Source organism: Haliotis rubra, unplaced genomic scaffold (genome assembly GCF_003918875.1).
Source record: "Haliotis rubra isolate DU_JTF1 unplaced genomic scaffold, ASM391887v1 Scf12, whole genome shotgun sequence".
Classification (NCBI taxonomy): Eukaryota; Metazoa; Mollusca; class Gastropoda; order Lepetellida; family Haliotidae; genus Haliotis; species Haliotis rubra.
Window position 1 is genome coordinate 1,886,011 of NW_025765114.1, and position 144,179 is coordinate 2,030,189.

General features: G+C 42.5%; 5 protein-coding genes across 5 annotated transcripts; 3 read left to right on the forward strand and 2 right to left on the reverse strand.

The window, feature by feature from the left end:
• The first annotated feature begins 618 nt into the window (after nt 1-618).
• Nucleotides 619-38,793, forward strand: LOC124261986 (complement C3-like). Its single transcript, XM_046696371.1, has 21 exons — nt 619-732; nt 4,058-4,224; nt 4,473-4,664; nt 5,149-5,219; nt 12,463-12,587; nt 13,263-13,305; nt 15,458-15,548; nt 17,355-17,454; nt 18,289-18,525; nt 19,352-19,507; nt 20,384-20,488; nt 21,229-21,291; nt 21,974-22,174; nt 25,072-25,221; nt 28,147-28,221; nt 28,687-28,744; nt 30,212-30,341; nt 32,758-32,986; nt 34,905-35,117; nt 36,177-36,258; nt 38,594-38,793. Exons 5-21 carry the CDS (start codon nt 12,558-12,560, stop codon nt 38,791-38,793), a joined length of 2,163 nt encoding a protein of 720 aa, XP_046552327.1. The 5' UTR covers nt 619-732; nt 4,058-4,224; nt 4,473-4,664; nt 5,149-5,219; nt 12,463-12,557.
• Nucleotides 38,794-39,982: 1,189 nt separating this feature from the next.
• On the forward strand, nt 39,983-65,919 carry LOC124262327 (complement C3-like). The gene is made up of 16 exons (XM_046696823.1): nt 39,983-40,068; nt 41,010-41,160; nt 41,404-41,478; nt 41,811-42,000; nt 42,786-43,045; nt 52,727-52,888; nt 54,263-54,411; nt 55,324-55,467; nt 56,368-56,455; nt 56,754-56,819; nt 58,342-58,447; nt 59,384-59,491; nt 59,884-59,961; nt 61,120-61,203; nt 62,231-62,369; nt 65,399-65,919. The coding sequence occupies exons 1-16, from the start codon at nt 39,992-39,994 to the stop codon at nt 65,520-65,522; spliced, it is 2,001 nt and encodes a 666-aa protein (XP_046552779.1). The 5' UTR covers nt 39,983-39,991; the 3' UTR covers nt 65,523-65,919.
• A 20,769-nt stretch (nt 65,920-86,688) lies between these two features.
• LOC124261994 (rhodopsin, GQ-coupled-like) lies at nt 86,689-87,333 on the reverse strand. Its single transcript, XM_046696381.1, has one exon. The coding sequence runs from the start codon at nt 87,331-87,333 to the stop codon at nt 86,689-86,691; it is 645 nt and encodes a 214-aa protein (XP_046552337.1).
• Nucleotides 87,334-99,049: 11,716 nt separating this feature from the next.
• Nucleotides 99,050-118,139, reverse strand: LOC124262337. Its single transcript, XM_046696831.1, has 5 exons — nt 117,877-118,139; nt 115,606-115,631; nt 112,348-112,428; nt 100,700-100,907; nt 99,050-100,514 (listed from the first exon to the last, which is right to left on the reverse strand). Exons 1-5 carry the CDS (start codon nt 118,041-118,043, stop codon nt 99,275-99,277), a joined length of 1,722 nt encoding a protein of 573 aa, XP_046552787.1. The 5' UTR covers nt 118,044-118,139; the 3' UTR covers nt 99,050-99,274.
• On the forward strand, nt 101,234-104,052 carry LOC124262349 (fatty acid-binding protein homolog 6-like). Its single transcript, XM_046696840.1, has 5 exons — nt 101,234-101,367; nt 102,097-102,176; nt 102,651-102,823; nt 103,048-103,158; nt 103,764-104,052. Exons 2-5 carry the CDS (start codon nt 102,107-102,109, stop codon nt 103,824-103,826), a joined length of 417 nt encoding a protein of 138 aa, XP_046552796.1. The 5' UTR covers nt 101,234-101,367; nt 102,097-102,106; the 3' UTR covers nt 103,827-104,052.
• Nucleotides 118,140-144,179: the final 26,040 nt, after the last annotated feature.

Below are 144,179 nucleotides of genomic sequence, written 5' to 3' on the forward strand. Positions count from 1 at the left end.
AGAATCCAGTGATCATAGTTAGTGAGCCAGTGAGTGAGACTGTGAGTCAGCCAGTCAGTCAGTCAGATAGATTTGGTGAGAGAGAATCCAGTGATCATAGATAGTGAGTCAGTGAGTGAGACTGTGAGTCAGTCAGTCTTGGCCTGAGAGAATCCGATGAGAGATATCTGGTTTCTACTGCACAGCCAGTTACACAGCAAGAACCCCCTTCCCATTTGATGATGTCATATGTCCACAGGCGGATCCAGAGGGGAGGGTGCAGGGGTGCACCTTTGTGGTGAAAGTTTGTTAAATGACCATTGAAACTCGGGTGAAAATGAAGTGTGCACCCCTCCTTTTCTCAATAGCGTGCACCCCCCCTTTCTCAAAAAGCTGTATCCGCCCCTGATGTCCGCTGCAATTATGCCCACTACCAGTGCTAATGAAAACGGTGTCTATGACTTTATCTCCCCCAAAATCCCCACTCCTTCCCCATTCCCTTCCCCCGGTGCTATCAGCATCCAATACATCCGTGTTCGTCAGCCAATCAGCGATGCCCTAGTTCCGTCACTTGACCCGGAGATAAACTCAGACTCTCTTGTATATATATGTCAGCTCTGGTTACATTCATTTCAGTGTTCCAGAATACACAGTATCCCACGTGAACACCGTCCCGGCCCTTCGTGTTGTCAAGATGGGGGGTGCGAAAGTTTTCTTCGTACTGTGCGTTCTCGGATACACTGGAATAGCCAGGTAGGATGAAATCGCAACATGTATTCAATAATATGGCTTGTGCATTTGAGTTGTATTATATCTATATAACTGTTTTTCGTTTTCTCATAATGCATCATACACCATGTAAATGTGAGGTTTTCAATTGCTGTATAGTTAAAACAATACCACACTCCAAGAGTCGCATTAAATTGTCGGTTGGAATATTGTTATATTTGTATATGAAACATACCTTGTATTGTTGGAATAACTGCAATATGACTACTCTCAGTTTTGAAGCATGACATCGCATTATCATCATCGTAATTATATGATTAAAATATATGATGTTTGAAATGCTTAGTTTGTAAGACCAGTATGATGCCGAATTGCCAGGTCCCATCTTCACCAAAGAAATAATGGTAGTTGATCTACCTTCTGCAATGTTGAGTTAGTAAACACGAGAGTTTTTCAGCGTTGAAGTTTAACATGATGAAATCAAGTTCCCTTACAGTTGATACCAAACTTAAAACGCGTATTAAACCTTTTCGAATCACAATTGATGTTGAAATTACTTTTTTTACATTTGAAAGGTTAGTATGGCCGCATGGCTTCCCAGACTGTTTCCTTCAGTGTACAGCCTGTACTGTGCTAATTGGTTATTTCCCTGACAACTTAACGGACCGTATTCATGGAAACTGACATGCTGGAATACAAGACTAATGTCAAAGGTTAAAGCAGGTGGTGGTATATACTGAATATATTTGGATAATCATTTACGATACTTATTTATTTCGCGTGAAAAGGCGAAAGGTAAATGACAAACTTTAAAGTGAAAAATCTATAAAACATTTTAGTATTGAGTTGAAGTCCTGATTCAGTTTTGACCATGGGTATGTATCAAAGAAAAGCATTATTTACATCTCATCCTATCTTGGGATGGATGTAAACAATTAGCCTTGCTCCAAGGCTCTACTGAATGTTAAGCCTGCAGGTGTATAGTAATTATATCCTTTGAAGGGTCAAGTCTAAAAAAGCAGAGAGTGCAGGACGCTAGACTGTTGGAGGAAAATTGTGTTAATTTTATTTATATTTTTGAGAAATTATCTTTTTAACTAGTTCATATTTCCTCAGAGACTTGTGCAAGTCTAGTAAACAATAAACGCCAAGTTTTGAAAACGTCAGAGGAGACAGAAACCAGCTGGTGTATGTTATTGGGTCAGCCCTGTAACGCCATGTGTGCTTTGTGCGTGTTTCCTAACTTTCGCCCTGTCCTAATTTACCGTTCTGCTCAATAATGTAGATTCATCCGTCTTCTTCAACATACATCAGAATGCCCCAGATTTGTTGTAACGAATTACACGTTTGAATACATGACATGTTTTTATGGATAATAACTTCTTTATATTCTTTACACGACGTTTCAGAGCTAATTCTTGCTCCTTCAAATTACACGTTTCATAATAAGCATTTATGTCTAATTTTATCATGTGGAGACGTAAAGTGGTACTGTCTATTTCCATCTTGAAGTTCACCACTAACTGATTAACTGTTAGTATGCGAAAAAATCTCTTGAAAAAAATTGCAATATAGTTTCCACCTCTGTTGTATATATATGTTTGGTTGAGTTTGATCTAGGATTCTAAAAGCTGGCAGAGTTTAAAAAGTTCAGGGATCTAAATCAAATCGGTTCTAGTTTCCATTAACGCTTTTAAAAGGTAGTTGTGTGTACATAAACTCTTACGTCATTATATATATACGTCGCACACGCTCATTATGAAGTTAGTTGGCATGTTCACCAATGACAGTCTTAGTACGAAACTTGTCATGATCAGTCTCAGCCCTATGTTAATTACGAGATTGAGACAGACCAATGAGACACCACATGCATTATTGTGTTTCGGTATAAGGCAGGAACGACGTCGTTCAATGTCACAGGAGTCAAGCTGCCGAACACCATCCATGACTTTTCGCGTTGCTAATCGTCACCTGATTTCAGAGATCGGTGATTTAGTGTTGTGTATTTTATGCCATAACAATACCGAAACAAGAGATTGTGTTTTATGAAACTTATCATGAACTTATCATGCTGCTGTGCAAACTCTTTCATTGTTAATTACGAGATTGAGATTGACCATGCACGTTAGCCCGAGATATCAATACACATTGTGCAGTATTTTAGATAAATGTTTGTGACACATAGGGTAGCCAGAACCAGACTGGCAATTGTTCTTTGTGAATTGCATAACTGTGTCTGTTGCTATAGCGTAATTAACACTAATAGAATGAAGGGACCGAAATGCGTCTTACTAAAGCTTCCTTTGTGTGTCAATACCTTTAAACTCATACCAGTTAGAACTTTTGTGTAGAAAAACACCGACCTTCACCTTTCAAGGGCACGGTAGGGTAGCGTATGGTTCAAGCCTTAACACGTGGTATGTGTGTGTGTGTGTGTGGGGTGGGGGTGGGGGCGGGGGTGGGGTGGGTTAAGGGTGGATAGTTGCAACAATTATGCGTGGTTAGTTTGTCAATAGAAACTATAAAAGACACTGCATTTCAGATTTAGAGAACGTTATTCAGCAACAGAGCTGAGCAGAGTTCACTCTCTCTCCTTTGTGTACCCGTGAAGGTCCGGGTTAGAATGAACCTTCAGTAACCCATGCTTGTCGTAAGAGGCGACTAACGGGATTGGTTGGTCAGGCTCGCTGGCTTGGTTGACACATGTCATCGGTTCCCATGCGCAGATCGATGCTCATGCTATTGATCACTGGATTGTCTGGTTCAGACTCAATTATTTACAGACCGCCGCCATATAGCTGGAATATTCCTGAGTGCAGCGTAAAACTAAACTTACTCACTCACTCTCTCCTTTGTGCTTAAGTATTATTGTAATTTAGTGCCCTATAAGAAACTACAAGTCTACAAGTTAACATAGTCTAGTACCTATTTTGTTCACGTTTTTCTTTGCAATGAAAGAATGCATTTTTTGCCATTTTGGGACTTGTACAGGTAAAAGTTCCAAAATGGCAAAAAGCTATTCTTTCACTGCTTTTAGTATTCTTCTAAACGTTTTAGAAGGTCAAAGCTGAAGGGAATCCCAAGAAACAGGAGAGGTACAAACCACATTGGTTGAGACTTTTCAGTTGTTATATTTTCATAATGATTATTTTGCACTTTCTTTAAAAAGAACAATAGTACGTCATTTAAAAATAATAAGTCTTTAACTCATTTACTTATTTTGAAAACGGCCTTGCCAGTATTTTCTTTCTCGTAATTACAACAAGTGCATCCGGGAATGCCCAATGAGAAGCCAAATTAATATTGATAAACATTATGAACACAGAAACATGTATTATACTGTTTTCAGGGCGTTTGTTGGAGTTATTGCCCCTGGAAAGATTCGCCTTGGAACGAATCAGACCATATTTATTCTTGGACTCGGTCTGAATGATAACGAACTGGAATATAGGGTGAAACTGAATCCCGGAAGCGCTACACATACGTTCTACAGCCGCACACACAGAATTCAGAATGGTAAGAAACTCACACAAGTTTTTATAGGCGTGCCTGTAAAGCTTATTTGATGATGCTTGGTAACGTTGCAGATGTACATTGTCTGCTTGGCGGATCGCTGCTTGGCGGATCAAGCTGGCGAAATGCTTGGATATTAAAGCACTGCGTTTTCTATCTTCATTTAGCAAGGCGATTATTTTATGACTGGTGCCACTGCAGTTCAGCTTGTTACTTTACACCGCAAATGGTATCTTTGCATTTCTTTGTAGGCGTCTTAACGCCAATCCACATCATGGTCGATACTAGCCACATCGTCCCCGCGACGTCAAATGAGGTAACTCTCATTGTCAGGTCCACGCGACGAGGAGGATTTGACAGAGAAGTTGAAATCGAGATTGACAGAAGTCCTGGCTATTTGTTCGTTCAGGTGGATAAACCCATCTACACCTCCAGACAAAAAGGTGACATTTGTGGGGTATTTTTGTTTGTTTGTTTGTTTTTGATTTGAATGTTGTTTAACGCTGGGCTAAGCGATATTCAAGGTATATGACGGCGACTGTAAATATTCCTTTATTGCGGGCGGGTTTGGTTACCTCGGAAGCGTACACCATCGTCCACTGTATCATGACGCGTACGCCTCGTCGTTTAAGTGTTTTGTCGCGAGGATGTGCCTATTTAACTTACATTATTTATGCACAGGTATTTTCACAGTTTAGGTTCTCAATAAGACTCAACCTTCTCACATCATCGTTTCCAAATTCTATTTCCGGCATCGAATCCTCAATAAATTGCGGGGCGGTTGGGTAGCCTCATGATTAAAGCCTTCGCTCGTCATGCCGAAGACCGGGTTCGATTCCCCACGTGACTAGAATGTGTGAAGCCCATTTCTGGTGTTCCCCAACTCGATAAAATCAGCAAGTCTAAACACATTATATATGATTGCAGTAAAGTACCGAGTGATGGCAGTGGACGAGGACCTGAGATGGGCGCCTTGGCAGGTTCAAGTCAGTCTTCAGGTAAGTAGCTTCTGGTGGTCACAACGTACGTTCAATCAGCCTGTTGATGAGTGGAGGCTGTGTGGGATTGTTTAATGGTAACTTGGCTTGGTGGTGGTTGCGTGACTTGGTGGTCTGTTGCGGTGACGTGGCGGGGTGGTGTGTTGTGGTGTGATGGTTGTATGGCGGGATGGTGTGTCGTTGTATGGCAGGATGGTGTGTTGTTGTATGGCAGGATGGTGTGTTGTTGTGTGGCGGGATGGTGTGTTGTTGTATGGCAGGATGGTGTGTTGTTGTGGTTGTATGGCGGGATGGTGTGTTGTTGTATGGCAGGATGGTGTGTTGTTGTATGGCAGGATGGTGTGTTGTTGTATGGCGGGATGGTGTGTTGTTGTTGTATGGCAGGATGGTGTGCTTGTTGTTGTTGGTTTGTTGTATGGCAGGATGGTGTGTTGTTGTATGGCAGGATGGTGTGTTGTTGTATGGCAGGATGGTGTGTTGTTGTATGGCAGGATGGTGTGTTGTTGTATGGCAGGATGGTGTGTTGTTGTATGGCAGGATGGTGTGTTGTTGTATGGCGGGATGGTGTGTTGTTGTATGGCAGGATGGTGTATGTATGCAGGATGGTGTGTTGTTGTATGGCAGGATGGTGTATGGCGGGATGTTGTATGGCAGGATGGTGTGTTGTTGTTGTTGTATGGCGGGATGGTGTGGTGTGTTGTTGTATGGCAGGATGGTGTGTTGTTGTTGTATGGCAGGATGGTGTGTTGTATGGCAGGATGGTGTGTTGTTGTATGGCAGGATGGTGTGTTGTTGTGGCAGGATGGTGGTTGTTGTGGTTGTATGGCGGATGGTGTGTTGTTGTGTATGGCAGGATGGTGTGTTGTTGTATGGCAGGATGGTGTGTTGTGGTGTATGGCAGGATGGTGTGTTGTTGTATGGCAGGATGGTGTGTTGTTGTGGTTGTATGGCAGGATGGTTGTTGTATGTGTTGTGTTGTTGTATGGCAGGATGGTGTGTTGTTGTATGGCAGGATGGTGTGTTGTTGTGGTGGCATGGATGGTGGTGTGTTGTTGTGTTGTATGGTATGGTGGGATGGTGTGTTGTTGTATGGCAGGATGGTGTGTTGTTGTATGGCAGGATGGTGTGTTGTTGTATGGCAGGATGGTGTGTTGTTGTATGGCAGGATGGTGTGTTGTTGTGGTTGTATGGCGGGATGGTGTGTTGTTGTATGGCAGGATGGTGTGTTGTTGTGGTTGTATGGCGGGATGGTGTGTTGTTGTGGTTGTATGGCGGGATGGTGTGTTGTTGTATGGCAGGATGGTGTGTTGTTGTATGTATGGCAGGATGGTGTGTTGTTGTGGTTGTATGGCGGGATGGTGTGTTGTTGTATGGCGGGATGGTGTGTTGTTGTTTGTATGGCAGGATGGTGTATTGTTGTTGTATGGCAGGATGGTGTGTTGTTGTTGTATGGCAGGATGGTGTGTATTGTTGTATAGCAGGATGGTGTGTTGTTGTGGTTGTATGGCAGGATGGTGTGTTTATTGTGGTTTGTATGGCAGGATGGTGTATTTGTTGTATGGCAGGATGGTGTGTTGTTGTATGGCGAGGATGGTGTGTTGTTGTTGTATGGCGAGATGTGTGTTGTTGTGGTTGTATGATGGATGTGTGTTGTTGTTGTATGGCAGGATGGTGTGTTTGTTGTTGTATGGCAGGATGGTGTGTTGTTGTATATGGCAGGATGGTGTTGTTGTGTTGTGGTGTGGCAGGCAGGATGGTGTGTTGTTGTTGTATGGCAGGATGGTGTGTTGTTGTATATGGCAGGATGGTGTGTTGTTGTATTGTGCAGGATGGTGTGTTATTGTGGTTGTATGGATGGTGTGTTGTTGTATATGGCAGGATGGTGTATTGTTATATGGCAGGATGGTGTGTTGTTGTGGTTGTATAGCAGAGATGGTGTGTTGTTGTATGGCAGGATAGTGTATGTTGTTGTATAGCAGATAGTGTTGTTGTTGTATGCTTGATGGTGTATTATTGTTGTTGTATATAGCAGGATAGGTGTGTTATTGTTTGTATAGCAGGATAGTGTATTGTTATATATAGCAGGATAGTATTGTTGTATTGTATGCAGGATAGGTGTGTTTATTATATAGCAGGATGGCAGGATGTGTTATGTATAGCATGAGTTATGTTATTGTATAGCAGAGTGTTGTTGTTATATGGCAGGATAGTGTATGTTGTGTTGTTATATGGTGTGTTAGGATAGTGTGTTATTATTGTAGTTATATTGTATGTATGGCAGGATAGTGTGTGTTATTGTATATGTATATGGCAGGATAGTGTGTGTTGTATATGGTGTTGGATATGTGTGATATGTTATGTTGTTGTATAGCAGGATGGTTATGTTGTAGTTGTATAGCAGGATGGTGTATTATTGTATTTGTATGTATGGCAGGATAGTGTATTTATTGTATGGCAGGATGGTGTGTTGTGTGTTATGTTATTGTTAGTTGTAAGCAGGATGTTGTTTATTGTTTATATAGCAGGATAGTGTATTGTGTTATAGCAGTGGTATAGTTGTATATGGCAGGATGGTGTGTTGTTATATACTTAGAGATGGTATTGTGTTGTATATGCAGGAGATAGTGTATTATTGTATAGCAGGATAGTGTGTTATTGTGTATTTATATTAGCAGTATATGTTAGGGTGTTGTATAGTGGATAGTATTATTGGATAGTGTGCTAGTGTGTTATTGTATAGTTGTATAGCAGGATAGTGTATTGTTTTGTAGTTATATAGCAGGATAGTGTGTTATTATATGCAGGATTATGTGTTGTTTTATATAGCAGAGATAGTGTGTTATTGTGTATTATATAGCAGAGATAGTGTATTGTTATATGCTAGATGTATTTATATGTTGTAGTTTATATGACAGAGTATGTTATGTTATAGTTATATAGCAGAGATAGTGTATTTAGTGCTATATACTTAGGATAGTGTGCTATGTTATGTTAGTTGTATAGCAGAGATGATTTAGTGTTGTATATAGCAGAGATAGTGTGTATGTTATGTTATATTATTATATAGGTGTATTGTATGTTGTATAGCAGGATAGTGTATTGTTATATGTTAGGTTATATATAGCTAGTATAGTTATATAGCAGGATAGTGTATTATGTATAGCGTAATTGTTATTGTATAGTTATATAGCAGGATAGTGTTTGTTTAGTAGTTTATATGGCAGGATAGTATATGCTATGTTATGTTATTTATTGGTTGGTTGTATAGCAGGATAGTGTTTTATTGTAGTTATATAGCAGGAGATAGTGTATATTGTGTTGTTGTATTAGATAGTTTGTTGTATAGTTATAGCAGGATAGTGTGTTGTATTGTATAGCAGGATAGTGTGTTTGTGCTATGTTATATTTACTGTGAGTATGTAGTTGTATAGCAGGATAGGTGTTGTTTGGTAGTTTTATATAGCAGGATAGTGTGCTATGTTATGTTATGTTAGTTGTATAGCAGGGTGTTGTTTGGTGGTTATATAGGAGATAGTGTGCTATGTGTGTTGTGTTAGTTGTATAGCAGGATTATTGTTGTTATAGTAGTTATATAGCTTAGGATAGTGTGTATGTATGGTTATGTTAGTTATATAGTGGTATGTATGTGGTAGTTGTATAGGTGAGTTATATGTTAGGATGTATATATGTAGGATGGTATTTATTATTGTATAGCAGGATAGTGTGTTGTTATATATAGCAGGATAGTTATGTTATTGTGAGATATGTATTGCAGGATAGTGTGTTATTGTATATAGCAGGATGTATATTATTGTATGGTTGTATAGGATAGTGTGTTGTGTAGTTGTATAGCAGGATAGTGTGTTGTTATATGTGTTATGTTATTGTATTGTATAGCAGAATAGTGTATTGTTATATAGCAGAGATGGTATGTTGTTGTAGTTGTATAGATTAGGATAATTATGTTATTATATAGCAGGAGATAGTGTGTTATTTATGTATAGCAGGATAATTGTGTTATTATGTATAGTTATGTATGTTATATATAGCAGAGATGGTATGTTATTTAGTGTTTATATAGCAGAGATAGTGTGTTGTTATATGTTAGTTAGTATATGTTAGAGTATAGCAAGATAGTTATGTTATGTGTTGTTGTATAGCAGAGATGGTAATATTTATTATAGTATTTATATAGCAGAGATAGTATGTTATTTGTAGTATATATGCTTTATATAGTGTGTTATTGTGAGTATTTATATAGCAGGATGGTATAGCAGGATATGCTTATAGTGTGTTATTGTGGTTGTATACTTGAGAATAGTGTATTTATATTGTAATTTATATAGCAGGATAGTTATTTATGTAGTTGTATATGGATAGTGTATTATTTGTTTATAGCAGAGATAGTGTGTTATTTATAGTAGTTGTATAGCAGAGATAGTGTGTTATGCTGTGTTATGTTGAGTATAGCAGGATAGTGTTTAGTAGTTATATAGCAGGATAGTGTGTTATTGTATGTATAGAGATGTAGTTATTTATATAGCAGGATAGTGTATTGTTATTGTGGTTGTATATTAGGATATATATGTGAATTTGTATATGTTGGAGAGTGTGTATTGTTGTATGCTTAGAGATGGTGTATTATTGTATTATATAGCAAGATAGTGTGTTGGATTGTATAGCAGAGATGGTATGTTGTTTATTATATATGGCAGGATAGTGTGTTATTTGTATATGTTGCAGGATAGTGTGTTATTGTGGTTATATAGCAGAGAGATGGTATTTATGTTATTTATTTATATAGCTTGAGATAATTTAGTGTTATTTATATTAGGATGTGTGTATTTGCATGTTGGTTGTATAGCAGAGTATTGTTTAGTATTTATATAGCAGAGATGGTATGTTGTGTTGTTAGTTGTATAGCAGAGGATTGTTATGTAGTTAGTATATAGCAGAGATAGTATATTTATGTTATGTTAGAGATAGGCAGTTATTTGTATATGGCAGAGTGGTGTGTTTATTGTAGTTATATAGCAGAGATGTGTGTATGTTGTTGTATACTTAGAGATATATGGCAGGTGTGTATTGTGGATTTTGTATGGCAGGATAGTGTGGTTGTTGTATAGCAGGATGTTATTTTAAGGTATTGTGTTAAGTTATATGGCAGGATATGTTGTTTAATGGTTGTATATAGCAGGATGATGTGTATTTGTGTATTGTATGGCAGGATGATGTTGTTGTTGTATAGCAGGATGGTGTGTTATTGTGGTTGGTTGTATGGCAGGATGGTGTGTTGTTGTATGGCAGGATAGGTGTGTTGTTGTTATTTGTATATGCAGGATAGTGTGTTATTGTTGTATAGCAGGATGGTGTGTTGTTGTGGTTGTATGGCAGGATGGTGTGTTGTGTGGTATGGCAGGATGGTGTGCTGTTGTATGGCAGGATGGTGTGTTGTTGTGTTATATGGCAGGATGGTGTGTTATTGTATTTATATGGCAGGATGGTGTATTATGTGTTGTGGTTGTATGGCAGGATGGTGTATTTGTTGTATAGCAGGATGGTGTGTTGTGTTGTGTTGGTTGTATGGTGGGATGTTGTATGTTGTTGTATGGCAGGATGGTGTGTTGTTGTTATGTTGTATGGTATAGCAGGTGTGTTGTTTGTAGGTTGTATATGGCAGGATGGTGTATGTTGTGTTGTTGTGGTTGTATGGCAGGGATGGTGTTGTTTTATTTTTATATAGCAGGATGGTTTGTTGTTATGTTGTATGTGGATGATATGTTGTTGTATAGCAGGGTGTTGTTTGTTGGTTGTATGGCAGGATGGTGTGTTATTGTGTGTTATGTATATGGCAGGATGGTGTGTTGTTGTGGTTGTATATGGCAGGATAGTGTGTTGTTGTATGGCAGGATGGTGTGTTGTTGTGGTTGTATGGCAGGATGGTGTGTTGTTGATGTTGTATAACATGATAGTGTGTTGTTGTATATGGCAGGATGGTGTGTTGTTGTGGTTATATGGCAGGATGATGTGTTATTGTGGATTTGTATATGGGATGGTGTATTTGTTGTTATATATTTGAGGATGTTGTATTGTTGTGTAGTTGTATGGCAGGATGGTGTGTTGTTGTTAGTTGTATGGCAGGATGTTGTTTTATTGTATGGCAGGATGGTGTGTTGTTTGTATGGTTGTATGGCAGGGATGGTGTGTTGTATTATATGGCAGGATGGTGTGCTGTGTTGTGTTGTGTTGGTTGTATGGCGGGGTGTTGTTTTATGGTTGTATGGCAGGATGGTGTGCTGTGTTGTGTTGTGTTGTATGGCAGGGTGTGTGTTTGTATTGTATGGCAGGATGGTGTGTTGTGTTGTGTGTGTGTTGTTTGTATGGCGGGGTGTTGTTTGGTGGTTGTATGTGTGGTGTTGCTGTGTTGTGTGTTGTGTTGGTTGTATGGCGGGGTGTTGTTTGGTGGTTGTATGGCAGGATGGTGTGCTGTGTGTGTGTTGTGTTGGTTGTATGGCGGGGTGTTGTTTGGTGGTTGTATGGCCCAGGATGGTGTGTTGTGCTGTGGTGTGTTGTGTTGGTTGTATGGCTGGGGTGTGGTTGTTTGGTGGTTGTATGGCAGGATGGTGTGCTGTGGTGTGTTGTGTTGGTTGTATGGCGGGGTGTTGTTTGGTGGTTGTATGGCAGGATGGTGTGCTGTGTTGTGTTGTGTTGGTTGTATGGCGGGGTGTTGTTTGGTGGTTGTATGGCGGGATGGTGTTCTGTGGTTGTTGTATGACGGGGTGTTGTGGTATTCTGTGGTGGTTGTATGGCGGGATGGTGTGCTGTGGTGTGTTGTGTTGGTTGTACGGCGGGGTGTTGTTTGGTGGTTGTATAGTGGCATGGTGTGCTGTGCTGTGTTGTGTAGGTTGTATGGCGGGGTGTTGATTGGTGGTTGTATAGCAGGGTGGTGTGCTGTGATGTGTTGTGTTGGTTGTTTGGCAGGGTGGTGTTTGGTGGTTGTATGGTGGTATGGTGTTCTGTGGTGAATGTATGGTGGGATGGTGTGGTGTTGCGTGGTGGTTGTATGACCGGGTGTTGTGGTGTTGCGATGTGGTTGTATGGCGGGATGGTGTGTTGTGGTGTGTTGTGGGGGTTGTATGGGGGGTGTTGTGGTGTTGTGTGGTGGTTGTATAACCGGGTGTTGTGTGGTGGTTTTGTGTCGTGAATTGGTGCAGCAGTACTTTCATAACTTTGCCATCAACAGAATCCCCGAGGTCACCTGATAGACAGAGTGATGACCAATCCCTTTGAAGCTTTCACTGGTTCGGAATTCCCCTTGTCCAAAAACCCAATGAAGGAATGTGGAAAATAAGGGCTTCTTACACAAATGTAAGTATTTCTCTTCCTGGTTTCTCTTTTGTTTATCAACCAATATAAGTTGATTTCACTGCGCGAAGAAAACTTTATTAACTGACATACATGCAGCTGTTTGTAATGCAGAGTTATGACCCTTAGGTATATGATAGTGGGGTCGAATCTAAGATCCCCCCTAATTATTCTTATTGGTTTGTTGGCCCCCCTGTTAATTATTCACATGTGGTTTATTATATTAGATTAGACTTCCTGTGTTCACAATGGTCGTTTAAAACAAGTAGATTAGAAATCGTTTAAAACTTTATTTGCTTCTTCACAATACAGCTGACATGATGTGATGATATTTTAACAAAAAAACATAATGGTATTGTTATTGTATCTGTTTTATATGCTCTTGATAAAAACATGATCGACATGTACACAAGTGAGTATGTGAATGGGACGGTTTCAACGTAGACTAACGCTTTGTCTCTGAATATATTTAATTTTGATAGTGGGTGTGAGTGAGTTTGATTTTACGCCGGTGTCAGGGCGCCGTTACCGATGACAGTTGCGTATATTATTAATCACTGGATTTATTGGTCTAGACTCAAATCTTTCACAGACCGCTGTCATATTGCTGTAATATTGCTGAGAAATACAAAATAAATCAGAACATTGAATAATATTGCATATTCTGGTAATTTTCAGTTTTCTACTGTATCTGAAGCTACGTTTGAAGTGAAAGATTATGGTATGTGCTTGGTATAGTACGCATTGTTTGCTTCACATTGTCAATCCATGACTGCTTGCGTGAATACACATACACATGGTAATGCCCTTCATTATCTGCATTAACGTCTTTAAGCCCAAGCAATCTTATATGATTTTTACAATGTGGTTGGACTTGAGGCCAGCGAATTGCCAAGCCTTAGACGACTGGGCCACCTGCCCCACTGCTGGGGAGACAGCATGCAAAATTGTTTGAATGATAACATAATTGTATATCGCTTTTCCAAGAGTGGATGATGTGAAAGTACTCTTGTCTTGGTGGGTCAGTGGTTCGATTCCTGGACGAATCATACCAAAGGATTAGTTGAAACCCTCAAACTCAGGGGTTGGGGGAAAAAACATGGAATGATTTGCTAGAAGTCAGTACAACCCGTGCTTATCGTAACAGGCAACTTACGTGAACGGATGGTCAGGCTCGCTGACTTGGTTGACACATGTCATCATATCCCATATGCATAGTTCGATGTTCATGCTGTTGCTCACTGAATTGTCTTGTCCAGACCACCACCATATAGTTCTGGAATCAAACAAACAAAAATAACAATAAGCCTTGATTATACGGCGTACAACATATTTCAGTCACTCATAACAATCACACATCATATATCAACCATTTAGTGAATAAAAACTTTGATAACCAGATTAGTTAGGTTTGTTGTTTTACGCCGCACGTAGGATTGTAGAGGCGATGATAAATATTTGAAGACAAGACAATCCCGGGATTGATAAATCACGCAACTACGCTGGGCGATTCACGTTGACGGGCAATCAACCATGAATGCTTGTCTGACCACCCGATCTTGTCAGTCTCGTTCTGAATGAGCAAGTCTCGCCAGAGGGCCCCCGTGGGAATACCGAGTTATGATTGTCCCCAGCAGCCTATGCCGATTGTAAAGGGCGTTTTCTGGGGATTGGAAGGACAGACACGCTGACTTGGTTGATCCCTGTCAGGGCGCCGTTACCGGTGACAGTTGCGTATATTATTAATCACTGGATTTATTGGTCTAGACTCAAATCTTTCACAGACCGCTATCATATTGCTGTAATATTGCTGAGAAATACAAAATAAATCAGAACATTGAATAATATTGCATATTCTGGTAATTTTCAGTTTTCTACTGTATCTGAAGCTACGTTTGAAGTGAAAGATTATGGTATGTGCTTGGTATAGTACGCATTGTTTGCTTCACATTGTCAATCCATGACTGCTTGCGTGAATACACATACACATGGTAATGCCCTTCATTTTCTGCATTAACGTCTTTAAGCCCAAGCAATCTTATATAATTTTTACAATGTGGTTGGACTCATAGACTTTTGGTACACCAAAGAACGCATCTGAGGCCAGCGAATTGCCAAGCCTTAGACGACTGGGCCACCTGCCCAACTGCTGGGGAGACAGCATGCAAAATTGTTTGAATGATAACATAATTGTATATCGCTTTTCCAAGAGTGGATGATGTGAAAGTACTCTTGTCTTGGTGGGTCAGTGGTTCGATTCCTGGACGAATCATACCAAAGGATTAGTTGAAACCCTCAAACTCAGGGGTTGGGGAAAAAACATGGAATGGTTTGCTAGAAGTCAGTACAACCCATGCTTATCGTAACAGGCAACTTACGTGAACGGATGGTCAGGCTCGCTGACTTGGTTGACACATGTCATCATATCCCATATGCATAGTTCGATGTTCATGCTGTTGCTCACTGAATTGTCTTGTCCAGACCACCACCATATAGCTGGAATCAAACAAACAAAAATAACAATAAGCCTTGATTATACGGCGTACAAAATATTTCAGTCACTCATAACAATCACACATCATATATCCATGCCATTGCACTGCAGGACTGTATTTGTTTATAGCGTGACTGTAAATGAAAGAAGGCGCATTACGCTCATTTGGTGGATGTGTTCTGACAAGAAACTAGTAATAAATATTTTAAGAAGAAACTATATGATTGATGTAACTCAGTATTTCATAATTGCCACATTCCATTAAAGACACCGAGTTAGCGAAAATTAAGTGTTGCATAAAACAATATATTTGACATGATTCAGCCGTATTCAAATGGGATAATCCCTAATATTTGAAACCTGTGACTTGATTTTTCAGTTTTGCCTCGGTTCGGAGTTCGAGTGAAGTCGAACCAGACAAGCATGGTTTGGGACAACACCACGCCTCTCCTGTTGTCTATAAAAGCAGAGTAAGTCAGATAAACTTATCTTTTATTATCTAGTTCAATTTGATTTCTTCACTTTATGAGGTAACGCAGTGATTGAATCGAAATATACCCTCCGAAGTATTGTGTTATGTTTGTTTGTTTGTTTGTTTGTTTGTTGTTTAACGCCGCACTCCAAGGCTATTTCACAAAGCTACACATATACCATAGAACTAGTATTCTATGAGATCAAACTCGGCCATGTTTGCTGTAGAATAGAAGCTTCTATTGAATTAAACCGCTAAAACGACGTTTACAACAGCCACCTTACACGCCCTGCAGCTCTTTCTAGGAAAATTAGCGAGAGGGTCATCTAGCAGGGCAGGTGCTGTGAGCAGATCACAAAACGCAGTGAAAAGAATGACGTTGTCGACGTTGAAAGCCAACGTTATTCCTTGCGCAAATACTTACTCTACCAACACCTCTCGAACGACCACTTTTCATGTTTTCAAGCATCAGTATTCAAGTGCTTTTGCGCTCAGATCCATTCCCAACGTCTACGCTGTGTTTGATTATCCCATTCCTAAATGAACACAAAACATTTAATTATTATCCCCCGCCGCGCGTTTAGCGCGAAGCGGGGGGTATAGTATTAGGCTCCGTCCGTCCGTCCGTGCGTACGTACGAATTGGAATATCTTAATAAACCGTTGTCTAGATTCTTTTCATATTTGGTACCTAGGTTCATCACACTATAAGAAAGGGCCAAGTCAGGTTTGGTGACCTTGACCTTCATTTCAAGGTCACAAGGGGACTGTCACGTTTTACGTGCATGTTAAGCTATCTCAAGAACCGTCCACTGGATTTTCTTCATATTCAATGCCATGCTTTATCTAGGGAAGGCGCAGGACCCAGTCAATGTTGGTGACCTTCACTTAATTTTCAAGGTCACAGAGACACTTGAAAGATTTCAGCATATTAATCTACATGTTATGCTTGTCAGCGAGATACCTCAAGAACCATTCACTGGAGTTTCTTCATATTTGATACCAAGTTTCATCCAGGGAAGGCGCAGGGCCCAGTTGATTGTGGTGACCTTCACTTAATTTTCAAGGTCACAGAGACACTTTGAAGATTTCAGCATGTTAAATTGCTTGTTAAGATAGTCAGCAAGATATCGCAAAAAATATTCAGTGGATTTTCTTTGAAACCTCCCTTGAATGTTTTTCAATAAGCAATTTCTTTAGTACTAGTTTTGCATATTTCATACACTATGACATTCATGTCAAGGTCAAATTCAGTCTTGAAAATATGTGTGTGTTTGAACAACTAAAGAGCAAGATAATGTACACACTAAAGAGCAAGATAATGTTTTTGTTGACATTTAACTTCATCTTAAACTTTCATTACTTTATAAGTTTGATTTGATAATTTACGGCGGGGGATTATGTCACCTTAATGACAATGCTTGTTTTGACTACTTTGCCGAATATTGTAGTTAGTGATAATATTTTATAGTAATTATATATAGTAACTATAAATAATAATGGGCATTTATAAAGCGCTTGTATCCACGCACTTGTACATGCTCAATTCGCTAAGACACTTTTACCCCAGTTAATCCAAGCTGCCTGGGAAGCGCTATAAGGTTAACAGTCATATGACTTATCCCAACGGGTTCCCATTCATTGCTGGGTGAACAAAGGCAATTTTGAACAAACCCACTTGCCTAAGGCGAGACCACGGGTTGTTTCTATGAAGTTGTGAGGATTCACGCTTCCGATAGGTATTTCTTTCCCAATAACAAAATATTAGAAATTATTATATCCTACTTTTTGCACAACGTTTTCAGATACATGTATGGCAAACCCGCTCGTGGACGAGTGTCAATGTCACTTGTGGCCCGACTGCTTAATTTGGAGCTTGTTATTAAAAATAATCTTCAGCATCAGGTGAGACAATGTGTTGACGTATTCGGTATCATGATGGTGTATTTGGGGTTTGGTGTGTTTGTTGTTTAACGCCTCACTCAGCAATAGTCCCTCTATATGACGGCAGTCTGTAAATAGTCGAGTCTGGACCAAACAATCCAGTGATCAACAGTATGAGCATCTATCTGCGCAGTTGGGATACGATGATATGTGTCAGCCAAGTGAAGGAGCGTGACTACCCGCTGATGGTATCCAAACCTGTGATAACGTGTGATGTGATGATTACCCCACGTAATGCTCAGCATGAAGGGCATACGATTTTATACAAGGACTGGGTATTCATGTATTACTGTCGCATGGTATCTCACCCTGCTGGCACTATGGACCCGGCATTAGGTCGTACACGTCCATGCAGCCACTTACACACGTGGGTGCACGACGCTATATGAGTAAAACAGTACACGTGACTTTGAGTCCCATTTCAATTCACCCGAAACAGCGTGTCGTGTTTGGGGCGTTTGCTAGCTTGGTGCTAAAATCATTCGCTTGTCACGCCGAAGACCTGGATTCGATTCCCCATTCGAACGCAGTTGTTCAAACCCATGCCCTGGTTACCGCTGATATATTGCTGGAATAGTACTAAAGGCGGCCTAAGATCATATTCACTCACTTGTATTTGGATGTAGAAGTCGTGTTATCGGCAGTTAATCGACCCTCCATCTTTGCAACCCCAGCATTAGACTTAGTCTGATGTTTTTTTAATGTTATTTTTGGATATCTATACATTGTTTGTCTTTTCAATGAATAAAACAAAATGACATCACCAACTGATCAACATTCCTGTGTTGTTGGCAGCTGAATGCATCTGGACAGGCCGACGTCAGCATTGATGACAATGACATGAAAGATACATTGAGTAGTCTAACAAATGAACTATTCACCATCTACGTAAAGATCAACGTGACGGAAGAAGGTACCAACAACGTCGTGCGGGAGGAGTATTTAGTAGCCACCATGGCACCGTACCCTTACAAGCTTACTGTCGTTAACGAAAGGAAATACTACCAACCCGGCCTTCCATACACGTTTGAGGTAAATATCAGCTCCGAGAAAGGTTATCGATCACTTCATGACTGCACTTCCATAAGCTATGAGAAAACCTATTTGTTCACTGACCGACCAAACTATTGGACACTGTAATTACTTTTCATGACGTCCAGTCGTCTGTGCTCGTGCCATTCATTGTTTGCCTACAACAGGCCCATAAGAGCTATGATCACGGGTTTGAATCCCGTTTCCCCTTGTCTATGTTTCTTGGTATGCCAGCAGCCCCAGACTTGGATCTGGGAGGCGTCCCACTTTCCTCCCACGTTAAGCTGACACGCCATGTTGTAACTGAAACACTGTTGTGGAGCCTTAGGTCTAACTCACTCACTCACTCGTGGCTCGTGGCAATATTAAAACGTTGAAATGTCAAGTTTCTCAGACGATGTTGCCTTTAAACAGTCTATGGTAAATAGTACAAAATAATAAACAATGGGAATTATGGACAAGTGTGTATACCTTGTAACATACCTGAATACGACACGTACAATGCGTAGTGACAGCTGCTTTCCCTGCAATTCAAGGTAAGCGAGATGATATAATTCAAAAGAATTTTTCAGCATGCTTCAGCCTTGTTAATGTGAAATGAATGTAATTTTGGAAAGGATTGTTTTTCCTCTCACATAGAGCTGACACTCCAAGATATAACTAGAGTACAATTCAAAGGTGCGATACTCTCTTTCAAACTGTGCATACTCCGAGGTATTAGATCCACACAGTTTAATAAGAAATATAATTTTAATAAGATCTGTGTCAACTTCAGTGTTGGTCAATTTGATGAATGGTTTTGATGAGTCAGCTGTTTTTACGACAGGTGGAAGTTACAAACATCGATGGTAGCATTGCCAAAAACGTGCCGGTAGTCGTCGTTAAGACGCCAGGGGAAGAGACGACAACGTTGACGTCAGATAACAGAGGCAGAGCGAGTCGCACCTACATCGCCCCCGAGAGCGGCGACATGGTCTTTCGGGTATGTTTATACGTTAACTTATTTGCAATATACACTGGAGGATGGCACTGTGTTTTGTGCACTAGCTCTTCACAAGGCGGAGCGGTGGGGTAGCCTGATTGTGAAAGCGTCCGCTCGTCCCGCTGAAGACCCGGGTTCGATTCACCACATGGGCACAATGTGTGCCCACGCGAAGATGGTACGGGGGTGTGCTTGTTCGTAATTCAAAGACTGTGGGTCATACCCATTTGTGATACCTTATGTTTTGGCTTTACACCGTCATACGTCGTGACCCCACAACATGACCACATGCTTAGTTTACCATACTGTTTACTTCATATGACCAAATGCTTAACTTATCGTATGACAATATGATATATTTATCATAATATTATGACTGTATGATTTGTTTATGATGTTACCATATGCTTTATCACAAGACCATATGCAATGTTCGCTCACCATATGACCATATTCCTTGATTATCATGTGGCCAAATCCGGTGTTTGCTTACCACATGGTCGTTTGCTGTGTTTTGTTTAGCATTTGATCACGTACATTTAAAGTGATCATCTGTTGATACATATGTGCATGTGAATCAAGCATAGATTGAATCCGAGAAGGGTTAGAATTCAGTAACCCATGCTTGTCATAAGAAGCGACTAACGGAATCTGGTGGTCAGGCTCACTGACATGGATGACATATTGCGCAGATCGATGCTCCTGCTGTTGATCACTGAATCGTCTGGTCCAGACCCGATTATTGACAGACCGCCGCCATATGTCTGAAACGTTGCTGGGTGCTGCGTAAACAACAAACAAACAATCACATATTGTGTGTTATAATATGAAGAGGTCATGACATTGTTTCCCAATATAACAGTCATTTGATTTCAGTACCAACCGGAAGGTCACCCCTTGGATGAACGAACACTGAGGGTCAAACCCGTGAGGTCATCAAACAGCCAACATATTGTCATTGAAGTAGCAGAAAAACCGCCGGTATGTTTATCAGTTTGTGTCTGATTAGCATGGTTGTTTCATGGTGCGGTGGGGTATCCTAGTGGGTAAAGCGTCTGCTCGTCACGCCGAAGATCCGGTTCGATTCCCCACATGGATCCAGAGTGTGAAGCCCACTTAGTGTTGTACCCCCCGCCGTGATATTGCTGGAATATTGCTAAAAGCGGCGTAAAACGATACTCATTCACTCACTCATGAACATGCAGCTGCTTGTGTTGCTGATTTACAGATATCCAATCATATCTCCTCCTGTTTTGCATCTTACTGTTATATCTGTCTCCTCGAGACTGGCCATTCCTTAGCGTCGACAGTTTATATGAACGTGTCAGTTGCTTGATGACATGAACAATGATACATGTCTTCAAAGGTATGGGAGTGGAAAGTAAAATGGATTTTGGGACTGTACCCTATTTTGCTGACCCTCTAACATTTTATGAACATATTATCATGACCCCGTCACCCATTTCTCTTTCATTTTTTAAAGTTCAAATAGTATAAATCGTCTGTTTGAAAAGAAAGAGGTGTGTCCTTCTACCTGACACGTGTTAAGCCAGTTGTTGCGGGAACATTGCTAGAAGCGGCGCTAAACCACACTGAATCACACTCTCGAACGGCATGCGTGAAACCCTTGGTGTATTGACGATGCGCCTTCACATTGTACATGATCATATTTCCACAAATAAATGTCTGAATAAATATGATTACTTTTTATTTCGTTTCAGGTTAATCGCGACTTGCCTGTCCATGTAAGGTATCAAGGATCTCCCGGCCTCTATTTCATCATGGTGAGTGATGCAACATAATCCTGATGATTCATTTGTATACAGAGAAAATGACTCTTGAGTGCATACTGACCGTGATAATAAAGAAAGTAGTGCCGTGAGCATTCGCTTGATGAATGGAATTTCACACATTATGAATCATCATACTTTATCATGATTAAAGTTTCAAAGTACCAGTGTTTAAGTTGTTTGGCAACCGCTCCTTTTCTAATTTTCTTTTTCATCTTTGATTCGAGAGTGAGTGTAAGTGAGTCTAATTCAACGGCAGTTTGAGCAGTAATTTAGTATTACCACTGCATTTTAACTTGGTGTGGGGGGAAAGCACTGTATGATGCAAATCTGACATGAGTATCACTTTGGTGGACCCATAAGTAAGAATTTGATGCGGAAAGCCTCTCAACACATTATCAGGGATATTTCATTCCAAACCATGATAATTTGTTTCCGGCCCGCCAAGCTCTGCACATCGAGATGTCTTAGTGGACTGGGACGCCCGTTACCCCCTTCATTCGCATTTCATCTTATTTTTTAAATCTTTCTGTTGTGATCAAATGATGTCAATGCCATTTTCTCATCCAGTGATGATTTATCTTAACTAAAACTAAGAACAGGAAAACAGAACCTAAATAATTAGTATATATTCCCTTTTATATGTTTTATAAGGGAGGTTTCTCTTATATTTCAGGTGTCTTCTCGTGGTCAGGTGGTATTCAGAGAAAGTTATACTTCCGGTACGAACGGCCATGACATTAGAACAATCCCGAGACGGTTTCTGAAAGACATGGTACCAAGTGCCCGGATCATTGTGTTTTATGTTGCATCCGATCACGTGGTGGCTGACTCCAAGCACCTTCTTATGAAGACTTCTTGTAGAGAGGAACTAAGGGTAGGTTAACCTTGCTCTGTTTGTCTATCCTGCCAGATATGTTGATATCCTTTGAAAAATGTTTTGTGTAGAAATACATTTCAAACCTTCCGACAACGCCTCACACGCCTGCGATCTTTCGTGCCTTGTTTACTTGTACCTATATCAGTTGACTGGATTGATTTGTACCATATGTTCCTGTGTATTGTACTAGAACTATCTTTGTGTTTGCATGTGTTTGTGGCGAATCAGTGGTGAAGCAGGATACGATAACCTTCTCGCCATCAACTAGTAGCATCACTGTTTGATACTGATTCATAGACACATGCTTATGATGATGTCAAAATCGTACACTTTATAGGAGATTTATGATCTTTGAAACGGCCTATTGGTAGCTTTTTTGACTGAAATGAACGTTCATGTCACCCAGTGTCAGAGCCTGTTCTTTCTTGTAACACCACGATGAATGTCTTTAATCTAATACTTTGCAATTGACTGTGTATTTGTAAATGTTGTCGATATTCAATGTGTTTCGAACATGGTATCTTTTTGGACGGCCTTGTTTAGAGCGTGAACATACTAGCGCTATCACGAGAGGTGTGGCTTACAATTACACTGTTTATACTCAGATGAGGGCCTTTTTAAAAAGTTGAAGTTATTTTTAAAAATGAATAAGATGTTTCAACAGTTTTTCATGTGATTTGCGAGAAAAAAATGAATGTTGCCTCAGCGATCGAAAACCCATGTGACGAGGACAAGCAAGTGGTGAAGGTAGTCCGCTTCGGTGGGCGTGGCTTCGTCTATTTACAGCCATTGAGAAATGAATGCAATAACACATGCCCAGTTCAGCTGGCCAGAATGTAGGAATAACACATGCCCGGTTCAGCTGGTCAGAATGTAGGAATAACACATGCCCGGTTCAGCTGGTCAGAATGTAGGAATAACACATGCCCGGTTCAGCTGGTCAGAATATAGGAATAACACATGCCCGGTTCAGCTGGTCAGAATGTAGGAATAACACATGCCCGGTTCAGCTGGTCAGAATGTAGGAATATATAGGTTCAGCTGGTCAGAATTAAAATAACACATGCCCGGTTCAGCTGGTCAGAATATAGGATTAACACATGCCCGGTTCAGCTGGTCAGAATATAGGAATAACACATGACCGGTTCAGCTGGTCAGAACGTAGAAATAACACATGCCCGGTTCAGCTGGTCAGAATGTAGAAATAACAATGAAGACAAAGGACATTTAGTTATTTGTAAATGGCAGCCATGTGCAGTGTAATGCATGTATTGGTGTAAGTACACGTAAATGTTACATTTCTATAGCTGTCAATGTTGACAGTTATGTGCAGTGTAATGCATGTATTGGTGTAAGTACACGTAAATGTTACATTTCTATAGCTATCAATGTTGACAGTTATGTGCAGTGTAATGCATGTATTGGTGTAAGTACACGTAAATGTTACATTTCTATAGCTATCAATGTTGACAGTTGTGTGCAGTGTAATGCATGTATTGGTGTAAGTACACGTAAATGTTACATTTTATAGCTATCAATGTTGACAGTTATGTGCAGTGTAATGCATGTATTGGTGTAAGTGTACAAATGTTACATTTCTATAGCTAAATGTTACATTTCTATAGCTATCAATGTTGACAGTTATGTGCAGTGTAATGCATGTATTGGTGTAAGTACACGTAAATGTTACATTTCTATAGCTATCAATGTTGACAGTTATGTGCAGTATAATGCATGTATTGGTGTAAGTACACGTAAATGTTACATTTCTATAGCTGTCAATGTTGACAGTTATGTCCAGTGTAATGCATGTATTGGTGTAAGTACACGTAAATGTTACATTTCTATAGCTGTCAATGTTGACAGTTATGTCCAGTGTAATGCATGTATTGGTGTAAGTGTACACGTAAATGTTACATTTCTATAGCTGTCAATGTTGACAGTTATGTGCAGTGTAATGCATGTATTGGTGTAAGTGTACACGTAAATGTTACATTTCTATAGCTATCAATGTTGACAGTTATGTGCAGTGTAATGCATGTATTGGTGTAAGTGTACACGTAAATGTTACATTTCTATAGCTATCAATGTTGACAGTTATGTGCAGTGTAATGCATGTATTGGTGTAAGTACACGTAAATGTTTCGGTTTGGAGCTGGACAGGCGTACTGTTTTCGCAAAATTCAGATAATTGTTACCATATTATGTGGTTTTTTTCGGCCCAGCAGAATCTGTATCGTCGGAAAATTAAAGTAGCTTCTCACTAGCGTTGACATACATTTGCATATATATTTGCTACATAAGGTTAACTTTAGATTGATATGCATACACTCTTGTAACATTTCACGTTGTACCGCTGGGGCTTCGATGGTAGTCACGTTAATAAGTATGCATGTACCAAAGACATATTAACATGTCGTCAAGGTATTTATTGTGTGGATACCTCTGTCACTAACAGAGTGCGTGTATGTACTGTGTGGCTAACTCGCATAGCCTGTATATATTTTAGCAAATATTTGACACAATGACTACAGAAGCCTGCCCATCTTCTTTGTTATGTTATGTTACCTGTGTAGAGACACTATGTTTTTAACAATTCATGACACCAGTATGTCCACCATCCTCTAAAATAATATATTTTCTTGTCTGGCCTTATGCAAAATAAAATTTACTGAAATAAATTGTTTCTTTTTTGCAAATTAGTCCTTGGCACCAAATAATGTCACATTGTCTTGCATTACAAAATGATCATAGCAATAGCGTCAGGTGCACAGAAAGGACGGGTTCGTTTCTCACATGGTTACAATATATGACCCACATTCTTGGTGTGAGATCTTGCTTGTTGCATTGTTGAAACCTATGTCCGTACATTTGTAAAGGATATTTCTTTTCAGATTCGCATAGTTGGGAACAAAGATTCCTACATACCCAAAGAAACTGGTCAGATAAACTTGTCTGGCGGGGCGAACATGCGCATTGGACTGGTGGCAGTGGACAAAGCCGTCTACGCGCTAAAATTTGAGAAATCCTTGACAAGAAAAAAGGTACATATGGTATTTTGCCAATGCTATGATGCAAATGGTAACTGATTATGACAGAGTGAAAAACACCGACTGTACAGAAATCAAGTTGTGATCATTGATATAACATACCCGTAAAGATGCGGGTTAAAATTGATCTTCAGGAATCCATGCTTGTCGTAAGAGGCGACTGACGGGAACGGGTGGTCAGGACCCCTGATGTGGTATGTCATAGTATCCCAGTAACTCATTGTGTTGATCACTGGATTATCTGGTCCAGACACGATTATTTACAGACCGACGCAATATAGCTGAGCGCGCGTTGAATAAAAACAAACAAAATTAATATGACAATACCCAGTATTATGTTGATGAAACTAACAACTGCTGCTGCCACCACTGCTACCATCTACAACGCAACAACTTGAACTACTGCTTCCGCGACAAACTTGACAACTGCATCCACAGCTACTACCACTTCTACAATCACCAGCCAACTACCACTGCCACACTAAAACCACCACAACCCAGTTACGATACATCCATTACTACCATCAAGCTACGGTCATAAAACCTTCTCAGATACAGCTACTACTACTACTACTACTACTACTACTACTACTACTACTACTACTACTACTACTACTACTACTACTACTACTACTACTACTACTACTACTACTACTACTACTACTACTACTACTACTACTACTACTACTACTACTACTACTACTACTACTACTACTACTACTACAGAACCCGTGAAGATCCGGGTTAGAACTGATCTTCAGTAATCCATGCTTGTCGTAAGAGGCGAGTAACGGGATCAGGTGGTCAGGTTCGCTGACTTGGTTGACACATGGCATCGTATCCCAATTGGGTAGATTGATTCTCATGTTGTTCGTCACTGGATTGTCTGGTCCAGATTCAATTATTTACATACCGCCGCCATATAGATAGAATATTGCTGGGTGAGGCGTTAAACAACAAACCAACCAAACCACTCACTCACTACTACTAAAACTACTCACAACTACCATTCACAACTACTACCAACAGCACTACTGCTATTTGTACCACTGCCACATCGTCTCAAGGTTATGAATATTGCTATTAATTGCGTAAAACCATTCTCATTCACTCAACACAACAACACCTACTGCCCCTACTAGCAACTACAACTACTTCTGCCTCACCACCAGGCACTAGGCCTACTACCAGTTATAACCGGATTGTGCGCTGGTTGTGGGACCAGGGTAGTTGTTTGTTGCACATTAGATAACAATCAAATCATGTTTGATTTTTGGGTTGTGTAAATATACTGAACCACAAAAGAAACATCGCCTTCTAAAACCAAATGTAAGATTTCGTTCTTACAAAACGGTGTTTTTATTATGATTGTATCGTTTTGTTAACATGTTTTTCAATCCAAATTGACAGTTACCAACATTAGTGTTTTCTGATGAAAAAGCATATCGACCACACGCACCTGAAAAGGCAGACGTGGTAAAAGATTCCGTATGACATTCTTGAAAATGAAAATGCACGTGCAGATCGTGACGACCCTACCAATGAAAGCGAGCCCCAAACTCGCCTGAAATCATTTTTGTTTTGACACAATCGTCATGGTACGACTTACGAGAGATCAGAGGAACCAAGTCCTGGGACGATTGCAAGTTGGCCAGATAGCACCGAGGGAAGTCAATCATTTTAATGTTCATGTTAAGACAATCTACCGACTGCAGGAGTGGTATCAGGCTACTAACAGCATTTAAGACCGTCCACGCAGTGGGCGACCTTCAGTAACATCACGACGTCAAGACCGACAGATTGTGCGCCACCATCTGCAGGATCGCTCCCCAGACCGACGGAAACAGCACGCCAGACCATTGGGACTCACAACAGACCCATCAGTGCCGATACAGTGCACGGAAGAAACCTCTGCTGTCTCAGACCATATCGTGGTCATGTCCTCATCGCTCATCACCGCCCAAACCGACTGTATTGGCCAACACAACATCAAAATTGGCGTAATCGACAATGGAGAACTGTGCTTTGTTCTCATGAAAGCCGATATTGTGTTTCGACAGTCGATGGCAGAGTGAGAGTATGGTGAAGGCATGGGGAACTGATTTCCAATGAGTGTATTGTTGAAAGAGACTCGTGGGGTGGTCCAAGTATCGTGGTGTTGGGTGCAGTTGGTCTGAACCAAATAGTGGGCACCATGGTGTTCCAGAATGTCGGTCCAGGATGAGGAAATTGACGTGACAGCTGCTCGCTAAATTGACCGAGTCATAAGACCCCACGTTGTACCACATTTTGGACGTTACAGAAATCACATCTTCCATCATGACAACGCTCCTAAGACAACATGGCGTCCAAACCCTACAATAGTCTGCACTCAGTCCGAATTTGAGTCCAATAGGACACCTTTGGGACGAGATTCAAAGAAGACCGAATGACCTCCACCCAAGGCCGACAACTGCTGCTGGACTCGATCAGGCTTTTTGCAGAGTATGGACCCAAGTGCCTATGGCCTTCATCAACCGGCTAATTCATTCAATGCAAAGACGAAGCAACGTTTTCATCGATGCCCATAGATGCCACACAATACTGACTTTGGGGTATCTTAATGGTACCATTTTGGTGATTTTGTTTGTGTGAACTCTAACTGTGATTCCTGAATATGTGTTTACCATAATTGTCACGTTTAAACTCAATCTTCCGTTTTTATTAGAGTGAATTAAAGTCTTTGCTTTAAGAAACCGCTATCGATGCGACATTTCTTTTGTGGTTCAGTATATGTACTTTTTGTTACAATTTAACATATTTCTAACAATTTGTATTAAATATATCTCCAACTCGCCCTATCTCTCACTACAACTATTTACATCTTATGCCATTGCCATCACTACACCGCCAATGCTCGTACAATTTTGTCGTTGGCAGATGTTTGATGATCTTGACCGTCATGACTTCGGATCTGGATCCGGATCCGCAGTGAATAGTTTTAAGATTTTTGAGGTAAGTGTTTCACGTGCAGGCTGTTTCCCGATTTGTCCCAGTATTCATTATTCACGGAGGACGTAATTGTACAGTGTAGGCTCACTTTGTGGACCCAAGAATTTTAGCCTGAAAGATGATTTAGAGGAAACGAAATAAAACTACGGTTTTAACGAACTCAAAGGGACCACATAGTTTGTTGTAACTGTAGTTAGTTCTTCCCATTGGAACTGTGATAAACTTGAGGGCACCAAAACAACTGTCAGTAGTATCCGGCAGTATGGTACAAGCGTGTCCGTTATAAACATTGTTTACAGTACATGGCATAAAACAGGCATTATTTATCTGGAAATCCTCTTTCCCTATCCGCACAGTAAATTACAAGAACCAGCAGTGAAAAGTAAGCACCATTGTGTCCCACGTTTACGAAGATTAGCGAGGCGCGACTGAACATTAGTTTACGTTGTGTTGGCCTTTTGTCCACAGGCTGCAGGGTTCAAGCTGATGTATGGGGAACGCACAGGGACGTATGTGCCTCTGTTAGGTAAATATATATTCTTACAACACTTATATGTGGAGACGACAGCAACTGTATACATTCTGTCACGTAAAAGGGCACACGGAAAATGACACGTGATCCTTTATCTATGAAATGAGACAGGTTGTAGGAGGTTGAACTGAGCCATCACCTCACATGTAAGTATAGTCACACTGAGTGATCCATCACGTGTAAGTGTCACGTGAGTGATTACTCACATGTAAGTATAGTCACACTGAGTGATCCATCACGTGTAAGTACAGTCACGTGAGTGATTGCTCACATGTAAGTATAGTCACACAGAGTGATCCATCACATGTATAGAACAGTCACACAGAGTGATCCATCACGTGTAAGTATGGTCACACAGATTGACCCATCACGTGTAAGTAGTCACAGTGAGTGATTGCTCACATGTAAGTATAGTCACACACAGTGATCCCTCACATTATAGAAGCCACACAGTGATCCCTCACGTGTAAGTATGGTCACACAGAGTGATCCATCGCGTGTAAGTACAGTCACATAGTGACCCATCACATGTAAGTAAAGTCACAGGGATCCCTCACATTATAGAACAGTCACACAGAGTGATCCCTCACGTGTAAGTACAGCCACACAGAGTGACCCCTCACGTGTAAGTATAGTCACACACAGTGATCCGTCTCGTTTAAGTACAGTCACACAGAGTGATCCAATTCGTTTAAGTACAGTCACACATACTGACCCCTCACGTGTAAGTATAGTCACACATTGATCCGTCTCGTTTAAGTAGGTCACACAGAGTGATGCCTCACATCATAGAACAGCCACACAGAGTGATCCCCAAGGTGGAAGGTGAGTCACACAGAGAAATCTCTCTAGCCTTAATAGAGCCACACTCACGGGTAAGTTCAGTGACACAGAGCCACACTTTGCTGAGTTATACCTGGCGTGTAAGTTCAGCCATAGTGGGTCACCCCTCACGTGAAAGTGCAGTCACACATTATAGTTCATCACGTGTAGAGTAACCCTCAGTCATGCTTGACTTGTATGTAGAGTCAGAGTAGACATCCGCCACATGTAAATGAACCAACAGTGAATATTCCTCACTCAAATCATTCGTGACCCGTGAAGATCCGGGTTAGAATTGGTCTTCAGTAATCCATGCTTGTCGTTAGAGGCGACTGAAGGGAACGGGTGGTCAGGACCCCTGATTTGATTGACACATGTCATAGTATCCCAATAACGCATTGTGTTGATCACTGGATTGTCTGGTCCAGACTCGATTATTTACAGACCGCCGTCATATAGCTGAAATATTGCTGAGTGTGGCGTTAAACAACAAACCAGCCAGCCAGCAATCATTCGTCACGCAGCAGTAGGTTAACATTCATCACCCTGTGCAAATAGGTGTTCATGTAAATGCTTCTGTTTTACAGGTAAACCTCAATGTGCATGACTTGTATGACAACATGTTAACTATCTATTCAGAGCACAGCCTTTCCGTTGCAAGAGTTGGATCAGGACTCTCAACGGATGCTGCTGACAGTGCTTTGATGGAAGATCCCATTCTGAGGTCCTTCTTTCCGGAGTCCTGGCTCTTTGAAGAAGATACTCTGGAGTACGTCATACCTACTGATTCTTAGCTTTGCACATTAGTGACCCAGGTATACTCGCTCCATACCACAGGAATCGATAGTGTACTAAATCTCTTCAGATCAAGGACATGGCAGGCTAAATTCTCTGGCCCCATTACAGTGTTCACTAATCCTGGTGTACCCTTGAAAAGTACGAATTAATCTTCAGCAACCCATGCTTGAATAACGGGGTCGGGTAGGCAGGCTCGCTGTCTTGGTTGACACATGTCATCAGTTCCCAATTGCGCAGATCGATGCCTATGCTGTTGATCACTGGATTGTCTGGTCCAGACCGCCGCCATATAGCTGGCATAATGCTGCGTGCGGCGTAAACCTGAACTCACTCACTCACTATAGCTGGAATATTGCTGAGTGCGGCGTTAAACATCAAACAAGCAAACTACTCCTGGTGTAGTGTACATTCACTATGTGCACCCAGAACACCCCACCCATACGATGACCAGATGTGAAAGCTCGAATATGAACACAAACATGGAAAGTGGACATAGAGATCTTCTCGGTCCCCTTGGTAGGATGGGTTGTACACTTGAGAATATTTGGAAAAATCATATTGATCCACTTGCTGGGGAACAAATGAAGGAAAGTGACATTTGATCATATAGTAGCATCTGAATAAGTGGAGTTTATAATTGTATATAATAAGTATATTTTCAAGCAGCAACGTAGGCTCCATGGTCCTTATTGCTTTAACCCGAAAGAACACAATTAGCCATTTAGAACTTTCTCAGTTTGCCCTTTTCCTTCCTTGCAAGTTTTGCAATCAAACGATTATCCTTTCAATAGTCAAATTTATGGTTTGGGAAATATTTTTGTGCCGCCGTATTACAACAGGAAATCAGTAAATAGAATCGATAAAATTCCGACTAGACAATCCAGTGACTGAGATTTTATACTCATGCCAATAATGGTTGTCACCCCCTTCAATTGTTTTAATTGGAGAGGGGGTGTGAGGTGTGTGGGTGGGGAGGGGGGTGACAACCATTATTGGCATGAGTATATGATATGGTTTCAGAGTAAATAGCGATATTTCTTTAAAAAATAGTAAATGGTACATCTTGTATGGATCATGCCACTTCCAGTAATGGTCCATATGGTTCCTTCACTAACTTTAAAATCGAATTATCATCGTCCTAGCGTAGATACAAACGGTTGTGTACTCTGGTTTGGATAATAACACTTGTCTCTTTGGAAACAGATGCTGACTAAATATGTCTCTAATCACCAAACGGTGATACTTTTAACATCTGCCATGGAATAAAACATGATCAGCAAACTACCTAAGTACACATTTGGAACTTTCATTGTGATCTGTAGAGAGCCGAGGAAGATAGGAACTATACATGTAATATTTTCAAAAGTTCTTTTCCAGTTTGTCCCTGGTAAGTTTGCTTTGGAAACTCCGTTTAGAAATCTGTGAAACGTTTTGATGAGAACTTTGACCCAGAAGTATCACTTAATATGGCGGCCATCGAAGGGACATATCGGCACGTTTTGCGCCGGATGTGCAGAGTAGTTCCAGGACACAAAGTATGGAAAGTTTGGAAGCTCCTGAGCTGGTACTTCGAGCTCAGTACATTTATGAGCAAAGTACTGAGAAAATTGTTGAAAAACATGGCTAAAACTTCACCACGATATAGCTGTCAAACGGTGCCTTTCAGCCACATGTAGTTTCGGAGATTATTGCTTTGGAAATTAAAATGTTTGAATTAATTTTGAATTATCTGCCCTTTGCCATTGACCCTAAAGTCTTGAGATTTTTGCGTTATCGACTTGAGCACCGTGGGCACCCTTGTGTAGACTTTGAAACGATTCTGATTTTTGGTTTAGGAGCTATGTTTAGTACAAAATACAACGGAATAATAAATATTAATCCGAACGATTTCAATTCTTTATGCAGTGTTGCGGTCCTTTAGATGGAATACTGCTAAGTGCGGCGTTAAACAACAACCAAACCAAACCAAACCAAACCAAACGCATATGCTGGGTTCGAACCCCGGTTTGCCCTGGTAAAGTTTCGGTTTGTCTGTACCATACTTGTGCTTCTGTGTTTCACCGAATTGGTAAAGGTCTGAGCCCAGCAACAGTTGGGGGTTTCCTCTCACTGTCAGCTGCCACCGTGTACAACTGGAATACGGTTTTAAGCTGCGTTCAACTCAATTCGATCCCTCACTCTAACGCTGGGGATTTGTTTCAGTGGGGGCGGTGGGGTAGTCTCGTGGTAAAAATGTTCGCCCGTCACGCCGAAGACCCGGGTTCGATTTCCCACATCAGTACGATGTCTGAAGCCCATTTCTGGTGTCCCACGCCATGATATTGCTGAAATATTGCTGAAAGCGGCGTAAAACACACTCACTCTCTCACTCACTCACTCTGTTTCAGTGCCAATGGTAATTTAGTCCGCGATGTGAAATACCCCGACTCCATCACAACCTGGATCATGCAAGCAGTGGGCGTGTCTCAAGAACAGGGGATTTGCATCTCGAACGCCGCACGAGTCATAGTTTCACAGAACTTCTTTCTTGATATTCACCTTCCCTTCAAGGCCGTGAAGCTTGAGGAGGTCAGGGTTAATGTGACGGTTTCAAGTTACATCGGCTACGATACAATGGTAAGTGCGATACCTAGAATTCAATGACTGAAACAGCAACCAGACAAACATATCAATCATTACATTATATCTGATGTTGCAAATCCTACTCTACTTATCCTCCCTCATCTCTTCTACATCATACTGCTCCTTGAGTTTATATCCATCATCTCCACATCTTCATTTCATCCTCTCATCATCCTTATCTCCTTCTCTTCTACATCATCATCTCCACATCATCTCTCTTTACATCCTCTCCTCATCCACATCCTCTCTTCTCCTCTCCTTCTATCCTACATCATCTCCACATCTTCTTTACATCATCTCCACATCCCTTCTCCTTTCTCTACATCATCTCCACATCATTTACATCCTTCCTCATCATTCTACATCATCTCCACATCTTAGCATACGTCCCTCTCCTCATCTCTTTCTACATCATCTCCACTCCTCATCCTCTCCCTCTACATCATCTCATCTCCATCTTCTTTACATCCTCTCCTCATCCCTTCTACATCATCTCCACATCATCATCTCCACATCCTCATTCATTCTACATCATCTCAGCATCTTCTTCTACATCCTCTCCTCATCCATCATCTCCTTCACACCTTCTTCTTACATCATCTCTCTTCTTCTACATCATCTCCAAATCTTCTCACATCCTCTCCACATCCCTTCTACATCATCTCCACATCTTCTTTACATCCTCTCATCATCCTACATCATCCTTCTTCTACATCCTCTCCTCATCTCATTCTACATCATCTCCACATCTTCTTTACATCCTCTCCTCATCCCTTCTACATCATCTCCACATCTTCTTTACATCCTCATCTCCATCATCTTCTTCTACATCATCCATCCACATCTTCTTCTACACATCATCTCCACATCTCTTTCCACATCCTCTACATCATCTACATCATCTCCACATCTTTACTCTCCTCATCTCCTTCTACATCATCCACATCTCATCCCTTCCACATGCCTACATCATCTCCACATCTTCTTTATCCTTCCCTCATCCCTTCTACATCATCTCCACATCTTCTTTACGTCCTTCTCCCTTCATACCTTCTACATCATCTCTTCTTTTTGTGTCACATCATCTTTTTACATCCTCTCCTCATCATCCTTCTACATCATCTCCATCATCTTCTTTTACGTCCCTCTCCTCATCCCTTCTACATCATCTCCACATCTTCTTTACATCCTCTCCTCATCCCTTCTACATCATCTCCCATCTCTTTTTGCATCCTCTCCACATCCTCTCCTCATCCCTTTCTACATCATCCTCCATCTTCTTTCTACATCATCTCCTCATCTTCCCTTCTCCTCCTCATCCCTTCCATCATCTCCTTTTCTTTACGTCCTCTCCTCATCTCTTCTACATCATCTCCACATCTTCTTTACGTCCTCTCCTCATCCCTTCTACATCATCTCCACATCTCCATTACTTCCTCTCTCCTCATCCTGTTCTACATCATCTCCGCATCTTCTTTACGTCCTCTCCTCATCCCTTCTACATCATCTCCACATCTTCTTTACGTCCTCTCCTCATCCCTTCTACATCATCTCCACATCTTCTTTACATCCTCTCCTCATCTCTTCTACATCATTTCCGCATCTTCTTTACATCCTCTCCTCATCCCTTCTACATCATCTCCACATCTTCTTTACATCCTCTCCTCATTCCTTCTACATCATATCCACATCTTCTTTACGTCCTCTCCTCATACCTTCTACGTCATCTCCGCATCTTCTTTCCACCCTCTCCTCATCCCTTTTACATGTTCCCCACATTATCTCCTCATCTTCTAGACATCCTCTCCTCACCCCTTCTACACATCATCTCCGCATCTTCTTTACATCCTCCTATTTCAACATCTTCTCCACATCCGATCTGCATATTTTGTATATCTTCCCTGCACTGCAGGTAACATTATCAGCAACTGCTGACGGGCTTTGTATGCTGGACTCTGAAGGGGATGAACTCACAATTCCATCTTTCCAAGTGCCAAATGGACAAAAGAGAACCAAATCATTCTCCGTACTCCCGGTGCGGCCAGGGACATATGCCATCCGAGTAGAGGCTATCACTGCCAGCAGAGTTGACAGAGACGTAGTTGAGCGACATCTGGTGGTGGTTGTAAGTCAAGCGTTATGCATGTTTTCATTACTTATCAGTGGACCCAGTGCACAAGGGTGCCGCAGTTCCTCGCGCAGAGCTACCTCCCTTACACTTCTTATGATTGTGGCTGAAATCCCCATTTCACTCTCATTAAATGTTTTGGGTTCTTCAGCACCATATCCGTGATTGAGTTTTTGCCCAAAGTGGCTAATGACTAATGCCTGCATTACAGTCTTTACTGCAAATATCTGATGCCCTGATATGTCACTACCAAACTCACTCAATAGAACCCAACTGTAACGAAGACAGGCTTCACGTTAAATCACGACTTACTTCGCGCACAACGCGTTACGTCCGATCTTAATTCATGACACTTTTGTGTTGGAATCATGCAATATCGTATAAAACTATACACAACAAGAACTGATTATTGGGCAAACCAATCACTTGGTTTGTTTGTTGTTTAACGCCGCAGTCAGCAATATATGGTGCCGGTCCGAATATAATCGAGTCTGGAAGTACAATCCAGTGATCCACAGCGTGAGCATCGATCTACGCAGTTGCGATACGATGACAACTAAGTCAGCGATCCCGTTATCCTCCTTTTACGACATGCATGGGTTGCTGAAGAACAGTTCTAACCAAGACCTTCACAGGTCCAAATACATGGTACAAATTCTGCTTATACTGTATATCACTAGCAACGCGCACACTAGATTCCGGGTGTGAGGAGTACAACAGAACATCAAGCTTGTCGGAGGGCTAAATGGTTCGACCCGGGTTCGATTCCCCACATGGGTACAATGTGTTAAGCCCATTTCTTGTGTCCCCCGCCGTGATATTGCTGGAATATGGCTAAAAGCGGCGTAAAACCAAACTCACTTGCTCACTCTAGATTGGTCAGTACTATACCTATGTTTGCTGCTTTTACAATAAACATTATTGTAAATGGAAGTGAGGGGTTCCCGTGACTGCCATTTCAAACCTAGTTCTCCTAACAAATACATTGTAACTGCAGTCTTTGAAACATCTGTGTCGTATAGTTGTTGTAGCTCACCCATCAACTATTACTTTCAGAGTGAAGGCGAACCAAATAAGAAAACAATAACCTTCAACCTTGACCCCAACGGTAAACCCAGGAGGGATGTCACACTAACACGTAAGGAATTTCCAGGGGTGCGGGTGTGATCAGGGAATGTGTGTAATCAGGCAATGTGTGTAATCAGGTGTGTGTGTGTGTGAGAGAGAGAGAGAGATCAGGTGTGTTTGTAATCTGGGAATGTGTGTAATCAGGTGTGTGTGTAATCAGAGAATGTGTGTAATCAAGTGTGTGTGTGATCAGGTGTGTGTGTGTGTGTGTGTGTAATCAGGTGTGTTTGTAATCAGGGAATGTGTGTAATCAATGGGGGGTGTAATCAATGGTATGTGTAGTCACGGAATGTGTGTAATCAGGTGTGAGCTCTTTCCACCAGGTGATCTATCACACCCATCTTTCCACCAGGTGATCTATCACACCCATCTTTCCACCAGGTGATCTATCACACCCATCTTTCCACCAGGTGATCTATTACACCCATCTTTCCACCAGGTGATCTATCACACCCATCTTTCCACCAGGTGATCTATCACACCCATCTTTCCACCAGGTGATCTATCACACCCATCCCATCTTTCCCACCAGGTGATCTATCACACCCATCTTTCCACCAGGTGATCTATCACACCCATCTTTCCACCAGGTGATCTATCACCCATCTTTCCACCATGATCTATCACCACCCATCTTTCCACCAGGTGATCTATCACACCCATCTTTCCACCAGGTGATCTATCACACCCATCTTTCCACCAGGTGATCTATCACACCCATCTTTCCACCAGGTGATCTATCACACCCATCTTTCCACCAGGTGATCTATCACACCCATCTTTCCACCAGGTGATCCATATCTATCACCCATCTTTCCACCAGGTGATCTATCACACCCATCTTTCCACCAGGTGATCTATCACACCCATCTTTCCACCAGGTGATCTACACCCATCTTTCCACACTATTACCATCTTTCCACCATGAGGTGATCTATTACACCCATCTTTCACCCATCTTTCCACCATCTGATCTATCACACACCATCTTTCCACCAGGTGATCTATCACACCCATCTTTCCACCAGGTGATCTATCACACCCATCTTTCCACCAGGTGATCTATCACACCCATCTTTCCCCAGGTGATCTATCACCCATCATCCCATCAGGTTCCACCATCCATCTGATCTATCACATCTTTTTCCACCAGGTGATCTATGATCTTTCCACCAGGTGATCTATCACACCCATCTTTCCACCAGGTGATCTATCACACCCATCTTTCCACCAGGTGATCTATCACACCCATCTTTCCACCAGGTGATCTATCACACCCATCTTTCCACCAGGTGATCTATCACACCCATCTTTCCACCAGGTGATCTATCACACCCATCTTTCCACCAGGTGATCTATCACACCCATCTTTCCACCAGGTGATCTATCACACCCATCTTTCCACCAGGTGATCTATCACACCCATCTTTCCACCAGGTGATCTATCACACCCATCTTTCCACCAGGTGATCTATCACACCCATCTTTCCACCAGGTGATCTATCACACCCATCTTTCCACCAGGTGATCTATCACACCCATCTTTCCACCAGGTGATCTATCTACACCCATCTTTCCACCAGGTGATCAGGTCTTTCCACCAGGTGATCCATCTCTTTCCACCAGGTGATCTATCACACCCATCTCTTCCACCAGGTGATCTATTCCACCAGGTGATCACCCATCTTTCCACCACCATCTTTCCACCAGTGATCTATCATCTTTCCACCAGGTGATCTATCTTTCCACCATGATCTTTCCACCAGGTGATCTATTCACACCCATCTTTCCACCAGGTGATCTATCACACCCATCTTTCCACCAGGTGATCTATCACACATCCCATCTTTTCCACCAGGTGATCTACTTCTAACGTCGAAGATGGAATATTCAATTTCTGCTCTCTCTATGTACTGTTTCTGTAACATATTCCTCTGTACAAATAGAAACTTGAACTAAATACATCCCAATATAATTAGCACTCCTCTCTCTCTCTCTCTCTCTCTCTCTCTCTCTCTCTCTCTCTCTCTCTCTCTCACTCTCTCTCTCTCTCTCTCACTTTCTCTTTCTCAGACATCCTCTCACCAACAAAGTTTTCTTTGCGATACTATTAGAGAAACACATAAGAAAACGAAGTTAATACAAACACTTTTATTTCATAGAACAGACATTTGACCTGCTAATGACAACCTTAAGTTGCTGCAGCGTTACAGGCGGATTTGGTGAGCGTCGCAAGCGTCTTTCCATTTCATCCCACACGTGCTCAATAGGCGACATGTCCGGTGACTTATTAGCTGGCCAGGGAAGCACATCAACATTGTTCTGATTGTCTAAATCCGCCCCAGACCATCACGCTACCGCCTCCAAACCGATCAATTTCCATGACACAATTGTCAGCATGACGTTCGCCACGTCGATGGTAAACTCGCACACAGCCATCAGCTCTGTGAAGCGAAAATCGGGACTCATCCGTGAAGAGGACATGATTCAACTGACGCTTCCACTGACGCTGAGTCCATCTCACATGCTGTCTTGCCCACTGTAGATGTCGTTGGCGATGTTTTAACGTCATAATCGGGCGTCATGCGATGGTCCCAAAACGCCGTAAACGTCGACGTCCAGGGATGGTTGCTGCCGTGACTGTTGCTGGCTGGAAACGGATCCGGAGGTGTGCCTGTCGAATCCAGTTGTCTTGACGTCGGGTCGTTACCGGGGGTCGACCATTACGAGGACGGTCTCTGACGTGATTTGTCTGTTGGTGTCGTTGTCACAAGTTCCATACTGTGTTTCGATGGACATTGAATCTGCGAGCAACTTCTCGTTGTGGATTACCGGATTGGAGCATTCCAATAACTCGCCAACGTTCATTTTCCTTGACAGATGGACGTTTGGATATTCTGTCATAGTGCCGTGAACCTTTTTTATGATTTGTATTCATTAAAAAATATTCGAGTCATAAGAAAAGTTTTTGCTGATTTTATTATAATAGTATTTTTGTGAAATTAGAACATGTGTGTTATTGGCAGGACAAACAAGACCTTGTTATCCCCCGCAACGCGTTTTGCGGGGGGATTATTAAAATGGACTCCGTCCGTGCACATTTGTCTTTTCCGGAGTAAAACTCTAAAACCGTTCAATATTTCTTCACCAAACTTGGCACATACATGGATGTAGTGGTGTACTGGTGCCTTTTGGTAGTTTGGGAATTCTGAATAAAATATCTTTGGCATTTCCATGGCAACAAGATTGACTTAGACTGAAATTGGTGGTAGTGCTCTTTTCCGGAGCAGAACTCTAAAACCGTTCACTATTTCTTCACCAAACTTAGCACATAGATTGGTTTGGTGGTGTCCTTGTGCCTTTTGGTAGTTTGGATTTCTGAATAAAATATTTTTTGCATTTCCATGGCAACAAGTTTGACTGAGACTGAAATTGGTGGTAGTGCTCCTTTCTGGAGCAGAACTTTAAAAACCTTTCAATACTCTCCTTCCACTTTTCTATATACACACCTAAATTTTGACATAATCATAAGTCGTAGACATAATCATGAAGAGTATTTTGCCATTGCGGGGGATATTGATGACTTTGTGTTCTTGTTTATTATTACAATGGGCAAATATTCATCCGGACATAATCCTCATAGGATGAAAGCCTCACCATGATAAAGTTTGACAGATTAAAGAATCCATTTCAGTGAGAATCGCATTTAAGTAGGCTATGTACTTTCAGGTGTGGCAGAGTTGATGAAATATCGAACCACTAATGGTGCATTTTGCCTGGAGGAAATTGATGAAGACTTTACACCGGAGCCATCTGCATGGTGAGTGCTGCAAGTGGCATTACAGCTGGGCCTTGTCCCACGAAGCGATCTTAACGCTACGAATGTCACAATCGTCTTTACGCAAGAACTCTTGTAACACTAGCTTGCTAACTGTTGATTGCTCACTGTGATCTGTGAGAGCTCCTCAGGTCGTGTGACTGATGTTGTTCGTGTTGTAATGTGCGTGTAATGGATATATGTATTTATTGTAATTCCAGCGTCCATAACGCAAGACAAATTCCCTTCTTGGGCAATAAAGTATTATTATTATTATTATTATTATTATTATGTAATGTAGAGCGACTAACGGGTGTTCAGGATTGGTCGATCGATGTCATCTCATACTAGGTGAGTAGATCGAAGCGTTTAACAACAATGTTGAAAAACAGAATATACTATAGTAAGTCGTTGTTGGAGTATGTGATTTACATCGTTATAGCTATTTGACTACCGTAAGTCTATGTATGAGAGTTACAATCGTATGGTTGTAAGTGAGGGAGGGAGTAACATTGTTCACGAATAGCATCAGAACCTCTGACAAATCTGTCAGATTCGAGGATGGTCCGTTGGAAGTCTACAACCTGCCAGCCCCACTGTCATATATGTGACATGTGACACGTGTTTGCTGTTTATAAATCTTATGTTTGTTAACAATTCCAATGCCTATTTATATAAGAAATGTTAAATCTGAAATGTATGTTTAATTTTTATTTTATGGGTCCTGTGAATGTTCAGTAGGTCAGACAGACATCTGAAACTGTCCTGTTACTTTGAAACACCATTCATGAACACTGGAGTAAGGTGGTGGGTAAATTAGTGAGCTAGTTTGTTAGTGAGCGAGTGTGGGAGTGAGACAGTGGCGGGTTAAACAACCAACCAACCCTATCTAGTAATGGCGTAGAGAGGTTCCATAGTCTAATCATCTCCTGGTGAACACTTAGGTTTACAACGTTCGTCCTGAAGTCTCTGTGTTCCGCCGGAACACTACTAAATGTTGACGAATACATTCTGGAAGAAGGGTATGAGTGGCTGCTGAATCAGGTCAGCGGATCCAACTCAAGAGGATTCGAGATTGAAGAAGAAGATCCCCGGGTGAGTGATGGGATTAAAATTGGTGGGATTTTTTTCAGTAGGTTAGCATGGGATTAGCGCAGTGATATTGTCATGGGATAAGAGAATTGATATTGTCATGGGATTTGTTGCCCACACCCAAGCCATAAATTATGAACGGTCTCTTAGAACAGTGATGTTGTCATGAGATTAGAGCAATTATGTTATCATAGGATAAGATCAGTGCGTTAATTAGTTTAAAAACCATTAATTCGTGTATTTCAGTTCATCGATGAAGAAGAACAGCAGCTCTTGGCAGAGGTCCTAATATCGTCATTCGGCTGCTCCTATCCGATGTCTGTAAGTACCATGTCCTCGTGTGGGGCCTCGTTATTCCGTATGAGCCCGTTTAAGAGTCTTTTACACCAATCTCTGGAAGTGACCTATGTTATCCGGCATAAGAACCCTGGATAAGGTTGACTACCTCATGGTATCTCTTAAAGTAAAATATACTCGGGCAGGGCCCCGTTGTCTGGTATCACTTATCTGTAAGTAAAATATCCTCATGCAGGGCCCCGTTGTCTGTTATCACAAATCTGTATTGATCGGCAAATAGGCATTTAGCAATCAAAAATATGGTGTGAAATCACATGTTTGGGCAAATTTGTAATGCTTTTTTTTCCCTTTCAAAGCAAAGAACTTCAATAAAAAGGAACTCTTTAAAACAATGGTGGTCAAGAATGTCAAGGTCAAGGCTACGTAGGATGACCCCACTTACCTTGGCCAAAGTAGCTTATGCCAGACAGAGTCTGAACTACTTTGATTCGACGTGGGAGACAGCAGTGCGGGAACTGAAACGAAAGAGAACACGTAGTTCAGCTGGTGAGTTCAACTGAATATATTATTCCCTTGCGCACTCTGAGGGTCAAACCATATACATGTATTGTCAATAAAGGCACAGATTGATGTTGGCACTTTGAATCTTGAATCATCCTCGATAATGCAGGGTATCTCGATATTGTTACAATATATGCGATGGACCATCGACACTGAAGTTTCATTGTGGAATAGGCGTGTGGACACTGATGATGATGTTCACAGACATTTGATACGTTACTACACAGTAAGGTGGGAGCTTGCTGGTTTTAATCGTTAGAGAAAAGTGTAAAAATTGTGTAAATTGACTCAACTTGCGCATATATTACAGCACTCGAAATGTGCATGTAGATACGGTTTGGAATTGTTCCACGGATTCTATCATTCTAGAATGTAGACATAATACTCTGGATGATAAAAAACTTCATACCACAGATTTTAAATGCTTGCTTAAAGAGAACTCAGTGCGAGGTGGGGGTGTGGGGTGGGTGTGTGTGTGTGTGTGTGTTAGCCTAGTGGATTTTAGTGTTCGCTCGTCACGCCAAAAGCCCGGGTTCGATTCCCCACATGGGTACAATGTGTGAAGCCCATTTCAGGTGTACCCCGCTGGAATATTGCTAAAAGCGCCGTAAAACCAAACTCGCTAACTCAATGAATGGGGCTTTGTTGGTGGCAAGCAGTTGTACCCAGATGTACCCATTTGGTAGAAAACAACATCATGCTAGAAAATCAAAACATCTATGATGCGTTTTTGGTTTCTAAAACACAGTTCCTTGAAATTTGACACACAGGGTACTACTTTTGGTCTAATGAGTATCACGACGCCCACGAGCCAATCATGTACGAGACACGACCGCATTCAGAGACAATTGAAGCCACAGCCTACTCCCTGTTGGTGTTTGTGAAAGTCAACTCGAGACTGGCCTGCAGATCCAGACGACGACGAGGGCGTGCTTATCGTCAATGTAGAAACATGTACATTAATCCCCATGAGATCGCTGATTGGCTGATACAGTGGAGAAATGGGAAAGGATTGTTCGTTGGAGCTACGGTAAGAATAATGACAGGGGCCTATAACGCTAAAGACTGGCATCAAGGTACATGCTGTCACTGACGGGGTCTTATCAGTATTTAAAGGAAAGGGGTGTAACGAGGTCAACAAAGTTTGTTTCAGGGCGAATTAAATAATGTTCACTGTTTGTATCCCATTGAAAGTATGCACACATTTCAAGCCAATAGATTTACCTACAAAATGAGACATACAACCCAAAAACGAGCAGTAATGTGGGAGCTAGGGTCTTCGGAAGCTCGAAAAATCGTGATTTCACGATCCCGAGCCAAAATCCCAGCTCAAAATTTGTATCGCTAACTTACCAATTGTCTTGTATATTTCACCGTATACACAAACGACGTGCACCAAAACAAGCTGAATTGATGACACTGCCATGCTTTCGGAGACACTAACACCTAACTGTCATAATGAGTTTACGTACATTTATTCATCGCAAACAGGCCTGTGCCGAGCCTGTTCGCCATTGACGACCTTGGCCTTGACCTACCCCGCACTGAAAAGAGCCAGCGATGTTGTGGGGCATATTTTATTTACAGCCAATCAGATTGCGTGGCTCTTATCAGTGCGGGGCAGGTCAAGTACAAGCCCCTGTGGTCTGTACAATAGGTTTCTTTGTCACCTGTGAAAACATGAGGTCGATGTGTGGTGTCAGCTTTCACCAAAGTATGTGAGTGAGTGAGTGAGTGAGTTGTGTTTTCGACAATTTTAGCATTACCCCAGCTTTATCACAGCGCGGGACACCAGAAATGATCTTTGCAGGTTGTATCCATGTGGGGAATCGAACCCGGGTCTTCGGCGTGTAGAGCTAACGCTTTAACCAAGTAATGTTAAGCCGTTTATAACTACTGCATACTTGTCAGCACTCGCATCTATCTTTCACCTTCTTAATGGCCGCCATGAGCCAAAACAGCGCAGGGCATTCATTGTTCATGGTATGGTGTAAGTACTTCGAAAGGGTGAGAGTTATGCGCCCCTAACGACAAGCGGATAAAATTGGCTATGAAGAAAAAAGTCAGGTAATATAATATTTTCACTGCCAACACGCACATAAACTGCCACAGATACCCAGTAAAGGTCCTAGCAGAGATTATCATCCACGAAGGTAGATAGGTCGCTCTACAGAGTGAGGATTGGACGTTTCAAGCACCCGTGGGGTACACGGCAGGTCGACCAGGTACATTACATGTACACACATACACTGACAGCTCGGACATGCCCTATCGACTTACCATATGTTCGATAAAGATATCGATACATCTGATTCTCACCTGATTGATCAGATACGGAGAACAGTTTGATACTTTGCCTTTGATCATATTCATGTTGTCAACCGATCAATGTTTACACCTGTGTGATAGTTGTGGCGTCACTCGCTCTACCACCTTGTTTACACTACGACCGATCATTTTGTATTCTGCACTCCTACCATTAAGTGTACACCTAGCTGGCGATGTAGACTGAACCCAGGGCCTGTGAGTAGAGAATCGGAGGAAATACACAGTTATATTTTCAAACGGATTCAGGACTCAGAGGATAGAGTTTGTGGAGAAAACAGCTCAGTCAAAGAGGACATAAAATCTCTCAAGTCTGACATCACTACTCTAAGTAGTGACATTGACAACACTAAACAAAAACAGGATATACTTAGATTTGATATGGATGCTCTGAATGACAGGGTCATAGATACAGAAAACTACCTATGTGAGCTAGAGAAAAGGATAGAGGATCAAGAACAACTAGAGGAGTAGAAGAAATAATATGGTGTTGTATGGCATACCAGTGTCTTCAGCTCAGCAGACTGATACTGAGAGCAAGGTTCTAGAGGTACTTAACACTGCTAGAGATGTAAAGACGTTACCACCACTAACACCAAGGGACATAGAGGGCACACAGGATATTTACCTGGAAATCAGATTCTAATAGGCCTGTTATTGTGACAATGTTGCTTTGGGAGGACAAGTGGCATAGTTTAAAAATGAGGGATATTCTAAGGGAGAATGGGATTGGCATCGCCAGTAACCCCACGGCTGTACAGAGAGACAAGAACTCTCTAGGAAGAGAAGTGAACATCCTGACAGAAGGTTTTTGTAAGGGGATGATGGATGAACAAAGAGAGACCTCATCTATAGAGACCGCCACTGACAGCTCCAGAGAGGACAGCTCATCCCAGGATAACAACAGCAACCAACAGGCACCACCACCACCACAACAACAACAACATCAACAACAACATCAACAGCAGCAGCAGCAGCAGCAGCAGCAGCAATAACACCAGTACAGGCCTGCACCTCGTCGTTCCTCCAGGACAACATAGATAGAGTTTAGGCCAGTCCGAAAACACCAACAAACATTGTACAGCGCACCATGGTGAACACAACAGTGACATACCTAAAACCCCACATATATCAGATCAAGACATTCACTATATATTTGGGAACATAAACTCTGTGAATCTGGCTTTATTAGATACCTGCACAATTGTGAGACAATAGGTTAACTGAGACTTGGGCGGATGACTTATATTTATATTTATATTATATTTACATGTATTTTCAGACTACTTTTCAGTTTCCAAACATGCAGAACGAATCTCCAACTGTGGTAGACTATCTGGTGGAATATTTGTTCTGATAAGGAAAGAATTTGAGAAGTTTATACTGTGGTGAAAAATTATTGAAAATGCTGTATTTATTATGTTTGACAAAAACCTGTTTGATTGCGATCATGATCTGTTATATGCATGTGCTTATGTACACCCAGAATCATCTACCTGGTACAACAAACCATCATTATGTTGTACAATGGTATCAGTATGTTTCAAGACAGTCTCCTAGAAAATACTTAGAATAGCACATTTGGGTACAGGTGCACATTTTGTTGAAGATGATTTACTTGAACAAGTTGGAAATCAAAATTAGTCACTACTAGACTCTATATGTGATAAATTTAATCTTAGACGTTACTCTACGAATAAGATAATAAACTTTGAATTTTAAACTTTAAAAGATAACTTTGGTAGACGTTTCCTTGCTCTCTGCGCTGTACTGAACATTCACATAATGAACGGGCGATGTGGCTACGACTCTATGATTGGAGATTTTACATTCATTGGTAATAACGGTGTAAGTGTGGTTAACTATTTCTTCTCCATCTCTTTTTAATTATGTAATAATAATAATAATTGATTTATAGAGCGCCTATTTCCAAAAAGATATTGCTCAATGGCACTATGAAGAGAAAAGATTGTAGACAATGTCTATGGAAAAGAGAGTTTGAACAGATGAGTTTTGAGGGCAGTTTTGAAAGCATCAGCAGATTCTATTTCTTTCAGGGTGAGTGGTAGAATGTTCCAGAGATAGGGGGCTGCAGCAGAGAACGCTCTTGATCCCATGGCTGTTTTGACGTGAGGCTGTGTAAGCAGTAGGGAGTTTGATGAGCGGAGCAATCGGCTTGGAACATGGAGATGAATGAGGCTTTTAAGATATTGAGAAAACATGTTTTCATAGATGCAGCTGTGTGTAAGAAGAAGAAGTTTGTATTGAATTCTGCTTGATACAGGAAGCCAGTGAAGAGTTTGGAGGATAGGTGTCACAGTTTGGTAGCGTGGTGCACGGGCAACAACACGGGCGGCTGAATTCTGAATCCGTTGGAGTTGTGAAAGGAGCTGTTGAGGAATGTTGTAATAGAGGGAGTTGCAGTAATCAAGTTTAGAGAGAACAAGGCTGGTCGTTAGAAGCTGGGCGGTGTTGAAGTCTAAGAGGGTTCGGATCTTGCTAATATTGAAGATATGGTAGAAACATCCTTTGCTGAGTGATTTGATTTGATTTTCTAATGACATTGTTGATTGAAAGATGACACCAAGATTTTTTGCAGAGTCGGACTGCGTGATAACATCTTGTCCAATTTCAAGAGATAAACTGTCAGGCACTTTGGAAAGTTGATGCCTGGATCCGATGGTTAAGAACTCAGTCTTTGTGTCATTCAATTTCAGAAAGTTCAAGGTCATCCAGTCTCTTATTTCAGCAATACATTGTTGTATCATCAGTGCACAACCTTGAGCAAGGTTAGGCTCCGCTGACAGATATAACTGATTGTCATCAGCATAAAGATGAAATTTCAGTGAGTGCTTTCGGACAATGTCACCAATGGGAAGAATGTACAGACTAAACAGTAAAGGTCCAAGGACAGATCCTTGGGGAACGCCATAGTGGAGTGGTGATGCAGTGGAGAGTACAGATTCCACTTTGACGGACTGTGACCTATCAGATAGGTAAGAACGTACCCAGTCAAGGACAATTCCATCGATACCGACTCTGACCTTCAGACGCTGCAGAAGAATTTGGTGATCAACAGTATCAAAAGCACTGGAGAGATCCAAAAGAACAAGGAGAGTCACCTGACGCTGGTCCATGGCAGTCATGATGTCATTGTGTACTTGGACTAGCGCAGTCTCTGTACTGTGCTTTGACCTGTACGCTGATTGGTAGGGCTCCATCAAGTCATGTTGCTGAAGGTGTTCCACAATTCTGTTTGCAACAATCTTCTCGAGACATTTAGACAGAAAGGACAAATTTGACACTGGCCTGTAGTTTCTGAAATTGTCTGCATCAAGGGTTGGTTTCTTCAACAGTGGTGTGATCACAGCCTGCTTATAGACACTTGGTACTATACCACAACTAAGAGAAGAGTTGAAAATGTCCAATACAGCTGGTAGTAGATGAGAAAACGTGGATTTTGTGAGCCAGGTGGGCAGAACATCAAGAGATGATGTTTTCACTTTTGCTGCAGAAACGACCAGCTTCAAATCGGGACCTGTAAGAGTTCTAAATGTGGTGAGTGGCTGTCCTGTGAAAAGAACCTCAACAGAGACCATGGTGCACAGTTCCTGTCTACTTTGCAAATCACTCCGAATGTCTTCAATTTTCCTGGAGAAGAACGTCACAAACTCCTCTGCTAAGTTCTTCAGATCACTGTGTTCAGGAAGACAACAGTCGGAATTTCGTTTGAGGAGGTTACTGAGGTGAAGGTGTAGTTGGCGCGGATTGTTTTTTACTCTCCTTAATGTTTTTCGAGATGAATGCCTGCTTTGCGGAACGTAATTCACTGTTCACCATATTGCGAGCATTGCAATACATTTGACGATGAATTTCTAGGTGTGTTTTTCGCCAAATCTTTTCAGCGGTAACTGACTTTGTGATACCATCTCGAACTGAGTTATCACATCTACCGATGACTATGACATTACGCGCACTTCCTGTTAGAGAACCATGTAAATGCACACATAACAACAATTGGAATAATGCTTTCTGTGTGGGATAAAGACAAACTAGAACATTTTAAAGAACCAATAAACTTTGTTTTTTGTTACTCTTTTAACCATTACATATGAAAGATTTGTGGTTAGTCTTATGCGGAACACCAAATTTATTCTTTAAAAACTTGTGGTTAATTAATACCGAGCGATTAAAAGTGGCCAAAAAAAGTCGCCTGCTTCCCTCTCGCCCGCCAACGAAACCACAGACAGGTTACGTAACTCTGTCGCCAGAGTACTGCAGTGACGTCATATGAGGAACGATTTTCAGTTAGTTGTATAGAAAGTGTGTAGCATGCTCATCATTTTGATGATTTCTCGACATCAACGACGACATGCCGAATCGTTGCTCTGTCGTCAATTGCTCCTAGGGGTCGGGCGATGGGGTCACCATGCACAGATTTCCACAGGACCCCGCAGTTCGTGCTAAATGGGTTATGTTTGTGAGTGCGAAGAGAGCGTTGTGGAAGCCTGAAACCATATCTTACTTGTGTTCAGATCGCTTCACGGAAGTTAAAGAATCAAAACTACTTACTAGTTGTAGTAAAATATGTATATGATTGATGACCATAAAGATTTTCCATGACACAACTTGTAACATAACGATTTCTTCCTCGGAAGCGAGGTTGTGGTCGAAGTAACAATAATATTGTAAGTAGTATTATATTGACACCCACCTCGCTGCCAGGAGAGAAATTGTTATGTTATACGCTATGTCATGCAAAATCCTATTGGCCATCAATAAAATACATATTTTACTACCAGTAGAAAGTAGTTTTGATGTTGTAACTCGGTGAAAACAAACCTAAATAGCATTTATCCTCAGACTGGCGGATGTTCCCAACAGGGCGCGGCCATTTTTTGAAAATCGTAAAGTCTGTTAGAATTAATGAGATTATAGTTTGTTTTCATCAAGTTAGAAAATCAAAACTACTTTCTACTCGTAGTTAAATATGTATTGGAATCATAACCAAAAGGATTTTGCATGACACAACTTATAACATAACGATTTCTTCCACGGAAGCGAGGTGGGGGGTCGAAGTCACAATACTGCGCGATAAATTTCTTGCTACATTCACATGGTTAATGTCCACTCACCAGTATGTAGATACAAGTCAATGTGCGTCTTTATATTTGGTCTTATAATCCTAATTAGTTTATTATCATACTTGTATGCATTTTGAAACTAAATAAAAAGCAGACGATCTGCTGATACTTATAGTGATACTTATAACAGAACTGTAATATCTAGACATTTTATAGTTTGCCAATGTGAATCATAATTCGCACACACACCCTAGTGCATGTTGTCTGTCTCATTACACTTCACGGCGAAAACAATGATTCTCCTGAATGCTACGACAAATGAATAAAAAAAACATGCAAATGTTAAAATTAAAACAGATTAAAGTTATAAGAACAATATCAGGCCATTACCTTGTTCGAGGAATGTATCCATCAATATCCACAAAACTGTTCCAAATGATGTGTCTTTTAACAGTTTAATATACGAAAAAGTGATAAATCTTTTCAGGTATTGGTGTATAGTCTCATTGGTCACCCTAGGTAGCACACCTGGCAACTAATTGCATAATGTCCGCCTTTCTTTAAAAACAGTAAATTAGTTAGCCAATAATGGGCAATCAATCAATGTATTGCCGGTTAATCCTTTGAAAGAAGGACGTTGTTTTTACGCAGACACCGACACGACAGAGTGTATTCAGTATAGATTAGTAAATCTACATACATAAACACTACCTTTTGACAATTCCGCTGTATAAGATAAAAGTAATTAATCAATCAGCGTGTTATCGGTTAATCCTTTGATCGATGTTTATAATGTTGAATATTTACTCCAGACACAAGAAATGCCAAATGGGAACCTTTGTCGGGTAATCTAAGTGTGTTACCACTAATTATACCACTAATTATATCATTAACTGACCATCAAGTGAATGATGACAAATAACATGTGTAGGTTTATACCACCTAACACGGGTTACAACAAGGGATTATCAATTGTTGTATTGCATGTGAAAACTTATGGGCCGACACTGTTTTGAGAATACAAACAGATTTTTACATGACATGATTAAATATCGAGGTAAAAAAAAACACAGAAATGGGATCAATTTGGATCAGTCATTTTACAAATAGGGCCTAACGACACCAATCGATTTTGACCGAATCGTCTACGAAAACAAGTTGTAACTCGGAAACTAGGCAAAGCAGGAGACAAAATTAAATGACAGTAGATTGTGAGAACATATAGCTTTCATTTTCCACAACAATTGTCACAACAATGTTTATACAAGCCTGAAAACAAGATTATTTACCCCCTAAAATGTAGATGAATTCTGCATCGGCCCTCAAAGCTATTCCTCATATGACGTCACAGAGACGCGCCGCTCTGATTGGTTGAAATTTCGTTCGCGGGTGAGAATTGTGCACTGTTGTCAAAAAGGTCGATTTAAGTCAATTAAAGGTCGAAATGAGTAGTGTTAATGACGGGGTTTCATTTATAGCGGTGCCAGTTAGTGATTTATGTATTTGTACCCCCTAGGGTTTATGTGACCTTTAAACAAAATAGTTCATCAGATTCTGTCCAAAATATTTTAGACAAATCGGTCGATAGTGCGTTTACATGTATAGCATTGACTTTATACGCCCTTAAGCTTTGTCTAGCAGCATCAGATATGAAAAGAAAGTGTGGAAATATGAAAAATGATTTTATTGATTGGTATGATGATGAATACAGCAAAACTTCAAACTGAACGCTGCAAGTCATTGAGCAAGTTTAGAAAATATAAAGATAAATTATCATTGGAACAATATAATCTATCAAGTCATATATACAATATCTTTTGTAAGCAAAAACGCACTGTATATTATGAAGAGAAACAGAATTTAATAAAATAACATTAATGACTCCAAAAGATTTTGGTAAATGAAATGTTTAAATATACTAAATATGGTTGTCACCCCTTCAAATTTTTTTATTGGAGAGGGGGTGTGGGGTGTGTGTGTGTGTGGTTGGGGTGGGGAGGGGGGTGACAACCATTATTGGCATGAGTATAGAAAGAAAGTATAGAAAAACAGTATCAAAACACAAGAGAGGTTTCACCACTTTAGAACATTGTTTTCAGGTGAAAATGTAGATAATGAGAAATACTGAAAGTGATGATCATGATTTTGTGTCAAATAATAACCCAAACAGTGACCTTACAAAAGAAATTCATGACTCTCCAATATCCAGAGAAGAGATATTTGATATCATAAACAACCTCATACTTAACAAATCTCCAGGAATAAATGATATAATTCCAGAATTTTTCAAATGATCTGCTGATTCTTCTAACCTTATCTTGAGTTACATTTCTATCTGATATTAGACAGAGGGACATTTCACCTCCTGGTCTTTTACATAACATAAGTAAGGCAATTTGAACAATGTTGATAACTACAGGGGAATCACACTGTTAAACATAATTAGTAAAGTTTTCACCTCGATTATGAACACCGAAGATATCAACCCAAGATTTGTTTTGTTGAATAAACTAAATGACTGGATTTAGACAGGGATATACAATTGATAACATGTTTATATTACAGAGTGTGATACATAGATGTTTAAATACTCAAAGTGGCAAGGACATAAGCTATGGGGATTATGATACATGGACTTCGCCTCAAAATGACCAATCTGTTAAGTAACATGAATGGGCATGTTAAAGCTTGTGTCAGGAACGATGGTATGAACAAAAGGTTCGTCAATGTTTCTAAATACATTCAAGTAAAATAGGTGGAAACAATTTCAATATCTACAAAATGTAATTATTACTCAGAGATATTTGAATATTCTCGTGTGACATTACATCAATTCGACATTCATCAGTCAACATCTAGCTCATTTAGTTGTGTAAATAAAATAATCAGTTGATATGACTTTGTTAGACGACATTATGTGATACAACTGGTTTTCATCAATGACGACACATGGCACTGATAACCACAGTCCACTTCCGGGTAAGAATTGATCCTTAGCAACCTTTTCTTGTGGTTAAAGGCGACTATAGGGATGAGATTTTAGGCTCGCTGACTTGTTTAATGCATGTCATCAAAATCCATACACAGATCGATGTTCGTTGTATCACTGGATTGTCTGGCCAAGACTCGGATATTTCAAAATCGCAGGCTTGTAGCTGGAATATTGTGCCGTTTATCAAACAGCCACAAAGTCTATAAAACCCAATACGATTTGTTTCAAAGTGGTTTCATTACGTGCAGTTTTGCATATAATCCACTTATTTCGATTACGATATATGATAATTTGTATTTCCCGTCCCAAGGATACAGCCGTGGCTACGGAGGCTCTGGCTTCCTACAGGGAATCTAAGGTGATCCATGAAACCAATCTGGACGTCAATGTTACAGCGTCTCCATCAGAAAACTTCACACACAGAATGATGTTTGATGAAGAGGATGCCTTCCTACCCCAGTCTCTCCAAGATGTAGGTATACTATTGCCCATAATTACTTACCTCTTTTGATGGAAATTTTCTTGTCAATTTTGCAGTGGTGCTGTATGGATCACTCCTCATTCATTCGAAGATTTCAATTTTTTATCAGTTTTCACAAGCGACCCACTTTCAGTCCATAATATCTGTGAGTGAGTGAGGCTGAGTTTAGTTTGCCGCCGCTTTTAGCAATATTTCAGCAATATCATGGCGAGGGACACCAGATGCCTTCACACATTGTAAACATGTAGAGAATCGAACCCGGGTCCTCGGCGTGACAAGCGAACGCTTTAACCACCAGACTGCCCCCACCGCCCCTAAGTAGTTGTGAGCAGTAGATCATGATAATGCATTGCCCAGAAACAGGACTGTAATCCATTATAGATTCCATATATATTGACTGTGTATTCTCATTATATGTGCAACTTGTAACTATAATTACACATGATCGAATAACCAGTGAATAATATTATCCATTCAAGAAATTCTCTAGATCACTTTTCTCAGGTTCGAGTCGAATTTGAACGAGCGGACGTAAAAGTTACAGTTCAATAAAATTCCACAATCATGTGAGGTAATGTCTTTAGGAAGATCTCTTTATCACGTATGCCACTGCCGAAACAAACATTTGGTAGCAGACAGGTCAAGGTCAAGGTCAGGAGATGGAAATATAATATGCTCTAAAATCGAGGGTGGTACTTGTGGAAAATCATGTGTTTCTAAATATATGCATAGACTAATGATTATGTGTTCTGCAAACAAACATTGCTGCCATTTGTATCATCTGCAGTGAATCTGAATAGCTTGTGATGATATGTTATTCTATAATAAGTATTATCATCTTGGTTCACAAGCATAAGAACTCCGGGTTTCTTCCAAATGTGTACATATTTAGATTCAATTGAATTTGAGGCGTGTCTGGACCGTGTATATAAGTCGGTTTTAACGCTACGCTCAGCTTGTGTTTATGCTGAAGAATTATCGTGAGACTGTTTTGTTGAATAATGCCAGGATTTCTTGTCTTTCGACCATATTCTTCCGGTAAACGTGGTCTAGTGGATAGTGGCGAGATGAAAGTTTGGCCGCGTCATACAAAAAGACGTTAAACGATGGTGGTTGTTGTTTCCCTGCACGACATTGGCATGGAGGAGATAAAACAAGATTGACTTGCTGAAAGTCAGTGTGCTGTGTCTGAGTGAGGAATTAATGTTCAAACATCGGCATGGTAGCTCAGTAGGCCATCCGGAGAAATGCAAGCTTGAGAAAAGCGCAAGCAACCGCACACACGTGTAGGTGCGCGGTTTAAGAAGCAATAAACATGAACGCAACGTTTAACCATTTTTCGCTTCACCTTATTTCATGTTGTAGGTGCCCCTGGGACAAAATCTGCATGTCTTCACAGCCGGAGAGGGCATTGGTCAGATGCACGTGGACGCCAGCTACAATGTCCCAGTCGACGTGAACGCTGACTGCCAGTTTACCATGAATGTTACACGATTTGATCTGGATTATGAGAGGTAGGTCCACCGCAATGAAGTGTTTCACGGGAAGCATTTGTCCTCCGCCATAATATGGGTGGGTGGTTGAGTAGATGTGTATAATTTTAAGGCCGTTTCGTCCCTCCTTCTCAACTGTTCAATATCTCTTTAATGGCATTTTGATGACACATGCATTCGGTTTGTTTAACTGAGGGAATGTTTTTATATTTTCGGAAGCATAACTCGAAGATCGTTCAATATATCATCAGTTTTCACAGACGTGGTAGGATAGAAATGGGCATATCTCTGACCCCATGTGGTGTTCTTGTTTAACAATGTAGAAACATATGGTAAAAACATCATGCTCGGGCCCACAACTTCCCACACTTGAATTTAACAGGAGGTTGAAAAATGCCTTTTTGACCATTTTAGTTTTCTTGTGGTTACTATATAAAAACCAGAAGTCAGACAATTTCATGTGTAAGATAGAAATAAACGGCTCGTGGGCATCCATTGTGGCATAGCTGATAAATCTGGTTTCATTATTATTTAACTTGTCCGAGGGCAACAAACTGAGAATGTTTAGGCCCCCAACAGGGAGTTGGGCTGAATTCTCCCCAGGGAGTTGCGAATTTATTTGATTTAACACTGGCCTCTGTAATAATTGAATATCGTAGTCAGCCTGCTTTCGGATTTCCATAAGGTCATATATTATCAAGAATATAAGTATGTATAATAATAATCAATGTGTATCAATATAATAAATATCTATCAAAATACTTATTTATTTCACACGCGTCCTGAATAACTTTCGCTCGTGGATAAATCAAAACGTTTAAAAATATCTCGTAGGAATATTTTCCACATTCAACATCCACGCTCTGTAATCTCAATGTATGTTGATCAACTGTGATAACTACAGCAACTTTATTCAACTCGTTTCCCTTTCAGACTGCGTGAAGGCAACACTGGCGTCTGTTCGGTGTGTGGTCCACGACTTACGTGCCCTAAGGGGGACCGTTTCACGTGCTCTATTGAATCAGATGTCGCTGGCATCAATGCCCCACCCACTTACTGTTTAAACGTGTGTTTGAAGTAAGTAGTGCCTTGCTCGAGAAATCGTACCTGAATTTGTTGTATATCCAGAAGATGATATTGGCAAAAGGCGGGGATTTATTTATAAAATACTCTATATAGAGGATATTATATGAGTTCCCGTGTCATACTATGTTTACGACACCAGTACCTAAATGTTGGTATTTCCCGAGCGAGAGCGAGGATATGCCCATATTTAGGCACTCGTGTCGTAAAACAATATATGTAATCAGTTACTGCATTAAACGGCCTGAAGAAGCAGTTCATATGACATATCCCTCCGGGTACCCATACACTCTACCTCCTTGCATCGTGTAATGATGCATAGTTTTGTCTTATTGTTATGTAACAATGTAATATAATTAAAAAATGCTCTCTGTCTGACAAATTAAAGAACTCTTGATTCCTGTCAGTGCATTCCAAAATGGGGTGGGCATTCTCACAGATTGTACAAATTTGAAAATATTCTTTTGTTTAACGCGTCAAGTGTTGTAATTGATTACTTGTTGATTATCAAACTTATAATGGATCTTGGAAAAAATACGGAACATATATTTGAATATACAGAAATAGAAAAGAGGAGCATGGGTGAGTGAACGAGTGAAACTAGAATTAACACCTTGAATACTTTCACAATTATATCTACATGTATGGCCTATGGTGCTGCAGTTTGTTGCAAAGAGTTACCCATTTTTGGAGAATCAGGGACCTTTGCTATAGGGCTAGGATTTGCCGTGATTATGTTTCTAGTTTCCATGTTTTATGTGTTTTTATTGTTCCCAATAAGTTGAATACAAACATACAGAATAATATGTGTACATGACAGCTTGTGAGTTCAAATAGGCCAGATCCAAAACTTACAAACATAACAATTGTCTTATATTGTCTTATATTCATCAGATATAACGGCAACTTCAACCATGGCAAGACCTTTATCCGCGTTCGTATGCTGAGTGGCTATGTTCCCAATGAATGTGACCTTCAAGAGGTAATTGTTGAAATGATGTCCGAGTTTGATCTTCAGCAATTTATACGGGATACTCGGTGAATGAATGAATGTAAGTGTTGATTAAACAGAGATGGTGGATTGAACTACCAAGTGGTAATTGGAGTAGTAGTTGTTGAACAAGTAGTAGGTGTAGTGGTAGAAGCAGTAGTCACAGAAGCAATAGTAGTCGTAGTAGTGACCCTACAAACAAATTCTTGATGAATATGTTCAGCAAGACAATGAAAGTCCTGAATATGCATGACTCTGAAATGAATCCTTCTCTTCTCTGTGTTCCCAGATAGAGGGGGAACGCGTTGTCTCGGCTACCTTCAATGACGACTACGTTCTGATACAGCTGAGAAGGGTGAGTACACATCACAAAATCTCACGCAAAGGATATAATATACCCGAGAGACTTTCGAGCGCCATTTCAGTCTCAAAGAAAACCTAAACTGTGAAAATATATAGTGCAGTCGCATGTACATGTATATGAAGGAAAGTCTGTCTGTCTCTCTGCTCCACTCACCCGTTAAACTCCGGGTTAAACTTGGTCTTCAGCAAAAAATGCCTGTCGTATTAGGGTCGGGTGGTCAGGCTCGCTACTTGGTGGACACATATTATCGTATCCAATTGCGTAGATAGATGCTAGTGATGTTGACCACTGGATTGTCTGGTCCAGACTTGATTATTTACAGACCGCCGCCATATAGCTGGAATATTGCGAGCCTGACCACCCGATCCCGTTATTCGCTTCTTACGACAAGCATGGGTTACTGGTGAATGACACATTCTAACCCGGATCTTCACGGGTGGCATTCCTGAGTCATTAAGCTGACACGTCGTGGTGTAACTGGAACACTGTGTAGCGGCGTTAAACTCAAACCAGTTTCAGTTAAGACAAGAGTAACACAATCGGAGAGAAGTGATTGAGGGCCATTTCAAACATTGTACCCATGTGGGGAATCGAACCCGGGTCTTCAGCGTGACGAACGAACGCTTTAACCACTTGGCTACCGAACCGCCCCTCGTTGAGAAGAGGTTCTTTTAACCAGACCTCGTATTGGGCATTGTGGTTTTGGTACATGTCTCAATATTATTAATAAAGATATTTCTACCACGTGTACAGTGTGTGTAATCAGCTTGATAATGAGGCTACTATCTACTACATTGCCCAAAATATGTAAATCAACGTAAGGCGCTGGTGGAATGTCTTACAGCTTTCAATATTGATCTCTCATTGGCTGGACTAGTATGTTCCAGGCAATATCGTTCGCCATGAAGTTCAGTTGTAGATCTTGCTTATATTAAAGCGTGTGGCAGCTTTGCAACTTTATGAAATTTTAGAAACTTAGGAAACCTTCATGATGGGCAATGTGTAAATGGGCTTAGTTGCCCAAACACCTGTTACAATGTTGATGATCAATTTAGTTGCCCGAACACCTGTTACAATGTTGATGATCAATTTAGTTGCCCGAACACCTGTTACAATGTTGATGATCAATTTAGTTGCCCGAACACCTGTTACAATGTTGATGATCAATTTAGTTGCCCGAACACAATGTTGATGATCAATGTTACAATGTTGATGATCAATTTAGTTGCCCGAACACCTGTTACAATGTTGATGATCAATTTAGTTGCCCGAACACCTGTTACAATGTTGATGATCAATTTAGTTGCCCGAACACCTGTTACAATGTTGATGATCAATTTAGTTGCCCGAACACCTGTTACAATGTTGATGATCAATTTAGTTGCCCGAACACCTGTTACAATGTTGATGATCAATTTAGTTGCCCGAACACCTGTTACAATGTTGATGATCAATTTAGTTGCCCGAACACCTGTTACAATGTTGATGATCAATCAGTCGACTGACGTTTTAGGTGAGCGCAGAAGAAGAAGAGTGCGTAGGCTTCCGTATTATGAAGATCAGTGACGTATTCCGTATTAAGCCTGCCACAGTCACACTACGGAGCTTCAATGTGGACGGTGAGATCCTTGAAATATCTTTGCTTCCTCTGAATACAGAAACCTTTGATTGAGGGCTTACATCCGAGATTTCCCCAAATTGTGATCATGGATACTATTCACAGAGTGTTTTTTACCAAATGTTGAGGTCGAACATATGTTTCACTTTATACTTCCGTCCGACTTTAACTGGCTGACTGAGTATGGTTTTACGTCGCTTTTAGCAATAATCCACAACATAATCCCCGCCGTCATCCAAACATGACGGCGGGGGACACCAGAAGTCGGACATTTAACGATTGTTATGGCGCCACACCAGAAGGTTGTGAGACCACCTTAGGTTGCTGAATTGTGCCTCACTGGTTGGTGTATGTCAACAGTACGATGTTGTATCCGCTTTACAAATATATTTTCATATTTCCATACACCAATGAAATATTCGTTAATTCTGAAGTAAAGACCATATATATAGTGCCAAGTTATATCTACCAACTGTATCTGAACGTAGGACAGGTTGCACGATTGAAAACCATTCTCACTTCCACCTGACGTCACGACGTGATATAACTAAGCTATCCCCCTGCACTCAGCTGGCATGTATATTTGGGCCAGTAACAGTAGACACGGGCTTTTGACCACTTCGAACCTTTCATCATGATCATTCAGCCTTAAACATCAAACAAACCCGAACAATCACAATCCGTTCAAGATCCAGGTCTTCAGCAACCTATGCTTGTTGTAAGAGGCGATTGACGGAGTCAGTGGTCATGCTCGCTGACTTGTTTCATGCGTGGCATCGTATCCCAAAAGGTCGATGTTCAAGGTATCAATCACTCGATTGTCCGGTTCAGCCTCGATTTTTTGCAGACTGATGTCACATAGCTGGATAATTGGAGTGCGGCGTTAAACAACTAAAACTTAACAATCACAATCAGTTCATTTCAAGTTTCGTTTCAGAATGGACGTGTCCACGAACGTATGAGAGTGGGGATAACGTAGTCAGCACGCCTTTCTATTGTCCACTTCAGGTCAATGACCAGATGAGAGGATGCAGCTGTATAAACGGTCGGTATTCGAAAAGTCATGGGACCAATTAGAAATGCCTGGCATAAAGCCAGGAGCTCATGCTGTGGCATGTAGTCCGTCTTACATTTTTGACACTCATGTAAAGCTACAAGACCTGAAATTTGTCATGAAGGATTCCCCCTATTAAATTTATATACAAAACAGCACACAGAATTCCGATACCCTAACTTGATGAGCTCAAAGTTGCAACAACCACCACCAATGACTGCTCCAATGTTCTTATATGAAAGAACCGTGTGTTCCTTAATATATTTTGAGTAATATAACTGAAATACTGTGGAAACTCGCGTTCACTGATCGGTCTTGTTGTCTATGTTAGTTTTTTTAACATTGCCATCATGCTGATGTAAATACACCTTGCAATTCTCCAGATAAGTGTGTGGATTGCGGTCGGCGAAACACCCCGGGAAGGACTCAGCTCCGCGCCCTGGCGGGAGCCTCGACGTATGGTACGTGAGGAGAAATGTTTCCAAATGTCAGAATCAGAGTAATGCGTTGGAAGTTCAATCAATGTTTTGAAGAGTGTGGGATTACAAGCCAGCAGTCATTTGTTGGACCCATTTGCTTTACTGCGTACAAATCATCAGTGGAAGCAAAGGAGAACTGATATTTCGTGATTTGTTTGTTACACACAATTTAATGTTGAGCAAATGTGATATACGATAGGGTTGGAAATTATCTATGAACATCTCCTTGCTGGGACAGTGATAACATAGCAATACATACCTTCCCTTACTCCCAAAACCTGTGCTATGACCAATCCTGGAAGCTGCCAACCGATTTTGTTATGAAATATGGTAGTCATGTGAACGAGTGAAACTGTCCAAGACATCTGGGGTGCGCCGCCAGCTTTCATGCAATAAATGTGGGTCGAAGGGTGACTCCTGGGGACTATTCTTTACGCGATTTGGTGAAATGAGGTTTATACATAGAATTCATACAAAACACCTTTACAACAACGTGCATGCTTAACATGGATTTCTCAGGAATCAGTCTGTTCCAGTCTGTTTAACTAGAGTATTTCATTCCATTGAGTTTCGTATTCAAACGTGATGAGGTACACAGACCCCCAACACCCCTAAGAAATCTTTACGTAGATGAGGTCGAACTCCCATTTTGAAGATCATATCCTCCTTAATTGCCGAGTCTTTCCAGAGATATGTTTGAATTAAGTTTAGACTTGAAGATGCTGCAACTTCTACTTTAAGCCAGGCAAGGAGATGGAAAGTGGGTCAACTGGGTAGGGAGGAGCGCAAGTGAGACGCCAAAATGTTAATAGCAACAGTACCATTCCCATCCTACTTGGTAACCATTCACTTCTGGGTGAGCTGTGACATAATTTCTGGTCAGTGGTCACAGGAGACACCGGGTGTAAGAAATGTGTTTAATCCAATTGATTGTAGTCATGGGCGCACCTGGCTGTCACAATATTATTCACATCTATATCAATGTCAAAGCAAACTCAATGAGGCCGTAGCGGAAAACAACCTTCACTCGCTTACTCTAAGCTCAGCATATAATATTGTTAGCTTCCAACATATGTACATACACATGCCTGAGAGATGTAGATTACAACGCCAGCTAATGGTCAAATTCGACTGCTTCAGCCTTCAAGCTACGAGCGCTGGCAATGGAGGAACACAATGGCTACAGACATCTGATGTTTAACGTTGAAGAAGACTTAAAGCCATGTAAGTCTAAAATGAACGTGCTATACTCCGTATGGTCTTGTTAAAATCAGGTGATTGGCTGTAAGAAATGATTCAATTAAGCATTTCGGAAAGGATGGCTGAATCGCATGGTAAGGCTAGGTGACGTGGATCACAGCCTGTCATTCTACGTAGCCGATTGCGTGGGGCGGTGTTCATAATATCAGTCACGGGATTGTACGGCCAGTGGTGTGTGCGTTATAAACAGTAAGGGTTTTCCCGAGCCCATTCTAACTCCCGCACTTTCAGTACGTCACCGGATCTGACGTTATTGTATGACGTGAAGTCATGATGCATGTAGTCAGTCAGCCTTGCATAGCAGGTGGGGTAGATCCAGTCGGTAACGTCGTTCAGTTATGAAGTACTGAACTCTGTTGAACTTACCACGTTGTGAGTCCTTCCTGTGACAGTTGTGGGTTCCCGAGACAAGAACATGTCGCGGCTCATATCCAATATGTGACAGACCAGCGTCATTGAGGTGGAATATTGCTGAGTCAGCGTTTTTCAAATGGACTGTTGATATGGGTTAGTCTGCCTCCAAGACACTACAGAAGAAATGAAAGAGTAGCCCTACTCAGTCAAATGATTTTCCGAATCATGATTGCCTCAGCTCTGGCCACTGTGAATTATTCATACTTTGAACTTTATTTCTGAGACGAAATTTGAGTCTAAGTCGGCGTTATAAACCAAATACAAACTGTTGGTATGGGCATTTCTGTCTACCAGACAGAAGAAAATACATAGTAGGCCTACCGAAGCTAAGATTTTCTGGCCAGTCTAGATTGTCTTAGCTCTTGGAAGTTAAGAATTACTCTGTACCTGTACTTTGAAAAATTGTGCAAATAAAAAAAATAAAAAATAATTATTCTGGGCACCATTTAGATTTGTTTTGTAAACAAACATATTTGATGCATTTTATACTGTATTTCTGGAACGAAATGTCAGTTGGGTTATACACCAGATACAGACACAGACATGGGGTTGCCACTCTACTCCCACAATGTTCCAGGTGTCGGTGACATGGCCCAGCAACACGTGACGTTTGTGACAAGACAAGAGTGTGGGTGTCCTGTGTTCACGGAAGGAGAGCTGTACTGGGTGCTGGGAAAGGACTTCAACAGATACACAGATGAGCACGGAAATAACAGGTATATAGAGTTTGGTGAATCTCAACACCAGCACGCCCATGTACATGTGTTGTGAATACAGGTATCAACTTCACTCCCTCGTATCAGGAAAGGGCGTCACATACTTCATACAGTAAAACCTGGGGTGGTGGCTGGGGTTTTGGACTTCGGTCTTGGGCTGGGATCTTGGGCTTGTTTGGGTTCACAGCAGCTGAAAATGAAGGGGTAACTTGTAAGTAATAGTAAACATAGGCGTGTTGGATACAGCTAAATATATGATTTGAGCTGGCGTAAAGTGTTAAATGCTAGGTGTTCACTGTGGTGAGGTGAGGTGAAATTGGGTTTAACGTCGTGCTTGAGAATATTTCGCTCATATGACGATTGTGTTCACTGTGGAGCCAAATGAAATAGTGGTAAGAATGAATGACTGAGTTTGTTCTTAAGATTAAGATATGTACGTCTGTTTGTTGTTTAAAAACAATCCAGCTATATGTCGGCGGTCTGTAAATAACTGAATCTGGACCAGACAATCCAGTGATCAACATCATAAACATCCACAATAATTCCAGATATTCGTAATAATCCACAGTTTCTACCTGTTTCCCTTTGAAATTCTGGTTGTCTTTTTAATATTGATATTCATTCCCGAAGCATTACAGAACTCTTTAACAACATTTATTTTCTTCAGAAGTTGGTTTGTAGGGCCTGTTATTACCTATATGGATAGGAGGACATATGGATAGGGTAGTATTTTCCTTTATGTCCCAATGGAGGTTACACCTGGTGAACGTTGATTGGCTGATTTCAGCCAATGAAATGAAGCCGCACCACACGCGTAGGGATATGGGGATTAAATAATAGAGAAACTGATGTTTTCATTTTAGCGTTTTTAGATCGAAAAGGGATATAGGTAATAAAAACAATAACCAACTCGCCACTCGTTAGTTATTGTCTAAATCCTGCTGACACACCATCAGCATACACTTGTGCCAAAACAGAAAGACAAAAGTATCCCCCGACCCTGGGTTTAACCTCGACTCACAAGCGTGGGGTCCCGGGATCTCTAATTAGGGACCGTTCATAATTTATGGCTAGTGGGGTGATGATGATTTTAAGGGGGGGGTCACCCATTTTGTTCTGGGGAGCTAGGGGGGTGGTCAGCAATTTTGTACACACGTACTAGGGGGTCATTGATTTTGTACATAAAAATATCTTTAAAATCATGCTTAGAAATTATGGGAAGTGGAGGGGGGGTCATAGATTTTGTACATGACATGCAGGGGGGTCACTTATTTTGTACATAAAATTTAGGGGGGTCATTCACATTGTACATGCTTCTCTATAAAAATCATCATCACACACCCCCACACCCCCTAACCATAAATTCTCAACGGCCCCTTATTAGTTTTAAGGTTCCTGTCGTGTAACTGTGTAGGGAACTGTACGTTTTCATATTTTTTTCTTAGAGCCTGGAATTTATCATTGATTATGTGGACTGATGGATGAAAAGGTGCACGTAATTGCTCTGACAGAAACAACCAAACACTTAGCAAAGTCATGGCTGTGTTGTCCGTACAATGAATAATATTGTGCATCCCTCCGGACGCAGTGATTTTTTTCTGAGTCCATTTTCTACATGTGTTCGTACTGGATTCACATTTACACGTCGCGTAAAACCCTACCTCGACCACAATTTTCTTCCAATCTAGTTCCAAGTTGATTGATAAATATAATGAAGATTTGAAGGCTCTGTACACAGCCTTGACATTACAGTCCAGTAAGACGTCAGGTTGCGAGTTCTGGGTACATAGAAACTATAAGCTTGAAATGATTACGTGTGGCGTCCAATTGCTGGACATTCCTAGATAGAAAAGCAAAATTATCCCTTTAAAGTTTAGAACAGTCAATAAAGGGACCTGACAATCGCACCTTCTTCTTCTTCTGTAAGTACATTTGTACCATAGCCTGAAATGCAAAAAACTCGCTCCCTCACTCACTCAAAAGCTGCTTGTGTCCTGCGAGTTGCGAGGCTTGTGAAGCGAACATATAATGCTTCTGTCCCAGACATTTCATCTTCATTGAAAGGTTCAGTTTGCAGTGGAGGCGCGTGTTGATTTAACAATTCATATCCAAACCAGTCGGACAAGGTGATTTAGGCTCTTTAAAACTGTTGAAGATTTTCTCCTTGGAAAGGACTGTTTGAAGTCAGAGTTGATTTGCTGGTTGTCTTCACAGGTATTATCTGATTATTCATGAAAGAGGGATACATAGTCTGGAGGGGTACTGTGTTAAGCAGATTATTAAAATCATCAATTCTTTGATTTGTCGAATTATTCTGAGTAGTTGTTATCATAGGATTATGTTTCTTCAATAGATTCCTAACTGTTTTTGGACAGATCTTGATGAGAATAATACTGCCCTACTTGTTACAAAACATCAATTCCTGTTGTAATTAAGTAATTTCTCAATCTGCTTCATCTTGTCATATCAATGCCAGTATCATGTCCAGGACGTCTGTGGTGTACACCCCATATTCTCCTGCAGCTGTACCCATGTTATCACGTCAAAGATCCCTCAACAGTTCCGAAGTTTTGTCGACAGCGTCCGCATGGCTGTGCAAGAGACACCAACCCCTGCCCCTGCCCAAGAACCCATACTAGCTGGTGCCTAACATGGCAATAATGTGTTGGGAAGGGAGGTTGTATATTGTAACATGACTGCACTAGGAATAAGTGTCTGATATCTCCTGAATATGTTTCCGGAGTTTATGTTGAGGATAGGATTTAATTGGTTGGGAATATATGTCTGATATCGCTTGCATTTGTTGTAACAGGTGCTATATAGTAACCAGATCGAATCTTTCTTTAAGCCAACCTCTTATGGGAAATGTAATCCAGGGTTATGAGTTATCGTAACTATACAGATCATCATAGGCTCACAACTGAATGCTTTGAGGAACGAGCCCCATAAACCCATGTGTGTTGTAACCATGTATTTGCTCACATGAATGACGACCAGCCAGACTGATGCTATCTTTTTCTTGTTTTCAGTTTTAAGTTTTTCCTCAACGCAAATTCGTACCTTCTGTCCTCGGCGCTGTCGTCGAACTTTCCCCGACATTCTGTAGACATTACCAGAGCCTATCGTAGTACTGCGGGAAGAACATGCAACTAAAGCTCTCAGGTATCGACGCATCTTTCGAACCGACTTCATTTGGGCTTCCTTGACAACGCGACATGCGAAGAGAGCACCCAGACCTTTCGGACGCAGATCCGACTAAATACGTACATGGGATGTTGGTGTAGACAGGATATTGAAATCACACAGCTCCATGTTTTCACATACCTTTACGTACTATTATAAAGCAATAACAATTGAAAACAAGGCAATACTTGGCCGCAAGGATCCTCAAATGAGTATACGTTTGTTTGTATTTTTTACACCATAAACATGGATGACCCATTGTTTCTTTATTTCGACTTGTACACTACTTTTTATGTTGTGTAAACTGTACAATGTTTAACGGAGATGTGTGAATATAATCTTCTATTGAATAAACGTTAATGTTGCCTCTTTGTGTAATGTATCTCCCTGAACGAAGAATACTCATGGAGGGTGACGCGAGGTGAAGCAATAACCAAATCCGCGTCTCGGCTCTAAAGTTTCAAAGCGAAACCATTATTCCATCCGATGAATATTGGCTTTGTTTCGGAGGTTTTTCCGATATTTCCTCGTCGAGGTGGTAAATAACTGAATCCGCACTGTGATCATAATGGAAGACCACTATCCCTATATTAAAGGATTATTCCCTAACGCTGTCTGTGGTATTTTCTTGGAGATGAGTGTCGGATGGATAAAATTGCACATGGCCGATCGCTTCGCCCGTCATGCGGTTTTTATCTTGACTTGTCTCTTCGCTGAGGAATTCACGCTGGGTATTGATAATGTTCAACGTCATGCCATGCCTATATCCTGGCTACAACATGTATAAACTTTGATAATGTTCAACGTCATGGCATGCCTATATCCTGGCTACAACATGTATAAACCATGATAATGCTCAACATCATGCCATGCCTATATCCTGTACAACATGTATAAACCTTGATAATGCTCAACGTCATGCCATGCCTATATCCTGGCTACAACATGTATAAACTTTGATAATGTTCAACGTCATGCCATGCCTATATCCTGGCTACAACATGTATAAACCTTGATAATGTTCAACGTCATGCCATGCCTATATCCTGGCTACAACATGTATAAACCTTGATAATGTTCAACGTCATGCCATGCCTATATCCTGGCTACAACATGTATAAACCTTGATAATGTTCAACGTCATGCCATGCCTATATCCTGGCTACAACATGTATAAACCTTGATAATGCTCAACGTCATGCCATGCCTATATCCTGGCTACAACATGTATAAACCTTGATAACATGTATTAACATTATTTACAAGAGAAACTGACAAATGTGTTGTATACTATATCTCGCTCAAAATATGACACAAGTATAACCGGCACATGTACAGGTTAATAAATAGAGATTTTATGTATTGTAATTAAATATGAATGTTTCCTATCAACGAAATAATTTCATTGAATATATTCCATAAAGAACTATCTCAGACTTAATATACTAAGTATTGGTCGTTTAATCGACCAATCAAGTGACCGCCTCCGTGGTGTAGTGGTTAGAGCGTCCGCCCGGAGAGCGGAGGGTCGCGGGTTCCATCCCCGACCGCGTTATACCAAAAGACGTTAAAATATGGTACTTGTTGGTCCCTGCCTGGCGCTCGGCATTAATGGGTACAACAAGGACTGGTCGGCTCGGAGTCAGTATAATGTGTCTGAGTAGGGTATTCATGCTTCACTACGGCATGGTATCTCAGTGGGCTAGCACTATAAAATCAGCCTAAGTACAAGCAGCCGCACATACACATACACACGCATGCACGTCGTCATATGAGCGAAATATTCTCAAGCACGACGTTACACCTCACCTCACCAATGAAGTCATACATGGTTTACGAATTATTCCTCTAGTATTGTATAATAATCGATTTACCTTTGTAAATATTATATCATAAATCACAGGACGGGAAACTTTCTCCAGGAATTGTGAAATATAAATATACAGGTGCCATGTAAGCCGATGGTTTAACCTCATACGATTATGATAGCTCGTTTGAATTTTCATTTAATCTTTTATTGTATCATTTTGAAACAAGATGAAAACTACATAATGATGATAATAGGCATATACATATACAATGTTGAAATATTCATTTTGATAACTGATCAGGTAAATATCGACACCAAACAAATGCCCATTATGTCCAGGTAGGGGACACGGTCGAGATAATTGTGTTCAAGGCGATATTTACGTGGTCAAAACAGATATTTTCCGTTGTTTTGATCCAGCTTCCAATTACATTTTTTGAAGCCGTGATTTCAAATTCATCACATCTGACGAGGCTAGTATTCCAGCAACAGTGAGTGAGGAAATGTGGATTTTGCAATTTTGCAGTTATTTGAGGCTAGAACAGTGCAGTCAATATACGCCCACACAAAGTGAAGGTGCCATCTAAGACAAATTGACATTTTCGACAGGGACAATTTATAATTTGTGTTATACTCAGGTATAGTTTTAATATTGTTTTTGATAACTCATTTAAAAATATTTTTGCCCTCATTCACAAATTTCAACCACCTGACCTGAGTCATATTGTGTTAAACATGAGTCTCTTTGGTTTATGGTCGGTTTTCGTAAGTACGGGTAAGACATTTGTATTATATTCTAAAATATTCATTCGTTCAGAAACAAAGCATATTGTCCGTTCACTTTCCGCGAAGCTGTTACATAACAATCGCACAATTCCTACATTGAGATACAAGAAAAGGCTTAGAAATTTGCTCTTTCCGAACTCGTACCATGTCTGCAGATGAATATATTCTGTCAGAGGGGAAATTAATATTCCACATAAACTCGACGCACGGTTCATTGAACAAGAATCAAGAAATTTACAGCTGCGTAATTTGAACGTCGGGAACTAAATCCTTGCCTTGAGCGTATTTTTCACTTTCCTTATCGTTTTCAAATGTGCGTCGAAATCAATAAGTAATCATTCGGGGGTTAAGCCGGATTTATAGTGCTAGAACACGAATACCAGATAAGGTCAGTGTTAGTATCGACAAGCCACTGGCTGGAAATCCGGAACAAAAACTGGTTAAAGCAAAATGTTCAATTTTGCATTTTTTTATCTTAGCGCACCCATAAATGTCGTTTTCTGAATTGCTGAGCGTTCTTCTATAATTTTCAATGTACCCCCGCTTACAAGCGAGTAACATTTTCTATGTTACCCGCTTGAAATGCCGAATTGTGGGAATTCATTGGTACTTCGTGTTAGTAATTCCTTATCTCGAATAAGACCCGTGAAGGACCGGGTTAGAATGCATGATCATAGATGATGAGTATGATGATGGACAGATCTACTTGATGATACCGCAACTAGTGATGGACAGTCTGACACTGATCCTCTCTCTCATCGACGACCCGTGAAGGTCCGGGTTAGAATGCATGATCATAGATGATGAGTATGATGATGGACAGATCTACTTGATGACACTGCAACTAGTGATGGACAATCTAACACTGATCCTCTCTCTCATCGACGTGAAGGTCCGGGTTAGAATGCATGATCATAGATGATGATGGACAGATCTTGATGATACCGCAACTAGTGATGGACAGTCTAACACTGATCCTCTCTCTCATCGACGACCCGTGAAGGTCCGGGTTAGAATGCATGATCATAGATGATGAGTATGATGATGGACAGAACTACTTGATGACACTGCAACTAGTGATGGACAGTCTAACACTGATCCTGTCTCTCATCGACGACCGGTGAAGATCCGGGTTAGAATATTGATCAGTAACCCACGCTTGTCGTAAGAGGCGACTTACGGGATCGGGTGGCCAGGCTCGCTGACTTGGTTGACACATGTCATCGGCTCCCGATTGCGTAGATCTCTATACTTATGCTGTAGATCACTGAAATGACTGGTCCAGGCTCGATTATTTACAGACTACCGCCATATAGCTAGAATATTGCTGAGTGCGGCTTTAAACTAAACTCACTCACTATCTCGAATAATTGAGTCACGTATGATGTATGGAAATCACCGATGTTTTGCGAATGGAAATCAATGAGTAGTATATACACCTGGGGGTACGAGATCAAGTCCAACAAAAGCCTCTGTAAAACTTCATTTATGAAATAAAACTTTCGTCAGGCCCTTATCTCTCTCCGCTATTGTATATACCACTGTTTGAACCCCCAGTTTACTTCCTGGTCACTATGACCGCGAACCAACACTTTCCTGATCACGATAGCTCTATGTCGTGTTGACAGGAAACAGTTAGTAACAGGATACTATTGGGATCACTAAACAGTAAGTGTTAAATAATTTGCTTGGGGGTAACACTGTGCCGTGATTCCTCTTTGACGGCGGCCCGTGGCTGCCCTACATGATGTTGATCTCAGCAAAACAGTTTAACGTGAATCTCCTATGATTTCTTTGGTTTTCGTAATGAAAGCTTGCTGGGCTTGTTGTATCCCCTGTTCTATGTACTTTTTTTCTTGTCTTCGCTGATGACAGTGCTTTTACGAGACTTGTTTCGAATCTCTCGTTTCATTTCGTGATATTTTGTGAGTTCAGAGAGGACCAAACAAAACTCCTCCTCGGAGACTTTACTGTCAGTGAGTGCGGTGGAGATGTGGTCGCTTACCGTGTTCAGCTTTGCTTCGGCCAGAACCCTGATCTCGTTGTGCTTCAACGCTTTACGATGCAGTCTGTGGGATGCAAACTTAAACACCAACCCCCCCCAACCCTGACACCCAAGCTGTTATTTCGATGCCTAGCACTATTGGTGCGGCTACGATGGTGGCCAAGAACCCGACACCTACCGCCCCTAGTCCCATGCTGGTTGTCATAAGGGCGGTATCAACCCCATCCACGGCATTGAAAGCCCTATGGTACTTCTTGTACAATGCTGCCCGTGTGTCGCGGTCTTTTTCTAGTTGGCCTTTAACATCACATAACTGTTTCAACTGAAACCCGTCTATGGTTTCCGGTGTCTTCGCTACTTCTTCTACGACTGGGTACAGACCCATCCTGTGTGTATAATATATATTACAAGATATATTTTAATTGGTCGCTAGTTAAATAGTCCTCAATGTATTTGAGACTAATAATGGCTAGGTTCTCATGCAGGAAAATATGGGAAAGGTCAATAGGTGGATTTTGTCTCACATCAACCATCGGGGGGTCTACTAAGAGGGCCGATTCCTCGTGCCTGATGATATGATAACGGTTGTCTGAAGAATAAGGCTTGTTATATGTAGTTTTATAACTTATTTCCAACCCAGGTAAAATTTGCCAGTGGGAACTCAAAGCAGTGTCTCCGATAAGGACTTCTATGATGAGCGTTGAGTTTGGTTGCACAGTCATAGGATTTGGTAGGATATCAGGTAAGTCGGCCCTTAAACTTGAGGCACCAGATGAATATAACGTATTGCCTGAGAAGATTTGGTATTGGGAAATTGGTTTTTGGGTAACTCTTACATTATCGGAATCCGGAATGTAAGACGTGAGCCAGGTGCCGTTGTTCCTAATTTCGGAGACAGCCCCATTTTTGTTTATAGAGACGCAAGGTGCGGTGAGGGTCACGTTGATCAACCATTCGGGTTCCTTAAAGTCTGTCAGATACATCGGTCTATACACGTTGCCTTCAAAGTGCAGGACGTACACGGGGATGCCCACGGGGGGCCAATCGAACCCCTCTGTGTCTCCTAGGTCGTTAAGCGTGACGTTGGGTCGATGACGATTGGACATTGCTATAATACTATTACAAGATAGTTTCCAATTGTTTTTCTGATAGTAGTTCAGGGGTGCACCTCACCCCCATGAGGTGTATGTTGTCGGGTAGGAAGATCTTGGTGAGGGATATCGTGTCCTACACGGTCACGGTGACCCCCTGCAGACTGGTGTGGGAGTCGACACCCACCCGTACGTAAACAGTGCAAACGTGATACTGGTGCCGTTTCACACACGTGAGTTTGATTCCCTTCACGACTTCGACTTTGTCCTGCGATGGTTCCCCTAGGTAGACTTGGATGGCCAGCGTGGAATTTGCTGGTAGACCTTCCAGGATTTTGACCACACCGCGGAATTCAGACACCAACTGCAATTTCCACTTATTGCACTCCCGGTTTACTCGATAGCATGTGGGCCGCCATACTCGAGAGTTGGCTGATGATTACACTACGTCTCTGCTCCGGGATGTAAGCCACGAGCAGGGTTCCATTGTTCACGACTTTGTTTAGGTAGTTGTCTTTGTTCTCCGTGAACACGTAGGGGGAGCCGAGACTAATGTTGAGGGTAACAACACCGACTTGTCGTCGTCGGTGAAGACGAGTGTATATGGCTTGTTTCGGGCGACGGTTGTGCTCTCGACGTCTTCTAAGTCAAACAGTTTGCCGCCAAACGATGGGTGTACCGACCATCTATCATCACCGATGCGGACTAGGTCGAGCCGAGTGTTGAGGGCAGCTCCTGATGTATTGACTATATCACCTAGGGTTCTACCGGAAGGGACTTCAACGCATTTGTAAATGCTGTTTTTAAGTTGTAAAGCCTACAGTCGACCCTCTACTCCGGGGTCGTCGAACCCGCATGTGTCCCTGAGGTCGGAGATCCCCACATTGATGCATTTTTTCAACCTCATTCCGGGACCTTGTGCGCTAGTCATTTTATGTGCAGCATTATGCTGAGGTATCCTATATTCACAGGATTATGCTTTATATCTGAAACCGATATTACCAACTCAGGGATGGTGCCCAGAGTTAACCTCTTATACTGCCGTGGTGAAAACGACTCGGTTCTACCGTCGTTGTACTTCTCAGTTTTCACCGGTATGGCTCTCAGTATCGTGGAAGGGTGGCCCCCTTGAATGTTGTCCGTTGTGCTCAGCTTACTAAGATGAATGCACAGCTCTCGGTATGGTACTAGGTCGGGTAACTTCGTGCCTGTGACTGTAGTTGTGGGTTTTATCTCGTCCGGCGACATCCCGAGTGTCCTCACCAATGGTCGGCCGAGCCTCAAGGGGTTTATTCTGTTGTTGGTTAACACCACTGTGCCGTTTGAGTCGTTCATCTTGAGTTCGGCTCCCAAGGGTTTGAAGACCTCATCACTTAGCGAGCACACACTGTAGTAGCCGTCGATTATCTGGTTGCGGGCTCCACTGACGAAACAGCTTATTGTTGCTGGCGTTGATGTTGGTCCATCGCGGCAGGTAGGTGATATCGCAGAGTGCGACTTCGAGTTGGCCTGACGTGTTGTCGATCGCATGCATCAGCTGAACGGACTCACCGCTTGTTATCCTGGAAGTGTTACGTACATGTTAGATTATATATGTCCATTATATAATACTTTAAAAATGTACAAACCGGGAGTGTTTTACCCTAAACTGGACATAGATTTCCCGCACATGAAGATCGTGGTCGACGTGGTCAGGTTGCACTTCAGAGCCCAGTTCATAGATGTGTTCAACCGGTATAAGCTTTCGGTGACTAACGTCAAGGCAGTCCACGCCTGGTTCAACACCCCTATGCAGTTCTGGCAGAATCAACTCGACTTTGCCATCTGGTGTGCGACGAGTGGGTGTGGCTTGACATTGACCGACACTCGGCGGGGACCGCTGAGTCAGTCTGTGTTCACGTTCCACGTGTACTACCAGGTCAGGCGTATCGTCAAAGAGATCAGCGCTCCGCTCCCACAGGACAAAGCATGGGACGCAGTAAACAACCCGTACGATAGACGGGCCTACGAACGCGTTTGCAATGAATTCGAACTAGACCCGAAGACGAATTGGCGTTTGCCTGGCCCGAACCATGGGTTGGGTATCCCCATCGTTTACAATATGCCCCTCGTGGAAGCCAGCGAAAAGATGAAAGAATGGGGGTAAAAGTCGTATCATCACATCACGACGAACGAGTGGGATGACCGTTACATGGCTTTCGACAACAGCAAGGATAACCAGTCTGGAGGTTCGAGCAGCCAGCCACGGATGACTGGAAAAAGTTCATGCTGGACACGTCGGGAGGGTTCACTCGTGCAGGTGTAACCAGATTGAACGACTCGATTGAGCGTACGTGTGGGCGCTGTTGGGTGCGCAGACGCAAACGCTTTCCAACATCCTCGGTAAGGGGACTGCTTACGACGCTCAGAAACAGTTCGTTGTTAACGTCGAGGATGCTATCAATGCTCCAGTTGATCTACTGTGTGCTATCCGGCGCTACCAAGACGTTGTCGAAAGTCAACTACGTGTTCAACTTGAGATTGTACATGGCTCCAAGCGATATGCAACTGAGAGTAAAAAAAGTGGTGGGTTACAACAACGAAATAGTCATAGCCACGGCCGACCAGAAGTTGGGTGTCAATGCAGGCATCAACGTGAGTCACGTCCCACCTCCAACGGGTGAAACGGGTATAGTCGTACCGTTTTTCGATGATGGGTTTCAGAGACTCGTCAGCCTGACTGAGTTTTATTTTCTCGCGAGCGATGTGCTCAACAATTTCGTTCAGTTTCCCCATATTGTTCACGAGTTCTCCATAAATGGTTCGCAATGCCCTGTCTAGCCCTCGCAGTTTTCGAACAGGAAATTCGAAACCCGGCAAGGGTTTGTCATTGTACGTGGCCAATATTTTTTCGAGACTGTCTGATGTTTCTTTAGCACGTTGGGGTATATCACCTTCACCGCTGAGTTTGGCCCTGGCTGCTTGCAGATCTTGGACGACCTTCGGGGAAAGCTTAGGCCGTGCGTCACTGTAATCTCTGAAGCCTAGTTCATCACGGATCAGTTGCCTCCCACCAGGGCGATTGCCTGCGCAGACAAGGCAAGCGGTTTTCTCGTGTGTTTGTTCATGAGATCGATCCCCGGATGAGCTTTCAATCGCAGCGTGCCCTTCTTGTCGATGGTAAACTTGGAAAAGTCTCGTCCCCACGGATTGACGTAGTTTCTTTCTGACTTCAACGCATCGTAGTAGTCGTTGAAGGTCGATTTTAAAAGTTCGTTGCTAACGGTGTCGCCCATGAATGAGGTGTCATCACAATCCCCATCATCGAGCGCACCAGCACCCATATCAACCATCGGGATGTCCTCATGGCCACCTTCAGCCATTATTTATATTAAACTTTCCGAAGATCAAGAGAGCCATCACCAACAATCCCAGCAAGATAGACCAGAACCAAACGCTGCTGGTTAGATTCCCCAACCTGGGTGAGAATGACCTCATCGTACCAGGTACGGTTCGACTGATGTTCAACCTCACGTTGACCTCCGCAAACGACAAACGCGAGCTCGTGCGGAACGTAGGTCGAGCCATCATCAAGAAAACCACCATCAAGATCAGCGGCAATGAGGTGTTGAGCATCGATGACAGCGACATATTTTACTGCTACGGGGACCTCTGGAAAAGCGAGGGAGAACGTGTCAATGATGTGTACCAAGGTATCAGCAAATCGACTCGGTTGCGCGTGGGGTACGGCTTCACGCAAGACCAGCTAGACAAGATCTCAGCAGGTGAAAAGGCCATCGCCCAAGCGTACGGGAGCAGGTTCTGTGTGCCGCTCGACCTCGAGTTGCTCACGGGGCACGTGTCGTTTTACCAGGCCCCGCTGGGTGATAGGCTTGAATACGAGCTCACGTTTAACAACAACAGCAAAGTCGTGCGTACGCCAAACGGTGATGAGGCGAGTTACGCCATCGACAACATCTCTCTGGAGTTCGACATGGTCACTAGCCTGGAGCTGGCAAGGCAGGTTCGAAACCAGTACTCGGGGAAGGTGGCCATCCTGTACGACCGCATACTGCGGCATAGAGCGATCATACAGGATAAGAGCGACATGCTGTGGAACATCAACCTAAACCTGCTGGCGCGATCTATGAAAGGTATCCTGATCGTCCCCGTGGAGGATTACGAGCCATTCCGAAGGGACAGCGAGAAGTTTTTCATCCCCGAGATTGAAAAGGTGGAAGTGACCATCGAGGGCGTGCCCAATCAGCTGTTCAGCACCGGTATGAGGGCACACCAGCAGTGGGACGAGATAACGAAGCTACCAACCCGACACCAACACGTCATCATGGACCTGGACCTATCCTCCGTGCAGATAGGTGAATACCTGACCACCAAGTACGCGCTATGGTTGGACATGCGATCCACGGACGATGATCAATTACATGGCAGCGGTCGCCGCATCGACAACGGCAGCGAGGGGATAACCATCCAGATTACCAAGAAGGCCCAACCCGCGGGCAAGTTGAAATTATATCTGTACGTGATTATGGACGCGCAACTTAATATAGAGAATGGGAGATTCGTGCAAGCCATCTATTGATCTACCCCGCGACCCGCACTGCGCCATAGTGTTCGGGCAGACGGGCTGTGGGAAGACCATTTTCGTGTTGGATATGCTGGAGGGGTACTACCAGGATGTGTTCGACAATATCGTTATCATGTGCCCTACTTTGCACATGAATAGAACGTACACGGAAAGACATTGGGTGATGACGGACCCGGACGTACACAGAGTCGACCTGGGAACACGTCTGCAGGATTGGTTGAAAGCTTATCACAGGAAATTTAAAGGGGAGTCGATGCTGTTCATCCTGGACGACTGCAGCGCTAACAAGGAGATAACAAAAAAGAGAGGCCTTCTCCGGTCGGCACGCAAAGCACAGCATCTGGGTGCTAATGCAGAAGTTCAACTCGGTGTTGAAAGACCTCAGGGAGCAGACGCGATGGTGGCCTTATTCCACTGCAAGGACAGGGATTCGTTCGAGGAGTGCTTGAGAGAGAACGATGTGATGAGCAAACTAGAACGGGAATGGGTGAAGAGGCAGCTAGCCGAGATGAAGCATGTTAAGCTTGTGCCCAAGACCGACCAACCCGTGGACTAAAGGGTGTTTTAACTTAGCAATGCTAAGCAATGCTAAGCAAATGCTAAGCAATGTCTTAGCAATTAAAAGTTACTATTCTATATGGTTTGTGAAGTGCTCATCGTGTGCAATTTAACCTTGATCTCGCTGTGTTTCGCCTGTATCAGTTATTATATCATTAGAGTTAAGAATCACTTGTTATATTATAGGATGGAGTGCGACAACCTGCTCGACCAACTGTTGGTGGAGGGGGATAATCGAGTGATGCCTGATGACGACAAGCGAGAGAAACTAATGGCGCTGGCGGTCGGTGGCAAGGCCAAACAATACTTTGGGGACTATGCCCCAGATAAAATCTAGAAACTACCTGCCGATGAGGTCGATAAGCTGTACGCGAGATATGAGTCCGGGCTCGGGGCCGAGATGACGAAGACTATAGGCTCGACAATGGCACAGGTCTACACCGGCATAGCGTCGTATGTCCTCCCCATTCCCCAGAACGCCGGCTTTACCTGTGGGAGGACCTCGAGAAGGACCCCTTTATCCAACACGCTTTGAGCACCATCAGCTGCCTGCCGTACCATAAATACAGTATGTTCTTAGCCCCGGTGACAGCGGCGATCATCACGGCGAAGCATTGTCAATTTAAAGAGGGGAATAATAATCATAATAGTATACAAGATGGATGCTGCTCAGACAACCCCGTTGGAAACCCCGACCCCAGTACAAGTCACCAAGCAGAAGAACCCTAAAAGGGTCGCCGCTGGTAGAAAAGGTGGTCTAGCCAAGCAACATAAGAGTAACTATATATGGATTGTAGGCGCAACTGCTGCGGTTGCCGTGGTTTTCATGCTTTATAATAGGTCACAAGCACCACCCCCACAACCACAATTAGAGGTCAACCCCCATATTATGTTTTAAATATATATTTCTATATCATATACATCATGTCTGAGGCGAAAACGTTCGTTAACGAAGCATACCACGCCACCGTGGTCGCCGGCCTAGCCATAGGGTGCACTCAGTTGACCAAGATGGTCCTCAAACAACCGACTATCAAGCTCGACTTCGACCTGCAGGATATGGGCATGCTCATCATGAATTTGGGTATGGCGATGGCCACCAAGGATATCCTCGTGAAGCAAGGGATCATACCAGAGAATATTTTGAAGTAAATATAGACATATATAGGATGGCTACGATCGCTATGATGGTCGACGGGCTTTAGTCAACGCCCTGGCATTTTCCGGGAGTAATTACCTGTTCTCGAAATTACAGGAGTCGAACGCGGCCCAGGTAGAAGCTGAACGAAAACGCCACAACATAGCCGTGGAGAAACTGCAAACTGCGCAAGCTGAGTACGCAAAGAAACGTATGCAGAGCGTCAATTACATTAACGAACGATGCCGTTAAAACGTTCCATGACGTCGACGACGCAGCGAGAGAATACTACCTACTAACTGGCAAACAGCTCGAACCAATCGAGGAACCAACACTTGCTCAGTACTACAGACCATCCCCGGGGCAAAAGGACCGAGAACTGACCTTCGTCGTGCTGGGTCTAGCAGTGACTGCGTTGATCGTAAAGCAATTAAACTAGGTCCCCATATGAGTATACCAAAGATGAGACCTGCCCCGTACCAATGCCAGTACATACTTATGGGGAAGACCGAGACCTGCGGTAGGAAATGTAGGATGGAAGGGTATTGCTGTTTTCATAGGAGGTGTTTCACGAACTACACGTGTTCCGTGTGCGGTATTGGAGTGAAATGTCACTACTGTTTATGTAAAGCCCACGGGGCAAACGTAGTCAGGCACCAGCTTATCTACGAGAAGAAAAAGGACTACATAAACGAATGTAGGCGCCTCCTTAGTATGGAGGTGTAGCTCTCATTATTTTTACTTAGAGCTGGAGGAGTTACCTCCCTTCCCTAGCCAGTGACTCAATTAGAGACTGTGTACACCTAGTTATAATAATGCCTGCTATTCAATTCATTCGAATTCCACCCCCGGCTTTTGACCTGAGAAGCTGGTTGATGTTTCCGGGTAAATGTAGTATTGATGACATCAGACCTCTGGTCATTAGCAAACTCGAAGAGGAAATAAACGAATTGGGGCACATCAACTTTCAAATGATTGTTACTACAAAGCTGGATGTCTTCAGAGAACAAGTATTGACTGAATCAGCTAATATATATACGTGTATCCCCAACGTTCTGGAAATAATAAAACGGCAAAGCTAGCCTGAGCCCAGAATCGATACGGTTATTCTAAATATAGCGCTGGGCGGGGGACTAGATTCGTGGTGAAAAACTGTGCGCCTCCTTTTTTGATTAAGGTTGGAGGAGTTACCTCCCTTGTTGGCGGCCCAATTAGAGATTGTATACACCTGGGTATAACAATGCCTACTGTCCGAGAGCTCAAGCAGATTGCGAGAGAACGAGGTGTAGTGGGTTACTCCCGAATGAGGAGACCCCAATTGTTTAGATTCTCGACATACAACCCCCTCCCACGGTGAAACAACTCAAACGCCAAGCCAGAGAGCTGGGGTTGACTGGTTATTCCCGCATGAGGAAAGCCAGGCTAGCTGCACTGTTGCACGACCCCGTACGTCCCCACACTGTGAAACAACTCAAACGGGAAGCCCGAGAGCTGGGGTTAGTAGGTTATTCCTGTATGAGGAAGCCTGAGCTTGCCGAACTGTTACATCAGCACAGAGTCGTTGATCTAGAGTTCGTGCGTACTGAACATGCTGTAGGTAACTATCTGAGAGGCTGGCGCATGCATGTGGATAAGAACATAGACATCGGCGACATCAAGCCGCTGATCGCTGACAAAGTTAATGAGGAACTGAACGATTTGGGAAGTCTAAAGTTTCAAATAACGGCAAAGATGTTGCTCGATAAACAGCAGAATGGTGCCGTTGAGTACGTTCACACTTACTTCCGGGGTAAACAAGAAGTCATGACTCGTGCCGAGACTATAGACGAGTCCATCGTAGCCAGTCTTCAGCAAATACGAGAGACCCTGGAACGCTTCACGCACAGGGGTTCCGGGTGGGCCGTAGATAAAATCGATAAACTCTATCTAGACATAGCTAACTACGTACCGTTCAGAGGCGGATCATACCTAGACTTGCCCCCCTACTACAAGAAAAAACAGGCCATGGTCAACATCAAAAACAGAGGGGACGATTGCATGAGGTTAGCGATCAGGTCAGCCTTGTTTCCAGCCGACGATAATTCGAACAGGCCTTCTAGCTATCCCCAAGATGATGGGCTCAACTGGGCTGGTATAGACGAACCCACCCCCATATCCCAGGTCACCAAAATCGAGAAACAGAATGATATAGCCGTCAACGTCTTTGGACACGAAGGCAACCAAACGATCGTGCACAGGATCAGCTCAATGGAGGGTCGCCGCCATGATTAATATATTCATGATCCAGCGAGGTGACAAGTACCACTACGCGTGGATAAAACACTTCAGCAGGCTGTTGTACGACCAATCGGCACACAGAGAAAAGAGCCACTTCTGCGAACGGTGCCTGCACGGCTTCACCCGACCCGACCTGCTGGAATCACACCGGGGAGCATTGCCTAGGTGTGGGGCAGACAGCCATACGAATCGACATGCCCAAGGAAGGCGGCAATATCCTAAACTTCGACAACCACAAGAACCAGATGTCCGTACCTTACATCATCTACGCCGACTTCGAAGCCCTCTTTTAACCCGTTGACATCGGCCTGGCTCCCAACACATACAAAACGCAGGAGCACGAGGCCTCTGGGTTCGGATACGTCGTCATCCGATGTGATGGGGAAACGAACGCTCCCGTGGTGTACAGGTGTCCCGACGCGGCTGAAAAGTTTCTAAAGTGCTTGCAATGGGAAGAGAAAGCCATCAGGAAGAAATTGTACAATGTCGTCCCCATGCGTATGACCCAAGCCGATCGGTGAGCTCACGGCTGCAGCACTCACTGCCACGTGTGCGATGGCCCACTGAACGGCGATTCGGTGACAGATCACTGCCATGTCACCAGTGAGTACAGAGGCGCCGCTCACAACGCGTGCAACCTCAAGCTCAGAATCAACCCCAAAACGATCAACATCCCCGTGGTCTTCCACAACTTGAGAGGGTACGACTCTCACTTCATCATGCAGGCCATCGCGAGGGTCGACGGCAACCTGACGTGCATCCCCAACAACATGGAGATACATCTCCTTCAGCCTGAACGGCCTGAGGTTCATAGACTCAGTTCAGTTCCTACTGTCGTCTCTCGATAGTTTGGTCAAAGCCAACGATACCTTCCCCATCACTGATTGATACACCGACGCCGAGACTCGGCCCCTGCTGATGAGGAAGGGTGTTTATCCCTACGAGTACATGGATGGCTGGGCCAAGTTCGCCGAGACCCGACTACCCCCCATCGACAGGTTTTACAGCAACCTGACCGACTCGACAATCACCCAAGACGATTACTCGCACGCGATTAACATATGGAATAAACTGGGCTGCAAGAATCTGGGCGATTACCACGACCTGTACTTGAGAACGGACGTGCTCCTGCTGGCCGACGTGTTCGAGACGTTCAGAAAGACGTGTTTCAAGCAGTATCAACTCGACCCCACATGGTACTACACCAGCCCCGGTCTCTCTTGGGATGCCTTGATGAAAAAGACCGGAGTTAAGCTGGAACTCCTCACCGATTACAACATGCACCTGTTCATCAAGAAAGGATTGCGAGGTGGGATTTCCATGGCAGCCAAACGGTACGCAAGAGCCAACAATAAGTACGTGAAGGGCTACGATGCTAGCAAACCCATTAACCATCTCCTCTATCTCGACGCCAACAACCTGTATGGTTGGGCTATGAGCCAGTATCTACCCACCGGGGGGTTCGAGTGGGTGCCTGAGATAGACGTCATGAGCATACCGCCGGATTCGGTGGTAGGTTACATACTCGAAGTTGACTTGGAGTACCCAACAGCATTACATAAGTCACACAACAGCTACCCCCTGGCCCCAGAACGTTTGATGGTGAACCCGGACTGGATGTCTGACTACCAACGGAGGGTGGGGGGTAATAAGCTAGCCAACGTCGAAAAACTCGTACCCAACTTGATCAACAAGACCAAGTACATCGTTCACTATCGTAACCTGCAGCTGTAACTGTCGCTGGGTGTGAGGCTGACTAAAACCCATAGGGTTTCGACCAGAGCCCGTGGATGGAGCCCTACATCAGAATGAACACGGACCTGCGAAAGCTGGCCACCAGTGACTTCAAGAAGAACCTCTACAAGCTCATGAACAACTCGGTGTTCAGTAAGACGATGGAGAATTTGCGAAAATGCGTGACCGTGAAGCTGGTCCGGTCTAAAGAGGAAGACAAGCTCAGGAGACTGATAGCCAGCCCGGCATTCAACCGGAGCAAGATATTCACCAACGATCTGCTGGCCCTACACATAAGGAAGAGCCACATCAAGTTCAACCGGCCCGTCTACGTTGGGATGAGCATCCTCGACCTCTCCAAGCACCTGATGTACGACTTCTACTACAACGAGCTCAAGAAACAGTACGGCGACAGATGCGAAGTGCTGTACACGGACACGGACTCCCTGCTGATGGAGATTCGAACTGAAGACGTGTAGGAGGACATGACAAAACACATCCATTTATACGACACCAGTGACTACCCCAAGGACCATGCCATGAACAGCACCGTTAACAAAAAGGTCCTCGGTAAGATGAAGGACGAATGTGCCGGCACGCCGATCGCCGAGTACACAGGCTTGAGGCCTAAGATGTACTCTATCCTGAAGGCCGACAACGGCGAGATCCGAAAGGCGAAGGGTGTCAAGAAGTACGTGGTGAAACAACGCATCAAACATGCCAGATTCAAGGAAGCCCTGTTCAAGACCCGCACCTTCAGGCATCAGATGAACACGCTGAGAAGCGATGGACACAAGATATACGGACTGACGAGAAACAAGACTTCCCTATCACCGATGGACAGTAGCGTGGTGAGCCATCGACATCAAGAGACATGGGAAAATTGACCCAAGAACATAGGTGTCTATATACGATGTCACAGAACCAAAGAAAGTTTGAGGCTATTTACTACAGCCCACGTGGGTACTGGAAAGGAGCTAGTGCCATACACAAGCTTGCCAAAATGGCGAGAGTACCCCCAGACGAGGCCAAAGCGTGGCTTGAAAAACAAGCCCTGTGGCAGATCTATTTACCGGCACCACGCTACGTGCCTCGAAGAAAGTTTGGCATTGCCGTACTCAATAGCGTCCACCAGGCCGACCTCCTGTTCCTACCCCACGACAGGAGGTACAAGTATGCCCTAATCGTCGTTGACGTTGCTAGCCACTACAAGGAAGCCGAGCCCTTAACCGCGAAAGATGCGGCCCAAGTAGCCCGCGGATTCGAGCGCATATACAAACGCAGTCCGCTAACATGGCCCACAGAGCTGCAAGTCGACCCCTGGCGGGAGTTCATGGGTGCTGTGTCACAACTGTTAGCCCAGCACGACGTCCAAGTCAGGCGTGGCGCGGCCGGGGCTCATCGCAGCCAAGCCATAGTCGAGAGATTCAATCGGACTTTGGCCGAGCGCTTATTCGGTCACCAGTATGCGAAAGAGATGGTCAACCCAGAAAAACGATCGACGGAATGGGTAGCGCGCTACCTCAGGTGGTGTCGGCTATCAACCATGAAACCACCTGTCTCACCAGCAAGAAACCGGCCGCCGCTATCAAACTGAAATTAGTGATAGCCGAACCGGCGCTTGACGTTTTTCGAAAATGGCATGCATATCTATACATGAAATGGTGGTGGGATGTGAATCAACCAGAGCTGCTGTTAAGCCTTTTCAGTAGTACTGAAGTGCACCACTTACAAAAGATTGAACATCAAATAATATAGGAAAATATCGGGCGTTCATGGATCTTGTCAGCAGGTAATATTAACAGGCCAGCCATAGTCTTGGCCACAGGGCAATGGTTTCTACGCGTGATTTGCAGTTCCCAATTCCGAGTAGATTTAACCGTTGAATCTGACCTCAAAACGTATTGTTCTTTTCTCTTTTGTCACTAGTTGGTAGGTTTAACTCGAATACATGGTTCCCACCTACATTTGAGACAAGGAACAGGATATCAAATCATTTGGTGGGAGTGATGGTGAAGCAGACTAGCAGGACGCCCACTGGACACTCCAGTCGCCATTCACAGGCGGGAGCACAGGGGTTCTATCACTTTACTCCCGATACAACGGCCGTCTCATATAATTAATGAAAAGAAACAAACTAATTTCAGTATTTATTCATTAGGCAGCGACAACTTGTAAGTTTGACCTGCATGTTGCCAGGGCACAGCCGGATACACCCACTGATATGAGCACCACTATCCTATCCCAAGCAATGACGCCCAGCTGACGAGGTCGTTGCTGCTGTCACGAAGGTCATGTCAGTCCCTGATCATAAGTGAAAATTAGACGTGGATCATCGTCGTCTGCAAAATAGGAGCAAGCAGTAAAAGGAATGATTACGATGGAATACTGAGGAAACGAATATTCAAAAGAAATTAAAAGGCTGCATCTAACTATTAGACATGCGATATTTTACACATGAATACAATTCTAAATCGGGCCCCAAGGCCACACCTGTAAAATATGAATTGGGTAAATTCTGTAAACTGTTTGTTTTATATTTTGACGTGTCCCAGGTGTGGGAAAAAAAGAAATTCAGCCTTCATCGTAATACGTCGGGGAAACCAATGAGTGGAGGTGAAGTGATGATCAACACAAATTGAGGTGATTCTTGATCCTAACTCTATTGCAAAGGTTTCTGGCGCACCGAAGGGGCGCAACTCTGTGCAGACGACTGGGCTGCCACAGCCCGAAACCAGCTGATTCGTCTTTCTACATTCACATAAGGTCACTTATATTGCGCTAAACTCCACGCCGCGCGGACGTGCTCAAATCGCATTCAACTAAAAAGATAATCAATTGTCAGTGATGAGTCTATATGCCATATTTAAAAAGGCCGTCAAAAGGAAGGAGCTCGTTTGATAAAAGGTGAAGAGCGTGCCATAGCACAGCAGTAGTGTTTAAAAGATCTGGTACCAAATGTCTTCAACTTGTAGGGAGTGTACAGAAAGCTGAATGAAGGTTGATACATGCATGTCACAGAGCCGAACATGGGTATGGTGGCATCAAATTTGGCATGCCAAACAGCGATCACCGATATTACGTGAAAACTTCCTACATGATGGCTGGCATGTGACCAAGCCAGCCATCCTACAGTCCAATGCATAGTGATAAACGCCTACCACGTTGTATATGGTGCAGCCAAACTAAATCTGGGAGATTTGAATGGTGTATCGGACGTGACGTGAAGTGAAATTTATTGACCACCCGTTATAATTTGCCCCTTGAACCATGCTTTACTTTGAGCAGCGTTTCATTTACCTCTCTGTATTCCAATAATATCACCGTGGGGGACATAAAACAAGATTCACACATTTAATCTTCAAAGACCGTAGCCTGACCCTTATGAACGATTAGAAATATACATAAAAAAATTTGGACACCATAAATTGGTGGTGTGCAAAAGATAGACCTTGCCTCCTTTAGTAACACCAAAACCCGAGTTGTCTCGAGAGAGTTGTGTTGCACGTTCGAAATTTACAAGACAGGTAGAGTCATTTTGCATTGAGGGCAAGCTACACCAATTCATTCGAGCTATTGTTGTTCCATTTACTTAAAAACATAATCAACATTACACTTAGGTGACAAAATAACTGTACCTACCCATCGGGTGGTTCGTGCTCGCCAAGTTGGTTGACACATCGCTCTCTCCCTCTCCCTCTCTCTCCCTCTCTCTCTCTCTCTCTCTGTCCCCAAACAGTTTTTATTGGATTTAGGTCAGGGCTATAGCTTGGCCAATCTAATAATGTCATATTTTGGGTCCGAAACCAGGCCTGTGAATGCTTTGAATGATGTTTTGGGTAGTTGTCCTGCTGGAAAATCCAAACATTTCCATAGAACACGTGAGCAGATGGAAGTAAATGTCCCTCGAGAATATCTGTGTACCGCTCACTGTTCAACGCCCCTTCAAATACACAGAGGGGCGTTGCCCCTAACACAGATATGCCACCCCACACGTTAAATTTCGGACTGTACTTTGGGCGCTGATACAAAGGTTTATCAGTTTGTTTGGTCCAGAATTTCAGTGCATTAGGAAACAGCCACACAGAACTTTCAACTCAGAAAATCACATTGTCCCAGTTAAAATTTCTATGCTGTAAGCACCAGCTCAACCTTCGCTCCTTTTGTCCAGGTTTCATGATCGGTGATGGAATTCCCCGACTTTTCTGCCAACCCATTGCATGCAGCTCAGTTCTAATTGTCTCCTTACAGACAGCCACAGTTCCTCTATCAATCATATCCAGCCTTAAGTTTTCTAAACTCCTTCGTTTCTTTTTAGAAACAAGAATACCAAGCCGCCTCCTGTCACCGACAGTCAATTTTCTGGGCCTACCTGCGCCTCCCTGGTGCTCAATTCCATATCCATTTGCAATATTTTTCAAAACACGATAAACAGTGGACAAAAGGATGCCTGTTCTACTTGAAATCACTTTAGCTGATCTGATGTCCTTGTTATAATACTCTAAAATCAACTTCCTCTTCTCTAAATCATCCATACTGAGGATCACTGAAAATGTCGTCTGCTAGCAAGTAAACAAAGGGGGATAACTCTTCACAAACTAGTGAAAAAGGATTAACGGAGTTGACTCTCTTTAATGAAACCAAGCACTTGATAGCTGGTCAAGGTTGTTTATACTAGAAATCCAATTAAACATATTTCTAAAATTCTCAATAATTTCTGGTCATACTATATCTACTTGAGGATGCTGTAACTTACTTGTATTTGTGTAGAAGGGAGGCGGCACCACACTGTTGCTCCTCTTCATGAATCGTTTTAACGCATCACTATATTCCTTCATTTTGTACGTGTAGATGAACAAGTTCAAACATGTGCCAGCAAACGGTGACAGAAATGTGGCCTGTTTCCAGTAGTGTGTTTCCACAACGACCGCATCAACAAACCGGACGGCGACAACCGGTACCCATGATATGACGTTAAGCACTGCGATATACACAACGACCATGGGGGGGCGGTGGGGTAGCCTAGTGGTTAAAGCGTTGGCTCGTCACGCCGAAGACCCGAGTTCGGATCCCCACAAGGGTACAATGTGTGAAGCCCGCCGTGATGTTGCTGGAATATTGCTAAAAGCGGCGTAAAACCAAACTCAGTCAGTCAGTCAGTCACAACGACCATGGACTTGCTCTCCTGCTTGGCGATCCCGAACTGCTGGTCCCGCTTCAGATGTCTTCTACTGACAATATACACACGCAGGTACACGAGGAACGTGATGACAACAAGACAGATGAGAACTTGCAACTCCACGATGAGAACCAGCTGAATGTTGTCCTTATAAGATGAAGCCACGAACCCGCGAAATCCCAAACACCCAAGTAACGGCCGTCGCAGAAATGTTTTCTTTATGGTAACATGTGGTTCATAAATAAACGGAAACTGTATACCTACAAATCTTTCAATGGCAATGATAGAAATATTGTTCAGTTGCATATTTATGCAGAAGTAGAGGATGAACAATCTAACATGGCGGAACATCAAGTCGCAGAAGAGACTATTGTAGAAATCAGTGACTAAGTATATAGGGAAACCGACAAGACCGTTCAGTAAGTCACTTAGGGCAAGGTTGGTGAGAAGTAGATTACTTGGTTTACGCAGAGGACGTATGGCGACGAAGGCGGCTATGATGATGCCGTTTCCGACAACACTGACAACGCTGACAATCGCACCGATGATTGTGAGAGCGACTAACCATTCTCCAGCAATTCGCTCAGGTATCTGACACAACTTGGTGCTGTTGACCATGGCGACGTTCAGACTACACTTCATACAAACCACCTCCAATCTACGTTAAATGGTATTTTCATGTTCGGAGGGCTGAAGTAACGCTTTGTATGTACACAGCAATATGTCCGATGCGTCCTTAAAGTCTTGAAGTCGAGTACTCGGGTTACACAGTGGGTCAGTTCAAATGAGGGCCACGTTCATAAGAAGTACTTGCAGGAGGATCGAGTACTCGATATATATGGTTTATAGCGTTGTGCTATACAACATTTTGACGTACACTGCGCACTCCACACAGCCCTAGACTCCGTAGTCTGCCATATACAGATGTACAGATATTCACACAGTGTCAAGCTGGACGAACAAATTCTGAGAGACACCGGACACCGGTTTCATACAATGGAGTCAGGAGGTATCTTATATCTAGGATGTATGAAAGTCGGACACCGGACAATGGAGTCAGGAGGTATCTTATGTCTTGGATGTATGAAGGTCGGACACCGGACAATGGAGTCAGGAGGTATCTTATGTCTTGGATGTATGAAAGTCCCTTGTCACCTTTGGTCGGACACCGGGCAATGGAGTCAGGAGGTATCTTATGTCCTGGATGTATGCAAGTCCCTTGTCGCCTTTGGTCGGACACCGGACAATGGAGTCAGGAGGTATCTTATGTCCTGGATGTATGCAAGTCCCTTGTCACCTTTGGTCGGACACCGGACAGTGGAGTCAGGAGGTATCTTATGTCTCGGATGTATGAAAGTCCCTTGTCACCTTTGGTCGGACACCGGACAGTGGAGTCAGGAGGTATCTTATGTCTCGGATGTATGAAAGTCCCTTGTCACCTTTGGTCGGACACCGGTTTCATACAGTGGAGTCAGGAGGTATCTTATGTCTCGGATGTATGAAAGTCCCTTGTCACCTTTGGTCGGACACCGGTTTCATACAATGGAGTCAGGAGGTATCTTATGTCTCGGATATGTGAAAGTCCCTTGTCATGTGGTGGTAAAACTCTGAAACACTATGTTCTTGAATGCCTAAACCGATGTTAACAAAACAAATTCGAAGCATTTGGTTTTTTTATACAACTTCGAAATATCAACTTGTCTAATATCGTCTCAGAAAGCATAAAACCTAGAGAGCTGGACTTGTCGGAATATGGTTTTATTTTGGACTGACCAGACAATGATACACCTGACATGGCAGTGTTACATATGTACTCTAGTCTGTGCAGTGTTCCACGTGTAAAGTCACGTGCAGTTTACAGTTTGTATCACATGTACTCTACCGCATGTACTCTATTACATGAACTTGCCATATGCACTGTACCACGTGTACTCCACCATATGTACTGTACTGTACCACGTGTACTCCACCATATGTACTGTACTACGTGTACTCCACCATATGTAGGGTACTGTACCACGTGTACTCCACCATATGTACCACGTGTACTCCACCATATGTACTGTACCACGTGTACTCCACAAATGTACTGTAGTGTACCACGTGTACTCCACCATATGTACTGTAGTGTACCACGTGTACTCCACCATATGTACTGTACCACGTGTACTCCACCACGTGTACTCCACCATATGTACTGTACCACGTGTACTCCACCATATGTACTGTACACGTGTACCACGTCCACCATATGTACTGTCCACCATATGTACTGTACCACGTGTACTCCACCATATGTACTGTAGTGTACCACGTGTACTCCACCATATGTACTGTAGTGTACCACGTGTACTCCACCATATGTACTGTACCACGTGTACTCCACCATATGTACTGTACCACGTGTACCACGTGTACTCCACCATATGTACTGTACCACGTGTACTCCACCATATGTACTGTACCACGTGTACTCCACCATATGTACTGTACCACGTGTACTCCACCATATGTATGTACTGTACTCTCACCATATGTACTCCACTCCACCATATGTACTGTACCACGTGTACTCCACCATATGTACTGTAGTGTACCACGTGTACTCCACCATATGTACTGTACCACGTGTACCACGTACTGTAGTACCACGTACTCCACCATATGTACTGTACCACGTATCACATATGTACTGTAGTACCACGTGTACCACCATATGTACTGTATCCATACTCCACCATATGTACTGTACCACGTGTACTCCACCATATGTACTGTACTGTACCACGTGTACTCCACCATATGTACTGTACCACGTGTACTCCACCATATGTACTGTACCACGTGTACTCCACCATATGTACTGTACCACGTGTACTCCACCATATGTACTGTACCACGTGTACTCCACCATATGTACTGTAGTGTACCACGTGTACTCCACCATATGTACTGTACCACGTGTACTACTGTATCACGTGTACTCCACCATATGTACTGTACCACGTGTACTCCACCATATGTACTGTAGTGTACCACGTGTACTCCACCATATGTACTGTACCACGTGTACTGTACCTCGTGTACCATATGTACTGTACCACGTGTACTCCACCATATGTACTGTATCACGTGTACTCCACCATATGTACTGTACCACGACTCCACCATATGTACTGTACCACGTGTACTCCACCATATGTACTGTACCACGTGTACTCCACCATATGTACTGTACCACGTGTACTCCACCATATGTACTGTATCACAAGTACTCCACCATATGTACTGTACCACAAGTCACCATATGTACTGTATCACGTGTACTCCACCATATGTACTGTACCACGTGTACTCCACCATATGTACTGTACCACGTGTACTCCACCATATGTACTGTACCACGTGTACTCCACCATATGTACTGTACCACGTGTACTCCACCATATGTACCTGTACCACGAGTACTCCACCATATGTACTGTACCCCTAATTTTCTTTAGAGGCTACTCACGGGATCGGGTGTTCAGACTCGCTGACTTGGTGGATACATGTCCTCGTGCCCCATTTGCATAGAATAATGCTAACGACGTTAGCCACTGTATAGACTCCATTAGCTACATACCGTGTGCACTCTATCACGAGTAGCCGCTATGTATTTACCACTTTTATCACCAGGTGTACACCACCGTGTAAGTCCTACCATGTGTGGTTAAGGACGTGTAGTCTATCATGTGTACACCCCTTTCTTAGTGACACTTGTATTCTACCAAGTGTACTGACCCACGTATACTCCTATATTAGTTGTACTTTATAATGTACTCCATGATGTGTACTCTATTGTGTGTAATCGAGAATATGCGGTGATTTATTACATTCCTGGTTAGAATGTGTATTCAGCAACCGTTGTTTGTCGAACTTGGGGTGGGGTGGGGGGTTGTCAGGCTCGCAGACAATCACGTAGATGAATGGGTTATCTGGTCCCGACTAGATTCTTTACAGACTGTCGAGGTATTGCTAAAATATTGCTGAGTATGGCGATAAACAACAAACAAATCAAAATATACACCCACTTAATGGTTTTAAAGGAAACAAATTCACATCAACATGTCTTCGTATAGATTGAAATTTTATGTGTGTTTTTTTAAAGGCCTTTATTTAAGATATAGCACCTCGGCAACACTGTGGTTATCGCCTACTGATGTGAAATAACTGAGGGAAACTGATTTTGATATGCTTTACAATTTGCTTTATCCTTTGTTGTAACCAATACAGGCCAACTTGCACGTATTTGGCTACAGGTCCAAATGACATGAAGAAAGGTGACAAAGAGATAGAAACGGCCACCTGTAAGATTTTACCCATCAAAGTACAAGAGCCTTCATCAACACTTTTCGATGTACATTCGGCTCATGTCTTAATGATTCTCCGATATGATCCTTATATTGTTGATAAGAAGTTAAAGGCTGTTAAGGTTATATCAAATGTACCACAAACAATGAAGAGCAACCATACGCTGTAAGCTGTGATCATCAGTCGGTAGAATTCCGGCGCACTTCCGTGTTCAGATGAGAAGCATTGTGTATGAAACAGGTGTCACGTGGTCACAAATGTTCCACCAACTCATGAATGTTAGTACACTTAGCCCTGTAGGCTTAATAGTACTATACACACGTATGTCAAGGATCTGAAACTCTCCTTGCCACCACTTTTATTTTTTCAAGAGGTTAATATCCGATTTGCCAAAATAGAAATAAAAGGCTATTTATTTCGATGGGGAATGAGTGAGTGAGTTTAGTTTTACGCCGCATTCAGCAATATTCCAGCTACATGGCGGTTGTCTTAAGTAATCGAGTCTGGACCAGATATATTTCAAAATGCATCTGGTATATAAATCGTATGTTCTTTATTTGTAGTACCCTGAATTTAGGCTAATATTTTTCCCTGATCATGCTCTTAAGTTCTCTCAAAATGCTTTATGAGGTCCGTGATCAGGTTCTCTGGTTGAAATGACCTTTTTCATTGACATCATACTTGTTCATATGAGTGAGTGAGTGACTTTAGTTTTACGCTGTACTCAGCAATATTCCAGCTATGGCGGTTTGTAAATGATCGAGTCTGGGCCAGACAATCCAGTGATCAACAGCATGAGCATCGATCTGCGCAATTGGGAACCGATGACATATGTCAACCAAGTCAGCGAGCCTGACCACCCGATCCCGTTAGTCGCCTTTTACGACAAGCATGGGTTACTGAAGGCACATTCTAACCCGGACCTTCACGGGTCACTTGTTCATATAGTAACGATGTAATTGGGCCCGTATGTAGGTCACAGCACTTCGCGAGACCTTAGTACTTTCGTTGACAAACAATGTTTCATACCTTTTTGAATTGTCTCATGGATTTCAGCTGACAGTAAGGAACCGGTAATCTTTGAGAATAACAAATTCCCGATGTAACCATCCCCAAATTAGCCAACTATTACGACTGTCAACACATGTGACAGCCAAGCATGGTTGTACACTTGGTCCGGTCTAGTAAAGTCATATTTGGCGGTCGCGCAATTGGGAACCAGAACTGGCTCTTGAATATACGCTTGATACCGGAAATCTGGCACCAGGAGCAAGTCATTGTTACAGGTCATTGGTTCCCTCCCTCTGCAATCAGTTTGCGTTCTGCTGTTTATTTTGTTGACAGTTACATAGACAGATTCTTTAATACAAATGCATAAAATCGGTGATTTACAATGTGATTAGGTTGTCTGACAAAACATCCACGTGCACAGTTTGAGATCGATTGGGTCATTGGATGAAGAGATATTTACAAAAAAACGGGTCCACATGCATTTCATGCCAAACTATACAGGAAAGCTCTCTATGGGGATCCAGTAAAAGACCAAGTCATTGTCTGTGTATGTACACAGACAATAATCTCGCGAAGGCATCACTGAAACTGTAAAGATAATGTGCCCTTTCCTTATAGGCTAGTGTCTCCAGAATGCAGTTCATTACATGTATTTTATTGAATAACAAAAATGTGATTGAGCACTTGTTTATGTTGAAAAAAAAATCCGATTTAGTAAATATTACAAAGAGATGATGATTTTCAACCAAAACCCCAGCTCCCATCCACAAAATCAAATGGTTTCTCTCTCAGCGTTAGATTTAAAACTTTAAACAGGGTCACGGACGGATAACGTTTTCAAAATGTTCTGAAATGAAAGTACATTCTCCAAATTGTCATAGATAGAAAGTGATATTCAGTCATTAACAAACCCGCAGCCAAGAATGGTTGAACGAGATAAACGTGCAGGGACGTGTCATCAAGGCACGTGCACCGGGATAGCACGGACTTCACGTGGCTAAGACACGTTCGCGTGAGATGAAACATAACACAAGCGACAGACACCTGGCATCTACATGTATACAGAGTTAACATCGTATACATTCATATACCTACTGGGGTTACACAAGTATTGTTCTGAATGGGGGAATTATGAAACGCATACTTTTATTTTAATGGAAGTTCTATTATTGTGATCCAAAATTATAGGTTGTCACATTTAGTAACTCGTAGTAAATAGATTTGAACCCGTGAAGATCCGGGTTAGAATTGGTCTTCAGTAACCAATGCTTGTCGTAAGAGGCGAATAACGGGATTGGATGGTCAGGCTCGCTGACTTGGTTGACACATGTCATCGTATCCCAGTTGCGTAGATCGATGCTCACGATGTTAATCACTGAATTGTCTGGTCCAGACTCGATTATTTACGGTATATAGCTGGAATATTGCTGGGTGCAACGTTAAACAACAACCAAACCAAATAGATCTGAATAGGTAGTGTGATGTTAATGTGAATTTGTGTAGTTGTAGCTAAGGTGAAGTAGTTTGATGCTTTCCGGGCTGCGTGAGATCCAGATCTCCATGGAGACGTGTTTGTAAAAGTAAACTTATTAGCACTAGTTTGTTTGTGACTTTCTTTGGGAAATTAATGCATCCCCGGCGTGCTTGTTGCTCTTTTCTATTTAGCCATCCATAACCTGTATGTGTTTCAGATCCCCATTCTCATCTAGCAAAAGAGCGGGCAGGCGATTCCTTTTAAGAAATAACAATGAAACTATTTTTCATTGATTGTGTCACTTACTTCTACAACATTTCATAGGTTGATAAAAGTATTTTGAATGAATTTATGACATACATAGTTACTCTGATTTGCACACAAGTATACATGTACTCAAGAAAATTTAGAAATTTGAGACCCACATAATGTGTACTCGCTGGGTAATTATTTTTAGTTTGTTTTTGTGGCACACGGCAATGAAATGTAGTCGTTTGAACACGGTCTTAGCGACTGGCGTGAAAAAAAATTATCATTAGGCACGAAACACAACAATTACGTGAAACGAGTGTCGTGATCAAATTGGCAATCGCACGTGCAGTGGAATGCATGCACACTGATATTTCTAAACAGGAAAACGCATCAAATTGCAAGTTAATTATAAGGCGAGTATCCCTCACAATTCAGCAACGTGAACGTGCCACGGATGGGCAAAGTACTGTCCAGTCTGAGGATTCGTGTGCCAGAGACTCCAACCTTCATTAGCAGACATTTGTTCAGGTGCAGAGCGTCCACGCATACCATCAGTAATCAGCAGCACATCGCAGCGAGGTGTCTGAGCCAGACGACCATAGACAGGACCTGTCGTGCTCAACGTGTGCCATCGGTCCTCAATCATGCCAGTTTCAACCAGAACCAATGAAACAGGCTTGGCCGACGACAAGGTACGGGTGTAGGGATGGAAGTTGGGCCGACGACAAGGTACGGGTGTAGTGATGGAAGTTGGGCCGACGACAAGGTACGGGTGTAGTGATGGAAGTTTGGCCGATGACAAGGTACGGGTGTAGCGCTGGAAGTTGGGCCGATGACAAGGTACGGGTGTAGTGATGGAAGTTTGGGGAATGACAAGGTACGGGTGTAGGGATGGAAGTTGGGCCGATGACAAGGTACGGGTGTAGTGATGGAAGTTTGGGGAATGACAAGGTACGGGTGTAGTGATGGAAGTTTGGGGAATGACAAGGTACGGGTGTAGTGATGGAAGTTTGGGGAATGACAAGGTACGGGTGTAGTGATGGAAGTTTGGGGAATGACAAGGTACGGGTGTAGTGATGGAAGTTTGGGGAATGACAAGGTACGGGTGTAGTGATGGAAGTTTGGGGAACATCATGCACGGTGTTATGTCAAAAAGTTATCTTATGGTTACGACCGTCGTAACTCCTATATTGTAACATTGACTTACGACAGTCGTAGCGCTACGACAGCTTTGTGAAACTGGACCCGGGACCCTGAACAACAATCATGTGAGATCAACCGCTGGCACCAAATGGTCCTCAAATCATTACGCTCCACCCCTAAATCAGTCAACCTTACGAACATTACACCGTAACATAACATAACAGAGCCGGCATGCACTTCAGTACAAATTCAGGTGAAACTCAGCACAGCCCCGTACGAGTCAGGAACCAGCCGGCGCTGTTCCACCAGCCGTTGTCACCCCTCGGTATGAAGTGTAGAAATTGAACAATACTACATGATACTTACTTAAACAACTTTTTCCGTGATCGATCATAAAACGTCAGATGTCAATTTCTGTTAGGTACAGAGGTTTCAGGACCATATGTCTTATTTATGTTTTGTGCACTTATCCCTATATCGAGTTATTTAATCATTCATCGTTCTCATTTGAACCAGGAGACTGTCACACAAGTTTAAACGCCAGCCCTTCTGCAGCTACATGATTGTGGACAACGCTCCGCCCCCTACGTCAGTTCTGACCTGTAACATCTTACACCATGTTGACGTTATGGACTATCCTTCCCGTTCCCCAGACTTGAACACTGTCGAACACATCTGGGATGCGCCTGGAAGACAGCAGATGAAGCAGCCCCAGACCTTGAAAAAACTTGTGCATGCACTTGTTGACCAATAGCTGTTGCTGTCATGGCTGCCCTTGGAGGTCACCCTCGTAATTGACTTCTGTTCTAGCAGTTTCATCAGTATAGAGTTTTGCGCTTGGGGTCATAAAACGGCATGCATTATATAGCTGTGCCAAGGAATTGCGCTATTCTTCCGATATTTCTTAAGAAATAACTTAAAACACTTGGGCTGCAAACTTCAGTGTCAAACGGAGAGGTGCAATACACAAATGTCATATTGATTATGGCATTCAAATCTCACCAATAACTACAGAATAGCTACAAACTTAGAAAAATTTGTTCTACCAAAACTTTAAAAAATATCAATCGAAGATTTTTCAGATTTGGAAAATAAGTTTTTTTCTAAAGGAGAGCTACAGTGCCAAGTTCTGAGTTTCTCATTTTTGCAAGAGCTTCGTTGATTTACATACTTGATTTTAGAAACCTATAAATGGAATACATTTCAATGGATTGTTTTCAAATTTGGGGGTCACCTTTTATATCTATAGGGGTGGTGTAGTGCAAAATTGAATTATGGTATTGTTAATGCATCAATTATTTTCACAATTTGCATCCGTTGAACTCGGGAACCACGACAAATATGTTCAACCAATAACTTTTAAATCATTACGCTTGTTTTCAGATTAGGGCGACGGCTTCTTTGATCATAGCAAAAGAGCAGTGGGGATATTTTTATTTTGTCAAGAGTTAACATAATTCATATATTTTGAACTCATCGCAAGTTTGTTCAACAAATAGTTGGGAGTCACGGTCAGGGATATCAGAGAGCACTGTTTCCATTTTGTGTTTGCTCTTCCGGTAAAATGACGCAGCAACTCAATGGTCTGTATTGTTACCTGGGTGATAGCAGCAGTAGATATATTTTGTGGGATCCGATTTAACAAGTGTCAAGTTTTGAATTCGGTTGAATATATCATGGTAAGTTGGTCGTGATATATATAGTGGTTTGAACATTTCAAACAATTGTTTACATCAACTAGCAATGATGTAACGGAGGATGTAAATGCTGGCAACGAGAGTACTAATGTACGTACAAGCACACCAACTGACTTTGACCCATTGACTAATGATATTCTAGATCCACCTATTACCAGACAAGAAATTATAGATAGTATAAGACACTTAAAGGTAAACAAAGAAGCGGGTGTTGATGATATATTACCTGAATTTATTAAATATTCTGAAGATATCTTATTACCTTTCTTTAAGTTGATTTTTAATGTTATTTTAGAGAGCGGTAATTTTCCATCGACTTGGATTATTGGAATTATTATCCCAATTCATAAGAGCGGGAACATTAATAATGTTGATAATTATAGAGGTATAAATCTGTTGAGTATATTGGGAAAGGTTTTTGTCTATATCATCAACAAGAGATTGACTTTTAGGGCAAATACTTTTGATAAAATAGATGAATCCCAAGCCGGCTTTAGGGCAGGATACAGTACTGTCGATAATATCTTTATACTTAATTCAATTGTGCAGAAGTGTCTAAATACAAAGGGAAAGAAAATGTATGCTTTGTTTGTCGATTTTAAGAAAGCGTTTGATTCAATACAGAGAGAAAAACTTTAGGGGGTAATGCAAAAACATGGTATTAGCCCTAAGATGAATAGATTGCTGCAGAAGATATATGATAATGTGAAAGTTTGCATCAGAAATAATCATGAAATATCAAATACCTTCAATTGCAATGTTGGGCTTAGACAAGGCTGTATTCTGAGTCCATTCCTGTTCTCAATGTTCATTAATGAATTTGCTTCGATAATACAACAAAATGGTACTCATGGTATCCAGTTACATCCCTATTTGACACAATTGTTTCTATTGTTGTTTGCCGATGATATGATTCTGTTTGCGACTGTTGTTTGATTACAAAGGCATATTCATGGGTTGGAACATTATTGCAATGAGGCAGGATTAACTGTTAATTTTGAGAAAACTAGAATAGTCGTATTCAAAAATGGGGGCAAACTATCTAAAACGGAAAAATGGTATTATAAAGGAGAGCCGCTCCAAGTCACACAATCATATAAATACCTTGGAGTCTACTTCACTAATCGTCTTGGCTTTTCAGCACATGCTAAATATTGTTCCACACTAGCCAAAAAGGTACTTATTGGGGTTCTCAAAAGTATTCACAAACTCGTAGATATTGATTATCATTCTTTTTTTCAAAATATTTGATACAAAAATCCTTCCTATTCTATTGTATGGTTCAGAGGTATGTGGTTTCAATAATTTTGACGTAATTGAGAAAATACATTTATATACTTGCAAGAAATTCTTAGGAGTGAAAGTAAGTACACCTAATGCCATGGTATATGGAGATTATGGAAGATTTCCCATACACATTTTTGCTAAAGCTAGAATAATAAAACATTGGATACGTCTGTTATATATGCCATCTGATAGATACCCTAGACAGTGTTATGATATGATGTTAATGTACGATAACAACGGGAAGACTAACTGGGTGACTAACATTCGAGAATTGTTAAATACAATAGGTTTTGTGGAGGTATGGCAAAGGCAAAATGTTGACTTTCATACAAATTTTGTGAATAATGTTACTCAAAGGCTCAAAGATATATATACACAAGAATGGGTAGGAGCACTGTCATTGTCAATTAAATGTTTCTATTATAGAATGTTTAAATTCCATATATACAGAGAGAATTATCTGCTCTCACTAAATATCAAGAAATTTCGAAAGGCTTTTGCTCGGTTTAGGTGTTCCTCACATGACTTGGCAATCGAAACAGGCAGATATCATAAAATAGAGAGGGAAAATAGAATTTGTACATTTTGTGATCTTAATTGTGTAGAAGATGAATATCACTTCCTCTTAATTTGCCCATTATATTGTGAGTTAAGAAGAAAAAAAAAATGTCCCAAAATATTATTCTGTATATCCCGATAGGGTGAAATTTTCTTTGTTAATGTGTTCTGGTGACAATGTTCTTATCCGTAAGTTGTCAACCTTTATCTATCAAGCATTGTCTCTAAGAAATAAACATAATAATTCATAGAATGTATGTACTCATATTGTTATATGTTACGACATGATATGAAGTGGTGCGATATGATATGATATGATATGATACATGGTATGATATGACATGATGTAATATGGGGTGTTATGATATGATGTGATACGACAAAGTATGTGTAATGCGATGTTATATGATGTGATACATTTTGATGCGATATGACATATTGTGATTTGACTATTTTTATTCTTTTCTGTGATATTGTGTACTATGTTCTTGTATACTATGGGCCTGTGGCCTTCAGTATGAATAAAGATTGATTGATATATATATAGTTATATATATCAAGTCTAGACTATCTGTTTTGGTATGTATAATGGCAAGTTCAGAATCTGCTTATTAAACAGTATATCATCTAAACACTGACAATATTTTCTGTAAACTAATTACTGTTTATTTAGAAATTGACAAGAAGCAGTTTATTTAAATTGGCAATATCAAGTTTTAACATAAAGCGCATAAGTTAAAACAAACTATAACAATGTACGTGTGCGACCTAAGGACAGTAAACATCAAACGACACTTTTAGGTCGCTTTACACGGAGAGATCTAAGTTTCCTTTTTCTCGCCTTTTCAAGTTCAGTAAGTGAGTCCTTTCTGTTGGAGAAGTAGGATTTCCCTGGCAGCAGTGAGTTCCTGCTCCTTGGCCTGTAGTACTTGCCCGTATTTGGCCGATTCGGCTGTACGGGCTCCACACCAAGCTTCTCAATGTCTTTGATGATTTCAGAAGTCACGTCGGTTACAGAGCGAGGTCGCAGGTCACGGGGTTTGACGGAACTACGTCCACGACTGTAGGTTGTGTTGCCTGACTTAGGCCGTCTTAAGATTGCGTTGTTTGCGTTTATGAGTTTAGCATTATGTTTTTTCTGGCAGGTAATGCATATACGGGGCACTGGATTACAGAGAAATGATTCTATCTGTTCTTCTTGATGAACTTGCCTCGTGTAGGACTCGTACCTGTTGTCATGACAACTTCCGGTACATAATTGCTGGCGGCACAGGGTACAGGTATTTGGTTGCAGTGCCTTCTCAGGACAGTCTCCAACACATGCAGGCTGAAGGCAGGTGTTACAGCACCGTCTGTCACGTGGCTTAGCACTTGGGACTCTTTGTTTGGCCCTCTGTCGCAATCTCTTAGTCTCCCATTCGACCGTTTCACTTTGAAGTTTCTCAATGTCTATTAAGCGGTCAAGAATGGTCTCCACGACTTTGGCCTTGGGCCTCACAGACAGTATGTCACGCCAGTCGTATTTCTGCCGGGCTATCACCTTCAGATCTAAACGACCAAACGGCTCAGGCAAGGTCGATTCAAACTCGTAAGGAGGAATGTCAACGTGCTCGGCGTCAAAGTCGAACCTACGTCTATCCTTCCGATCCTCGGGCACATAGATGGCATCCAACTTTTCTGGTCGCAGTTGTAGTTGGGGCACCGGTCTGTTGCTGTCTACAGGTGGCTCGGGCTCGCGCTCAGAATCAGACGAAGAATCGTCGTTATCAGAGTTAGGACTGTCTATCCCACTGGTGCTCATATCATCATCTTTAACTCGGTCCCCAAAGCTGTGCGGCGTGATGCTGCTTTTCCCTAGGAGGTCCGCCAGGACGTTGGGGCTTAGGGTATCGAAATTCCCCGGTGTTACATCAGGGGTCTCACTTGTCCTCAGCCCATTGGAGGGGCGATAAGCCCCAGGTGGCACAGAACGCGGCCGCTGAGGGGGCCTTGGCACAGCGCTTGATGGTCGACTTGAAGGAGGTCTGAAACAACAATGAATCTGTTAAGCGGATTTTGAGTTCGAAGCCAGATTACTGCACACATACGGACCTTGTTCACTGCACGGACCTTGCAGTAAGTATTCACATGACAGGCTGAGAATACAATCCCAAATGCTTTTGTAAAATTACCACTAGCACACTAATGACCATGATGCTGCTACACGTACCGCCTGTCGGCCCTTCCACTGATGGGCCTGCATCGGGTGACTGTGGGCTCGAACTCGTCATGTTTGAGAGGCAACCACTGTTTGTGTTGGAAGGCCTTGAGGCTAGCGGCCAGGTGGCTGTGATACACCTGGTTCAGACTGTCCCCGTCCCTCCTGCTCCTCCAGCACCACCCCCTCCTCCTCCAGGTTTTCCAGAACTGTACAACTTCTGGAAACAAACAATAGTTGGTTAAGACAAACGATGGCATTTCTGGAAAAAGGTAGGTTAGCGTTGCGAAACTGGACGTTATACGGCTGAAACTTGAAATATACTAGTTTAACTCATTCGCACTGCGAAATTCGAATTACACTGTGCGAAGAATGTACATTGCCTAGGTATTGAAGCGGCCGGTGTGACCTTTTGAAAAAGCGGCCTCAGTCAAAGCAAATCAGTCACTGTTCGTTCATAGGTTGTGCATTCCATGTCATACTGATATCTTCTATTTAGTCCTGCCCAGGTCATGTGTATACGTGTGCAAAGGGCGCTGTTTCATCAATGTAACTTACATATCTCCCCGATACCGCTAGGTAAAAGCAAATAAAGTTATCACCGACTCCAGACTGTTATCGGTGAGAGACTTAGACCTTCAGCTACACAGATCGGTAGGAGTCAAGGACAAGAACATCAGGTATGTCGTCTTGTGTGTGGAGATGGATCATGTATGGGTGTAGTTTTGCTGGTTTGACAGTGTCATAGTTATATTTGTGTTACAGAAGAGGGCGCAGATACTTCATGATATGAACTGTGTTGAGTCAACGTAGCTCTCCTACCGCGACTGCTGCACATAACATTACATGTATGGTACAGGGGTGGCTGCCTGAACCCCGTTGTATCTACAATGTAGAGCGTTCTAGAAGTATGTCAGATTGGAGAGGACGTTAGCTAGTATATTCCTAACAGCAGTTGTCAGTAGCAGTGGGCCTGTGTAGTGTATCTGGGGGTGTACCCCAGTGTCCTCTGTCAGGCATGTGTAGTGTATCTGGGGGTGTACCCCAGTGTCCTCTGTCAGGCCTGAGTAGTGCTTCCTGTGTCGGGGCCGGGGGTGTTAACGTTGAACAGATGGAAGCGAAAAAATCAAATATATGAATTCGCACACATAATATCATACGTGTTCATGCAGGACTTGTAAATGCCACTGATGAGCCTCGGTGATATCAATAAGATGTCAGTTCACATTAAGCTGGTGATACGTCATTATTGTATGACTAATCCCAGATCCAGTCAAGCTGTCCACGCTGTCGATCATCTGTCACTAATGGCCCTTTACCCTGTTCATAAACCATGTCATTATCTATTATGTTATATTCTAACATGCAATAAGCAACTACACGTGATTAATGCTGCTGGTGATTGGCAGGTACCACAAGATGGCTGCATTGCTAGGAAACTGGCAGTTGGAACGTCACGAAAACATGGACGAGTATATGAAGGCTGTCGGTCAGTAGACGTGTTGTATGTCCAGTCACAAGCACTACACATGACTATTAGAACACTGACACTTACCTACTTCCAAGGAAAGGATAAAGTAAAATATATTAACGTAACTAACCACGTGAAGTAAAATTCTCTTTGGCAATCCCTGCCTGCGAACGAAATCATTTTAGCTAAAATTAATTTGGATCAGTGAACATTGAACTTCCTTCCTTTGGTTGGTAAACATTTAATTGTATTATTGTAAGTATGTGTCACTCACCACACACTAAGGGCGTTTAGTGATCACAAAGATCAGAGTGTCACTGATATTTCGGCTGATGAAAAGCTTTTGTTCAACTAACTTACAGTTAACAGTCGGGTGTGAGTAGGATATGTCATAAACAGAAATACCTTCAAAGGTTAACACGTCGTATATTTGTACTAGGTGTATCTACAGTGGCTAACCTGTAACCATGTTATTGTATGACGTCACTGCAGGGGTGAACATCATATTGAGGAAGATGGGTCTCTCTATCACGAGCTACGAGGAAATCAAGCAGGATGGCGACAGCTGGGAAATCCATATCACATCAACTTTCAAAAACGCTCACTTAATATTCAAGCTCGGGGAGGAATTTGATGAGGAAACTATGGATGGACGAAGGGTCAAGGTGTGCTGGCTGTCAAAATGATTTAAGTACACAAATATCCATTAGGATTAGATCGTTTGATTATTCAGTTAAACCAAATAGATCTTGACCAAATAGCTTGCACTGACAGAGAAACTGTGGAATATACAATGTCTAATATTCTCAGCCTTTGGTGCATTCGACAGAGCAGATCTGACAAAGATCAGTAGCTTTGTTCTGTCTGATTAACAACATTGTTTTAACAGTCAACCATTGTCCTGGAAGGCGATAAACTAATACACAACCAGACGGCAGTGAAGGAAGATGACGAGAACTCGACGATCACACGAGAACTTGAAGGGGACACGCTCGTCATCGTAAGCATGTTTTGTCTTGCGCCAGTCACGCGCCAACAATAAAGTCGATGAAACGTCTTACAATATTCGTAACGATTTGTTTTGTCGCCGCACTCAGCAATATTTCATCTATATTTCGGCGGTTTGTCAATAATCACGTCTGGATCAGACAATCCAGTGAGCAACAGCATGAGCATCCATTAACGCAATGGGGATACGATGACATGTGTCAACTAAGTCTGACCGCCCGATCCTTTCAGCCGATTCTTACGACAAGCATGTGATAATGATTTTAAAAGTCAGAAAGACTTTTTAAAATTGATACATTATTTGTATACATAACCACCACTAGTTTCTCTTCTCTCGGCCATACCCATTGATAATTCTAAGTTGTTTGAACATGCTATAGGTGAGAGCGGGCAGATAGTCACAATAGTACAACTGTATCATCTGACCACCCGCAGCAGCATGTGTGGGAGAGACACACTTCACAATGATCAGCCCGTCAGACAGCATGGTGGAAGGGGTGTTATCAGGGCATTATCATACATGCTCAATATACCGAAAGTATATGAATCATATTACAACCATATCAGATTTATGTGTTGATTATATCTTACTTTCAGACATTTGTGGCGCTGAAAAAGAATGTGACGGCCAAACGATTTTATAAACGCTACACCAAATAGTCCTGTGTGAATTTAAGGATGAGTGCCCAACACTCTGCCATCAGTATGAAGCATGTGGTCTACCCTGATGTATCAATACAGATGTCTATTCTGCATCAACGGCATCTTCAGAGACGGCACCTTCACAAAGTACTCTGGACAGTCTTGGACCATGTGCCTGTTTTCACACGTAGTTTAATGTAGTTCCTATGATTTTGTATTGGGTCAATAAATACATTTTCCCATATATACGTATTGAGGTGTGTGTATTAAACGCTGACACGAGAAATTACGTTGTGATCCATAACATTGTGACAATTCTACGTATACTTTCTGATGAAATACCATTAATATTGCGAAAAAGAGTCACAAACGTTTCGAGTCACCAGAAACGGTATATGGAAGGAAATGGACAAACGCCTAACTAGACACGACTAAAATTAACTTTAATACCGAGAATGTTAACGTGTAGACTTCAGATCGCGTGTATCAGTGTAAGCTTGAGGTGCCTATATTATTACATGCCTCGAACTTTGGCTGGCTTTACAACGTGTATGTGATGACGTTAAGGGTGGCTTTACAACGTTTAAGTGATGGCGTTAAGGCTGGCTTTACAGCTTTCATGTGATGACGTTAAGGATGGTTTTACAACTTGTATGTGATGACGTTAAGACTGGCTTTACAACGTGTATGTGATGACGTTAAGGATGGCTTTACAACTTGTATGTGATGACGTTAAGGATGGTTTTACAACTTGTATGTGATGACGTTAAGACTGGCTTTACAACGTGTATGTGATGACGTTAAGGATGGCTTTACAACTTGTATGTGATGACGTTAAGGATGGCTTTACAACGTGTATGTGATGTTCTTAAGGATGGCTTTACAACTTGTATGTGATGACGTTAAGGATGGCTTTACAACTTGTATATGATGACGTTAAGACTGGCTTTACAACTTGTATGTGACGACGTTACGGGTGGCTTTACAACGTTTAAGTGATGACGTTAAGACTGGCTTTACAACGTGTATGTGATGACGTTAAGACTGGCTTTACAACTTGTATGTGATGTGCTTAAGAATGGCTTTACAACGTGTATGTGATGACGTTAAGACTGGCTTTACAACGTGTATGTGATGACGTTATGACTGGCTTTACAACGTGTATGTGATGACGTTAAGACTGGCTTTACAACGTGTATGTGATGTTCTTAAGGATGGCCTACAACATGTATGTGATGACGTTAAGGATGGCTTTACAACGTGTATGTGATGTTCTTAAGGATGGCTTTACAACTGGTATGTGATGACGTTAAGGCTGGCTTTACAACGTGTAAGTGATGACGTGAAGGCTGTATTTTGAGCTTTTCAGTAACAACATCTAATTTGGCTTTTGAACTTGTATGTGCTGCAGTCTATGCTGGCTTTCAGATATAAACACTACCTACTGCCAGCTCGATAGGTATGTGACTTGGAGTCAGTGGACTAAGTTCATGTTCAATAGCATCCATGTATCACTACGTGTTACACGCTTGTTTCAGATCCTTGTAAATTCCTACATTTGGGGATATCTCAACAGTCGATTCTGGTGGATCAGAAAATCCACTGACTAGCATTATGAGCATCGATCGACGTCACTGGGATACGATGACTTGCATTAACCAGGTCCCCTAACCTGGTCGCCGATACTTTAGTCGCCTCTAGCATGGATTGCTGACAACGTATATCCTTACCTAGAATCAACAGGCTCATACCAACCATAGGTTTACAGATGATTGTAAATGGACAATGGATACAATTAGACTTAAATTATCTTACTCTCGTTCGCTTCCGCCTTCTCGTACTTCTCCGCCTCCTCAACCCCGACATCGCCGTGTCCGGACGGAATAACGACAAAGACTCCGTGCTCAGTCGCACGTTCTCGAAGTCGCAATGGTCATACCCACCCATGTGCTCAGTATCCACGTGAGGCTAGGGATGAATTCAGGGGCATGTGCCCTAAGCCTTCTGCATGGATATCACACATGTAATAAACGCCGTATTTTCATTTACAGTATGAAAGAGAGAATGTAATTCCTCCATCAGGCAATGTATATGTCATCTCTGCAGAACCACCGCCCCGACATCCGACAGTCCTTCACACTAGTGCAGTAAGTTCCAGTGTTAGAGGGCTATTCCTCAGGTAACATGTCACCATGGTGTTGGTAATTATGCCAACACGTCTGTGAAGCTATAAGGGTAATAACAGATAGGTCTTCTGTCCCCCACCCTTCTACAGGTCCACCTGGATGCAGACAAATGACAGGGTATGTCGTCCATCTACCCACAGACCAGGACTTGTTACGCTAGAACGTCCTCGCAGTCGCAGCCGAAGTAATCGATCAAAACTGCAGATAACACACTGTCAGTGCAGGCCTCTGTCACTGCCGCTGTCGACATGTATATCACGACAGGGACGGAGCAGTGGTCTGCAACCGTTGGTGTTATATACTAATGAAGAACCAGCAGTGGGATCGATCAGGGTTCACTCAACGTATTCAACTTATTCAACTCCACACATGGCCTGGCTGCGGTAAGTGTTGCCATCTGAAGAATGTTCCACCAGTTTCTCTGCACGGTGCCCTGTCTCTGGCCACGACGACCATTACAGTCATCAGATATGTATCATGAATCGGGTCTAATGGGCGTATAGAGGTTCAACAATTACAATGTATGAAGACTTGGACCAATGAAGTATGTCACGATATACGGTGTACATGTATATCATTTCCAACAACGAGACCGGCAAAGAAGTAATGGCGATTCAATAGGTTGTATTATCTGGATCAGGAAACATGTGGGTCCTTCCCAGTGAAGACTATTGTCGGCTAAACCGTTAGTGCTGACTCATCAGTTCCCACATGGTTACCCATGCGTTATATGTGTCCTGGGAGGTAGAGGCTGGAGACATGACTTTACCTGTAGGTGGTGACAAACTAGCAACTGGTACACAGTACACAGTACACAGAGAAGGGACAGTGTATTCAAGGGAACGCATGGACGAATTTATCAGGTTACGAGTCAAAACCAATATATTTTGAAGATGAGAAGTAGTTATATCAGCGACGTGTGCTGCACAGGGGCTCAGATATGGAAGTATGAAGTCAATTACTGACACGTCTTCAACTTACCGCGTGCATCTTCACAGGCTTGAGCTCTACTCCGGAACAAAGATGTCATATCACATAAGGTGTAGAAAAATGTCCACTTAACCTGACCAATGCTGATCACTTGTTTCTGATGGCAATCTCCTTCACAGCGACAAATGTGTCCAGCCTTTGGTTAGCGTTATGCCCATAGTTGTCCTTCATAGTTCACCCGTATATCCAGAATCAGGGACAATACTGCCGCTGTACCGGCCCATGTCACACACCGCTCTATCAACCTGCCACAATTGCTAATTAAGTGCGATTACAGCGTTTAAACAACACCTCCAGGTTGTAATTTGAGTTAACCGGTGTGCTTTATTCACGATCTGCTTTCCTTATGCTGGAGAGCTTTAATCCGCCTTCCAAGCCGGTTACTAAGTCGTACGTTTAATCGCAGTTTTTTTGGGCCGATAAGCAAAACGGTCATAGATTTCTGCAACTGAACCTTTTCAAAATTTCAAACCAGACTCTTATTCTCCCCAGTTTCTGAAGAAGTAACAATTTCCTTTCACCATAGTATCCACATAGTGGCCATATCTGCCATACTCATGTGAAAATCAATACTCTAAATAGACCAGTTTGTGGTTTCCATTGTGAGAGGAAAGTCATGTCCGCTTGTTGCTATGGTAATGAAACCATTATCTCTTTATACGGGTGGTAAAAGTTACAGCGACCATGGATCCCTTAATCCGTGTGTAATGGTTTGATGTCAGATCTGAAAATAGGAAACCCTAACATATTGGATTGCGACGAAATGTTAAAAAAATATATATATTACCCAAGTATATCTAATCTCTTCCTTGAAAACCATTATCTGCATGAGCAAGTATGTTATATTTATTATCGAGGACCAACTCACAGAGTATAGTCAACTGCAGCAAAAGTCAAATTGTAGACAAAGTATTTTCAGTCCTACTTTTCGTCTGTCTGTGATCCGATCCATACCCGAGGACTCAGTAAGCAGTTCCATATCAGACATACTCCCACACACAACATGAAACAACTTAACAAGAAAATAGTGACAGGATCTTCAGAATCACTGTGTTATCATAATAACTCTGTATAATTATTTAAACCAAAAACCCCAAGGAAGTTGTTTTCACCAGGGCGATCTTTTTCCGCTTTTGTCTCGTGGTCACGATAGCAAATCCGTTCATTTTCTACGTAACAACATTTCTTTACAAAACGAAACAAAAATGCTGACGCACGTATATTGGATAAGCAGACCGCGACTTGGAACTCGATTTTTTGTTTTTATTTCAATAATAGGACATGCCTAAAATAACAGTTTAAAGAAGTTTAACATAAATTCACAGGTCTACATATAGTGAGCATATGCAGTACGGTACGCCATGGTTACATGTTACCAGTATGGTGTCCGCAAGAGGCCTTGTTGCGACAAGTTACTATACAGCCCTACTCAGATCGCTGATTGCCGTCTCCACGGCTTTCGGCAGCGTTATAAGCTGTAACAGTATATGCTTGTCTTTGTGAAGTTGGTCACGCCTGTTGACACGTACCTTGTGGTGCAGTTCAGCTGTATCTCCAGGCAATATGTCAGTGATGTCTTGACACTGTGGCCATTTTTCCAACCAGCGCATGTAAGATGCAATTAGCACCGATAGTAGCGGGACAATATACAAGACGTTGAACAATCATGTAAGCTGTATTTGAAATGTAATAAATTTAATTATTACACGAAAGTAACCTTTCCAAATTGAACTGCTACGCAAGATTCAGTCTTACTTTAGACTCTAAAGTAATAGTACAGATATGTGTCAATAGGCTTGCCTTGTCAGAATGTAGACGTCCACATCAGATGCATGTCACCATCTCGCCCTCTCGCCCCCCTCACTATATAATACCTGGTCACCATCTCGCCCACCTCACTATATAATACCTGGTCATCATCTTGCCCCCTTCACTATATCACACCTGGTCACCATCTCGCCCCCCTTACTATATAATACCTCGTCACCAACCTTGCCTTGCCTCACTATATAATACATGGTCACCATCTTGCTTTGCCTGACTATAAAATGCCTAGTAACCACCTTGCCTTGCCTCACTATATAATACCTGGTCATCACCTCGCTCTGCCTTGCCTTGCCTCACTATAAAATACCTGGTCATCACCTCGCTTTGCCTGACTATGGAATGCCTAGTAACCACCTTGCCTTGCCTCACTATAAAATACCTGGTCATCACCTCGCTTTGCCTGACTATGGAATGCCTAGTAACCACCTTGCCTTGCCTCACTATATTATACCTGGCCACCATCTTGCCCTGCCTCACTATATAATACCTGGTCACCACCTCGCTCTGCCTCACTATATAATACCTGGCCACAACCTCGCTCTGCCTCACTATATAATACCCGATCACCACCTCGCTCTGCCTCACTATATAATACCCCGATCAGCGCCTGGCCTTGCCTCACTATACAGTACCAGGTCACCACCTCGTTCTGCCTCATTATATAATACCTGGTCACAATCTTGCCTTGCCTCACTATATAATACCTGGTCACAACCTCGCTCTGCTTCACTATATAATAACTGGTCACCACCTCGCTCTGCCTCACTATATAATACCTGGTCACCGCCTTGCCTTGCCTCACTATATAATACCTGGTCACCACCTCGCTCTGCCTCACTATATAATACCTGGTCACCGCCATGCCTTGCCTCACTATATAATACCTGGTCACCACCTCACTCTGCCTAACTATATAATACCTGGTCACCACCTCACTCTGCCTCACTATATAATACCTGAGCACCGCCTTGCCTTGCCTCACTATATAATACCTGGTCACCACCTCGCTCTGCCTCATTATATAATACCTGGTCACCGCCATGCCTTGCCTCACTATATAATACCTGGTCACCACCTCACTCTGCCTAACTATATAATACCTGGTCACCACCTCACTCTGCCTCACTATATAATACCTGGTCACCGCCTTGCCTTGCCTCACTATATAATACCTGGTCACCACCTCGTTCTGCCTCACTATATAATACCTGGTCACTACCTCGCTCTGCCTCACTATATAATACCTGGTCACCACCTCACTCTGCCTCACTATGTAATACCTGGTCACCGCCTGCCCCTGCCTCACTGTATAATACCTGGTCACCACCTCGTTCTGCCTCACTATATAATACCTGGTCACCACCTCACTCTGCCTCACTATATAATACCTGGTCACCGCCTGGCCCTGCCTCACTATATAATACCTGGTCACCGCCTGGCCATGCCTAACTATATAATACCTGGTCACCACCTCAATCTGCCTCACTATATAATACCTGGTCACCACCTTGCTCTGCCTCACTATATAATACTTGATCACCACCTCACTCTGCCTCACTATATAAAACCTGGTCACCGCCTTGCCTTGCCTCACTATATAATACCTGGTCACCACCTCGCTCTGCCTCACTATATAATACCTGGTCACCACCTCGCTCTGCCTCACTATATAATACCTGGTCACCGCCTTGCCTTGCCTCACTATATAATACCTGATCACCACCTCACTCTGCCTCACTATATAATACCTGGTCACCACCTCGCTCTGCCTCACTATATAATACCTGGTCACCGCCTTGCCTTGCCTCACTATATAATACCTGGTCACCGCCTCACTCTGCCTCACTATATAATACCTGGTCACCACCTGGTCACCGCCTTGGTCCCATCTTGCCTTGCCTCACTATATAATACCTGATCACCACCTCACTCTGCCTCACCATATAATACCCGGTCACCGCCTCGCTCTGCCTCACTATGTATATATATATATAATACCTGGTCACCATCTTGCCTTGCCTCACTATATAATACCTGGTCACCACCTCACTCTGCCTCAGTAAAATGACTTTACTGTACCAACTTGACACAAATTCAGGACGTGTCCTTCTCACGTGCTGCGTGAGAGTCGACGTCAGGCGGTCATTGTCTCAATAAATAATAAATACCAAAGAGCATTTGACCGTGAAATTACCCAAAGGCACAAGATATTTCAGTAATTTGTGAAGTGAAGGAATGCGATGTCATTGTATATTTCAAAACCTTTTGAAAGACGTCCTTCGCTTTTAACGTTGTTGTTAAAAGACCCGTTCGGCATTTAATCAACGCTAAGTAGGCCATAGCCTGGGCCAGAGAAGTACTCAGCTTAACAAACTGCCGATGTATCGACTTTCTATTCCCGTCGTCCCGGGGGAGTCTTCATTCTAGAAATCCAATACTTGTCTGAGAGATGAGCGGTAGTAGCATGACTCAGCATGCAGAGTGTCATGCAGGGTGTCATGCAGAGTGTCATGCCAGATACTCGTTACAAACAGCCCCGTGCTGCTGCTGCTGCCCTCCATACACCCATGTTTAACAACCCAGCCTACTCATATACCGTTTTATCAAGGCGAAGAGAAGGGAATTACAGATGTCTGAATCTGTGATGCGTTTCCCCACATCCGCAGCTTCTACAAACATGCTGCGGTATTTTCATCAAGGAATAGTCTACAGCTACAACAACTGTTTTCTATTCCATATTACAGTTCAAACAATAAATATATAATTTAGCATTATGTCCGTAATATTTCCGCAATAATCCCTTGAAGATATAAAGACTGTAATAACCTTACACAGAGAAATAATGCTGGCTCTTCCACCAGTAGGACATGGCCATTTGGGCAGCGAGAAACATTTACACCCTGCGAGTTTCCAATAATGAACACTGTGTTTCGCTCAGTTGCACGCTGAGGTAAGGACAACGGGAAGTAACTCCAGTCGGGAAGGGACGCATTATCCCAACGTCGCGCTAAGCTACATACAATCAATGAAAAGAATGTAGAAGAGATTATGTGTCATGGAATAAGCTAATATGTACCGCCATATAATTTGTCAATTAAAATCCCCGTCCCCGCCTGAAAGCAGCTTGTAATATATTAGGCAAACGAGGGGGTACTAAATTGTCGGTTTTGACAAAACTACTTGATAACGTTCACATAAAAATACATGTCGTTGCAAGTTAAATGGGGTCAAAAAGTAAACACGCTTATCGCAGTAAATTCGCTGTCGCAATCTTTGTAGTTTTATCTCAGCAGATACCGTTCTAACAAACAGGGCATAATTTGTGTCGTTTGCCGAAGGGAAGAAAACTATCCAGGTTCGTAATTATTGGCATTGTGGAAGGTGTATTATGTAGCAAGTGTACATTACAATGTGTCTGTAATACGTGTGTGTTTCAAGCATGACTACGTTTGATATATATGTCGATAAGCAACGACAGCACTGTTATTCCTTTCTTAGATTCCACAGTATCAGATTGGAAATGAAATTTTACTTACCTGATAGGTAGAAGAACGGAAGCGGTTCTTCAAGTTCATGCTCACATCTCGAACCTGTTCGCTGAATCGCCGAAACTCCACCTGGTCGCAAAACCAAAACATTTCATTGACTAAGCAGACGATACTGCACGTGCGATGGTTGTCAGTGTAAATAAAGAGTTGGGGGGAAGTCTCGTGACGTCACAGCAGACCGATCCAAAGATAAACAAACATTGGGGGACATGTCATGTCGAATCCAGTCCTCCTCGAATGCTTATGTCCGGGTTGGGTATTTCACGTGACAGGCAGTAGACCGGAGTGATTTAGTGTCAAAGGCTGTCCGTCTCAAGTATTAACTTGCTGCGGGTGTTATAAGAACCTCCCAGCAAGCGGAACACTTAGACCAACCATTGACTATTTTTGTTGGTACATACTACCTTACGTCATCGGATTTATCATATATAGGAGATATTTTAAAAGAGAATCAGAGCATTCGTTTCTAAAACAGTTACTTAGATATAACATTAGCATGAACGGGGAATCTGAAACACCAGCTATTCATTGCATGTATACGTGAAGAAGACTTATGAAGAAGATTAAAGTATAAAATAGAACAAATTGCTATAATTCTACCTCTGTGTGAAAATCATTGACGTAGGTATGTTAACAGTAGCTGACCCACAGCACATAGGTATGTTAACAGTAGCTGACCCACAGCACATAGGTATGTTAACAGTAGCTGACCCACAGCACATAGGTATGTTAACAGTAGCTGACCAACAGCACATAGGTATGTTAACAGTAGCTGACCCACAGCACATAGGTATGTTAACAGTAGCTGACCCACAGCACATAGGTATGTTAACAGTAGCTGACCCACAGCACATAGGTATGTTAACAGTAGCTGACCCACAGGACGTAGTTATGTTAACAGTGACTGACCCACAGGACGTAGGTATGTTAACAGTGACTGACCCACAGGACGTAGGTTGGTTAACAGTGGCTGACCCACAGGACGTAGGTATGTTAACAGTAACTGACCCACAGGACGTAGGTATGTTAACAGTGGCTGACCCATAGGACGTAGGTATGTTAACAGTAACTGACCCACAGGACGTAGGTATGTTAACAGTAACTGACCCACAGGACGTAGGTATGTTAACAGTAGCTGACCCACAGGACGTAGGTATGTTAACAGTGACTGACCCACAGGACGTACGTGTGTGAACAGTAACTGACCCACAGGACGTAGGTGTGTTAACAGTAACTGAGCCACAGGACGTAGGTATGTTAACAGTAGCTGACCCACAGCACATAGGTATGTTAACAGTGGCTGAGCCACAGGACGTAGGTATGTTAACAGTGGCTGAGCCACAGGACATAGGTATGTTAACAGTAGCTGACCCACAGCACATAGGTATGTTAACAGTAGCTGACCCACAGCACATAGGTATGTTAACAGTAGCTGACCCACAGCACATAGGTATGTTAACAGTAGCTGACCCACAGGGCGTAGTTATGTTAACAGTGACTGACCCACAGGACGTAGGCATGTTAACAGTGACTGACCCACAGCACATAGGTATGTTAACAGTAGCTGACCCACAGGACGTAGTTATGTTAACAGTAGCTGACCCACAGGACGTAGTTATGTTAACAGTGGCTGACCCACAGGACGTAGTTATGTTAACAGTGGCTGACCCACAGGACCGAGGTATGTTAACAGTGACTGACCCACAGGACGTAGGTGTGTTAACAGTAGCTGACTCACAGGACGTAGGTATGTTAACAGTGGCTGACCCACAGGACGTAGGTATGTTAACAGTGGCTGACCCACAGGACGTAGGTTATTAACAGTGGCTGACCCACAGGACGTAGGTATGTTAACTGACCCACAGGACGTAGGTGTGTTAACAGTAGCTGACTCACAGGACGTAGGTATGTTAACAGTGGCTGACCCACAGGACGTAGGTATGTTAACAGTGACTGACCCACAGGACGTAGGTTGGTTAACAGTGGCTGACCCACAGGACGTAAGTATGTTAACAGTGGCTGACCCACAGGACGTAGTTATGTTAGCAGTGACTATCCCACAGGACGGAGGTATGTTAACAGTGGCTGACCCATAGGACGTAGGTATGTTAACAGTGGCTGACCCACAGGACGTAGGTATGTTAACAGTGGCTGACCCACAGGACGTAGTTATGTTAGCAGTGACTATCCCACAGGACGGAGGTATGTTAACAGTGACTGACCCACAGGACGTAGGTATGTTAACAGTGGCTGACCCACAGGACGTAGGCATGTTAACAGTAACTGACCCAGAGGACGTAGGTATGTTAACAGTAACTGACCCACAGGACGTAGGTGTGTTAACAGTAACTGAGCCACAGGACGTAGGTATGTTAACAGTAGCTGACCCAACAGCACATAGGTATGTTAACAGTGGCTGAGCCACAGGACGTAGGTGACCCACAGCTGACCCACAGCACATAGGTATGTTAACAGTAGCTGACCCACAGCACATAGGTATGTTAACAGTAGCTGACCCACAGCACATAGGTATGTTAACAGTAGCTGACCCACACATAGTTACAGCACATAGGGGTATGTTAGCAGTAGCTGACCCACAGGACGTAGTTATGTTAACAGTGAGCTGACCCACAGGACGTAGGTATGTTAACAGTGGCTGACCCACAGGACGTAGTTATGTTAGCAGTGACTATCCCACAGGACGGAGGTATGTTAACAGTGACTGACCCACAGGACGTAGGTATGTTAACAGTGGCTGACCCACAGGACGTAGGTATGTTAACAGTGGCTGACCCACAGGACATAGGTATGTTAACAGTAGCTGACCCACAGCACATAGGTATGTTAACAGTAGCTGACCCACAGCACATAGGTATGTTAACAGTAGCTGACCCACAGCACATAGGTATGTTAACAGTAGCTGACCCACAGGACGTAGGTAACAGTGCTTAACAACAACTGACCCAGAGGACGTAGGTATGTTAACAGTGGCTGACCCACAGGACGTAGGTATGTTAACAGTGGCTGACCCACAGGACGTAGGTATGTTAACAGTGGCTGACCCACAGGACGTAGGTATGTTAACAGTGGCTGACCCACAGGACGTAGTTATGTTAGCAGTGACTATCCCACAGGACGAAGGTATGTTAACAGTGGCTGACCCACAGGACGTAGTTATGTTACCAGAGCCCATGGATATGTGTAATAGTAGCTGAAATACTATAGTGAACGGATCAGTAAACTTACCTTTGTTATCTTGTAAATGGAATCCCCTGAAACAGACAAAACACGTGGACGTTAACATCCTCCATGGGACCATTGTTACACAATCACCTATAACAGACAAAACACGTGGACGTTAACATCCCCCGCGGGACCATTGTTACACAATCACCTATAACAGACAAAACACGTGGACGTTAACATCCCCCACGGGACCATTGTTACACAATCACCTATAACAGACAAAACACGTGGACGTTAACATCCCCCACGGGACCATTGTTACACAATCACCTATAACAGACAAAACACGTGGACGTTAACATCCCCCACGGGACCATTGTTACACAATCACCTATAACAGACAAAACACGTGGACGTTAACATCCCCCACGGGACCATTGTTACACAATCACCTATAACAGACAGTCTATGCGGTGGTGGCAACATATCGGTGGACGCTGGGGGATTAAATTGCTATGTGATACGGTCATTCTTTTTAAAAATAAACAAAATCAACAACACAAGAAGAAGTCTCGGTGATTTGACACATTGGAATATTTATGACTACCGTAATTTCCTTTTCAGAAAAAGAGACAACCAATGCCGGTTTAATCGTGCCTAGCTCGCATCTTGATTTAGCTGATGTACGGGCGTGTATTAACCCCACTGGAATATCCTCCTACTTCAATTAAGGGTCGACCCCCTCGAGACGCACCAGCGTTCTTCACCGGAAGACTACGAACCAGGAGCACGGGAGATGTTTTAGTAGTTTCCTATGTACATGAAGGTGAGCATTTGGGACACAGCCACATGTGCAATGTTTGGTTTGGTTTCTTTATTGTTTCACTCAGTAATGTTCCAGGTTAATGGCGGCCGTCTTCCTATAATAAAGACTGGTTTGGATCAGGCAATCCTGTGACAGACATCATAAACATCGATCTACGTTACTGGGATACGATGATATGCATCAACCCTGACAGTGAGACCGATCTTCCGATCCCGTTAGTCGTCTCTTACGACAAGCATGGGACCAGTTCTAACCCAGATCATGTGTAATGTATAGTACATGCCCTCCAGGATATAACTAGTACTTTCCGCTGTCGGGTAGTATAGATACGGATTTTGTCAGAAAAGTAGAAACGAAAGTGGACAGAAAAAAACAAGTATAAGGGTGCGGGGATAGACAGAAGAAGGGATACAGAGTTAATAAATTAGTTGATAGGGTTCATTGTAAGAACATCCTTAATCTCAAGAACTCACGAAGAAGGGCTACTCTGGACTCTCTTCGTCGACTGAATGAAACAATGGAAGAACTAATCTGCGGCATGACTTCATCTCCATCCTGATAACGCAGCCTCGCTGTGGGCACCTGGTCAACACACACGTTACCCTGTGACCCCCAGATGATCGATGGGTCATGAAATATCTCCTCTTCATCTCACTTACGGCAGTCGGATTACCCTGTTTGTTTCCGGCAATATGTAATTGGCTGGTTAATAATGCACGTTGTTCAGCTGAATCACAAACAGCCGTATTCCGCCTAATCAGCGCCATGCTGTGTTGACGATGGACAACGTTCAGGGAGACCAAGGTAAAGAACGTGAAGTCAGTGACAAGGACCATCTTCACACAGTGAAATCAGTTTACTCGTCATACTAGTACATAATACCAAAGTTCCCATCTAGTTCACGGAGAGGCTACACAGTGTAGCTATCGTACAGTTAGATCAATTTCAAATAAGATAATAAACCTTAAAGTATCTATTGAGTATCGACTATATCAGAGGCATGTTATAATAGTAAACACACACGTAATGCATATTAGGTTGTGTTTGTATATTAAAATGCAAGTAGCTCCATACATGACAAGTACGTCCTGGGTTTGGTAGAAACATGGACAATGGAGAAGAAGAACGAATGCAAGTCCTTGACAGTATGAACAATGCTTATGTTCACACGGCCATCCAGCATATACCAGGTATTCGATCTCGTAATGTCAGACTGACCTGGTACAATGTCCGGCCGGAATATACCCATTGTGAGTATTCAATCAAGACATATGTCAACGGTACTTAATGTCTTGGGTGTATAGGGACATGGCGTGTAATCTGTCGAGTTCCCCGGCCACGATGGCCACCACAGGCCTACACATACCTGAACACGTCACCTGTCTTTCAGCTACAAATCAGGACACAGATGATTCTCCGACACAGGTTATATGTAATCCAGATGTTTCCGCCACACGCTACCCAGCAATCACGGCCGCAACAGTCCCGTTATCAGTGAAACATACCCACATTTCCTGAATACATTTCCCAGCGACGCGGAAGGCAGGATATCATCAATTGCAGTCGAGAAGGGAAACAGTTCCTGCAACTCTTTCAAAGACACCCGGTGCCAAGCAGCAGGAAAATGTACACACCACAGACTTCCAATACTCAGGGATGTCATGAACATCATCTTACACCATAGCTCCCCATCGTCTACAACATGAGCGGCGGGACGATGTATGGACAGAGTCGATATACACGGGCGTTGACTAGGGAGCACACCGCTAAAACAATGCTGATCGATTACAAACGCTGAATGGCCCGATGATGAACATATTTCATGATTTATTGATGATGATTAGTCATGATCACGTAGCATCCAGTACAGACCAGCATGGGAAATATGTGCCTTTCCTAGGGACACAAGGTCCGAGTGTCACCAAGGCGTGAGCCGACCAGCGACTTAGGCGGCAGCGCTGGTGTACTTACATAGCATATCTATATAAATAATCCAATGAACGACCCAGTGAGGTATTTCTTTTTAAATCCTAAGAGAAAGAAATATTATTATTAAAACTCAGGTAACAATTCGCGAAGAAAAAGTCCTCTCCACGCAAATACAGTCACATCTATTATACATACACAAAACAGAACAGAGGATACCTACTCGATATACCAATCATTATCTATTTTCAAACTGTGTTGTAACATGTATCATATATAGCGTTCCATCATGGATCGTTCTTGGTGACAACGACTGGTTTGTCAGGTCCAGACTCGACCGTCCACTTGAGTTGCTGACTGACATATCGAAGTGAATCATATGAGAATGTCCAAACAAGTGTTTCAGCTTTATAAAATAGATTACATACATTAGTGAGCCTTGGAGGACAGAAAGAAACCGAAATAACTTCAGTTTGTTTTTATTATATATAAACTATACATTCATTTGGGAAATGACCTCAAATGAGGCAATTCGAGGAGAAAAAAATGTTGCAATAGTATTGCAATAGTTGGTCGCAACAGACTATCGCTATCGCAATAGGTGTTTACCCCTAAATAGACACCCTCGTAGCAATCACTCAGTAGTCATTTCACAGTGAATACACACAAAGCCATGTAATAGGTCTCACAAGACTACATTACTGTACAGGACAACATACCTGCCACAATAGCTGTGGAAGTTGCATGATTCGACAACACATTTGCAACAGTCGACACAATCAGTTACATTCTGACATTCAACACTGTATGGTGGAATCGCCAAGTCAGAGCTGCATAATAAACCTGCACACAATACACGCGCACGACAGTATTCACAGAACCAGGTGGTATCTGTGTGTCTAACAACGGTGACTAGGGTCCGTGGGTAGGTGCACGGGACCACGGTCCTGGCAGCTTTAGCATACATTCGAACACCTAATTCGGTGAAGCTTTTTTTACCTTAGTCCCTATTTCTTCGAACTAACTCAGTGAGACACGAAATACGCAGCTTCACTGTTGTAATCTGAGTCACACAGGTACATTGGACCTACCCCTGTATTGTCCTGTTGACCCCGCCCCATCATTAAAGGCCTTTATGGCCGGATTGGTGAATGTGGTGAAGCTCAGCTGACTGCCTCTTGGTACATCTACCACACTACATACAGGGCAAACATACAGATGCCAAGGTCTACATCTATTTGGTACTAGGTATAACTTACTTCTCTGGCGAGAACGTCGGTACATCTACCACACTACATACAGGGCAAACATACAAATCCCAAGGTCTACATCTATTTGGTGCTAGGTATAACTTACATCTCTGGCGAGATCGTCGGTACATCTACCACACTACATACAGGGCAAACATACAGATTCCAAGGTCTACATCTATTTGGTACTAGGTATAACTTACTTCTCTGGCGAGATCGTCGGTACATCTACCACACTACATACAGGGCAAACATACACATTTTAAGGTCTACATCTATTTGGTGCTAGGTATAACTTACATCTCTGGCGAGATCGTCGGTACATCTACCACACTACATACAGGGCAAACATACAGATGCCAAGGTCTACATCTATTTGGTACTAGGTATAACTTACTTCTCTGGCGAGATCGTCGGTACATCTATCACACTACATACAGGGCAAACATACAGATCCAAAGGTCTACATCTATTTGGTGATAGCAATAACTTACTTCTCTGGCGAGATCGTCGGTACAGTTGTAACGACAAGGACATATCGCTCAAACACACTGTACCGCAGACAGAGAGGTGCGCCCATTACGGGTATCCAGAGTGACGTCCACCTCAGTTTGTGAGGAACACATCTGTCCAGCGCGAATCTCCATTTAGTCAGGCGATTCTCACCATATTTAGACCATTTACTGGACACAATAGACCGTCTGTTCCAAGTGTAAGAGACGTTGGGTATTAACGTCAACGTGATTGTATTCCAGTAATAATAATCCAACTAATCCCCATGTACGATCACGGGTTGACATAAACTAATCCCACCTGAAACAACACAACAAACGATAAGCTTTCATTACTCATTACGTCCCCGGGATTAACACTTAACAGGGGTTCAACCGGAAGTGTTATAATCCCTTACTGCTTGCAAAATGTACACTCCATTGAATCTCAGTCTGTAGGACAAACAGCATAGTGGCAACTTATTTTCTGGGACAGCAGAAACCGGAAGTGACGCCATTTTGCAAACACGGTTACTTTCAGTGGGTCTATTTATGATTTGATGCTATCATCTCGCCTGGCACGCGGTTCTACAAAGGATCTCACATTTGATTATGTATGGTCTCTTGTATCTAAACAATCTGATCCAGCAGAACAAGGAACTCTTTTGTGTAATTACTGATTGGATGATTTTTCTTTTGAACACGCCTAATAGTTAGGTCTTTTTGTCGTTGTTGTTTTTTATTATACTGTTATCCCTTTCATCTGATAATGTGTTTGAACTCAGGCACTTCTAGTTTACAGTGGTAGTTAGATGGAAAGAGGAGAATGTTGTCTTGTGTTATAACACAGAACATTCCCCATAACACCATAATTCAATATAAATTTACATTGCAATGTACCCGACCATGATTGATTTAAAGCACAATAATAATTTTGCTTTCCTTCATAACGCAATAGCAAATTCTTCACATGTCCTGTATTTAGCAGTGGCGGACAGGACACACATACTATACAGTTTCAATTCTGGTCACCCATCTTTAACTGACGACAACATTAACAAATGTGCCATTTTGTGACGGTCAAGAGTTAGTTACGCGAAGTAACAATCATGAATTTAGCAATTCTAATGAAACATTATTGCAATACCACATAGACAGTTGTAACAGCAATTTAGGCTAGAAATACGGTCTTCAAAACGCTTTGATTTCGACAAAAGGTGGAAGCATTGAAAGTCGTGCCTACTACTATACGCATACAACCGCCCATGGCTATCTGACTACAATGGCGTAATAGTATATTGTTAGAACGACACAATTTTAGGAAAACTCACCAACAGATAAGGGCGCACTCATCACTTGCATGAGACAGACAGTTTACCTCCGGCTGTAGCGCAAGGCAACAGCAGACTGAGGCACTTGACAACGGAGAGAGAACCCAACACCTTGCTTAAAGCATTGTACTGTCCCAGTTGTGGAAACTCAACATCATTGTCATGTGGTTGACGCCCATTACACAATGGTGTGTGCACTGCAACAATAGCTCAATGGAGCTCACGTTGGTAAGTGTGCATTCAACAGACAGCACAGCATACCTGTTATACTCTTACACCCAATACACGCGCTTGTTGTTTAGAAATGTACATACAAAGTATTCCCAACATGCACTACAGGCATGCACGCCCTGGTGTCAAGCTAGATCTACAAGCCGTTCCTTTACAAATGTTAAATGATAAGCACTTTCATCACAAGTATAGAATACAGGTACATGAGTGTTACGTCTGTGAGGAGATGTAAATAAGTCTGTACTGGATACTTTAGCCTGGTGGCACAACACTGCCAGCTAACTAGCACCTCGGAAACAGTTGTTGGAGATAGCAGTAGTGGCTTTAAACTATGACCTTTTTACAAATATTGTTACCAATCTATGCCTGTATTGTCGAGGTGAATGTCTGCCTAGATTATGTACGCCTCAGTAAATACACTAGACCAGATACACAGTGTACATGTTCCTAGTATTATATTCAGCATGATTATTCACATTTACTAAAGCTATATTTGAAAGATTGTTGTGTATTAATTCCTATAGTATATGTAATACATAGCACACTGAGTGTTGTATAGAAGGGCTCGTGTTGAACCTGTTAGCGCTCTGTATGCGGCTTCCATTGAATGGGTTTGTATTTCTGGGAACGCGGTTTTGAAACCGTCTCCAGAAAACCGATAAAATATTAAAATACTTTTCGTCAATTATTGACACTTACAATGTACGTCACTAGCTAGAGATCTATAGCATAACAAGAACCTGCATTAATCTGGCTATACAACGTGCAACTTGGATTATCCAGCCTATCATATCTCCATTCTACCTTGATAATACCCTGCAATATCGTCTATAACAATAGAACCTGCAAAAACTGTTGAACGCACATTGCAACATTGAACTTCATAGGTACCGAGTAGAAAGTGTAATCCCAAATATAACATATGTTACATAGGTACCGAGTGTCGAACGAGTCAAAGGAATTTACCCACAAGGGACACATTCTCGTCCCAGATTCCAACTGCTTGTTCTATAGATTTCAGTTTGCGATTAAGGAAAGAAACTATTTGTTCATCAGTGTAGACATTTACCAAATACACAAAAGTTCATTGTCATTGTCCGTTGTCTTGGCGTCCACATCTGGGATCCGTGAGTTACAAGACACCACTGTTAACCACTGGTGTTCCTGGCCCAGACTCACAGGGAAGACCCACGTCAAAGGGAAGTCCCAGGTCAAGGGAAGTCCCAGTTCACAGGGAAGTCCCAGGTCAAAGGGAAGTCCCAGGTCAAAGGGAAGTCCCAGGTCAAAGGGAAATCCCAGTTCACAGGGATGTCACACGTCACAGGGAAGTCCCAGGTCAAAGGGAAGTCCCAGGTCACAGGGAAGTCCCAGGTCAAAGGGAAGTCCCAGGTCACAGGGAAGTCCCAGGTCACAGGGAAGTCCCAGTTCACAGGGATGTCACTACGTCACAGGGAAGTCACAGGTCAAAGGGAAGTCACAGGTCACAGGGATGTCACACGTCACAGGGAAGTCACAGGTCAAAGGGAAGTCACAGGTCACAGGGATGTCACACGTCACAGGGATGTCACACGTCACAGGGAAGTCACACTTCACAGGGAAGTCTGTTCAACAACAGACTATCACATCCACAAAGTAATGGACTGATATTTTCAGGGGGTTTACTGTAGTCAGCTTGACCGGAAGGTGGTCACCCAGATGAGTATATATCGTATTGTGTTGTAGGCCACATTAACATTACTTGGCATTAACATAAATGTGCAAATGCCTCACTTATCCTGCATGAATAATAACTTCCCATTCACTTTTCTGTTTAACTTTATGGCGGCTATAAAATGTAAGAGCAAGTTGATCTACCTTCAAAGTGATAGTAACGACAGTGTGTTTAGCTATATCTACAATCAGGGCGTCATCAATTTCTGTTTCTGTCCAGCTCCAACAGCAGTTCAGGTTCCATGAAATGTGGGACCGTGAGACTATCTTCTGGGTGATCAATGGGCAGGTGTTACAACCCATAACTCCTGTTGGCGCAATGCTTGTCTAGGTTCCCCGGTTGTGTTGTCGGTGTGTGATGACATACACTACTACTGTGGACTGGTGCTGACTGCTGTTGTCGGTGTGTGATGACATACACTACTACTGTGGACTGGTGCTGACTGCTGTTGTCGGTGTGTGATGACATACACTACTACTGTGGACTGGTGCTCACTACTGTTGTCGGTGTGTGATGACATACACTACTGCTGTGGACTGGTGCTCACTACTGTTGTCGGTGTGTGATGACATACACTACTGCTGTGGACTGGGGCTCACTACTGTTGTCGGTGTGTGATGACATACACTACTGCTGTGGACTGGTGGTCACTACTGTTGTCGGTGTGTGATGACATACACTACTGCTGTGGACTGGGGCTCACTACTGTTGTCGGTGTGTGATGACATACACTACTGCTGTGGACTGGTGCTCACTACTGTTGTCGGTGTGTGATGATGACATACACTACTACTACTACTGCGGTGTGTGATGGACTGGTGCTCACTACTGTTGTCGGTGTGTGATGACATATACTACTACTGTGGACTGGGGCTCACTACTGTTGTCGGTGTGTGATGACATACACTACTACTGTGGACTGGTGCTGACTACTGTTGTCGGTGTGTGATGACATATACTACTACTGCTGTGGACTGGTGCTCGCTACTGTTGTCGGTGTGTGATGACATACACTACCGCTGACTGGGGCTACACTACTGCTGTGGACTGGGGCTCACTACTGTTGTCGGTGTGTGATGACATACACTACTACTGTGGACTGGGGCTCACTACTGTTGTCGGTGTGTGATGACATACACTACTGCTGTGGACTGGTGCTGACTGCTGTTGTCGGTGTGTGATGACATACACTACTACTGTGGACTGGGGCTCACTACTGTTGTCGGTGTGTGATGACATACACTACTGCTGTGGACTGGTGCTCACTACTGTTGTCGGTGTGTGATGACACATACTACTGGGCCTAGATTTTCGAAGCTCTCTTAGCGCTATGATAGTCGTAAGTTAATTTTAATGTATGGCACTTACGACTATCTTAGCGCAAAGAGAGCTTCGAAAATCTAGGCCCAGGTGTGGACTGGTTCTCACTACTGCAAATCATACAGGATGTAAAGTAGCACATTCTCTACATTCTATACTCATACTGCAACATGAAATAAGATCATTTGTAAGGTTTATGGAATACCTTGTAACCAACTGACAATTTGTAAGGTTTATGGAATACCTTGTAACCAGCTGACAATTTGTAAGGTTTATGGAATAACTGACAATTTGTAAGGTTTATCCCTTGTAACCAACTGACAATTTGTAACAAAGTTGTAGATATAACAAGTGGCACTGTGGCTGCTAACAGCAGGTTTCATGTGACACGGGTTTCATATGACACCTTGTGTTTAACAAAGGTTGAAGGTGTTGCACCTATATCTAGCGACGGCAGCGTGGGACGAAAGCCTAATGTAGCGCTGGTCGTAGACGGTAACGATGGTTGAGTGTCATGAGCACGGGGTGGTGATAACATACTCCCGTAAAAGTTTGTATTGTAATACATTAACAGCTGTTCTGCAGCAATGGGTGTCCAAACATGACCCCCAATTCATTAAACCATGGCTTTACATCAGGTGGGTCTTTTGTCAACGCCTTGTCTGAAATAGTTGTGTTCGGGTTGAAGGCTATATGTTCTGACGTTGACAGTAAATCAGTATCTACTCCTAGTATACTAGTATGTTACTACTCGGCAAGACGTGAGACAATCGCCCCACAGGCGTGGCTATCTTCAAACCTTCTCAAGTCAGTGTGTATTTCTTTATGAAATGTTGTACAAGTTCGTGTGATTTCATTTCCTTCGTAACCCTTCAACGTATTTATTGCTACATGCGTGTCACCTCTCTCACAGTGATCGTTGCTCGTACCTGATAACAATACAATCAAACAGTACTTACCAGCAAACGGGTGTTGATTGGGTGCGATTTTACTTCCTCTGTTCTTCCGTAGGAATGACCAGACGGACGTATTCAAATTGTAGTCACACATTACTCCGGGTATACCAGAACTCAAGTACGAAAGTATCACTTATCCAGTGTATATCTACACTCTGTGTTGACAGTTGGTGTGCTGATGGAGAGGATAACACCATATACTCCGTTTTCAGTATAAATACAAACTTTGCAAGTGTGTGATTCAAGTTGATTCACGTACACTCAGACCAACAGTACCGTAAAGGAAAGAAGCGGTAGAATACCATCCTTCTAAAGGTGGGCACTCTCGTTGTAGCGAAGACATCTACAATGACGATGTCGTCAGTCCTCCCCGACTCCTCAAACGGAGTGACCTCCATTAGACCAGGTCACTATGGGCCCAGCGAATTAGGGCATGCCTAAACGGCCGGCACGAATAATACCGATCTCTAAAAGGGTCCTTACAAAGTTCCTGAATACGCCAACTCATTGCAGAATCATAAACATCGCAAATGAGCCATTCCCCAAAGTGCGCAAAGATCGCTCTTAATGCCCGTCTTTTCTGAAGGCAAATTGAACACAGGGGTTATGAAAAGCTAACATGAATTTGAACAGAGGTGCCCTGTTCGCAATAATTGCTTGATAACAACCAGGTCGGGAAAGCCCTTTGTAGATCTTGTATACGCTCTAACAAGAAATGTATCAGTTCCTTTGCATCTAGTGAGAATCTCTTCAGCTGCTCGGTACCTGGACGTATGTGTCTTTGTTCTTGCTGTAGACATTGCGTGCATGGAGGACACTCGGGTGCCCCCGATTGTAATCGCTTGTTGTCTTACGATTGTTTGTGTGTGTAAATTGAAGACTATTGTCTTTTCTGTGTACTGTGAAAAGGTCCGTCAACTGTGGGTCCTATATACACCGGAGTTGCCAACCAAACATTGTGCTGTTGTAACACAAGTAACACAAGTCTGAGTTCGTGACAATCTGTCAAATATTCTTCACCTGAGGCCTGCAATCTTATCTCCTTTATTCTTATTGAGGCTCGCAGTTGTATGTCATTTATTCCTGTTATTGAGGCAGCTTGCAGTTGTATGTCATTTGGTTTTGTGGTTGTTGTTAGTAGTAGCAGTAGAAGTAGTAGCAGTAGCAGTAGCAGTAGCAGCAGTAGCAGCAGCAGCAGTAGCAGTAGTAGTAGTAGTAGTAGTAGTAGTAGAAGTAGTAGTAGTAGTAGTAGAAGTAGTAGTAGTAGTAGCAGTAGTAGTAGCAGTAGCAGTAGTAGTAGTAGTAGTAGTAGTAGTAGCAGTAGTAGTAGTAGTAGTAGTAGTAGTAGTAGTAGTAGTAGTAGTAGCAGTAGCAGCAGCAGCAGCAGCAGCAGCAGTAGTAGTAGTAGTAGCAGCAGTAGCAGTAGAGTAGTAGTAGCAGTAGCAGTAGCAGTAGTAGTAGCAGCAGGTAGCAGTAGCAGCAGTAGCAGTAGCTAGTAGCAGTAGTAGAAGTAGTAGTAGTAGTAGTAGTAGTAGTAGTAGTAGTAGTAGTAGTAGAAGTAGCAGTAGTAGTAGAAGGAGGAGGAGTAGCAGTTGTAGTATGTGACCATCTGATCCATTCAGGCTCCTATCGACACGCTTAGGTTGCGGATGTCGTACTTTAACCTGATTACCCGCAGGAGTCGTCTGATGGATGGAGACTATATAAAACCAGTGCAAGTCTTCCTTACTCTTAGTATAATGGTCGATTGACGTGTCTTTTATTAATATATAATGGCCACTAAAACCTGGCCTACTTCCAGTACTAGTTTATGTTTTAGCGCAGGAACGTTCTTTTTCTGTAATATACACAATATCAACAAGAGTGTAAAACTGGAATCCTTTGTTATAACGCCACCGCCATTTATTGTACAATTAGGTAGCGTTGTTCAGAATGTGTAACATATCATAAATATAATGTGTATTGTTACCAGCTTTTCATCCTCATAAATATTGAAAAATTATTAATTTTGTTTCTCATTTGAGTGGCTGAGCTGTTATATTTTAGTGTTTGCTGTTTAACGCCGCACGCAACAATATCCCAGATTAATGACGGCGGTCTGTAAATGTTTTAGTTTGGACAAAGCAATCCAGTGTTTGAGATCGTGAGGATCTGTCTACACATCTGGGATGCGATGGCATGCATCAACCAAATCACCGAGGTTGACCGCCCTGTTACGACAAGCATGGGTTGTTCTAACCGGGTCTAGTTGGTATAATGTATACGCGATGCGCGAGTTTGAGGATCTTGTTGAAGAGAGTGGACTCCACTCCAAGTACATGGATGGATGTGAGAAAGTAGTACAGATTCAACTGGCGGTTTGTGAAAGAAGTACAAACTGCATTTAAAACACCATGGCGGAGATAGGCAAGGGAGGTAACTCTCCTGCTTAGCGTGTGTTTGATGAAAGCAACAGGTAAGGTTGGTAATTACAGACGACACAAGGGTGGTAATGGGGACACAGCTGGCAACGTTGGTGCGACACATGGTTGGGGAACCCGTAGAACCCTTTCTGTCTCCATGAAGTACACCTGACCCACCTGTACTCGTAGTGCTGCCCTGACGAGGCTGAAGTCCTTGTAGCTGCCGTGGTTCGTGGAAATGCTTCAAATCGGATCAGAATTAACTGGGTTCCTTCCCGCGGAACTAGTTAATTCAGGCAATTTCCCCCATAGTGAAGGCTTCACTGCCCTCGTGGTTTCAGAGGTTATGTGGAAAATAAAAAACTTACCATTGACAAACGTGTAAAATCAAGGGAGCTCACTGCTGAGGTGACCTGCAGATGTACACAAATCTACACCTCGAGATTCAGAAGACCTCAGCCAAAACACTTACCGTCATCTTGTATTTCATTTTGACTTGTGACGCCAGTTTCGTCCTGTGACCAGCCAAGCCGATGCAAGGTATTCTTAAATATAAAATACACCATTATTGTGTCACAGTGCCATAGAGTAAGTGAAGTAACTAGCGTCTTGGAAGAAACACCTGGAAATTAGTTGGAAAGGTCAAATGTTATTCGATAAATGAAACTTAAATATTTCTAATCTAGCCTTCCCTATAGGGTTCCTCATATACAAAAGTTGAGTAAGAGTACATGACTTTGGTTGTACGCCGCTTTTAGCAATATTCCAGCAATATCACGGCGGGGGACACCAGAAATGGGCTTCACACATTGTACCCATGTGGGGAATCGAACTCGGGTCTTCGGTGTGACGAGCAAACGCTTTAACCACTAGACTAGCCCACCGCTCCTACAAAAACTGGTGCGAACTTAAAGAATTGAACTGGATGTATGTCTTAATGTCTCAACAGGACATCAATGGTTTGGGTGCACAGAACAGTGTACAATTGTATAGTGCACAATGTACAAATTCAATAAGGTAAATTGATTTGCTATAATAATATCAGATATAGTCTAATGACCGCCGTGAAAGGTGCTGCTTGTAACACGACTACACGATCTCCGATTGATTAGCTCCAGATAAATAATTTTGTTGAATCCGATATTGACACATCAATAAAATATGAATTTATTCACATCAATTCTTTAATGTCTGTAGCTCGCGTAAAGCCACTTAAGTGGTTTCAGAAGACAAATTGTGATTGTTATAAATACTCCTCCCCACTCCCCCTCCACACACGTCCTCCTTACATCTCTCTCCTCCCGACCCCCCTGTGTCACCTTACGCAATCTCAGTAAGAATGAATCATTCAATAAGATCAATATCTAATCAATCACTTATTTGTACGTGTACGAGCTGAGCTTCTCGCATGTCTGACATCTGCAGGTAATCCTGATATCGATTATCGATCTATTAATACTGATATGGCCAGAGTAGCGCAGATTAGGGTTTCAAATTGGCAATATGTGAACTATGACTACTATTTAGCTGCCAACACCTCAACATTATACACATGTCCTGGTACAGGATCACGAAATGTGTGTGTATAAATTCAACATTCTGCAAGCCTGTCGTGACGTATAACTTGCCGCCCTATTCCAGGTCTGACGACATTGATCAAATGTACCCGTCTATCAATAATAAACCACTTGTAACCAAGAACAGATCAGCGCCGCCGTCTATACATATCTCCCAAATATTCTAAATATTTGATGGTGAAACTAGAATCACGCGAGATACAAGAATCCCGCTTCAAGGCTGCAGCGCACACTGACTTACTCTGTCACCAGTTTAACAATCATCAAGCACTATGTATGTCCTGAAAGGATGATGTCGGCCAGATGTAAGCCAATGTTACTCTCCTATGAGGGTGTCTTACCGAAACGTCGACCCCTAGGAGTTGAGGGTAAAAATCCTTTGATGTGATATGTTGTTTTGATTACAACGCGGTTCGTCCAATTTTTAGGCCCTGACTATACCTGGATTTCCAAGATATTTTCATGGATTAAACTTCTTTTTTAATTTCTCTCACGACGTTTCGAGACCATTCCAGGTCCCTACATCAGGTGAACTGGCAGTTAGGACTATGACGTCGTCACTATGAGTCCTAACTGCCAGTTCACCTGATGAAGGGACATGGAATGGTCTCGAAACGTCGTGAGAGAAATTAAAAAGAGGTTTAATCCATAAAAATATCTTGGACATCAATTATACCTGGATTGTCTAACCACGCATGAGTGATTTCTCCATGGGTCAGTGTGAGCCGTGGAGTCACTGACCCGTAAAATCTGTTTGGGAGAGGCTATTGGAGATCTTGGGGGTCGGTCTCAAGATGCTTACTAATGAGATTAGATTAACTAAAGGGGTTTATCAATTAAGATATGTCCAAGTGATCTGACAATAAAGAGATTACAAGCAGTAAGTTTATTTTCTAATCAGGAAATGCAAGTTAATTAAGTAAACTAAATACATGGAGTTTCTAGTTGGAGTATAGACGAACATAAAAACAGTGTAGAGAGCTTGTTTGCAATATGAGAGATGAAGATTCAAAATCTCGGACTAAGGAGAAAGGAGATTTTTATCAACTGGTGAGCCGAGCTAAAGCCCTTCCCTTTGTGCCACTTGACCAAGTCGAAAATGTGTGGCTAGAGGCTATCAGTGAAAGTCCTGAGGGAGAGGCCTGTGTCAAGTTTATGGACTATGTGACAACAACATGGATTGAGGGAGCCTGGGACCAACTGACTTGGAACCACTTTGCTAATGATGGCCACATAACAAACAACAACATTGAAGGTTGGCACAACAAGATCAACTCCCTCACCCCATGCCACCCGAACATATTTGATTTCATTCAGCTCATCAAGAGGGAACAGTCTACAACTGAGGTGAAACTTGCACAGCAGAGAGGAAACAGACGTGAACCATCAAGAGGGAACAGTCTACAACTGTGGTGAAACTTGCACAGCAGAGAGGAAACAGACGTGGACCATCAAGAGGGAACAGTCTACAACTGTGGTGAAACTTGCACAGCAGAGAGGAAACAGACGTGGACCATCAAGAGGGAACAGTCTACAACTGAGGTGAAACTTGCACAGCAGAGAGGAAACAGACGTGGACCATCAAGACGCCGACAGTATGTGGCAGTTGACCAAGGTCTTCGTCGTGCAAAAGACGAACATTTAAGCAATGACGTCTCTGTAATAGACTATACAGTCAATATATGATAAAATATATTTATGTATATTTTTGAATAATGAAATATATATGATTTGTATATATGTGTGTGTGGTGATAAGTTGCAGATGTTTGTGCAACTAACTATAATATAAGTAAAAATATATGATAAAATATATTTCTATATATTTGTGAACGTTATATATGTGTGAGATATATATGCAAATAAGTACAGTAAAACAATAAATAATAAAAATGTTTGATGAAATATATTTATGTTGTCTTTGTTCTTATTTTGTGGTAACACCCCTGTTAAGTTTGAAATGGACTGGTCCACATGCCTACTTCGTCTAACGAGCAAAGTCACTCAACCCTGACTATGCCTGGGTCGTCTAATTACTACTGTTTGCCTGTTTTAGAAATTAGACGAAACAGGTTGATACCGTTGTTTTGGCGTTGCTGTTTCAAGGGATTAAAGTCTGGATGTCACCCGAAGTTGAACTCAGGTGCGAAAAATCAAAATGGTGTTATCCCAAAACTGGCAGTCTCCAGATGACGTAATTAGGGAGGTGTTATAATGCACTGCCAGAAATGGGACATACGGAAATTGCACTGCCAGAATTGGGACAACTACTATCACTAATTAGGACTAATAGGTCTGTGTGAAAATGAAATTGGGTTAATTTATCCTAAATTAATTCAGTGCTACCTACATGAGCAATTGCTACTTGTGCAGGTTAATCCTTTGCTCATCTAATGATTATGAACTGTTTGACTGGCATTTTAGAAGTTGGTGAGTAATAAGAAAGTAAGATTCTTTATGGATAACAATCCGGTGTTATCCCAAAACTGGCAGTCTCCAGATGACGTAATTAGGGAGGTGTTATGGATAACAACTTCTTTATTATATGAACACAGTGTGTTTGTTTCAGGACAGTTTATGGTGTATGTGGTTAGGAACACACTTTGTATTGTATTATAAGTACATTACACTGAGGGGGACGAAATGTTTTGTTTTTGTACGTTAATCGCACTTCTTTGGTACAGTACAGTCATCACAAATTACTACACACACTGCACCACACTATACTACACACACTGCACCACACTTTACTATACACACTGCACCACACTATACTACACACACTGCACCACACTTTACTACACACACTGCACAACACTTTACTATACACACTGCACCACACTTTACTACACACACTGCACCACATTTTACTATACACACTGCACCACACATTACTACACACACTGCACCACACTTTACTACACACACTGCACCACACTTTACTATATACACTGCACCACACATTACTACACACACTGCACCACACTTTACTATGCACACTGCACCACACTATACTACACACACTGCACCACACATTACTACACACACTGCACCATCCTTTACTACACACACTGCACCACACTTTACTACACACACTGCACCACACTTTACTACACACACTGCACCACACTATACTACACACACTGCACCACACTTTACTATACACACTGCACCACACTATACTACACACACTGCACCACACTTTACTACACACACTGCACCACACTTTACTACACACACTGCACCACACTATACTACACACACTGCACCACACTTTACTACACACACTGCACCACACTATACTACACACACAGCACCACACTATACTACACACACTGCACCACACTTTACTATACACACTGCACCACACTTTACTATAAACACTTTACTGCACACACTGCACCACACTATACTATACACACTGCACCACACTATACTATACACACTGCACCACACTATACTACACACACTGCATCACACTTTACTATACACACTGCACCACACTTTACTATACACACTTTACTGCACACACTGCACCACACTTTACTACACACACTGCACCACACTTTACTACACACACTGCACCACACTATACTACACACAGCACCACACTATACTACACACACTGCACCACACTTACTACTATACACTATACTTTACTACACACTGCACCACACTATACTACACACACTTTACTACTACACACACTGCACCACCACACACATACTCACCACACTACACACACACAGCACCACACTATACTACACACACTGCACCACACTTTACTTTACTACTGCACACACTGCACCACACTGCACCACACTTTACTACACACACTGCACCACACTATACTACACACACTGCACCACACTTTACTACTGCACCACACACTGCACCACACTATACTACAAACACTGCACCACACTTTACTACACATACTGCACCACACTTTACTATAAACACTTTACTGCACACACTGCACCACACTTTACTATACACACTGCACCACACTATACTATACACACTGCACCACACTATACTACACACACTGCATCACACTTTACTATACACACTGCACCACACTTTACTATACACACTTTACTGCACACACTGCACCACACTTTACTACACACACTGCACCACACTTCACTACACACACTGCACCACACTTCACTACACTACACACACTGTACCACACTTTACTATACACACTGCACCACACTTTACAACACACAATGCACCACATAACACACAACACCACACTTCACTACACACAACACCACACTTCATAACATTATAACATTTCATTTTGACCTGTGACCCCACACTTCGCCGCGCCACACCACACTACATCACACACAGCCAACACAAAAGTACACTTCATATAGCTAGAAACTATATTCCACAGGATTATCGTGTGTTTGTAAATTCATTATGTTTGCCACAAGCAACCAAGTATGTCAAGATACGCACCATCTATTCCCCGGCCTGTGTGTTTGCTGAGGTATTTATTGAGCTTATAATGCGGGCCGTTATAGCCCGAGGATATTTTTCGGTGGAATAAATTTTAGAGATAACACTCCGAGATCCGACTTCGGGCACAGACAGAACTGCTCATAAAGGCGGCATGTTTTATCGTGTTGCATATTGATATTGTATTGAAAGCGTTGTGGACATGTTGTGTACACGTTGTGTGTGTATTAGCGAAATGTGACGAAAACAGTATTTGATAAAGAAAGCTCCTTATTTGAGCTAGATTTGCTGTGATTCATCTTCCTAAATGAGCTGTGCCGGATATACAACTGGCTGTCGTGTTTCATCCCAATATGTAAAGTCATTTTAACATTATCTGTTAATTTTGTTCATATGCACATAAACTAGTGTTTCTTAAATGAGACAGTATACTGAAGGAGTGTAGGAATCCTAATTCCCTATGACAGACAAGAATCTGGTTCATACGTTTGGTTCACTTAATGGTTTCCTGTAATGTTTTGTATCCACGTCCCTCGTGTGATAAGACGTGTGATAGAACTGGCGGTACATTCTACATTAAATCTGCAGCTTTTACTCACCATATTTAGCTGTGAAAATCCGTTTCTCGCAGCCATGTCCACTCTCTGCAAACTTTCGTCTGCCTTAAAAGTGTCATCTGCTCGACCGTCGTCTGCTTGCGGTCCAGGTGTGAAGGGCAAAGAACATCGCTGTGTCGTCCGCTTCCGCTTGGTGACAGAGTTAGGGCGGGAAACCACAGGGGGCCTGCGGGATTTAAAACATCGATAGATAAGAAGAGCCGATCTATTATCAGGCTGTGTCGACATATCAGAGAGAAGGGATGATGTCTTGTCTCTTAATACAATTTCACATATGCAATGATGGGCAGTCACTTTGGACGAAAGTATTAATGAACGCCCATTCCTTCCAGTGAACTGCCGTGTCGGGACACCAGGAACTCATCACTCAATAGATTTACTGTTTGTTGCGGTCCTTGTCAGGTACAATTCGTAATTCGTACATCCTGAAGAATATTGGCATTTTCGGCGAAAATATCACGTGTTAAAATCTGGAAATGATGGGCATATTGCCAGTGAAGTTTTTTTGAGTCAGAGTGTGGTCCTTATTTAAAAACGTTCAGAGTTTCAAACATCTATCGACCAAGACACGAACACCTATGAGTGAACGTTTGTTGTAAACGTGGTGGCGCAGTAGGGCTACGATCAACATCCAACATGGCCTGAAGACGGAGCTAAAGTCTCAATACCTCATCATTGTGATCCGCGACCAAGGAGGATTTTCAAGACCAATGGAGGAGATTTATCCTTCATCAGGGCTTACGAATAAGAGGATATGCATTCACAACCAGGGCCACGGAACACATAATAGCTTAAGTTTAAATTCTCTTTCAAGTTAACGACATGTTAGTCATGGCCTGGAACTGTTCCACCCTGAGATTAATGAAGAATTTTCTTTCATCTGGTTGCAGGTCTTCACTGCAAAGACAGCTGTTACTCATGTACACAAGGAATACTAACTGTCTGCTTAACCCTGACACACACATAAAGGGCTATCTAAACAGGAGGACAGGTTGGGTGATTACACAGAACATGAAATAGACATAAAAACAACTATCCTTTGCAATCCTAGCAGCCACAGCGCGGCCATTACTTCTTTATACATGGACAATATAGCTAAACATTGTGTAGGACACGATAGACAGGACTGACGTGGAGTGAAGTTAAGGGTATCATATTATACGTACTTCCCCTTCATTAATGTTTCAAGAAAGGAGACAAGTAACCCCCTCGTCTCAGGTGTGAGTTTTGAATGTTAGATTCTCATTATATTCTCGATTATGCTCTTTTTCAGCACCATAACCGTATTCACCAATGGTAGGGACCTGCCCCCTTCAGGCGCTCCTTCCACACACTGCTGATATAACTGTGTGAGTGAGTTTAGATTGTTTACGCCGCATTTAGCAGTATTCCAGCAATATCACGGCGGGGTACATCTAAAATGGGCTTCCCACATTGTATCCATGTGGTGAACCCCACCCACACCCACCCACCCCCGATATAACTGAAATACTGTTCAACGCGGGTTTAAATTGCACTCACTCACACAGTTATTTCATGAAAGAAGACTATGTGTTAATACGCAGAATTTCTGCATTGTGCACAGGTTGAAATTATTGTTAACGCATTGAAAACCCTTCACGCCACAATTAACGGATAAATTAATACAAGCACCACCTCATTTGGGTAAAGAGGTTATTTTCAAAGTACACTGTTCACTAACAAAATATAGCCCTTCTGTAACAGATCCAATAATGTCGAGACATGGTGCACGGAATGTGGTTATATGGACACTCTAACTGCAGATGCACACGTGCACACACTCGTACACATATAGGGTGTGTGTCAGCTGAGATTCAACACTTTCTACTGGTGTATGTAGAGGAACCCTTTCCATTTGTTAACTTATTTGAGAGGCATATAAAAGTTGGAGCGCTAAGATAGGATAACAATTGCATGGGGCGTGGAAGACTGTTCCCCATGGTTGTGGTTTCTGGGTGGCTGGTGGTTTGTCAGACCGGCTTATATTACGTAAGCAAAACATCAACACCCCTCACAACCCGAATCTTCAACACTTTCTACTGATGTCTGTAGAGGAACCCTGGCTGCTCTGCTGAGATTCAACACTTTCTACTGATGTCTGCAGAGGAACCCTGGCTGCTCTGCTGAGATTCAACACTTTCTACTGATGTCTGTAGAGGAACCCTGGCTACTCTGCTGAGATTCAACACTTTCTACTGATGTCTGTAGAGGAACCCTGGCTGCTCTGATGAGATTCAACACTTTCTACTGATGTCTGTAGAGGAACCATGGCTGGTCTGCTGAGATTCAACACTTTCTACTGATGTCTGTAGAGGAACCCTGACTACTCTGCTGAGATTCAACACTTTCTACTGTCTGTAGAGGAACCCTGGCTACTCTGCTGAGATTCAACACTTTCTACTGTCTGTAGAGGAACCCTGGCTGCTCTGATGAGATTCAACACTTTCTACTGATGTCTGTAGAGGAACCCTGACTACTCTGCTGAGATTCAACACTTTCTACTGTCTGTAGAGGAACCCTGGCTACTCTGCTGAGATTCAACACTTTCTACTGTCTGTAGAGGAACCCTGGCTGCTCTGCTGAGATTCAACACTTTCTACTGATGTCTGTAGAGGAACCCTGGCTACTCTGCTGAGATTCAACACTTTCTACTGTCTGTAGAGGAACCCTGGCTACTCTGCTGAGATTCAACACTTTCTACTATCAAGAGGAACCCTGGCTACTCTGCTGAGATTCAACACTTTCTACTGTCTGTAGAGGAACCCTGGCTACTCTTCTGAGATTCAACACTTTCTACTGTCTGTAGAGGAACCCTGGCTACTCTGCTGAGATTCAACACTTTCTACTGTCTGTAGAGGAACCCTGGCTACTCTGCTGAGATTCAACACTTTCTACTGTCTGTAGAGGAACCCTGACTACTCTGTTGAGATTCAACACTTTCTACTGTCTGTAGAGGAACCCTGGCTACTCTGCTGAGATTCAACACTTTCTACTGATGTCTGTAGAGGAACCCTGGCTACTCTGCTGAGATTCAACACTTTCTACTGTCTGTAGAGGAACCCTGGCTACTCTGCTGAGATTCAACACTTTCTACTGATGTCTGTAGAGGAACCCTGGCTACTCTGCTGAGATTCAACACTTTCTACTGTCTGTAGAGGAACCCTGGCTACTCTGCTGAGATTCAACACTTTCTACTATCAAGAGGAACCCTGGCTACTCTGCTGAGATTCAACACTTTCTACTGTCTGTAGAGGAACCCTGGCTACTCTGCTGAGATTCAACACTTTCTACTGTCTGTAGAGGAACCCTGGCTACTCTGCTGAGATTCAACACTTTCTACTGTCTGTAGAGGAACCCTGGCTACTCTGCTGAGATTCAACACTTTCTACTGTCTGTAGAGGAACCCTGACTACTCTGTTGAGATTCAACACTTTCTACTGTCTGTAGAGGAACCCTGGCTACTCTGCTGATATTCAACACTTTCTACTGTCTGTAGAGGAACCCTGGCTGCTCTGCTGAGATTCAACACTTTCTACTGTCTGTAGAGGAACCCTGGCTACTCTGCTGAGATTCAACACTTTCTACTGTCTGTAGAGGAACCCTGGCTTCTCTGCTGAGATTCAACACTTTCTACTGATGTCTGTAGAGGAACCCGCCCCGTATATGTCGGCTGTGGTTAGCCATACTAAGTAGATATATTGATATTACAACATATATACATCTTTCCAAACAGTTTATAATACAAGCAGCTGAAGTGCATCAGTAATTACCAGTGGCAACGCGTTGTTTGTGACGTAACTAGGTCACCGATGAGATGTTTATGACAACACTCGTGATGAACAAGAGGGGCGTCATACATTCTGACTTGGTATTGTTGGAACAGAACTATCATAAACGTGAAAATAAAACACTTGTCGTGGTAAAACTGTCAGCGATCTGGAGAGGTATCATGTACAATTACCTTGCGGAGAAATGGTGTTTGGTTATTTACAGTGTGGCAGTAAAACTACTAAGCAGAAGTAAAACATATGCATGCAGCATGATATATTCCCCATCAAAATGTGCAGTTACATGAACAGTCCTAGATTCTGAACACTGATTAAAATACGACATCACTGAGAATTGTAACATTGCATGACGGTAGGCAATTAACACTATTGATTCCCTTGCAATGAATAATAATTCTTTATATGGATCGTGTGTAGATCGATGCTAAAGAAACACCTCGCACAGAAATATGAATAAAAATGTACTTGAAAAATAGTCAGCGTACATACGTTTCATATGTTGGAACAGAGGGTTGTGCAGCACTATAAAATAGTCTGTAAATCCTAGTACGATTTACAAGTCCCAGATAACCTGTATCATCTAAAAAGTATGATCACACGTTCACAGCGAATATGACACAGCACTTCTGTTATCATATACCATACGACATTAATCTCTCGGAATAGTTTTAACAGAGTATACCATATGATATCCATCATACACAATATCTCAATCAGAGTATACCATATGATATCCACGGAATATTTATACCAGCAAACGTGCAACAGCAGATATTCTCCTGGAGATTAATCAAACGCTACAAATACATTAAAATGACTAGTTTGGCAGTTTATCCCTGACACAGCTACATAAAGCACGTGTCACAGGAAGCACACAGTAAGGTATCATATTACAATAATTGTGTGTTTGTTACATTGGCAGACAACAACTGCGCTGTCCATGCTTCAGTTTTTGCCAGCGACCACAATATATCCCCAAACACTATTATCAATACGGATGTTTTAAGTCATTTCAGGATACGATATGTATAAATAATAAAGAACCGGTGTAACGCTAAAAGTCAAGTTTTATGCGATTAAAGCTAACTAAGGAAGTACCTTAATAGAAGATCAAGATTACATCTGTGTTGTTGGAAGTGAGACGAAGATGAACTTTATTTCTCATCGTTATGTCTTAAAAGATTTCCTTGAGGTCACATTGTCAGTATTTTCTCAATAATCACATGTCTAAATCTCTCATTCTCAAATCCTTGCACATAATGCACATTTAGGATATGGGTGGTGTGAGAACAAGTCCACTGGACTGGCCTGTGAAGATGAATGAAGATTGTGTGGTTTCATTGTGTGTTCTCGCTTATAGTGTCACCATGACATACAAATGTACTCGAATATTGCACACTACTTAATAAAACAACATTCTTCTACTTTCATTAGCATAACATAAGGGGCACCTGATTAGTCCCTGGTAGCTTAGCAGAACATACCTGTGCTATATAGAGTGAGAACGACAGCTTTAGTAGCGATCACAAAAGTAAACATCATCTCTTGATGACTTGGTCTAGAATATTAAAGATCTATAACATCATCATTCTGCATTATTGTATGGCTGCATAACACAACTGTATTGTTTGTGTTATCAGTATTTTACATATACCTCTGCAGTTCCTTCCTGCTGCGCATGTGCGAGGATGAGAATGGCCAGTGTTGCCTATAGACATCACGCACACTGTCCCGCATGTTGGCTGTTGGAGTGATGGTTGGTCTTCTCCCAGGTATCCAGTCGGTACCCGCCGCAGAAAACATGAGTACCAGATAATGCGTTCCTCTACAATGTCACTAACTGTTTAACTGATGTGGCAATGTAATACCGTTGTTAACAGTTGCTTAGATTTGTGTCGGGTCATAACACCGTTAAAACACGAGTAGGACTTCCTACGATAGAGCTAATACATATGCAGTTTACTGCATACAACTTCCCGTGTGAAACGAATGTCGAAGTCAACGTTTGTTATGTCTAAATGAAAGTCGCCACCCGAGAATAGCCCAGCTGTGTCCTCTATGTCCAAGTGCCATGGCGATTACACAATCTCACAAACACGTCTACATCCTACATGTCGTCTGGTGACAGAGATCCCTCAAGTAAACAGAGCAACTCTCTTGACTGAGATCTACTCAGTGATGGCGGTTACTACCACCAGGTGCTATGGTGTTTAACAACTTCATCAATCATCCATTTCCACAATGTTCACGCGAATCAGCAATTTGTTTCCTATGTGTAAAGGACGCTGACGTTCGCCCTATCAACCAAACATGAATGTAGACATGGGAACCTGGTATACACGACGGCAGCTACTTCAATAGGTATATGAGTATAGCCGTCATGTAGCACTTCACACTCTGCTCTCACCAGCCACACAGCCTCTCCAAAATACTCGTAAAACTACAGCAGTCTAAAAAGTACACACTCTCAAATAGAGGCCATGACCAAATGCTGGCCCTTATCTCACGTCTACAACCTAATGTCCACTCGACTTCCCTAACTACTTCATAGCCATGCCCTTCACACCTTACCTGCTAAAACCCGATTCCTGATCTCTCGTCTGATCCTTTTCATTCGCCGTCTGTTCCTCTTCCCGAGTTGTCTGTTCCTCCTCATGAACTCCCTGCACCTCCCACACGTCCTTGTACATCGTAGTGAGGAGCCCTTGGGTCCCTCCCAGTAAGCCCTCGTGCATAGACCCCATTCCGATTTATGATCATAGAATGTCTGATTTACGACATTGAGAAATATCGTGAGTATTGTCCATGGAAAACTCCCTATAACGGATCTCAGATGTTTATGTCTCACAAATTATGTCTTCGTTGAGCATGGTGACACGCTAAACACTTGCTTCTGATATGACCTACTCCTACTTAGCCGGCTGTTTGGGGACTTAATTACTGCCATCGCTAGAGTCAACCAAAACTCACTGAAATGTCAACAAATTTCATTATTGCATTGCCGTGATCGTCACCTTGGTTTGGGTCAGATTTTCTGTAGCCTTTCAATGTCGAATGCCATTCAATATCTTCAGTCCTTTCCTTCAAAAATAATGCTTACGGTATTCCATATGAACCATTTAGAGTTTCGTGTATGAAAACACACAGTATTAAATTAATGTCCTCTTTGCACTTGTATCCTGCTATTGCATGCTTGGTTCAATCAGTGTCATTGACGACAGTCATACCGATGTTGATTTGCCTGGTCGCCTTTGAGCGACGGTCCTTTCAAGAGTCACAGTGTATATTGCATTCAGTATGTGTGGCACCATCCACCTTCAATAGACTTCGTGTCACATCAGACAAACCGACAACATCAAATGTTCGCTCACTTGTTTGTTTCTCCTGCAGGACAGTACGGCCGATACACTCGGAGCAATTACTGTAGATCCTCCCGTTTATATTCATACACACAAGGACTAAACGTTGATGCTGGTGTATTAATAATTAATCCGACCCGCCAGTCTCCTTGGTATATGGTATAAAGTATCCACCATGGCTCGTATTGCATGTAATGTCAAATGATACAAGTCACCTTAATTTGGATCGTTCGAACACGATGCCTCCTTGCCTTTGTCTCCTTAAATTATTCCTTTATTTTTCGGTGCGTTTTACAAAGCAAGCTGCAATCCCCAACACTTGAGTCCTCGACATGAAGCCCGTCCGTGTAGGGCCGATATTTCCGTGTTTCCTTGATAACGTGTGTGTTTGTTACGTCATATGGAATCCCAAACAATATGATAATGAGCCACACTGAAAGTCTATCGATGCAAGGCAACACACCATTTGTCGATTGGTGTTAGAACAACAACGACCTCCTAAATACCATCAGTGAAAAGTCAGACATTTCCAGATATAATATTCCCATATGAATCATTGTTGTAAAGAAAACGGATGCGTTGTCATGGTTACGCAACAATCCCATCAATGCATAACATCAACTGATTTGCTTATGGTGCAACAGGTAGCATAGGATTACTTCACTGCCAGATCATTTTCACTCGCAAAATGTTTTCCATATCATGTGCGCATAAATTCAGAGTCCATTAAAAAGACTGCTAAAATTAGAATAGTAAATATCCCCTAATTACGTCACACATAATGTTCACGCAGACGAGTCCGGTTTTTTCCCCTCTTGGGGGCTGTTTTCTCAGTGGCAACATGTTCAAATCCAGAGGCATGTTTCAAACAGGCAGCAAGATGACGCCTCGGTTCTTAAAGCCTCCCCTCTATTTTAACCAGTTATTACCACTTGCAAATATGCATTCTTCTTCCGGGAAACGCACAATTGTAAATCGATTTTATTGATTTGCCTCTGATATAAATCCACAAGGGATAAAATGATAATATTTCTACATGAGTTCATTACGAAACAAGTGGGAAACTGCCTACTGTAAATGCCTATTGAAATACCCTCGCTAGTGAGCTTGACGGAGTCTTGATTACAAGCTGTGTCTGTAAGTCTTGCATCTGATCCCATGTAAGCAGAATATAGTCCATGTATTCTACTTTGAAGAAAGAAATGTTAGAGATAATATCCGTCAAAGTTTCAACTTGTTTCTCCATATATGAACAACGGCAATCCTGTCCACCATTATTCCCATTAACAGCCATAGTGAAACTTCGTTATTGATTGATGGTTTGGATATAATGTACGCGCTATGTTTTTGGCATTAGTTTTTCAAACCATTGCCGTTCTAGTTCCGATTGTCACGTTCTTGATAAATCAAGGAAAATGGAAATTAATCAGGAATAAATCACGACAGAAGTTATGACGAGTGTTTGCTACTACTTGACATCATGGCAAGTGTCATCAAACAATGGTGTCTGACAAATCGATGAGGAGAATATTAATCCAATAAATCAACGTGTGGCACATAGCTGCCTTGTATCTATCAGATGTCTAATGTCAGGACTGCTAATACCAGTTGCGGTTGTACTTTGTCTCCATCACAGAAGGGCATGTGAAATACGTAAACAAAGCCATTTGTATCACTGAGCCGTTGTCCTCGTCATCATACTACAACCAGCTGATTGTCCAAAACCTCCTCAATAGATAAGACAGGTGTCGATCCATTGCATCAGGAGAGTCTTATCGATTTGTGAGGCAATTTAGTTTCTTGAAAATGAATATACCTGTTCTGTTGGTCTATGTGTCTGTCTGCTCCGTGACAATTACCATTAATCCCTAAGAACTCTTCTCAATCGATATGTCGACACATCCGATATATGTCGTTCGAATTTCCTGTGCGTGTGTACCTGAATAAGAACCATTGACGACACAGCTCATTTCCTGGGTACTTCAACACCATTCCTAAATGAAGTAGATGTAATCATTTAAGCCATGGTATGACTCAACTGTGTTTATGTACCTTCTAAGAGAAAGTTGCCATGCTATGGACATGCCTTAAGACATTTTGGCAATATGACCAGGGACACCAGTGACATCGTCCAGTCATGGAGGACAGTCCATACAGAACGGGCACAGTCTTCAGAAACCATGTGAACACATCGTCACCGGGCACAACTTTCACAGTCCAACTCAGTTAAGCAGCTGTGTGTTCAGTATGCCTCATTCTTTTCTCCCTGGTTCATGCTTATTTAGGACCTCGCCCGCGTTGTAGTGACTCCGTAGCAGAATCTGTCCTTATTTGCAATGGTCATATTTTGACATGC

What these genes read in the sequence shown, in the direction of transcription:
- LOC124261986 (XM_046696371.1), top strand. Translation starts at nt 12,558, where the DNA reads ATGTGGAAAATAAGGGCTTCTTACACAAAT. An exon ending in TAAGGGCTTCTTACACAAAT is followed by an intron (nt 12,588 to 13,262) that starts GTAAGTATTTCT and finishes GGTAATTTTCAG; the next exon opens with TTTTCTACTGTATCTGAAGC. An exon ending in GACGTATGTGCCTCTGTTAG is followed by an intron (nt 28,745 to 30,211) that starts GTAAATATATAT and finishes CTATCTATTCAG; the next exon opens with AGCACAGCCTTTCCGTTGCA.
- LOC124262327 (XM_046696823.1), top strand. Translation starts at nt 39,992, where the DNA reads ATGAAATATCGAACCACTAATGGTGCATTTTGCCTGGAGGAAATTGAT. An exon ending in TGTTTAAACGTGTGTTTGAA is followed by an intron (nt 55,468 to 56,367) that starts GTAAGTAGTGCC and finishes TATATTCATCAG; the next exon opens with ATATAACGGCAACTTCAACC. An exon ending in GATGAGCACGGAAATAACAG is followed by an intron (nt 62,370 to 65,398) that starts GTATATAGAGTT and finishes TCTTGTTTTCAG; the next exon opens with TTTTAAGTTTTTCCTCAACG.
- LOC124261994 (XM_046696381.1), bottom strand. Translation starts at nt 87,333, where the DNA reads ATGGTCAACAGCACCAAGTTGTGTCAGATACCTGAGCGAATTGCTGGA.
- LOC124262349 (XM_046696840.1), top strand. Translation starts at nt 102,107, where the DNA reads ATGGCTGCATTGCTAGGAAACTGGCAGTTGGAACGTCACGAAAACATG. An exon ending in CGAGTATATGAAGGCTGTCG is followed by an intron (nt 102,177 to 102,650) that starts GTCAGTAGACGT and finishes ACGTCACTGCAG; the next exon opens with GGGTGAACATCATATTGAGG. An exon ending in AAGGGGACACGCTCGTCATC is followed by an intron (nt 103,159 to 103,763) that starts GTAAGCATGTTT and finishes TCTTACTTTCAG; the next exon opens with ACATTTGTGGCGCTGAAAAA.
- LOC124262337 (XM_046696831.1), bottom strand. Translation starts at nt 118,043, where the DNA reads ATGATGTTCATGACATCCCTGAGTATTGGAAGTCTGTGGTGTGTACAT. An exon ending in AATGTATTCAGGAAATGTGG is followed by an intron (nt 115,632 to 117,876) that starts GTATGTTTCACT and finishes TGTCTGTTTCAG; the next exon opens with GGGATTCCATTTACAAGATA. An exon ending in AGTGGAAGGGCCGACAGGCG is followed by an intron (nt 100,515 to 100,699) that starts GTACGTGTAGCA and finishes TTGTTGTTTCAG; the next exon opens with ACCTCCTTCAAGTCGACCAT.